This window comes from Amphiura filiformis, chromosome 5 (genome assembly GCF_039555335.1).
Source record: "Amphiura filiformis chromosome 5, Afil_fr2py, whole genome shotgun sequence".
Classification (NCBI taxonomy): domain Eukaryota; kingdom Metazoa; phylum Echinodermata; class Ophiuroidea; order Amphilepidida; family Amphiuridae; genus Amphiura; species Amphiura filiformis.
The window spans coordinates 45245456-45389634 of NC_092632.1; the positions used below are offsets into that span (position 1 = coordinate 45245456).

Sequence of the window (144179 nt, forward strand, 5' to 3'; positions counted from 1 at the left end):
GTAGATTTGAAAGCCAAGGAGGGGATATTGCGAGTAGTCCTTCTGTGTTTGTGTATCTATGTACATGTCTGTCTGATTAGGTTTCCCCCTGTTATTCTCCTTTCTCACCTATGCTTACTCTCTTAATCACACTGTACGATGATCCCCCTCGCTATAGACCACTTGGCATGTGACGTCATTGCCCGGCAGTGTGCGCGCCAATTATGGCAATTTCCATTGTTCTTTGCCCTGCAGTGTGCGTACGCATCGTAGTTTGCTAAGGGCACGTGCATTTTAAATCGCCCGCCACATTTCATATAGTACAAGAAAGCCATTGAACAGTGTAGTGGCTCGTTCATGCATATCGATAGACGAGTCCCTCGCCTTTGTTGATAAACAGTGATGTCAAGTGGTCTATACATTGGTTTGCTTCAAGTTCTGTAGTAACATCGGTGCTTTTTGCGGTTGCAACGCAATCTGCAGACAAACGGCCCTTGCATGTGTCCATGCATACTCTGCGCGATTAACTTTACATGCAATTTGATACTACGACCAGCGAAATACACACATATGTCACTACCGAACTTGAGGTGATCCAAAGAATATCAGCCATCGCTATACCAGCGGCATACTTGCTGCTAAATTTTTTTTTTACTAGTAACTTGTATTCATTCAACTATATACATTTCAGAAAACATTTTTATATGGTAGAGTAGTACTTGCATAAATAATTTTAGCTAGCTAGCTAGTACTGCTTACCTAGCTCACTAGCTGTGTGTGATAATTCCTTACATAGAGATTATTTTACCCATTGTTATATAATTTTGTATATATGTAATGATTGTATATAGATACAATGACAAAATAACTGGAAAATTATTATTAAAAGAGAATGTATCAAAGAAAATATGCTGGTCATATAATACATTCAGATATTTAAATGGAAGCATATGTACTGTAATGCATGTATGCAATGGAAGTAATTGTCTCGAGTTTTTCTAAGCATTTTGTTAATTCACTTAAAGGCCTATCCAATGGTATTCTGAATAAGAACACTCTATAAAATTTATAAAAATTCAGATTTTTGCATTTTTAGAACAAGCATAGATGTATTACTGATGGCAACATGAACACAATATATTAACCCCCTGAACACTACTAGTCATCTAACAGCATTTCTGATTGGTTAATAACTTGGAATGCTCATTTCAATTGCCAATTGTGACTAAGCTTTAAATAATTCATGGTCAAACTTGCATTTGCAGATGATTTTATTAATACCCTCCTTGATTGGGTCAAAATTAGACACAATATTCATTTTGGCCAATCGGCAGGTAGTTCTCATGGGGTTAAAGAAGGAATGAAGATGGAATAAAAGTACATCAGTAGTTTATTGCTTTTCTTATCACACAACAAGGCTGTCGAATTTGGCATAGTACAGCACTTGTAGCACACACTTTCTCATGGTGGGTTATTTATACGATTTAAGCTTAAAACTTTTGTAATTTTCAGATTGTTACACCATCTTTTAGCAGGGGATATTGTGATCAAATTAGTCTATAATTGTTGTTTGTTTGTTTGATGGTGCAGGTTAGACAAATATTTTGAACAAGAAAATTCCCGAATATGCCTTGAGAAATATGTGAAATATGTGAAGATGAGGTTTTACTGATGTGATGCATATTGTGGTGTGCATTGGTTAAAAATTTCTGTTCCTGGAACATCCTCAAAGCTGTAAGTTGTTCAGGTTGCTATGGAGGCCAGGGTGGTAAAGTAAAGTACATGGACAAACATGTAAGTGGGTGCTACTATTAATACTGAATTGTAGGTAGGAATGTTAAAGACAGCATGTGGACATTTTATTTTGAAGCACATTATGGTCATAGTCCTACTACAATAATTGCACAACTTGTAATTATACTCAACACCCCATTGCCGTTCATTTATCATTCCTGTTTCATAATCAGCTGTTCATTATTCATGGGCAAATAGAATAAATAAAAACAAAACGTTTTCAACAGAGTTGTACAATTATCGTATTGGGGTGATGATATGGTCTATGCCAAGAAGGTGGAAGCAGGTTTTTGACTTTCCATGTTTGTCAAAAGAGTTAATTTACTATCTTCTTCACCTAAAAGTTACTGTTTCATGTCGCCATAGATCATCATAGTTTTGGAGAACTGTTTCCAGACCACACTACAACTTGCTAAGGAACTGCAAATATTCGTTCAATCTATTTCAGTTCATTTTAACGAATGGTTTGAAGTTCAACATGACTGGAAATAGAATGGGCATAGATATAATGAATAATGAAGACATGTTGCATGGAATATTGAATAAAAAGCCCTTCACATTATGAGGTCAGGAGAGTGTAACCCTGCATGGGTAACACTTAAAAGAATAAAAGATAGGATTTTGTCTTTTGCCTATCATATTATAATGGACCGGCTGGCCAATATCTTGAGTAGTATACAGCTATGTTAAAAGATTGAGCTCCTAGTTTAGCACCTTAGTAAATTGCAGGAGAGCTCTTGCAATTTTCACAAATGAAGGCCTGTGGATGCTGCTATAATAAAAATATTGGCCAGCCCATCCATCATTATTGGATAGGCAAAAGACAAACTCCAGTTTTTAGAAGGAAAAAATAAAGTGACTTTTGTGTTCCGAACCACAATCAAAATGATCACAACACAAAGTTGGTAACAGGTGTGTATGACATTCACTACGACAGACCATTGTTAATTTTAATTATGATGATGTAAAGGTACTATTCGGATGACAAGATAAGACAAGAATTAAAAATTTCCCATACGAGTCTCACAGCTTGAAGATAATACATATTGTGGCATTATTTCTTGACCATTTACAATAAAATATAATTTATCGTACAACAAACAGATTGTCATACTGTTGTCTTATTTTGGGAAAACCTTCCAGTAAATCTGGATCAACAAGGCTGTCTAGGGTTTTGGTGTTGATGTGAATTCACAGACCCATCTGTGAATGCTGTGCACTGTACCTTGTAGTGGTGGCTTGTCAGGAAATACGTACTGCTCATTGAGGTAATATTGTGTGTTTGCACATGATGGATTTGAGCTGTGTTTGCCTATGCGACTAAAAGATGTAAAATGACATTCAAAATTAATTCTTTTTTTCATAAACTGAAAGAAACATCTTTATACATGTAGGCCTACAAACTCAACACAATTGATTGAAATTCTTTTTTTTATTTTCCATACACAGGTAACAACATAAGTTTATTAAGTATAAAGGTATCAACAGAACAAATGCAAAATATATTTACTGAAGATGTAGATGAATCGGGCTATGATTAGAACAAAATTTTGTCCTGTCACAGTGGCAAGGGAAGACACAGGCATATCAGAAGTAGTGCTATGATATGTGACAAAAGTTACACAGCATAGTTATAGACAAATCCAATTTCACACAATCCTACACCTCAATGGTGGCCATTGCTGCCCCCCCCCCCTTTGGTCCATTCCACCTAAAATATGAAATGATGTGGCCTTGGCGGGGATATTAAACTGCATTCAATTACCCATGTTACACATAGACAAAAGAATGATGAAAGTTTACAACACTTTAGCATCGATTTTTAAGCGGATTTAATCCACCCAATTGGACAGTAACAACACCAGTTTGGTGCAGACGGGACTCGGTAATGGCCAACTAAAATCTGACCATCACTTGGCTAACCATTATTTTGCTAATATTTGAAGGATACTAAAATATACCAAAGGTGTCATCTTGCCAAGTCTACTGTTGCTACATTAAATTCTCGGACAAGAAATGCACAATTTGAAAGCAACAAGTACGTCCACAAGTATCCCACACATGTATGATGTTGCAAACTATGCAGTACACTTGACTAAAAAATTAAAAAGACCAGTCACGCTAAGTAGCACTAGCAGCTGGTAGCCACGGTCGGAGCTTCTGCGAAGTATGCACACGCATATGACATGACGCACAGCACATACACTTGTGTCAGAGAATTAAAATATAGCAATAATAGTATGTTTCTCCTTTAGTCCCAAACTTCCCCGAGAGGACCAAAACGTTGGACACTTTCCAATTTGATTATCTGGTGAGGAATCCATCTTGCAATTTTAGAAATTCTAAATTCATTTTTTGTTTTGCCCGGCAGTTGTCGTTGTTTTTGCCTGATAGTATGTGCGACGCATCCTATTTTGTTGACCTCTGTTTTCAAAACTCAGACAAATCAAGGGCAAAACACTATTGAAAAATGAAGTGATTGTATGCCATCCTTGCAGCATAATCCACAGACCAGTCCCTTGCTTTAAGGGATCCAAAATGAGCGTTATTATGCTTCGACAGTATTTTTTTGTAGGACATGAGAGCACCTCAGACCTATCGAATTGCATTCTGAATACGAAGCATGTCTTTCTGATATCAAATAATTTTCATTTTTAAAAATCACAATATAATACAAATTTTATGACAAATTATAAAAATTTGATATTTTTCAAATTTTGATATATAACAGTCCTCGAAGTAAATTATATAAATCTAATGATATATTCTTAAAGTGTATGTAGCAGGAGGAAAAGTCGACGGTCAATTGAAAATTTTGACCTTTCATATTGAAGATATGGATTTTTTTTCCCAAAAGACCTAATTTTTTTGTGTTTTGGGAAAAAATCCATATCTTCAATACGAAAAGGTCAAAATTTTCAATTGATCGTCGGCTTTTCATCCCACCTACATACACTTTAAGTATAAATCATCAGATTTATAAAGTTTACTTCAAGTACTGTTAAATATCAAAAATATAAATTTTAATGATTTGCCATAAAATGTGTATTAAATTGCTAATTTCAAAAATCAAAATTATTTGATATCAGAATGACATTCTTCGTATTCAGAATACAATTCGATATGTCTGATGTGCTCTAATGTCCCAAAATAAATACTGTCCAAACGTTCATACCCCAGCCCTTAAATTGTTTATAAACATTACTGTCACATCATGCAAGTCATTCCATTGTCATACAGCAATGTTTTCTCAATTTAATAACAATTTTGTCTTTGGTTGTTTTTTTATTTGTTTATTTGCTCCTTTGTATAATTTGGTCTCTGAAGCTGTTGGAATGATTTGTAATACTAGTAATTCAGAGATTGTAATTTCTTCCACCAATGCTAACTTCAATTCAAAATCACTCTAGTTTTTCCCATCACCAATTGAGAAAAAACGGTAACTTGTTCAGTCCATCAGGTTTGGTTTGGAAACATTAATTGAGTACATCACTTGCGCTTTGTGTAAATAGCTCACAAGCATATGTGCATATATTCAACTAGCGAGTGTCCATGGGTTCTAGTGGGGCTTGTTTACGACCGGAAAACCGGGCATTAATGTTGTTTATACCTGGTTATCGACCAATCACACATGCTGTTATATAGCGAGTATGTATGAGCTGGTGTTTGCATTGGTTAGCATTGGTGTAATAAATCGGAAGCTCTAAAATATGATCAATTGCACCTCAATAACATGTTTTTATACTGCACTACTTAAGGAATTCTACACCATTACATTATGAACAAAGACTGTCATTTACTCTGCATTAAGAAAAAATATAATGGCTGTAAAGTAAAATGTCCTGTGCAATTTAATTTCTCACTAAGCTCAACTTGAACTTGGATTAATTTTTGAGTATCATGTATCAACTTGAATGCCAAAATGGCGTAAAGGCAGAAGATATGAGAATAATCGACATCTCAAATTTGGCACTTTCTCATGAGTACATTGCAAACACAACATTGTAACACAACACTTCCTTGCCTAGGCAAATTAGCTCATAAATATGCATGCATATGCAAATGATGTCATATAAAACCAGAACTTATCATGCTTGATAGCACTACGATATGTGTCAATGCTTCCCTGTACTTGGTTGGCACAGCTATAGAATGAATTGTTTGTGTCTACCATATCATAATTTGCAATTAGCTTATAGCTCAGCTTCTGAGCCCAGATGAGTCCATAATAAAGTTGTTATCTAGGTTTGACCTACCCTCTTTGAGGTGTACTAAACAGGCCAGTTGGCTAGAAGGTGGTGACTAAACTTTCATGATCAGAGGGCTTCCTCCATGGTCATAGGAAAAGACAGTCACAGGCCTTCATTGAGCAGAGAGTTTGTGCCCTATAGTCACCCCAGTTACTATACTTCAGCCCTCACTATCATTTCATGAGGACTCTGATTAAGAGCTAACTTGCTTAGTGAGAAAACAGCTGCTCAGAACACATTTCTCCACCTGCTTATAAAACTATATTATCCAATTTGGATTTTAAATACATGTAAATGAATACTACTTTTAGTAGTTTTACATTATTATTATCATTTTTCTTTTTCCACTTTTTTATTGTCCTGGAAACATGAACATATTCAAAATGGTCAAACGCTGAATTAATCATCACTCGACCAACATAAGTGTAAATCAGCTATAGTAAGCGTATAAATTCACAATTTGAATTATTACTTGCCAATTAGGCTTCATACAAAATATACTTATTGCACTGTTTCCAGGTATTATAGCATGTCTTACGTGGTTAGAACAGACATTTGATTTGTCTGAAAACTAATATACAACACATGTGCTTGATATATGCAAGAATATTTACTTTTTATGAGACTCATGATAAAAATAATCATCATGAGCGAATGCTACACACCAGTATATAATTATTTACCATATCTCATTATAATATACCGCTATTAGGTTTGTTTTTCGTGTACATATTCCTTCAAATTATGAAAGAAAAACTTATTCAAAATAATACAAGTTTTGGCACCAATTTAACGTGGGTGTGTAGCAGCTAGAAACCTATTAATCAACTTCCATTGGTCTAATGGAACATACAATTTAAATAATTGAAATTTGCAATATCTTTGCAAATTGATTTTTAACATGATTATACCGAAAATATTAATTTCTCAATCCTGAGAGTATAAACGTACTGCGTGCGCTGCGTAATGTCGCAAGTTTAGTGGAATGACACGATAGCGCAATCGATTGTGCACATACAGGAAATGCAACGCTACCCAAAGCGTGTGTGGTAGGCTTTGTACGCTTGATGCAATTGTCATTGTGTGCCGACTGTGCTCTCAGGATCGAGAAACTATTATTTTAGCTATAGATGATATTCTTTTCACTAAGCAGTAATAGGTTGAGCTGCTGATGTGATGGTGAACTTGATGCCATGTTGGTTTAGTCTGTCAACTAGACTGGTCTTGTTAAATATTGCACCAGGGGAAAACACACCACCACTGCAACAAATAACAGACAAAAAAAAAAAAGAAAATAAGCATTAGTGCATGTATGAAAATTTCACTTTATGTGACAAGCAGGGTTCGAATTTGGCTGTATCACATAGCAGGCTGCTCCCTATTTAGAAGTAACTGCTAGCCAACTTTTTATAGTTCTTTAGTATATGGAATACAGTTTCATTGCGTATATCGCGGTGAAACTCAATTTATCACCTGCAGAAAGAAAGTTTCAGGCCGGGTCAAAGGTCAGGTTTTTCCCGGGTAACTAGCTTTGGCCAATGGCGTGATTCGTTGGTGCGTTTGTAGGGTTCAATCACGGCTGTCGGTATTGCGTGCTCGACGCCATGCTTGTGAGCGAGAATGTCATTCTCTGTCGATAAGCATTGGAGGAAGATCGGTGAAAAATTTTCTTAAGCTTAAAGATTTTCGTGCAGTACTTTTGTGCATTTCATATGCACTTTATTTTACTTTACTTTACAAAGACAGTATAAATACCAGCTATATTTTCGTTTGGAGCAGATATAATTCAGTGTGAATTTTGCCAGTAAACATTGTCGAGATCGTCAGGATTTTAATGGACTAAAGATTTTCGTGTCAGTACTTTGTGCATTTCATATGCACTTTACTTTACAAAGACAGTATGAAATACCAGCTATATTTTCGCTTGGAGCAGAAAATTCTTTTCTGGAGTGTGAAATTTCGCCGTAAACATTGTCGAGATCGTCAAGATTTTATGGACTAAATGTACCTGACTTTGCCATTAGCGGACGACATGTACCATATACACATGTACAATAGCAGCGTAAACTAATTAATTTGTCAAGATTTCATTGGGACTTTGCCACTACCGGAAGACAAGGTAATACAGATAGTATCAGCGTAAGCTTACTAGAAATTATGGGGAGAAGAAAATCAACCAACAGAAATCAGCGCTTAAATTGAATAGTTCGATATTCAAAGAACTGGAACTCAAGCTCAGTCAGGGCCTCGCAGTACACCAGGAGACCGAGGAAGGGGAAGAACAAGAGTGAAATCGGGCGAAAAATGGCGTTGAGCAATAAATACAGCCACCGTCGACAACCTCTAACCAACAAGTAGAGCGTGCATGTTGATAAAATGCAACTTGATAGACAGGTGCAACAAAACAAACCATAGCAACCATAGCAAAACAGCAACATCAAGTTCAACAAGTGCCGGTAGAACAGCAACAAGTACGTGAAGTACCAATACCAGTCATACCAGTCATACAACAGATACAACTTGTACAACAGTATGCAAGTATGGCAGACAGGCTTATAACAGGTATATATAAACCGTATATTTAACAATGCTCAATCTCTTGATAATAAAGTTACAAATGTTAGTACAGCATGGTGAATCCATTGTCAATCGTCAATCAGGCAAATAATACCAATAATGCATGTACTCCAATCAATAGGTTAACAACAATAATGCAAGGGCCTTGTCAATCAATAGGGTGACCAATAGAGGGTATTCATTACTACGTCATTGATGTAATTGCTCATGCATAAATTTTCTCCTCATAGGCTGTTTGGCTTAATTGGGAAAGAAACATCTTGAAATGATATCACAGCGATCGTTATGTTATTATGAGACCCATTAGTGAACGATGCTACCGCCAAATTCGACTGACGTGTGTACAATGTGGGAAGCTGTGGGGAAATTGAACTCTCGTTGTCTGATCATGCATGTGTTTATGGTTCGGATAGCGCTTACTCAGCAACTCTCGTTTCGCTGGGGTTTATTGAATAAATATAATAATAACAATACATTTTCAATCAACAGGTTAGCCAACAATAGTAATGTAAGTGCTGCTTCATGCAATTATCCAGTAATAATACGAGAGCCTCGCCAATTAATACACACATGGTACCTGGTAGTCACAACAAATGAATTCAAATGGGGCACTCATGAATAGGGGTGGGAGAATTTAGTCAATACTTGGCCATTTCATGTGGTCGTGAATACAGCAACCATTTGCAATGATTTTATTTATTTATGTACGGTATTTATTACACTTTGAGGCTATTAGGCAACATCAACATCAATAGAAGATAAAAAGTCAATACATACACAATGCAAAAAAAAAAATTTAAAAAAATAAAAAAATAAAAAATAAAAAAAAAAAATAAATAAATTATAAGGCGCTTCTTACAGAGCGATCAGAGCGCACACAAAAAAAAGAAAACAAAAATAAGCAAAACATATCAACATTCTGGATACAAATGACATTTAAGCATTTTTTTGAAAGAGTGAAGTGATGAAGCCTCCCTGATGTCACGTGGGAGGCTGTTACATAATGAAGGTGCCGCAACACAAAACGATTTGTCACCGATGCACTTTTTACCAACACGAGCTTTTAGTAATGTGGTGTCTTTGGAAGATCTGTCCTACAACCAGTTGAAGGTATTTCTCTATGAGAGAGTAAAACACATAAATATTGAGGAGCATTACCTTGGAACGTTTATAGACATACATACAAATCTTGAACTTGATTCTATCAACAACAACAAAAAAAACAAACAACACAAACGTGGGCGATATTAGATGAGAAATTGCGGGCCCTTTATGTACATGCACTCAGGTGTTGCACCGGTGACAGCAGGGAACAGGAACTACAATTTTGTTCCTTTCGTTGGCAACCACGAGGGTATCATACTCAGGGGAATGCGCCAGCAATTTGGAAACAGGGCTAAAACTTGCAGCATTAATTTGTGAGAAATTAGGCGCACCATTATCCCCAGATACGCAGTAGGCCCAACAACTAAGATCGTTTATTTGAGATTGCAGATTGCAAATTGATCAATATTAGAGGTAAAATCAAGAATGCGCTTAAGCTGACAAAAATAATGCTAAGGGATCGGCAATCGATAATAGGTTCGTTAAATTTTGGTATGTAAAGCCGTTAATCCAGGAAGGGCTTTCTTCCGTCGCTCAATTGACTTAACGTGCGTGTGCAAGAAACCATGATACAAAAGTAGCTGGTCAGCGGGAGCACAAAGCAACTTAGAAATGCGGCGGTGTTCTTAGGTCATTTTAATGGGGCAGCCATTATACCGAAGTAACGTGGTCGGATGAAAGCGATTTGCAGCTATTAACCATGTTAACGGATGCTAGCGGTGAGATAGGATTCGGGGGATTTTTGGAGGTAAGTGGTTTCAAGGATAGCCAAATGAAACTGCCTCGTCATTCAATTGCGTGGTTAGAATTTTTTTTTCCCGGTTGTGGCGCAGTAGTGTTATGGGGAGATTAATTTAAAGGAAGAGGGTCATCATCAGGTCAGATATATAATTTGCCAGTATCTATCATCAATAGACAATCTTCAAAGTGTGCCAAAATCATGAGGCTAGTGCGGTTCTTCGTGTTGCAATGTTCAAAATGGAAGCTAACATTTTGTGCTAAGCATATTCCAGGCAAACTTTATAGTATAGCTGATGCCTTTTCCCGCTTCCAGATGGAACAGTTTAGGGAGGAGGCACCACGAGCAAAACCAGTGTCTATAACGGTGCCCCAGTTTTTATGGAAGCTTTAAAGGAGGAGTCGCATCAATCGGTACGTGCATCAGTAGCTTCAAGTACATGGATGTCATACCGTAAAGGTATAGAGAATTGTAGGGATTTTTGGGAGAAATTTATTAATTTAGGATCGTCATGGCCAGCGAATCAATCGCACATAGTGGCGTTCATTTCCTTCCTATCGTCAAAAGGGGCACCTCATCAATAAATTCAAATATTTCAAGATAGCTTTCAGACACAATATAAATGGTTGGTTAGATCAGACAGGTTCCTTTTTATTCAAAAAACAAAACAAAACGTGTATGTTACCTATTACTCCAACAATCTTGAGTAAATTGATTAAGGCAGCTTTTATTTAAGGCAGCTTTTTGCTAGCCTTTTTCCGGTTTTTAAGGGTAGGTGACTTGACATGACAGAGGAAACAAGGGGAGTGATATTTCGAGATTGATATGAAAACAGGACATAAGAGTACTAGATACAAATCCAAAAGTGCTGGAAGTAGCAATTAAGTTTTCAAAAGCTGATCAGAGAGGGTCAGGGGTCAAGTTAAGGATAGAGAGTTCATCATATCAGTCATGTCCTGTTAGGACAATGCTAGAATTATTGAAATCCAGACTGGTACGACCAGGTCCTTTATTTATTCATTTTGGTGGTGACCATCTAACACTGTTTCAATTCTCACATATCTTAAAGCAAGGAATCAAATTAATAGGCTTGGAAATTGGAACCAGGTCATTTTAGTCATCATAGCTGTAGAATAGGTGACGCGACGGCGGCAGCTATGGGGGGCATCAGTGACGAAATATTAATAGGGAAAGTGGAAATCCTCAGCCTTTCGATTATATATTAGGCTAGTCAACCTGTGTAATCCATAATTGTATGTATGTTTCAGGTAGTCTCTCCTGTGCAGATCTTGTAGTAATCAGACAGGAACTCGCACAGATTGTTAGTCCATTGTAAAGTCCAATATAGACTATTGAAAGCAGCAATTAATTGTTATGAATTTATATATTAATCTTTTTTTTTGCTCCCTAGCATCTATTCGCTAGCAGGCTGTCGGTAATCGCCTGCCCAGAAGAAAATAATTTATCGTAATAAGTATTACGATAGTACTGAAGCATTTAATAGCAAAACTTTATTATCCCACATAGATCCTTGGTGTAGTATCCAGACACAGCCAATTGGGAATGTCAGACGGCAGCATAGGAGTCAAGTTGTCTCATAATTTCATTAGCTCCTTTTCTGTTTCCGCCTATCAGGTAGACATAACTCATCAGCTGGAGAAGGAACCTTTGTAGTATTAATTATTAGCTTTTGGTAGAAACAATTTGCTGCTTGTTGTTCTGTTTTGCTTAATTACAGAGTCTTAACATGAGAATGTGTGTGGTAGGGGACAGTATCGTGAGACAGGCAGGGAAGAGCCAAACACAACTCCACGGCGGAGGCGATGATGTAGAATGAGACTACCAGGGATAAATTAAAAGGCTCAAGACATGGAGATATAGTGGACAGAGTAGCTCGCCTAATGTACAATGTATAAGAACCACTTTCCCAGAACGGTAATATTGCACAATGCACACAGGGACAAATGATATTTTAAAGCGCCCTACATGGGAAATCAGGAACAAGGTGAAGGAGTGCTTGGAAGGGCTTAGAGCGCTATGGCCATTCACAAGATTGATCTTGGTGGGCTACGCGGATGAAATGGGAAAGGGTGCAAGGAATATAAGTAGATATATGCTCACAAAGTCATTGGGGAGAACACTCACGTGGCCACGCATTTTGCCATTTTAAATCGGCATTTACGCAAGGTAGACAACAGGCCTGCCTATATTTGATTATGACTGTGCAACCATCAGAATTTGGTCTCTGGCAGTACGCGAATGCGATAGACCTTTTCAATGCCAACCCTCATGCATTTTCATACCCTCCCGGATGAGCCAATAATTAAAAAATCCGGATCAGTAAATTCGGGGGGGGGGGGTGTTTGGCAATTTTTTTGCATAAATGACAAAAAACTTGTTTGGCAGTTTTTCTGTCCGAATTTTTGATATTTAATGTAATAGTGTAGTTATTACATTAACTTAACCAGTTATTTCAAAACAATCATTATTTTCTGTCAGGTAATCTTCCTGAAGAGCAATTATGGCTTCAGTAGTCTAGTGGAGCATGCTATGTATTTATATGGAAAACGAAGGTTTCAGCCAGTCAATGTTTGCTTTTTTATTGAGATCATGCTTTGATCAATTATCTTTATATTTGAAGGCCTCATTTTTGCAAAGACCATGGCATTTTAGTGAGCAACCGGCTCTATAGGTAATCACGAATGGAGCTCACCACGATTTTCATACAGGGTAAAGTTGTCTCCTTAATATTTATCTGGGCTTTTATGAGTCAACTTACATGGACTCCAGGATGTCCCAAGCGGAGTTCGGCATGAGGTATATTCACATCAACAAAGTTGTCTCTTGCTTGCTTTGCCCTTTTTGCTACTTCTAGGTAACCACCACAAAAGTATAGCACCGCAATCGCCTTGTTCAATTTTTTTTTTTGCTTTTTATGAGTCAACTTAGTTGTCTCTTGCTTGCTTTGCCCTTTTGCTACTTTTAGGTATCCACCAGAAAAGTATAGTACCAGCAATCGCTTGTCCAATTTTGGGCTGCTTGTGTAATGGCTGATTCCAGTTTTCTTTGTTAAAAAACATTTGGTAAATAAATTCACTGATCTTTTTCTAATGTCGACATGAGTCTCAAATGGTTGTTATCGTGTTGTTTTATTTCTGTCTGGGGATAATACAGTTTCATTGCGTATATCGCGTGAAACTCAATTTATCACCTGCAGAAAGAAAAGTTTCAGGCCGGGTCAAAGGTCAGGTTTTTCCCGGTAACTAGCTTTGGCCAATGGCGTGATTCGTTGGTGCGTTTGTAGGGTTCAATCACGGCTGTCGGTATTATGCGTGCTCGACGCCATGCTTGTGAGCGAGAATGTCATTCTCTGTCGATAAGCATTGGAGGAAGATCGGTGAAAAATTTTCTCCCACCCACCACACCCATTAATGGTGGAGGCAGGGAATATATTGATTGAAGATATTATTTATATTTAAAACAAAATCTGAAATACTTTCCAGTATTAGTAGAAGAATTATCATTGTCATAGATGAGGCTTCGTGAATAGGTAGAGTGGGTATTTATTTTTATTAATAGTCGAGTAACAAAGCCAACCAAGCAGATATATTCACTACAAAATGATGGCAATGTTACTTGATACTTATAGTATAATTGATACATGAAGTGCGTGAGAGGCAGTTTTTCTGTCCGAATTTTTGATATTTAATGTAATAGTGTAGTTATTACATTAACTTAACCAGTTATTTCAAAACAATCATTATTTTCTGTCAGGTAATCTTCCTGAAGAGCAATTATGGCTTCAGTAGTCTAGTGGAGCATGCTATGTATTTATATGGAAAAACGAAGGTTTCAGCCAGTCAATGTTTGCTTTTTTATTGAGATCATGCTTTGATCAATTATCTTTATATTTGAAGGCCTCATTTTTGCAAAGACCGCGGCATTTTAGTGAGCAACCGGCTCTATAGGTAATCACGAATGGAGCTCACCACGTGATTTTCATACAGGGTAAAGTTGTCTCCTTAATATTTATCTGGGCTTTTTATGAGTCAACTTACATGGACTCCAGGATGTCCCGGCGGAGTTCGGCATGAGGTATATTCACATCAACAAAGTTGTCTCTTGCTTGCTTTGCCCTTTTTTGCTACTTCTAGGTAACCACCACAAAAGTATAGCACCGCAATCGCTTTGTTCAATTTTTTTTTGCTTTTTATGAGTCAACATAGTTGTCTCTTGCTTGCTTTGCCCTTTTGCTACTTTTAGGTATCCACCAGAAAAGTATAGTACCAGCAATCGCTTGTCCAATTTTGGGCTGCTTGTGTAATGGCTGATTCCAGTTTTCTTTGTTAAAAAACATTTGGTAAATAAATTCACTGATCTTTTTCTAATGTCGACATGAGTCGCAAATGGTTGTTATCGTGTTGTTTTATTTCTGTCTGGGGATAATTATCCTGATTATGATGAATCAACCAAAAACTGCTGCACAAAATTTTTTTAACAAATTCGAACCCTGGTGACAAGATCTGATCCACTCACACTGAAGTCGGATATTTTGAAAATGAAATTGTTACCATTTCTAACTTGATTTTAAGCACAACCAACAATTTTGATCAACAAGTGTTAAATTCAGAAAACAACAAAGAAACTTGAAGCAAGACTATTGTACCTACCCTTGTGGTAATTTATCTGGTTCATTGAGTACAACTAAGGCTGCTTGCACTATTGCAATAGGTGTTGCGATGTAACCAGGTTCTGTAAAATAAACAAGTTCAACAGTCTTTATAACAAACAATCTTTTTGAATTTGTTTATGACATCAAAACAGTAGTGCGCAATTCATGTTGTGATGTTTTCACCAAGGGTCAAATCCAAAATGGCTTCACATCTTAAAATCAACAATGGACCTTGGTACCACATGTATGGAAATTCTCTTGCTTTTACTAGGAAGTACACATTAGCTTAGTAGCCTACTAAGAGGTCAGGGATCCCGAATGTCATGTACCAGACAGCAACCATTTTGCCGTCATAGTGTGATGTCAAAATCGATTGTTGCCAGATCAACTGGTTCATGCTATCTGTGTTGTGACTTCTCTCTAATCCGAAGGGTTGCTAGTCTGAAAAGCAAATTAAGTTTGCTAATCCGAAAGTTCTCTAGTCCGAATATAGAATAAGGGTTAGGGTTTAGGGTTAGGGTTTAGGTTAGGGTTAGGGTAAGCGAGCCATATTCTATATTCGAACTAGAGAACCTTATTTATTATTCAGACAAGCGAACCCTCGGACAAGAGAATCCAATGTTCGGACTAGCGAACCGTTGGACTAAGGAACCTTTGGACTAGAGAGTTGTCACCATCTGTGTTCAGAACCATGATCAAAATGATCACAACACAAAGTCAATGCATTGCTAACAGGAATAGATGTGCAAACCAAGCATGAACAAGTAACTAAGGTATGATGTACATTAGAGTCAAGCGGTAGCATGACCAGCAAGTTTTAAAAAAAACGACTGATAAAGAAGAATAAACAGATGCACCAAGGACTATATTTACATTTAAACAAAACGCTATTGTTCTATGATATTTTTCGCTGGGTACAAAATATATCTAAAACCATGCTAAATCTTATTTACTGTCCAAAGTGTAATATTTTAATAACTCATTAATTCAAAAGTTACACCAATCTTACAGTCAATCCGATTGTTTGATAATAAACAAACATTCTTGCTTCATTTTACGCGGTATTTTATAGCCAAATTTAGTGGCAAATCATAGCTAATCATACTGATATCCAGAATCTTTCGACACTGCTACAGCCATACATGGCTGTCACTGTCGCACTACTTTTTGAGATTCACTTCCAAATATACCCTAGCATTTTCCTGGATACCCTCCATACAAATTCTGGATCCCATTCGCCAAAAAATCAAGTTTTTCACAATTCTTTTATTCTTTCCGGACCACAGCATACATTCATATTAATAAATACTCCACTTTTACACGTCGTTATATCGAGACGTCCCCGTGGCGAAGCGGTTAAGGCCATGGACTTCTAATCCATTTATGAGTTTTTGCTCAAGTTCGAAACTTCCCATCACTTTTTTTTTCAATGTTTTATTAACCAATTTATTGTCATAAATCAAGAATAACACCATTTTGAACACCGATTGCTATGGTGATATTATTTTTTTTTCATCAAACAAACAATTTATCAGTGGCTCTGTTCACAGCTCAGACTGAAATTATATTTGGAATAAATGTTATAAATTGTCACAAATTAAAATCACAAACCGCGAAAGATAACCAACAACTGCCGCTAAATATTGATATCCAACTAGATTTCCCCACAGGGCTATAAAGAACCACAACCCGCGAAATATGGATATCCAACTAGATTGCCCCGCAGGGCTACAAAGAATCACACACCACGAAATATGGATATATCCAACAAGCTTAAATTATAAATTAGCTCCCGATAGAGGGCAGGGCTTGATAAGGGAAATTCAAATCACAAACCGCGAAAGATCGCCGACAATCCAACCAGATTGCCCGTAGGCCTATCGATTATAAAGAACCACATACCGCGAAAATAATGGATATCCAACAAATTAAGACCACAAACCGCGAAAGATCGCCAACAACTGCCGCTCAATATTGATATCCAACTAGATTGCCCCGCAGGGCTACAAAGAACCACAAACCGCGAAATTTGGATATCCAACAAGCTTAAACTATAAATTAGCTCCCGATAGAGGGCAGGGCTTGGTGAAAACAACAAACCACGAAAGATCGCCGACAACCGCCGCTTAATAGGAATATTCAACTAGATTGCCCCGCAGGCCTATAAAGAACCACAAACCGCGAAATTTGGATATCCAACCAGATTGCCCGTAGGCCTATCGATTATAAAGAACCACAAACCGCGAAATATGGATATCCAACAAATTAAGACCACAAACCGCGAAAGATCGCCAACAACTGCCGCTCAATATTGATATCCAACTAGATTGCCCCGCAGGGCTATAAAGAACCACAAACCGCGAAATTTGGATATACAACTATTGCCCCACAGGGCTTCAAAGAACCACAAACCACGAAATATGGCTATCCAACAAGCTTAAACTATAAATTAGCTCCCAATAGAGGGCAGGGCTTGATGAGGTAAATTAAAACCACAAACCACAAAAGATCGCCGATAACCGCCGCTAATAGGATATCCAACTATATTGCCCAAGAGGGCTACAAAGAACCACAAACCGCGAAATTTGGATATCCAACTAGATTGTCCGCAGGCCTATCGATTATAACGAACCACAAGCCGTGAAATATGGATATCCAACAAATTAAGACCACAAACCGCGAAAGATCAACACCAACTGCCGCTCAATATTGATATCCAACTAGATTGCCCCGCAGGGATACAAAGAACCACAAACCGCGAAATTTGGATATCCAACAAGCTTAAACTATAAATTAGCTCCCGATAGAGGGCAGGGCTTCGTGAAATCAACAAACCACGAATGATCGCCGACAACCGCCGCTTAATAGGAATATCCAACTAGGTTGCCCCGAAGGTCTATACAAAGAACCACAAACCGCTAAATTGGATAGCCAAGTAAATTACCCGCAGGGCTACAAAGAACCACTAACATTAAAACACGATTATCTTGCCTAGTCGGGCATTTAGACGCTCCGTAGTATAGGCTTAAATATATGCGCATTAACCAGTTCCGACTTAAAGTAGGCCTAAATCGGACTTACTCTCTGTGTCTATCTGGCATTGTCTACATTGGGTGTGTGTTGTTCATATTTACATTTTCTTTACATATTTATGTTGCCTTGAATAATTAAAGTGTATTAAAATGTATCTTAACATTACAGTCACGTGTGACGAGCAAGTTTTAAAAATAAACGACTGATAAAGTTTTGTTAATTTATCTTTTATTGTCATGAATCAAGAATGGCAATCTCAAACATCTATTTTTCGTTATATTATTCGTTTTATGGAGCACTTCGTAACCTAATGACTTTCCAAGCTTGGAGCTGATTGGCTACATTCATAAAAAGAAAAGAAATCTACCAAAAAAACGTTGACAACGTAAAGAAATCAGCAAGTTTAAAAAACCCACCTCGGCTCACTTTTTGAAACTTGGTCCCATTTTGAACACCAACAGCAAATCAGTGTTTTTAATTTATTTCAACAGAATACAGCGTTTCCAACAAGATTACAAGCCTACTTGTTATTTGTTTAATTCAATCATGAATCATGATTATTATAAAACAAAACACAATAGGATATTGGTTTACCATGCAAGAACAAGATAATAATTAACCTTTTAGGTCGTTTCAGAAAGCTTACAAATTAATATCGCATTTGCACATTAAAGATACATAACACTTCTGGAAATGTTTTAAATTTATATAAATATGATAAAGTTGAAATCAGTACCTTTTACAAATGGGACCAAGTTTCAAAAAGTGAGCAGAGGTGGGTTTTTTTAAACTTGCTGATTTCTTTTACGTTGTCAACGGTTTTTTTGGTAGATGTATTCATTACAATGGCAAATGAATCTACAAGAAACACCTGTAGGTCACTTTAAGGAAACTAGCTGTGAATGATAAATGAAACAAAAGTTTCTCCTTCTTTACCTGGTCCAGTCACTTGAGTAGCCATGCGTACATCTGGCTTGGTCTTGTCTTTATCACTGAATCCTTCACTGTAGAAATTCCATGTGAATGTAGTCCCTTCCATCTGCTTACGTGTTGGCCCTTCATGGCTAAAGAAGCCACAAGAGAAAAATCTGGGAAACTGGGGAAAAAAGATTTGATATTTTAAAGTTTCATTGGCATTTCAATCCTTGATATATACAGTCATTTTTACTGGATACCAAATATATTTGATTGACAACATTTTACCACTCTTTACCATAAGCCTATTTTACTATAAAAATTACAAAAATAACTCAAACAAGTTCAACACCTGAGGTTCAACACTGTAATGATAATGTTGGGATGTATTACATAGTGGCATATGTTGAGAACATCAATTCCAAAATAAACCAAGTTTACGCAAGTAACTTAAGGAGGCACACAGGATCACTAATTATCCATTATTATTCACATCATAACTCGAAAACTATTTATGTAAAGTATATAAAAGTATACATTTTTTGAAAGGAAATGAGCTCATACATCCATTTAAAATGTCAGTTTTGGGTCAAAAAGTACAATTTTCGAGAAAATCCAAAAAAACGGCTTTTTTTACCAAAAATTTTTGGTCCGCCATAAAAAAATTATTTGAAAATCAAAAACTGTAAAACATGAATTTTATTAATTCAGACAAATAAATCTAGAAAGTGTTTTTTTATTTTTTCGAAATTTTGCTTAGTTTTTAAAATATAGGCAAAAAATCAGTAAAAACGTGACCCGTGTTCAAATTTTTGAATCATGGGTGATAAAAAAAGTTCTAGGCCCTAATTTAAAAAAATGAAAAAACACTATCTAGATTTTGGCCATATCTAAACGTTTGACTTAAAAACTTACCTCAGTGATGCTTCATTGAGACGCTATGGCGGTCCAAAAATGGTTAAAAGTGGTGAAAAGTGAACTTGCCGAAAATCGCGATATAGAAAAATACAGCGGATTTTAGGTCCATTTTTGAAGATTATTCCATAAATATATAATCCGGTGACTTGTGACGTTTGGTCAAGTAAGAAAATGAGAAGGGGCGTCCCAACTGCAGCAGATTGGCATTTGTTTGGTGATTTAGAAGGTAAAATATACAATATGACAAAATTATCATATTTTATTTTTAACTTTTTACGGAATATCAAACACGTACAAAAGTCATAGGCCTATTATAGGCCTAAAGCCACAATAAAGTTGTAAAATATTTTGTACCGCATAAAAAGTGAATAAAATACAACAACAAAAATAAAAAAAGTGTGTCTGTTGTTGTTTTCAATCAAATAAACGTGTAAAAAGTGGGGTAAAAGTTGTAATGTGTCTTGAATAAACGTCTTGTAAAACGGACAAAAAGTAGGCCTATATATAATGTTAAACGGGCAAAACACGGAGAGGTCACAAGAAAACAAAAAAACACGGAAATTGACATAGCCTAACAAAACCGAATTTCAAAAGTAGAAAACGGAACACTTTATGGCTTTAAATTAGATTGGGGTTTATGCAGTAGGCCTACCGTAGGATATAGGCATCATGCTATAAAGAGCGTTTTAAAACACTGCATGAAAACATTCACGAAAAATGCTTTAAAGTAGGCATATGCAGAAAACATTATAAACGTGAAAGTTGAAAGCCAGACAAACATTGCAAATAAAAAGGCATTCGCCAAAACATTCGCAAAAAGTGTTGTAAAACCAAAAGCTTTTATCGCAATCATGGCATATGGTAGACCTAATAGGCCTACTATTGGAAATGTAGTTAAAATGGATTATGAAAAAAGCAAGAATTTGCGTTTTTTCGATTATATTTCTCGCTTTGAAATTATTATTTAACATTAAAGCATTCATGAAAATGCTTTCATAAACGTGTGCTCGCTATGCCGATTTCAAATATAGACATTTTTGACATAGAGTTGTAGGCCATGATGCCTAGATGGTCGATATGATGTATTGAAATGTCAACGCTTTTGACATTGGCGTTAATGGTCATGAAATGAATGAATGAATGAATGAATAAAATAAAACAAATCTTTAAACATAAAATAATAAGCCTAATGATGTACTATACGGGCTAAGTCTAGCCTACTAGCAAAATATTTAGGGCCTACGTTTTCTATCTACCAGATTGCGTCATCATTACAGGGCTTCTTTTTACGGGTAACTACTTGAGCCTCATGTTCGTGATCGATCATTTCGGTATTACAGATAAATTTCATCTTTTAAAGTTCAGAATGAAACTTGAAAAACAAAACAAAAACAAACAAAAATTCACTATTATGTTCATATAAAAAAGACTAATTTATACCACTATGAGCACTTTTTGGCTAAATATATCGAGTAGGCCTACTGATTCTGGGACGGGGACGGTGGTGGTCTGTCGGCCCGCAGTTTCGCAATGCAATGGTGCAAGCTTTACCTACCTTGGAAGGGATCAATACGATAACATACGGTAGTGATCGCGATTGGCGACTCCAGTGCCTCAATCAGTAATCACCTCGCCCATCCAGTTTACCATGTGTGCATGTCTTTGCTAGCTGTGCGCCACAGTACGCAAGCATTTACAGAACGCCGATCTATTGCGGAAAACAATGATTTTTTGCTTTTGCATTTTGACTAATTTTTAATGAAAAAGGGTCTTTAAAATAGCTTTTCTTATGGTTCAAATGTTAAGATTTCTTTAAAATCTATTAATGACAAGATAAAATACGGTTTGAAGATGACATTAGTGATGAAAACTCAATTTTGGCCATGTAACACTTCAGTGATCCTGTGTGCATCCTTAAGCATGTGTTCAATGTAGAGCATTTAACCCGTTGTGCCAAATTTAATTTTAAAAACATTACCAAAATCAACATATGTCACTGTGTGATACACACAATGATATGTGTCGACTATATGATTGTCTCATTGGTATCTATTCTCAATAAATTTAATCATATTATTAAATATAAATAAGCAATATCTAGTAATCTTTGCTGTTTTTAATCCAACACTCTTCCGAATCACAGCCTACCTTTTCCAGCAGACTTCGTCCAAATCCAAATTTGGCAAGAGTAGAGAAGATAAACCCAAGGAAGATGAGTTGAACTAATGAGAAAAAACTACTGGTGGTCACGTAAGCTCCAAACTGCGCCTGTTATGACAATAAACATAATACATAATTATTTGATGCAGATGAAACAAAGTTGTGCACTAATATCATTTCTGGAGACAATTCTAGGCCGCACACTATTATTGTGAATTATTACTAATTGATTGAATGAGCAAATAAGTGAATGACAGAAGGGATGAAGGCAAGAATAAAGGATGGGAAGAAGGAAAGATGAATGAATGGACAGACTGTCGGATGAAGATGAATGAATGAATGTCTTTGTAAGCACTATGGTAGTGGTACTGGTAGAAGTATGAAGATGTACTGAGGCAAATAGGTCATGGTCTGTACCGGTGTGAGGTGAAATGTTCCATTTCCAGGTCAAGCAAGTATTATTGAAGACCGAATTAAAAAGACTAGTTTGCGTATTATGTCCTGTCAACCAGACCAAATATGCTGTACTGCGTGCGGAGGTCAGCAACCGATCACGCTGCACCTTTGCCCTGACATCAGACGCAAACTTGTCTTTTTAATTTGGTCTTCAATTATAGAGCACTGCACGCTGCTTTGTCCGTTGAAGCCACAGGCTAAATTGTCCATCCAATATACAAGCACATATTAATACCTCCACCAATTCAAAAAAGATTGTCAAAAACAATAAGGGAAGTATAAGAACTAACCCAATGCTTATTAAAGTACAAAAATCATATTACAATTACAAATCATATTTAATGAAGTAATCTACCCTTTCTCCTACCCATTCTGCATAGACGGTCAACACAATCACTCCAGAGGTCCTGGGTTCAACCATCTCTAAATTCCGCTGACTCATTGCTCTTTTAAACTCTTATATGTCCATCACATCTTTTGTTAACCCATGAAGACAAATCAGTCCAATACAAGTATCTAACCTGACCATGAAGAGGACTCCTTTCCTTGTTTTGTTTTTTTGCCTATATGGATAATATACATGTTGAAATAAAAGTAACCCTCCCTCTGCAAATCAACCCTCTCAAAAATCCCCTGGTGGCTTACTTACTGGTCTTTCCTCCTGGTTCTCATAGATATACCGCTGTGATCTTCTCACTACAGATGAATCTGCCCCAGGAAATACCATGCTCCATCTTTGTCTCTCATTACTGAAGAAAACAGCTCCTCTGTAAACAGCAATAAAGAAAGCAAAAACATATAGTTAATATTAAGATTTATCGCATGTTGATTTATTCTCTTTTAACATTAAGAAAAAGACAGAGACCGAGCAATATGCTGGGGGAATAAAGGAATTTACGCAAGTATCTGTAATCATTCACTAGAAAGGGAGGGTTCCTGGGACCACAGCACTGACAACGGGATGTAGTATAACCTGGGCTTGATAATACTAACACCCTCAAGGCTGTACACATCCTTAAAAATTGATGATGCGTATAAAGCCAGGTAGCGGCCACGTCCGGTCATGGTTTTCAATCTCTGTTCTCCTCCAGATTCCTCAAGTTCCTTCATTTATATTAAAATTATTTTCCATGATATCAATTGAAGAACTTTGTTGCAAAACCCCTTAAATCCACTTGAACAATTTTGAGAAAACATCAAAAAATCATCAAAAGAGTACTGATATATTGGGGTTTAAAGAAATCTTTAAAAGGAAGTATTCTTCATCACAAGAGCATAATCTGCCTTTAAATGGACATTTTTCCCTTTAATAAAAGAGAGTTGAAATGCGCTATTCATCTTTTAAACTTGTAATATACCCTAATAACTATACTCAACTCGAAATATGATCACTAAGAAAAAATGTCCTATTTGTTGGACTAGTATACCCTGTTTAATAGTGTTTATACCAAAGAGTCCTCACTTAAATCAACACAATCCGGGGCCAAGTCATATCTTCATATACACCAAGCTTTATTTTGACAAAAAAATGGCATATCTCAGCCTTTATGATCATTCAATACAAAGAACAAATCACATTCACACATTCAACACAAATTCAGGAATATAGCTGCTTATATGGGTTGTGTAACTTTTTATTTTTACATAAACTGCATAAACCCATTTTGATATGAAATGCCAGATTTACCAAAACGAGTGCACCAGATGTGCACGCCACATGCATTCTTAATGGTAACTAATGCCAACTATTAAAAGTGCAATAACCATATATTCCGGGAAATATCATTTCCTTGATGTTTCCCTAGTATTAGCACATGTACAAAAGCATGCCTGTATCATTAATGACTCAAATTTGATGCAATATGATTCCCTAGTATAAGCACATGTATAAAAGCATGTCTGTATTATTAACCCTAGAACTACGAAGGGGTACCAACAACCCTCCCCCTTTTTATTTGTAACAAAAAAAATGGGAAAAAAACGCACACATTTTCGCCCAAACAACCTAAGCTAATCATAGATCCATCCTTTGCGCCATTGTAGTGATAATATTTTTACCCCAGGACCTTACCCGGGGTAGGACCGAGGGAGCTTGGTGAGGCCCACCATTGGTTTCTACAGTAAAATCAATGATTTTCATTTGTGATGTGATGCAATATGCTCCAACCAGTCCAAAGGTGGCAAGAGTGAAATTGAGATATATGCAAAAATCAGAAGCAAAAACAGCAACAAAAATGAAAAAAAAAAAAAAATATGTAAAAAAATTGTCATCAGAAAAGGTCAACAATTTACAACAAAGTGTGGGTGCTAATCTGGGGTTATGATGACATGTTCCCCCATACTTTTGGGAAAATTAATCCATTTTTAGCTCTTGTCTGCCACTTTATTAACCCTAATATAATGCTGAAAGGGCTTTTGGTGCTTGGAAACAAAGGAATAAAGAGAGAAGATGAAGTTGTTTGTTTCCCTCAAGATTCAAACCAGAGACCCATAGGGTGCCAAGCACTATATCGGCAACTAATATAATGAAAGGCAGAGATAAAAAGACTAGTACGAGTTTGAAATTCTGACAACCAGACCAAAATGCCGTGATTAGCAGGTCTGCAACCAATCACAGTGCACCTTTGCCATGATGTCAAATGCGAACTAGTCTTTTTATCCCTGTCTTTCATTACAGCCACAGTATTTTGCCTGCCCAGCCAACGAAACCGTGGATATGACTTAGGGTGATTGCGTCATCACATCACATGGGATGTATGCATGCATGCACAGTGCCTTCTTGCTCTGTAAGATTTTGTAAGATGGAAAGAGCAGCAAAGAACTTTTTGTTATAAATATTTCTGATAAACAAAAGAACAAGAAATCTATCATGATCATGTACTTTATGCTATAATACACAGGACCATAGACAGGGAGGGAATGGCCATCAAATCCACCAAGGCTCAAATTTCCCTTTAAATCTGCCCAAAATACCTTCAAATCCATAAAATGCTATTCCAAATCACTAAAATTAGCCCATGCTCACTCAAAATTTCCTCAAAATCCTCCTGGAATGCACCCAATTTTGCGCAGTGCCTCAAAAGTCCTCTTTCTCAAAACACTTTTTTCAAAAATCCATCCCTCCCCCAAACAATTCTTGGCTATGGTTACTCCAAACAATCACACTAACATATACATTTACATCAGGTGCCTTTCAGACTGCACTATTCAACTTTGGTTACCATCCCAGATATTTTTGTTTATAATATTACTTTTGATGAGTCATAAATCCAAGCTGTTCCAAGTATGTAACAAGGCATAATGGGATGAGAGTTGCCTGTTGTAGAAAGTGCAAATAATCATCTATAGTTTGGATAGGACATTACATCACATCACATGGTTTAGAAAATGTAAAGTCACAATTTTATGAAAATCTCCCTTTCATCCACACCAGAAAACAATGTAGCATTCCTGCACAAAAGGAAGACTTAAATGTGTGTGTTGATAATGTTGGTGAAATCTGTGCCTTACCAATGTTATCGTGTGATAAAACTTAAGATTTGCATGTTGTTAAATTTGCAATTTAACCTCTATTTGCGAAATTCAAACCCTCAAAAAAATTACCACAGTACATCAATGTAGTTTCCATTGAAGGTTTGAATTAGGCCAATCGCACTGCGAAAATGCTGTTTAGAAGGTTGTTGAAAAGGTTGTTTAAAAAGCAGGTTGTTTTAGTGCCAGGCTTAAACAATATAAAAATACTAGGCGGTTACCCGTATTTGGCGGTTCTCGGCTGGGTGCGATTACCTGGCTGATGGCGGGCTGATGGTGACTGTACCCACCAAGTTTCATGCCCATCCGACAGTTTTTACTAATTTGACCTCATGTGACCCCTGGTGACCCCTAAATGACCTTCCCAAAATTTGGCTCTAAATGTTGACTGTACCCACCAAGTTTTATGCCCATATGACAGTATTTACTAATTTGACCTCAGCTGACCCCTGGATGACCTTGGATGACCCCGAAATAGCTTTTCCAAAAATTTGGCTCTAAATGGTGACTGTACCCACTAAGTTTCATGCCCATCCAACAGTTTTTAATAATTTGACCTCAGATGACCCCTGGTGACCTCGAAATGACCTTCCAAAAATTTGGCTCTAAATGTTGACTGTACCCACCAAGTTTCATGCCCATATGACAGTTTTTAGTTATTTGACCTCAGATGACCCCGGATGACCCCATATTGACCTTCAAAAAATTTGGCTCTAAATGTTGACTGTACCCACCAAGTTTCATGCCCATACTACAGTTTTAAGTTATTTGACCTCAGATGACCCCTGGGTGACCCCGGATGACCCCAAAATGACCTTCAAAAATTTGGCTCTAAATGCTTACTGTACCTACCAAGTATCATGCCCATATGACAGTTTTTGCTAATTTGACCTCAGATGACCCCTAGATGACCTTGGGTGACCTTGACCCACTAACCAATACAAACTTGTTCTGTATGGGGTCAAGCTGCACCCACCCACCAAGTTTGAGGAACGTATGCGACTCCTAGTCTCCGAGAAAATAGGCGGACAGACAGACAGACAGACAGACAGACAGAGGCACAGAGTCACAGACTACCAGTATTATTATATAGAAGCTTAAACACCTTTTTCTGTTTTTTAAGCATGTCACCTAAAATAAACAACCCTGGTTGTTGAAAAGTTTAAACAGTATTTTTGCAGTGTGGATTCAAAAATTTAAATCTAAGTCAAGGAAATCTTATAGATCACTTTTTAACTATACCTTTATGATTACATATCATAATATCAACAGTCTAGAGCAATGCAAACTTCAGGTAGACACAAAGAAAATGTTACATTATAAGTTTCTTGAGACAAATAACATGAATAAGGCCAATCATTCATATGTCATGACAGTTGTGCCACTGAAGTTTTAATAATCCAGTAAAATTATTTTTTAGATTTCTTTTCAGCTCTATATGAAGTGCTCTATAAAACAGTGCTAGCTAACATTTACCACCAAGTTGTTGCTGCTAATAAAATAAGGTTTACTTAAAATCTTAACTTGCATCTAAAGTTGTGACAGTAGAATGTTGCATAAAATTGTTAACAACAAGTGCCAAGTACAATCACTCATCTCAGACACGATGTTTATGACTCAATTCATTTACTTGTATCCTTTGCCGGGATCCTTTGCTGCCAAGTAATATAATTGTGATGTAGGTCAACTCAACTTGTTGGTGAGGGGTGTGAACAAATGGACTATTCCAATTGAAATACATATACCCCCTATGGATGACATGATCTTCATCTCCTACACAGGACAGGGAGTGCAGATTTCAAATAGAGTCACCCATTCAGGTAACTACATTTGAAATTCACACTACCTGTGTTGAAGATTAAGGTCATGTCATCCATACAAACAAGATTTGTACACATAGGGGGTGTATGGATTTCATCTGGAATAGCGCAATCGGAGTAGGTTCTCTTTGGGTCTTATCTCTATGGTCCTGTCACAATTCTTTCATATTTGTTGCGCCAGTGCAAGCATGAAATAATTTATAGAGTAGGTTCCTGATTGGATGAGTGAATTAGGTCATGAAATATTGATGTTTCATTGGCTAAAACAAGAACATATGCCCACATGATACAGGATGTGGTTGCATGTCAGCCAATGTGGAAGATGTGTGACACAAGTCAATTTACTTACAGCAGCTAATAATATAACAGTTTTATGCTGATTCATATAGGGTCAGTCCATGTCGAAACAGATTGAGTGTACACCCACCCTCTTGGATTTTGCTCTCCTTTGGCTCAGGGGTACCTTTCATGGATCCCTAGGTGAGGTCACAAGAAAAAATTCAAATTCCATTTTGTTTGCGAATGGCGGGCAATCAAAGTTTGGCGACCTCGACCAAAATTGTGAATTTAAGGGGTCCAAATGACAAAGTGCTCTCTTTGAGGGGCACTTTCTTCTTAATTGAATCAGTTGTGATCCTCTTTTGAATGTGGTCACTCACTGGCTGTGTCTGAAATACCTAATGCCAAAAAAGATAGATTTGAATTTCGTTGGGATTTCAGAGGGGGTCAAAATCAGCACTTCGTGCTGTTCAATCAAATTATCTTGATTTTGAAGGACCCATGATAATGTCACAGTGCACTTATAGGTCCTAATTATGTTCAGAATGGATTAACCATATGCCAATGTCTATGAGCAATTAAAAAAAGAGAAATTTCTAGACCCTACAGAATTTTAGGCCACCCTAAAGTGGTTCAGCCACAAATGGCACTTAAAGTCGGCAAATTTTGACCCCTAATAACTTTAGGTGTACACCAGATATGAATTTCTAGTCTTTTGTATCTGAAAGAATGTAGTTTAATGTTACTAGGAACATAAGATTTGTTTTGTATTTTTTGTGTTTTAGTATTAAGTTGACGCTTTCAAAAATAGTCATTTTTGCCTAACATACCATGCATACAGGATACGGTACAAAATGCCAATTTTAGTATGATATTTTTTATATTTTTGATCACTTTATAGCCATTTGTATTATTTATCCTGATATTTCAAGTTGCTCTTGAGTCAAGTAATAAGAAAAACTACTTTCTAATCCTCTGTATGGATTTTTAAGTGGGTCAAAAATGCACTTCCTGGCAACGATGCACATGCAAAGTAAAGGTTATGGGAGTCAAATTTTCAGAATGCTCCCAATTATGTCAAGTAATATATCAAATTACTCAGTATGGTCATGAGGATTCCAAAATGTATAGTTTGTTATGTGTCAGACCTTTCAGGAGGGCGCTATGACGAAAAATGTTCATAGGTCAACGACCTTTTTGAAAGTATCAAAACACAAAAAATACAAAACAAATCTTATGTTCCAAGTAACATTAGACTACATTCTTTCAGATGCAAAAGACTAGAAATTCATATCTGGTGTACACCTAAAGTTATTAGGTGTCAAAATTTGCCGATTTTAAGCGCCATTTGTGGCTGAACCACTTTAGGGGGCCTAAAATTCTGTAGGGGTCTAGAAATTTCTCTTTTTGAATTGCTCATAGACATTGGCACATGGTTAATCCATTCTGAACATAATTAGGACCTATAAGTGCACTGTGGCATTATCATGGGTCCTTCAAAATCAAAGATAATTTGATTGAACAGTATGAAGTGCTGATTTTGACCCCCTGAAATCCCAACGAAATTCAAATCAATCTTTTTTGGCATTAGGCATTTCAGACACAGCCAGTGAGTGACCACATTCAAAAAGAGGGTCACAACTGATTTAATTAAGAAGAAAATGCCTCTCAAAGAGAGCGCTTTGTCATTTTGACACCTTAAATTCCCAATTTTGGTCAAGGTCGCCAAACTTAGATGGCCCGCCATTCGAAACGAAATTGAATTTGAATTTTTTCTTGTGATCTCACCTAGGGGTCCATGAAAGGTTCTTTTGAGCCAAAGGAGAGCATAATCCAAGAGGGTGGGTGTACACTCAGTCTGTTTTGACATGGACTGACCCTATAGTTCAATAAAATCATAAGTTTAATAGCTGCCTCATGTTGTATTCCTTAATACAGCATGATAAAATTGCATATGTTTTATCTTGTAACTAAGAGATGGTACTCTGTGAGACAGTATACCATTTTCACCCTGATGTGGCAGTGACGTCAACACGTTGAACTGAGCAGCTGTTTCGCTTGTGCATCTATGCAGCATCTGTAAATGTGTGCATGTGTACACCGGTGATTTGAGCAAATGCTAGCCATTTGAGGCTGCGCCCAATCAAATGCGCACTGACGTCAGTGCCACATCACGGTGAACAATGGTACAGATACCATTTTAAGAGCCACTACCAAAAGAGTCTTGTTTTGGTAATAATGAAAGTAAACTTAAAACTTCTAAAGGAACAAAATGCTAGCTATTGCCAATCCACAATTTCTTGCATGTAAATCGATATATCAATGATTCTTAGCCAGGCACTCTGTTCAGAGACACTATGGACCACAATGGCCTCATCCCAATGGCGTAGTTCAATAACCTCAATGAAACAATCATAGTGCAAAATTTGACCTCAAGTTGCAGAGTATGAGTTTTTGTTCCCAAATTGTGAAAGGTCATTCAATGAGTGTGCAAATGTATTGGGGTTAAAGAACTGTGCCCTGATAGATGAGCATATTGTGGATCCTAGTGAGAGTGAATCACAGAAATTCAAATGAGAGTAGTAGACACTGGAGTAGACATACATCATTATGTTGTGTCATAATGAAGTGAACCATTTTGCCACAGTGTTATATCACTATGGACCACAATGGTCTCATCCCAAGTTCAATAACCTCAATTAAACAATCATAGTGCAAAATTTGACCTCAAGTTGCAGAGTTTGAGTTTTAATACCAAAATTTTCAAAGGACATTTTAATGTACAAATGTATTGATGTTAAAGAACTGTGCCCCTGGATAGATGAGCATGTTGTCGATGTTGCTGTAAACCAATGCTGTAAACCGTAAAGCAATGTCCTGGCAAAAGTATCTATTCCAAATCATTCAATCATAGAAAATTTGTTGAACCCATTCCAAGCACTCACATAACCACCTTACAGTTCATGAAGTAAGAATGCAGAGAAAGAAGTAAACTTATATGATTCTGAGTAAACTCTGCCTCTGTGACTGAATTTCATCCAGACTTGATCCCCACTCTGCAGTTGTAACACAGCCATAGCAGTGGCCTGGTCAATGTTGTTGTTGGTATTCCTTGTGTATGTACCTACTACCACAGTCCCATCCTTGACCAGGGAGACTCCAGCCGATCCAGAAAAAATCATTGCTGTGAATGAGAAAACGTAAACACCAGGTACTTCACATGTAAACTTTCCTTGTTCAAGATTAAAGTCATCACCGATATTTGTAGTTGCTTCTTCGAATGTGACGATATCACCTACTACACCCTCTTGTGGTGAAGTTTTCACAACAGTAAATGAAGAATGTCTCGTTGACCCAGCCTCGCCATTTTGACCTTTCAACCCTGGATTTCCTTGGGCCCCAACTGGACCGGGTTCCCCTTTTAATCCGGAAGGGCCCCTTGCTCCAATGGGGCCGCTTGATCCGGGGGGCCCCTGTGGCCCTAATTTTCCAGGTACCGATCGTGGACCGGTTAATCCAATTTCCCCTGGTTGGCCCGGTTCGCCGACTGGTCCAGAGGGGCCCTGAGGGCCGGGGTTTCCGGGTGTGCCGCTGTCGCCCCTAGGGCCGGGAGGGCCAGGTAAGCCATTGTTTCCTGCTTGGCCTGGTACACCGGGCACGCCCGGTACCCCAGCAATAGCATGACACTGGTTAGATGGAGTAGGCTCTGGTGGATCAAAAGCTACTGCTGCCAATGTACCCAATGGGAGAACAAGGAGTAGGAGTGATGATGCCAACTTCATTTCTGCACCTGAAATGAGATGTGAACAAATTAAGCAAAGTGTGATAAATGCTTACACTTACCAATTAGCTAATAAGTACTTCTGACTTAACAGTATTTTGCTTATGCACAGTGTGTACATAAAGTCATGTTCGGATGATGTCGGGTAATGAAACAATGCCGTATCATTGGCTTATCATGCATTAGAAGTGACAAGAAAGATGAACTGAATTCTACATAACAATACAATATGAACAACAAAAATTCAACATACCTTTGTAATTCAAATCCACAAGAACACTACACCACTGTTGCTAAGTCTGGCCCTTAAAGTAACTGTGTTGGAACTTCCTCAACAGCAAAGTACAAATTTGCGATCAACTTAAAATGATGAGAAATAATGTCTCATAGTTCCTGGTATCAAAAGTGCACCCCTTTATCTTGGCCACCCAGTCTACTCTGTCTGTATTATTCATGGTAAACTTGATATGATAGAAACTATTGTTTATAATATAAATTGATTTATCACTTGGCAAGTTACTAGAATTTGTTGGCACAGACTTCGAGATTCATATTATACACCTGACAATGTGTCATTTTGGTACAATTCTTGGTTTTAGTCCTTAAGTAGCAATATCTTCTAGAAACAGCTTTTTAAATTTTTCTTTCCTATTCACAGTAGCAGAGGCTCCGGATGATTTTGAATATTGGAGGGCCCAAAATGTCTGGCCTGCTCTGAGGCACGAAACGCTGAAGGGGTGGGTGCAGGAGGGGGTATCCACCTCCCATTTGGAAGTGCAGAAACTTTACAGAAATTTACCTTAAAATTATTAATTTGATCCTAAAATCATGAATTTTCTCTAAAATTATGAATTTTACCTCAGAATATTGGGGATCCCTAGGGTAGTTAGGCCCCCTCACCAAAATCATTGGAGGGCCAGGCCCCCCTGGTTCCGGAGCCACCCTGATCCTGGCATAACTCAAATAATACCAACCAGACCAGTCCCGAACAAATTGGTACAATCCCATCCAATTCGGACCTTATTTGTTTTCTTTCGAACACCGGAACGGCTGATCCGAACTTCGGCAAACCTCATCCTGATCCGTTCTAGCCTTTCCAGATCCAATGCGGTCAATTTTATTTGAAAACCAAGAATGACGACCAAACATGCATTATATTGTACACTTGTAAAGTGCACCATCAATATACTGTGTGTGTAGTGTTTTAAGTGTCTGCTAATCATAGTATTCTCACTCAGTTCTCACATCATGGATGAAAATGTTTATGTTTGTATAGCTTATAAATAATATTATAATTAAAGAAATGAAGCTCAGACAAACTGGCATTATAATAAAGGAGAGAAAAAATCAGAACCATTCGGATTTTTTCTCTCCTTAATTGAAAGCTGAAGTACTTTGGCCATATTGTTAGGAAACATGGAGGTGTAGAAAAACAGATTTTGCAAGGGGCCATGGAAGGCAAACGAGGAAGAGGACATCCACCAACATCTTGGACTAATGACGTGAAGCTGGTTTCTAACCAGGGAATGCAAGGTGCAACACACTTGGCATCGGATCGAGTGAGATGGCGTACTCTTGTGAAGACCACAGCAGCGCTACACAGCGCCACCTGACACAGAGAGAGAATTATAACTAGCGGGTACTCGCGCTTCGCGCGGGCCCCCACTAGATGAGTAAATGGGAGCGGTTAGTATAAACGATGGAAATGGTAATCATGGCAATTGGTATCGCTTTTAACAGCTCAATTATTACGCGGTTAGTGGTGTGGTAGGCCTACCATTTGTTGCCTCTACTTTGCAAACGACTTCCTTAGCATAAAATCTTTTGCGGACTTTTTATACCAAACACCCTTTTTACTTATTTTTTCTTTGCCTTTCCCTTTTTCTTTCAGTTTATCTCTCTCTCTTTCCTGCGTTCCATTTCTCTTTCTTTTTCTTGCTTGTTCACTTTCTTTCTCTCTCTTTCTTTCTGTCTGTCTATTTTTTCTTTGTCTTTCCCTTTCTTTCTTTTCGTTTATCTCTCCCTTTCTCTTTCTTGCTTTCCCGTTGTTTCTCTTTCTTTCTTTCTTTCCCTCTTTCCTTCCCTCCTTCCTTCCTTCCCTCCTTCCTTCCTTTTTTCCTTCCTTCCTTCCTTCTTTCTTTACATAGGCATAAATCCCGGGGTGAGTAATAAATTCCTCAATATTTTGATAAGGGGCATGGTCTACTGAATCACCTCCATGTTGACGCATGTATGTTCTTTCTTTTGTTCGTTCTTTCTTTTTTATATTTGTTTCTGTTGCATCAAGTTGGCCTATAGCAACATTGGGTTTCAAGAATGTTGAGTTACATAGGCGTAAATTCCGGTGGATGCTGGCTTCACTGTAGGCCTATTGCAAGAAATTGATTTAAACGGACCCATCCCCCATGTCAAAAGAAATCTACGCCATTGTTAATGTTGCCAAAAGATGCCGGATTCACTATTAATATGCCTACTTCAAGAAATGTTTTCATCCCTCCCCCCAATGTCAAAAAGAAATATACGCCATTGTTGAGATATTATAGCGGTTGCGGTTAGGTACCATGCTAATAATGCCCCACACTCCCCATCGAAATTCATCACAACATGACAAACGAATAAACTGAAATTACTTTCCATATATGCCTAGGCCTACCTAAATTTTAAATCTTCGGAAAGTCATCACAAAAGAAGTCAGTTCCGAAGGTTATCATAAATGAATGCAGTTGATTTATTACCGTATACAGTTGCGGTTACCGTGCTAATAATGCCCACTCTCCATCGAAAGTCACCACAAACGGTACCCCGGTCGTCTTGAACATGCGCGTATAGTATACGCGTATTAAAGCTTATCCGTAGCAACCATAGCAACGATAAGCAACGCGTTGGTGGATACATGAAACAAATCCAAATAATTATTTGTTTTTATTAATTTATCTAGGCCTATCTATCTATGCATTTACAACTAATCTGGAAATGCTAGAACTTATTTAATCATCTATTTATTAATTTATAATTTATCTATAATCTCTGAGATGATACCGATGAATCAATCCCAAAATTATTGATTATCGGCAAGTTCCTCTTCAAAGCATCGATCAGTTCCTCTTCAAAGTATCGATTATCGGCAAGTTCCTCTTTAATAGTATAGATGCCAGTTTGTCTGAGCTTCATTTCTTTAATTATTATATATTTCTCAGGCATGTATCCTCTGGATCCTCGGATTTAATATTTAATGTCTCATATTGACTGATGTCCTGCTAGGGCACAGCAGATAGGCCGCCCTCTCTATTTATAAATAATATTATAATAATATTATATTTATAATTTGTTTGCTGATCCCAACCTGGACTGGAAGAAAGAACCCCAGTCTATCTCAAATCAGCGCAACCTGTTTATACTCCCTGATCCATCCCGACTCATAAATTTTGAAATTTAAAAAATCAAGATTCACTGACAGTCTGGATCTGTCCACATCGGGTCAGGATATTTTGGATTTACGGGTTGCCCAACAGGTATGGTATACTGATACCTCCGGGGATAGCTCTTACAACATATGCCCTGTGAAATTAAATGCTTGTAAATTATGGAATTCACATCACTTGTGTTCTGAAACTCTGGACTTTACTTTTGATAAAGGATCAGACTATAACATAACAGTCATATTATCACACATTGTACAAATAATAATTAATATTCATAATAAATTTCCCATGTCAACGTACATAATAAAATACATATACATGTAAGTCCTATAAATAGACTAAATTTCCTTGCTCACGCTGATATTGAAGTGTTACTTCTTCAGGTTTCCACTGAAATTTCCAATCCAACCACTGACTATTTGATATTCTACACATAATTTTGAGGAATAAGGTGTAACAGGTAAGACAAGCACAAAATCTGCAAATAAATTTTACAAATAACCAATATCTTTTGAAGATTGAGCTTTGTTTGGAAAACTTTACACATTCTTGTGGGTGACAGTCTGCTATCTCCAAGGTTTGCTATCACTAACGTATAATCCAAAGGGGATAAAATGTTCACTACTTCTAATACACAAAAGGTTCAATTTACATTTAAAAAAAACCTGTCAGCTACTTCTAAGGTTCACTATTTAAATAAGAATAAGGTTTGCTAGTTCTACGGTTTGATATCACTAATTCTATATAAGGTTCACTAATTCTAATGGTTTGATATCTATCTCACTAACTTTAAAAAGGTTTGATATCACTAGTTTCAAATAAGGTATGCTATCACTAATTCTATTTATGGTTCACTATGTTTAATTTTAAGTAAGGTTCACTATCATTTACATAATTACTGTCTTCAGTAGATAATAATGCCATATTTACTGTGTTCAACTCATTCTAGCCTTATTTGAAACCTTAAATATAGTGAATCTTACTTGAAATTAGAGACAGCAAAACTTATTTAAATGAGAGTGATCAGGAGATAACGAACCTTATTTGAAATTAGAGATACTGCAACATATTTGAATTGAAATTAGAGATAGCAAATCTTACTTAAAATTAGAGACAGCAAACCTTACTTGAAATTTAAGATAGCAAACCTTACCTGAAATTAGTGATAGCGAGCCTTAGAGATATCAAACCTTAGGCATAGCGGTCCCATAGAGATATACAACCAGCAGCTTCCAATGCCCCCGTAAAGACACTAACTAAATCAGAAAATCTAAAATTTCACCAAAAGTCACATTCTTATACCAAGTGCTATGTGCTAATGCACTCAACAAGTGATAAGACTGAGAGCAATCTAATAATGATATAACTTTTTATAGTAAACAACTACAAATGACTATAATTCACCAACAGCAAAAATCTGATTGCTTTGTATGCTGCGAATTCTCACATATTCATGAGGGCAGAATATGGCAGATCGTTTGATCATGTGTGTCTAAAAAATCATGCCAGTGTTGTATACTGGTGTTAGTGTTACTCTTGCCATTCTACATGTTCTAAAGTTGTTTGCTTGCAGCTGGTCTGCTATTTTTATGCATAGTATTGTTTGTATAATTCTTAAGTTAAAATCATATATTGTAAATTAAGTTTGGTAGTTTTTAAATATGTAAAGCGCATTGAGGAATCTGAGATTCACAATGCGCTATATAAATGCTGTTTTATTATTATTATTATTATTATTATTACTTTGCATTATGTGATAAAGCATTGCATGTCATTGCATTTAAGCGAAATTTATGTGCGCAGCAGTTTTGTCTCTTGTACTTCATGGAATGATTGGCCCTTATTAACATGTGATGCTGGGACTTAGGCGGTTGTTAAGATAATTTGCATAAATGCTAGTTAATTATGCAAATATGCAAATTATGCTTTACTATATAACACATTAGAACATAAATTATTAGAAACACTTTGACCAGGTTTCAGAACAAAAGTATGCAAAATAAAAGTAACATGAACATTTATGCATTGATTTTTTAAATTTTAGCAAAATATTAGCAAAAATTACATATTAATTAGCCTCTACAGTCCTTTTAGCTCATTAACTATATTGATTATTGATGGAAACCGTATGACCAATTTGCTTCAAACAAAAGGCATATTGATCAGTGTATCAATCAATCAATCAATCAATCAATTTTATTTATCCATTCATCAAGCAACAAGCAACAATATTCATCAAGCTACAATATACAATGAATTGTACAATTATGAAAATTATAAATATAAATATACACAGTATACATTGAAAAAGGTAAATATCAATGAAAAACTTACATGGGCAAGATGATGGATGAGGACACTGCTAAACGCAGAACGTGAGGTGCAGTGCCCTCGACCTAAAGTTACAACTGGAAACAAAGAACTACAAATAATAATAAATTATACAAGGTAAAAATTCAGAGTGGTACAAACTTACAAAAATCATGCACTCAGCATAATGTCCAAAATAGTGAAAAGCAAAAAGTTAAAGCCAAAATGCTGCAAGTGGAAATGTAGAAATAGTGGGCCTATAATAGGCCCTATACTGAATAATGTACCAAAAAATGAGGGTGCCGACAACAAAATATGCTTACATGATAGCAAAATACGAGAGACCCAAATGAATAGTAGTAAATTGTGAAACATGATGGGAAATTACGAATCACTTGGCATATATTTTCCAAGAAGATATTTTTTCATGTGCTGTTTGAAAACAGCAACCGAGGGTGCATTTTTCAGAGTTGATGGTAAATTATTCCAAAGTAATGCACCTTGGATTCTAATGGTGTTATATGCAAGGCACGTGTTGGTTTGATCAATATGGATATCACCTGCATGACGAGTGTTATAATTATGCACATCACTGTTAACAATAAAGTAATTATGATCAAGTAGGTCATTGGGAAGGAGACCATGATAAAATTGATACATAAAAATCACAAGTTGGAGAATGTACAAATCATGTATTTTTAATGTTTTCAGTGATGAAAAAAGTGGGTCAGAATGTGCTAACCAGAGCGAGTTAGTGCAGGTTCTGACAAGCTTCTTTTGCAACAGGAGAACAGAGTCACGGTGAGAATTGTTCTTATCAGACAAGATAATGGCACAATAGTTTAGGTAAGGATAAACCAAAGAGTTATACAGGGTTGGTAATGACTCAATTGGGTGAAATTGCCGAACTTTTCTGATGATGCCATTATATTTAGAGATGATGTTACAAACGTGAGTGGTGTGGGACTTCCAACTTAAATTATTATCAATTAGGATTAGGATTAAGAATTTAGTAGTGTTTACTTGACCTAATTGTTTGTTATCAATATCATCTTTGATCTCAATGTTAGGATTTGGATTATATTTATTTTTAAATATCATGTAATTAGTTTTACTTACATTTAGTGACAGCTTGTTTAATTTAAACCAATTGGAAATTATTTCAAGATCTTTATTTAGTAAAGTTTCAAGGCTAGTAGGATCTTTATTGGTACAAATTATATTAGTATCGTCTGCAAAAGTATAAATTTAAGTGTAGAAGAGCAGTTGGGCAGATCATTTATGTAAAGGAGGAAAAGTAAAGGACCCAGGATCGAACCCTGAGGAACTCCACAATGGATGGTATTAGTGGGGATTTTTCCCATTGAAAACAACAAATTGTTGTCTGTCCTTTAAATAGTTTTTAATCCACAAATTGGAAGTTCCTCTAATGCCACAGTGGTAAAGTTTTTGAAGGAGAATGGAATGGTCAAGGGTGTCGAAAGCCTTGCTTAAATCAAGAAGATACCAACTGTGCATAGTTTCTTGTCAATTGCAGTGGTTATAGTGTCATACAGGTTATCAATGGCCATGTAGGTGGAATGGTTTTTGCGAAAGCCAAATTGGTTTGGACTGAGAATTTTGTGCTTAGTAATAAAGTCAAGGATCCGGTTATAAATGATCTTTTCAAGCAATTTTGAAATAGATGGCAAGATAGAAATAGGACGATAATTGGTAAACGTATGTTTGTCACCAGATTTAAAAACCGGATTCACTTTGGCCGTTTTCAATTTTGATGGAACAATACCTGTTGACAAGGAGCTATTAAAAATTTTCGGGGATGATCTGCTTAAGAAGGTTTGAGCTGACGCCATCAATACCGCAACTGGTGCTGGTCTTAAGGGAATGCGTAATTTCTAGAACTTCCTGGGTAGAACAAGGTGATAGAAAAAGGGAGGTCAACGGGGACTTAGCACTCTTAATTTGGTCCAAAATGGAGATATTAGGAGGAGGGATTTTACTTGCAAGAGATGGACCTATATTAGTAAAGAAATCATTAAATTTCATAGCAATTTTATTGGGATCTTTAATTACATTGCCATCATCATCAGTAAAATGGCTAGGAGGTTTAGTGGTTTTATTCCTGCCTAGAATATTATTGAGAGTTTGCCACATCTTCTTCATGTTATTCTTATGAAGATTAAGCTGAAAACTAAAGTGGTTTTTCTTAGATGTGCGTAGTAGGGAGTTTAGTATATTGCGAAATTTTGTGTATTTAAGTTTATTTTCAGGATTAGGTTTAGCCAAGTATTGTTTATATAATTTATCTTTAGTGAAAATTGACTTTATTAGGCCAGGTGTTACCCAAGGTTTTTAGGGTTTTATGCTTACTAACTTTGGATGTTTTTATCGGGCAATGGGTATTTAGTAATTTTTTTAGTTTAGTATCAAAAATATTATAAGCTATGTTAGGATTAGATTCCCTATAAACTTCATTCCAATTAGTTAACGATATACCATTCTTAAGACCTTTGATATTATCAGTCTTCAATTGGCGCTTCTCAAATATTTGGGTGACAGGATTCACATGGCTGCTAGAGTTTATATTTGATGTGAAGGTAAAAATTGGGAAATGGTCAGAAATATCAACAACTAGGACACCAGAATTGATCTTAGCAGTCATATCGTTGGTCATAATATTATCAAGAAGAGTTGCACTATTTTCAGTAATCCGTGTAGGTCTATCAATGCAGGGAAAGAAATTATTAGAATAGATTAGATTAACAAATTCAGACACTTTATTATTAGAACCATGTTTAAGTAGATCAAGGTTGTAGTCTCCAGCTACGTAACAAATCTTATGTTCCTTATTGATGATATCAAAAACTCTGGCAACATCAGAAAAGAAGCTATCCAAATTAACTGTGTCTGGGCGATAAATGACCCCTATGATTGAATTAGGAGTTTGCTGGTTATTGAATTCAATGAAAACGGAATCGCAGTTATCACACTTGATGGTAAGATCATCTCTAATCGTGAAATGTTATAAGCTAATAGATATTATTTCTAATTGTGAACTCAATGTTGTTATCAATAAAAAGAGAAGCCCTTTAAAGTGTACTTTACCCTACTCAATTAAGCTGCTTAAAACATGCTCAAAGCATTTTCTAATTTCTAGAAAATGCCTCCAATACTACCTTAAAGTATGTTTTGGGGCTCTACTTCGTACTTTTATGAACAGGTGCCAAATTTGTGATCAAATATGTATGGTTAAATTACAGAATCTAAAACCGAGATATGGCTTCAGCAATTCCCCGTGTCAACTCCCTACACGAATCCCAGTCCTGCCCCAAGGCAGAACCTCTGAATGTTATTGATGAAAAGAACATAGAACGTCATGAACTGATAGGGAGTGGAACGTATGGAGATGTATATAGAGCAACATTGACAAGCAAAGACAAGACGAGTAAAACAGAAGTTGCTGAAAAGGTCTTGCGTCCAAAAAAACCGGAGCAAAGGGAAGAACAAAAACGTGAAATCTCCTTCTTAAGCAGGCTGAAGCATCGCTACATTGTTAGCTTCATAGGAGCTATAATGTCAACAGCATCCATCATCATTATCACCGAATTTGCTTCCAATGGGTCCCTCCATGACTATCTGAAAAAACAAACACGTCTGCGTTCTGAATTATTGTATGCATGGGCCCTTCAAGGTGCCCTTGCAATTCAGTACTTGCAGAAAAATAATGTGGCACATAGAGACATTAAAACCAGTAACTTCTTGATAACCGCTGAGAATCTCTTGAAGTTGTGTGATTTTGGTATTGCACGAGATCTTATCACAACTGTCTCCACTGCTGTCAGAGGAACAGTCCCATATCTTGCCCCGGAAGTGTTCAAGGAACTCAAATTGTCCAAAGCTTCGGATATATTTTCTTATGGAATTGTAATTTGGGAGCTAGTAACATGTGAAGTCCCCTATAAAGATATGCAAGGAATGCAAATCATGTATTTGGTAGGAACTGATGACAGAAGACCAGATATCACTAACATTGCAGCACATCCCCTATTGGATCTGATGCAGCGGTGTTGGGCCACTGATCGAGTCATGAGACCTCATATAGATGAAGTGATTAGAGATATCATATTTGCTGGAGAGCAGGATAGAGGTAAGAAACATTTGTTACATGCATTTCAACACCACCAGGACTGGATTGGATTCAAAGATAGATTTAAATTCAGAATAGCTATGTGTGTAACACTATGGTAAATCTACCATATTGAATTGTGAGAGTGGGAAACAAAATAGAGTACCTCTAGTGCTTGTATTAGGAGCCCAAAATTGAAGGATAAATTGGCATTTTTAAACTAGGGTGTTACAGAGGGGTGTGCATGTAGTGCTTAGTATAGAGCACTGTGACCTAATGGTTAGATGGCTCAATTTTATATGAGCGCAAGGTTGTGGGTTTGAACCTTATTGCCAGAACCAATGTGTTGTATCCTTGGGCAAGATGCTATATCTCGCTTGTCCTACTTCACCCAGCCAAAAATCCATGCCAAATATTTATATGTGCTGCCACTTAACAGTTTTGATAATTTATCACTTCTCTATCAACAAAAACCCTTTATTTTCCTAATATAACTACCATTTACACATCATAAAATGGTTTAAAATGTTAGAAACTTGCATATTTTAACCATTTTTAGGCCAAATTTTGCCCTAAAATAGCCCAAAAATGTCCATAATTTTTTACATATAGCCCAAATTAACTCAGATTTCTTTTTATTATAATTAAGTAAAAACATGGCAGTGTATTTAAAACTGCATGAAAATGCCACATTGATGTACTCATACACTTCACAAATGTAAATTGAGCAGTCAAGTTAGCTCAATTGTTAAGGCGTTCGACTATGGTGCGAGAAGTTGCGGGTTCGAACCCTGGCAGTGCCAAGTATGCTCTGGAAAATTGAGTTAGCTTGAAATTCCCCTGGACAAGGAACTTACTGCTAATTGTCTCGTTGCAACCCATACAAAACTTGGGGAGCTGATCCTGGTTGCGATGGTTATTTGTGGAATGTCTAGGGTGTGCACTCTTTATGTAGCAGCAAAGTCCCTGATTTGTTGTTAAATGGTTTGTGGAATGATGTTGGGCCCGTAGTAGTAGTCAGTGACAACCTGTAAATTAATGAGATGAGAACAACAACAGGTTGAAGTGACACCATTCTGTGCATCAGGTGTTGAAAGAATTTGGTTATTGTTTTCTGGTAGAATAAGGAATTTCTTGAAACACCCTGCTTTAGGCCTATAAATTGAACCACAACAAGTACTGTTGCCATTTATCAGGGCTTGGATTTAGTGCATGGAGCTGTTTTTGCATAGAAAAATACATTGGCGAGTGCACATGCACACACACAGTAAGTAGGAAACCGTTCTAGCATATAATGTATTGACAGTGGCCATCCCTACTAATAGTGCCAAAATGGTCCACCAAATCACTTCAATTAGGTCTTCATTTTGCAAATTTTGTCAACTTCTGAGGGGGGAACATCTCCCCTCAGACAACCCCCTGCGTAATCGATATAGGCCTACAAGTGACCATTTTCGCATCTGCTTTCGCGCATTTGCCAATTTATGTTTAACATAATTTATTTTTATAGGCCTACAATAATGGCGAAAACTTGTCCCCGAAAGGCTTCATGGACACAATAACAATGCCAAAATGTTCCACCAAATCACTTCAATTCGGTCTTCATTTTGCAAAAGATTCTTTCTTTTGAGGGGGGCACATCACCCTTCAGACACCCCTTGCGTCATGCACGCGTGACGCGATGGCCGCTCCGCGGCCATTTTATTAAATTTTATTTCATTTTTTCTAAAATTGCCCCCCACCTCTGACTGCTCTAGATCCGCCACTGGCACTCTCAATCAACCTAAATAATTTGCCTGAATCAGCCTAGCCCGAATAGCCCATGGCCTATAAAGCGTCGGTGCATAAGATATCTGTGGAATTGCTGTTTTTACTTAATGTCATAAATGGAGTGTTTTCATGCATCGTGCAATATTTTACCATAAACATAAAGCAAAATTTTCAAATTGGTTTTGAAAGTAACGAAAATACCCCCAAAATAGGCCTGTCTAAAATGCCCAAAACCCAGGAGCTTCTTCCCCCGGAACCACCGCCAGGGCTTCACCCCTGGACCCCACCTGGACCCTTTAAGCGGCCCCTGGACCCCACCAGTTATGACGCTTAGCTCGCTACGCTCTATTGGGTCACATTTTCTGGAGTGTCCCCTTTCTCGAAATCCTGGATCCGCCCCTGCTTTAGTTCGTTACCTGGTTTTTGTACCTGCAGGAACCCATCCAGGATAAAATTAATATAGTATAATATATAATTAATTTTTACAATCTAACTATGTGACGTGAAACCAATAAAATCACTACATTAGCATCCCCTCTAGTAAAAGGTAGATTCTGTATATTTTTCCAACAGTTTTCAAGTGGGAGCTCCATAAATCTATCAAGTTGAGTTCATCACCAGGTCCCCTGGCCATCCTAGCTGATGGGGAAATAGCTGTGCATGTGGGAGGCAAGATAGAGGTGTACCCATCACCTGATGATGTCCAGAACCAAGGTAACAACTCTCTCTATACAATCACAGGTGCTATGAATTGTCATGATCTGACATTGGGTTATGAGAATAAGTTGTTTGCAATAGAAGGTTGGGGAAACCTGTTTGTAATACCACCAGGAATTAAAAAGGCTATTAAAAAGATATGAACATCTATATAAATTCAGAATATCCCAGTAGGTCCTCTGCGGGTGGTGGTATGATTTATGTACATAGCAAGAAAAGGCAAGGTACATCTCACTACTCCCACATTCCCATGATTACATCACACCCCAATTCAAATAAATTGATCTTCTCATGTGACAAAATACAAGTATTTAATTTAAAAACAGATACACAACTTGACCATACTTACAGCATGAGAATTGATGTTGATTTCATAGATATGGATTCACATGATAGAATACTGATGGGAAATTCCAAAAAGATAAGAGTAGTTACATTTGACGATGAAAAAAGAAAAGAATGTGAAGTTGCCTCTTTCCAACCTCTCGAGACCACATTATTTGTCAAAGCCCGTTTTGCACCAGCTCCCAAAGACCATGCTGATATTTATGCAATCTGCCAAAATGAGCCTTATTGGTACAATTATGGCATATACAAATATGTATGGCAGAAGAAGTCTCAAGATGACACAATGGGCTATGTGCATACAGGGGGCATTATTACAGGCCTGGATGAGCCAAGGGACATACGAATCACTGAACAAGGTGATGTGGTATGTTCTGAAAAAGGCAAAAATAGGGTAGTGGTATACCAAGTAAAAAGTATACCCTAAGACCTCAGAACTCACTTTTGTATCCCAACTAATCTGAGAGGATGAACAAGTTTTTAGAGAATATCACTAATGTAGAAAGAGGCACACACTTCTTTTCTTTTTTCTGATATTGCGATTCATTGTGACTCGATTAGGGCCGTAGCAAGTGGGCAGCCGGGGAGGCCATGGCCGCCCCATTTTTTGAGAAATTTGTTACAAATACTTTTCTTTCTACCTTTACTCCAGTTTTGGTGCATATGTGTACATAGTGGGTGAACTTATTGTGCATGTAACAATGGTACCAAATCAATTGAAATCAGTCAAGCAATTTTATTATTTCTTTAGCTTAATGAGTTTCATTGGCACAACCAATCTGTTAAGTTTGGATTGGGATTGATTAAGTTTTTGTTTCTTATATGAGCGATGATCACCATAGCATACCAGGCACTATGGACACTCTACTAGCTTCATGCTCTGAATAATTAGGAAAGTTACTTTACACATGTATGGTCATCACTAGATCGGGTGGGAGACTGGGAGGTGTGTATTCTTTCTACAGTCTATGGTATGGGGGTGTGACACTCCCTCATTCAACTAATACTCATTTCCTGTGTGCAAGAGATGTTGTATTGCAATAGCAATCCCCCAACATTTTTGGTGTGGGGTCAACAACCCAAGTCATGAAAAATGCTGTACAATTCCGACTGATAGCAATGGTAATGTATGTATTAAGTCATAGCACTACATGTACATTTTACATGTGTACAGTTAGGTTAAGTCACAATAAAAAGTTGTATGTACAAAAATGTTCTGGTTATGAGCCAATTTGTTAATTGCTTTGGCAAAGTTATTTTATAGCAGAGAAGGAACAGTGTCAAGGAACTACTTGTATGAAGTATGTATTTACAGCTCAGAAGGTTTTTTAAAAGGTTCTTCGAACTTATGAAACAGTTTTCAATGAGGTCAACTATAGCTGCAAACTGCTGGGCTAGAAATGAACCATAATATCATAATGAACTGCAATTATTGTACTAATTAGTTGCTGTAACAAAATTATGTAAGCGTTGGCTTTTCTGCTCTTCGTTCAACTGTCTTGTCCTGAAATCAGAAGTTCTACATGTGCATGTACCATTTGTTATTAAATACCTCATCTAAAGATTACCGCCATCTGATTGATTAAAAGAGGGGGCATAGTTTTGACTATGCCCGCAAAAGTAACTATTCTCCGGGCATAGTTCTGCGTGTGCTTTGTTCCCAGCGTAAAATGATATTACGCACGCGTTAATGTTTTCGCGCACTATAATTATGCGGAAATCGCAGATTGTAATCTGTGCCGTTCGCATTGAAACTATTAGTTTCTCTTTCCAAAATCGATGCTTTTAAAACTCGGGGCATAGTCATGGTTTTGAGATCACCTTGGGCCTATAATTTTAACCATGCCCCACATAGCAGTCAATATTTGTATACTGAACATTGTTGCAAAGGCAATACCGTAAAACCCCGTCTACAAGCATATATAGTGTTTTTTATAAAAGCTTAATTAATTCGAAGCAAGCGTTAATACACCAATACAATAGATCGGTCTTAAAATAATACTTGTTTGTATATGCTTGAATCCTTAATTTATTTTCTCAAACTCCATAATGGCGACTGGATTAATGTAGCTTTCATCAGAAGCACACTATATGCTTGTAGACGGGGTTTTACGGTAGCCAAAAGACTGCAAGCGAATTAAGGTACCAGCTATTTTCACCCCTGTATACCCTAGAAACAAAGATAAATATGTCAAAATTAAAAAGTGATCTAAGGCCTTGGGAAGGAAGAAAATCAAATGTTGCATTTTGGCTGAAAATTTGACTGTTATAGATAACATGGCACTAGTTCTCTTGTTTGAGAATGCTTTGGGTACAAATCAATAGAGCATCCAATGGAGCAAACTGCAATTTTTGAACATGAATGAGAATTTTGGATCATTGTGTCTATATTTCTTGAAGGATTTCAACAAAAATGAGGTCTTAAAATCCAAGATAATTTCCAGTTATGACCTATCTGTCTTTGTTTAGGATAATATACAGTGGTGAAAATAACTGACACTAAATTCTTTTGCAGTCTGTATACAAATACATGCACATCTATTATAGATACAAATCTATTACAAAATTGAACTTTCAAAGGAGTAAAACAATTTTGTAATTTCTTATGCCTGTTTGTGAGCAGTGGGTTTTTAAGGGTCAGATAGGTAACTACAAATACACTATTAAATGTCTTAGCCAGATTCAGTATTTGTACACATATGTGCTTTTATTATGTCGCCTTCAAGTAAGTTACAGAAAGTACAATGATTTACACTCTAAGCTAAGATTTTAAGAAATTACTAGTTCGACAATAAATATGACTTATCTGTACTGAACCTTCTTATCATAATACATGTACCTGTTTCATTTTATTTGTATAATTATGTTATACGCAGCTTATATCAAGTGTATCATTTGACACATTACGACATATATGCTTCATTGTATTGCTTTGTTAGTAAATACTAGTACATTAATTTGTATATCATATCAATTATTGACTACTTCAGGTCAATGTTCATATCTGCATGTACATATCTATAACAAATATCTCAATCTAAAGTTAAAATGAGAATAGCTGTAGAATTACATGACCATGTGAGATTTTAAGCACTCTAAATGTACTTTTATAATGATAATGTAAATTCCTGCGTGGCGATTTCAAGATGTATTTGCAATTGAATCTATGCCATACCGAGTTTTTATCTATGACCCCATTTACACAGAGCCTAAAGTCGGCGTAGGTCAAATTTGAACTCGACTTTGTTTGTGTGTACACAGTAAGAACCCACCCAAAATAAGCGCAATCCCAAAATGAGTTTGTTATCACCTTGGGCGGTTAATGGAATGAATACGACCGGTACAATATGATATTTTCAAATTAGCTTCTTGAAGTGCAAAAAGTTCCACTTTTACAGTACACTTCCAAGCAACATAATTATGTACAACTCCAGAGGATAATTTAGCATCCCAAAACCATTGCGAAAGTGTTAATCACCAGGGTTTAACTGTCATTTGAGCTTGCAAATCCCATTATATTATATTGAAAAGATGTTGGATTTTGCAGTGACAGATTCGATTCGGTGTGTTTACGCTGTTACATCACCAGCTTATGGGGGAAATTGCCCTTCCATGTGTGTGCATCAAGGGATTAGGCTAGCTTGCACAATTCGAATCTGCCACTGTGAAATCCAACATGGCATTACTCTCAACTTGAGACAAGACTATAGTCAGCTCTTCTTATAGAGAATACATGTACTTTACACTATTCTGTTTTGCGAAGTTTTTTTAAGCATTACATTAAATTGTAGTCCTCACGTATACGCACGCGATGTTAAGCATGTAGATAGGATCATGTGCAAAATGATACACGCTGGACAGTTAGCAGTACACTTAATTTGTAAACAAAACTTGGCAAAACATTTTATCTATGGATTATATTCATTTTCTTGTAGACTGACGTTACCATAGTGAAATTTCAGTTTACAAAATTGTTTTAAAGTGGATGTTGGTAAGCATTTAAATCATCCTCTGGTGCAACTCTACATGTAATCCATTATACATGTAGTTCTATAGTCATATAATGAAGCATAAATATTACCTTGTACATTGTATCTTATGAGTTCAACAGTTGATACCTATAACAAATAAAGTATTCTGAAATAAACTCAATTCAATTCCATAAGAACTCACTTACTCATGTATAGGCCTATAATAGTCTTAATCAAAAATTCCAAATGAATATGTACACAGCGTTTTTGGTGTAATAAAACTATTTACAGTGCATTCAAAAGTATTATTGTCTTCACTCAGTCTTTCTTTTATTATTGTTCATAAAGCAAGAAACCAGAAAAAGTTGCAAATTTGAGGTCTTTAGTTTTGACATCAGCATCTTTGGCACATTTCAACCAAACTTGGTCATTCTTCTTCAGCTGCAACACAGCCATATGGCTGACCTGATCCCCCACCTTACTGCCTCCATTATTTTCATACAAAGATGCATCAACAAGAACATCATCTTGGATCAGCGAAACGACATCCTTATCTCCGTAATTTGTGTTGCTGAAGAAGAACACATACACTCCTGGAATCGGGCAACTAAACTTGCCATTGTTACTATCAAATCCATCGCATTCATTGGAGATGACCTGGTCAAAGGTCATGACCTGGTCCTCTAAGTCCGATTCAAATTGAGTTTGTGCAACAGTGAAGGACACATGTCCAGTTTCATAGAATTTAGCTTTCTTGTCTTGATTTGAATTCATGTCAAGATATTGTAAGACACCAGAGCCTTGTTTGTCACAAACTTTTTTCTCCTGATCATATTTCTCTACTTTCTTTGTGATAGCATCGTGCAGGTCAAGGAGATATTCAATGACATCCAAGGAACGAAAAACTATATGGAATATACCTGAAAAACAAAAACAAACAGAAACAAATTGAATTAGTACTGAATCAAAGTTAAATTAAAATCAAATTACAGCAACAGTTAAAAACAAACCAAAAGTCTAATGAAGCTAATTGTAAACATAAATATTTTTGTTTCAGAGGTCGCCCACTCATTTCCTATCTGTGGAGGGTCAAACAATAAAAAGGTGAAGGTGTGTGGAATTACTTACAGCCTCAACCACCCCTCCCACCCACACACACACCCATCCCTGTTTGTGTTTGCCATTAACCGTGGACATTGTGTATTTCTATCAAGACGAGGATGTTTGAATCAACATTTAATCGACAAACCAAGGACCAAAATGATGATTTTTTTTGTGTATATAGGTATGTATGATACACAGTACGAAATGCGCCTACCAACTGAGTTCGCTATATTTAATGCACAATAGCGGACATATCTCTAAAATGAATTTGGCATGCAATTGCGACCTACTGCAGACCTCCGCGAATGTGAAGTGAGGACAGTGATCATTTGCAGGTAAGTCCATAGTTTAAATGTGTCCTCGTTTGCAGCCAACCACCGACGCACCTCTTCTTGTAAAACATGACTGTATATTGGTAACATTGTGTGTGTGTGTGTGCATGTGTGGGACTATGATATGTCGCTATGCATGTGTGGAAATGTCCCCACTTTGCCAAGGGAAATCATGTGTGTGTATCCCCAGTTTATGGAATCAGATATGTGATGTGATCAATCAAAATCAGTCAGAACGCGGAAATATTAAATTTTCAGTTTCTTACAGGATTATAATGTAAATCATTTACAAAGCTGCATTTTGCAGAAAACCCCATTGAAATTGAACAACCAGTTCCAAATGATATGAGCAATTAAAGATTTCTAAAACAACAGGAAACAAAAGGAAATATTTCCTCTGTTCGGCTATATCTCATACATGCATACATACATTAATTTCTTATAAGGCGCAATATCCGGTTTGATCAAGGCACCAATATTTCCGAGTTCCAGCTGATTTTGCTTGATCGCATCACATATGTGTATTTGTCCGATTCTGTACTATGCAATAGGGGATCTCACCCCCAATATGTCTAACTAATGCCTTTAACGCCCTCTTGGGGGGTTATATAGCCCATTAGCATAGTAAGAAAATTGGGGATATACCTGTTTGCAGGCATATTCCCAGTTTATCAGGATGGGACAGAAAATGTATCCCTGTTTCATACGTTTCACAAATACACATACACTCTACTCCTCATTAAAATGCAGATTTTAGCTCCTATTTTTCTGATAACTCATAATCTCACTGAAATTTTAGGCCTGCAATATGTTTTGTTCCTTGGGTTTGTTACTGTAAGAGGTACAGCTTTGTACATGTATGAAACATGCTTTGTAACATGGTAGTTTGGTGGTTGGTACTGTTCTACATGTATGATACACATTATTTCTAGAATTCAAACTGCTGGAGCAATTTAACAGTCACCATGATAATATCCAAAGATATGTTTTTTGCTTGCATAACAAGCCATTATGTCATGGCCTAAAACTTTGAACTTACAGGAAATTCTCTGAATTTAGTCCACTCCAAAGATGACCTAATTAAGATATTATCAATAGCTCAATTAGGGAACAAGCCAAACGACTGATGCAGTCATATTACAAGCTTTGTTTTATAGCTGACCACATCCCTACTGTAACAAAACCGAAATATTTCCAAAAATGAAGAAAGTATCAAACAAATAAAAAACCTTCCCTAATTTCACATCTCTACTTTATGAAAACCTTACTCGTAACTGATTTTTTTTTTATGTTGTCAAGAAAAAATTGGGGCAAAAAGTGGTGTTTTTTTTTGGTGATTTTTTAAAAACTGAACATTTTGGTTTCAATATTCATTTCAACTCATTTTCTTTCCAAAAATGTATAGTTTTATATACTTTGGACTTACACTTCAGAATTAATGAAGTTGGAAGAGGTCCATGTTCCCTCCAAATCTCTGTCCTTAATAGCATGCATAGGGAAAATGTAATTGACATATTACACTCCCTCCTTCTCTAACAAAAAAACTAGTTTCATTCATAGGACTTCGTCAATCTTTTGGTTTGTTCCATAGGCGTAGATCCTAGTGGATGGGGGGGGATAAATCCCCCCAATATTTTGCCAGGGGGATGGTCCATACAATCACCCCCCAATGTTGATGCCTGAATACAGGTTTCTGACCAAATTAATCTCATATTTGCCCACTTCAGTGCACATTTTTGCGTGCTTCACATGCATTTGTACCATAACCTTATTCTGTCGCCAAAAGGTGCTGGATTCAATACTTCAAGAAATGTACATGTAAAAACATCATAATTGTGTACCCCTTTATGTAAACTAACTTTTCAAATTATTCAAGTTACACGAAAGGTAACACAGTGCACTAGCCATATCACTCATTAGACCCATAGCAGATTCATGGGCAGGACCTGACCCCCTTAAAAGAGAGATGTAATTTTGCTTTACACACATGTACATAGAAAACCATATTTGCAAAACTTTGAGAACCCAACACTTGAACACACCGGTCACCGGCCATCAGGCCTGTAGCCAGGGGGTGCAGTGCATTCCCCAAGTGCCAAAGGCCCAAAAAGTCCCCTTTTATGACCCAAAAAGTCCCATTTGTGAGCGTAGCGAGCGAGAAAATAGAGGGTTTTTATGCCTTTTTGGTCCAAAAATGTCCAAATCCGCAACCCAGTCCAAAAAGGTCAACATTTTGAAAAAAAGGTCCACTTTTTCAAAATCAGCACCCCCAAATAAATCCTGGCTACGGGCCTGCTGGCCAACACATCAAATAATGTTCACTTCCAAAACAATATAATTCATTTTCAGTACAATTAAATAAAAGAGAAATCAGATAACATACCTTTTATCATTCCTGTTTTCACTAAAGCATATATCCATGCATACATAGTGAAAGGGAACATTAATCCTGTCTTGATTAAAGCCATTCTCAACAATGTTGTCAATGTCTTGCAAGAAAATGATGGTTCACTCCTGGCTGGCAGGTCGATTTAAATAGTGATGTCCTTTGTGGAATCCTTTCCACCTTTGAGTTAGCGATACACATGTAAATTCTTCATAATGCTAACAAAATTGTAACATACATGAATGTACTTCTAAAGTGTTAGTGCAGATCTTCACCAGAAAACAAGTGGCAAAGTTTACTACTTGTTGGAGTCATTTACTGATGACAAATGATGAATGACATGTTATGACAGCGTAGGAAACCTTAGGCTATCTAGGGACCTTGATGGTGTACAGCCAACCAGCATGCAGAAAACGTGACTGACTGACTGACTTTAAAGAATTTCTTCCCTTGTGTGTAACAAAATAAAAGTTCAGTGTCTTTTGTTTTAATTACGATGACGGTAAAACATAGATCATGAAAGCATTCACTCAATAATCATGATATTAAAATATTGAGTCCCGGCAACAAGTACATGCAGCAAAAATACACAGTAGCTGACACATTGATGAATTGAACCTACTGAAGATGATAAACCTTGTAGAAAACTATTATTATAACTGATGACCGAAGATGAAACTGATGAAGTTTGAAATTAATCAAACTCAGATAGATGTAACATTTATTAGATGTTGAGTAGTTGCAAGCTTAGATGCGATTGAAGAAGGGCTGCATGCCACAAACGCAATGTTCAGCCCATTTCCTGCACATTTATCAACAATGCTAACGAGATTAGTAATAAAACTTTCTCATGAATATTCATATTTCTCAACTTCAAGTGTACTTCCTCACACACTCCCTGGTACATTGTATCTGCATAATTGAATGTCAATTGACTTGTCTACCAATTGACAAACCAATTAACTTAAAACATCAAAGGCTGCAATTGACATTAGTCCTAATTAAGGCCCTTCACAATTGATTCTTAGTTTCCTGTTTCATTGTTGGAAACAAGGAATGAGGCGACTTTTAATTATTAATTATCTATTATTTTCTTTATTTTAAAACAAGTTGTCGCAACCTACATCAACCCGTTTTGACTAGGAACATGCATTGAATTATTTTACAATTATGTTTGATTTTATACATAAGTAATGGTACATTTATGTTCTTTGTTTGTTCATCATTATAGTTGATATGATCAAAGTCTGAAAGTAGGAAATGGGATTCATTAAAAGTTACTTTAAAAGAGAAAATCCAAAATATAAATAAAATAATAAAATATTTTGCAATTCTCCACTTTGGACGCGGGCGGGAAACAGGAAAGGGCCTAAACAATACACACTTGAAATTGATTTAACTTAGAGCATCAAAAGTTGAAATTACTCAACTTGACAATCAAAAGAGCCTACATAAGGCCCCCCCAAAAAAAAAATTGTTGTGTTGTCCTCAATCAACCGACCTGAAATCCTGAAAAATCAGGGTCGCTATTTTTTTGAATGATGATTTTTACAGATTTGTTTAAAAAAATCAATGTTTTTCGCTTAAAATTAATATTTTATTTTGTCTTAAATTGATTAGCTAACATGTCTAGCAATCCAGAAGTCAAAATTGACAAATGCCCACTAATTGAAGATGCATTATTTAATATTTGAGGGAATTTTTAAAAACTGAAGGTTTAAAAAAAAAAAAAAGAAAAAGAAATCTTACCGACCGACAAAACTTTCCCATTTTTCCCACTTGAGGGCAACACAACAGTATTTTTTTTCACCTAACTGAAGTAACTTGACAATCAAAAGAGCCTACATAACTGAAGTCAAGGTGGATGAACTTTCAAAGAACAAAATGTAAAGTAAACCAGATATCTATTTATATAAAACAAAATAATCTGATCTATATTTATAAAAACTGTGAACAGTAAATCTATGTGTGACTTTAAAAAAACATGCACCCTGGAAATTAGTATAGATAATGAAAGTTTTGAACTAGATAGTTTATTATTATACTAGCGGGATACCCGCGCTTCGCGCGGGTCCCCGCTAGATGAGTAAATGGGAGCGATCACTAAAACAGGAGGAATTACTGAAAAGGTAGAATCATTGAAAGGTACATTTTATTTTTCTAAACCTGTCCCTTCTTGCATTTCCATTTTCTTTTCAGTTTATTCTGCACGGGCCTAGTTTGTTTCCATTAAAACAAAATGCTATTTAGCTTGTGATTTTCCGTTTCCATGTTATTTATCTATCTTGGCCTTGCCCCATTCCCATTATTTTCTGAAGCTATCCTTTATACGTTTCCCTGTATAGCTTCATTTTTATCAGCTGCTTAGCTTGTGATTTCCCGTTTCCTTCAGTTGTTATTTATTTTTCTTATTTTTCGTGATTAGTTTCTAATTTTAACTTCTTTTTTCCCTTAATTTTCCTGATTAGTTTCTTTCTTTCCCTCTTTAGTTTGCTCCCGTTTCATTTAGTTACTGTAATCATAACCTGTATAATAGGCCTACCCGTAGGCCTACCTTTTTTTGTCTTCTTCTTTTTTTTTTCTATTCATTTAGCTCCTTTCTTTCTCATCAGTTTCTTTTGCATAGGTCTATTTTGTTCCCATGCTGCTTAGCTCGTGATTTCCGTTTCCATGTTATTCATTTATTGAGCCCGTTCCCATGCATTATTTTATAAATCTACCATTTCTTACATTTCTCCTTTTAGTTTTGGCTTTTTTTCTACATTTTGTTCCCGTTTTTCATATTTCCTGCTTAGCTTGTGATTTCCCGTTTTAATTTTATCTATTTAATTCTGTTCTCATTATTTTAGTTTTTTTTACGTTATTTATTTATTTATTTATTTATTTATTTATTCTTTCATTTTTAGCTTCCTTCTTTCCTCTCGTATCCTCACGATTTTTATCATCTTGGCGGGTAATCTCTTAACCGAATCCATTACCATGCATATAATCCACAACCCGACCCATCCATAGGCCTACCTTTTCAGTTTTGTCTTCCTTTCTTTTCTTTTCTATTTCTCTGGCACTGAAAGTTGGTCTGTGCATATTATGCACCCGTGCGTGCGCGTCACATTGCGCCGTACGCCTACGTGCTAACGCCAACCCGCTGCTGCCAGTTAGTTACGGTGCGCGCTACCACTGAGTTTTGACAACAAAAATCCCGGGAAAAACCCGGTTTTAACCATATTTTCACTGATTTTGAGGCCAATTCTTGGTCTTGACCGTTTTCAACCAAATAAAGTGCAATGCGTTCCCGTATATTCCTCAATCTCCCGTATGAATGTGGCTGTAAAACTAAACGACGATTCATTATAGGCCTAGAATAAATAATAAAATTCACGCGACGTAGCCTTAATCTCTTGGCTGCCAACTTCGGTGCAGTGGCGGAAAATGGGATGCGTAGCTCTGCGAGGGCTTAAAAGCTCGTAAGATCATTCTTAAAGTACTGCGATGTTGTGCATCTAGATAGCCTGAATCATTTCTTGGCCACCTCGCAGTTGGCAGAAAACAGGGCAATGTTGCTCTGCGTATGGTTTTTAATGGAAATATTATTACGCGTTCACACTGTCCTTATTACCCACAATGCCACTGCATGCGATTTTGCATAGCAACACAACAGTTTTTTATGTTATTCTCTTAGTTACCATCAATTTTTGCAAAAATGAACCTCAGATGGTTTAATGGCAATATGTACCCGATCAATGTATGAATAAATCAGAGCTGAAAGTGAAATCATCTCTGAGTCTATTTGCGCACAAGATTTAGCGACTTCCTTTTATTTATATAGATTACTAACATGCTTATTAACAGCTTTGTTACAATATTATTTCTGATATGATTGATATTTTTTAAACTTTTTTAGTCTTGTTTGATTTTCTTGATATGGGTCAGATAATACAAGTTTAAAACAGTGTCAGCATAGCACTTGTTCAGTGCATGTATGGGACCATGACAACCCCTCTCTGACATTACAAAATCCACCAGTCCTATGGGACCATGACAACCCCTCTCTGACATTATAGCGCCTCGTTGGCCGCTTTGCAGCCATGCCCCCCCCCCCCCCCGAAGAACTAGAACTAGTTCTATGTCAGCAGAGCAAAGTACACTGATCGACATGTTTGTTTGAACGAAATCGAACATCCAGTTTTCATTTATTACCTTGATACACTTTCTTTGTATATTGTTTTCACCAATAATCAATGTAGTTAAAGCCATAATATGTGATTTGCTCCACAATGACGCCCTAAATTTTTCTCAAATTTCTAAGTTTTTGCATATATACTCATGTGAAATACCAAGCCTTACATGTACAGTAAAATTTAAGTTTTTATATTAAATCCGGAGAGCTCCAGTTTTATTCTGATTTCACCGATCGAGTGGTGGCTAAAACCTACCAACTACCAAATCCCAACAGTTTAAAATAGTTAATAACCTTAAATGAGTTAAAATGACTCATAAATATATGTAATTGTTGCCAATATTTTGCTTAAACCAATGCATTATGTTCAGCCTATATTCATAAAGTAAACTTTGTCTTAAAAGTTTGAAGTGTTTCAAATGTGTTGTTATACGCTGGCGAAGTTACGTAATAATCGGATTAACTACCATAGCAATAGGTACAAACAATTTTTGATTATACCGCGCTGCACTACAACTTTCATGCGGCACCTCTGCATTGAATCATAGATGTCAAAGAAATGCTAATCACTTGTACCTGTAAGATTAGTCTCTTTGAAAAGAGCGGTATTGTATTCAATCTATTATATGATTGAAGACAGGTGATGAGTGCAACCTGCTTGTAGTGCAGCGCGGTATATATATTCAAAATTGTTTGTACCTATTGCTATGGTAGTTAATCCGATTAATTACGTAACTTCGCCAGCGTATAATGTTTTATATTGTCATAAAATAATCTAATTTGCATATCTAAGGAGCTAATTTGCATAAATGTTATGGTGGCTAGTTAATATTTCATGCATAAATTCTGTGAAATTTCATTTTATCCTAATTCTGCATTTTTAATATTGCCACAGTATATAACTAGGGATGACCAGCACAACAGCTTACTCCTTTGGAGTACATGTAATTGGACACCTTTTATGTTTACCATGCAACACTGAACACACACACAATATCAATGGAGCTATATGCATACACTCCTTACAATGACCATGGAAATAGATCTTATCTACTATTTCCATGCAATGACCAATGGATTTGACTTGAGTGCACCATAGATAGTGAAGGAGAAAGTGCACACACAGTGCATCAGTAGGCCCATAGTTCCCTCCACAGCAAGCTGAAATCTGCATCAAAGTGTGATTTTACTGCAAATTTGCTCCAAATTCCAAGTTATATTAGGTGAGTTACGTTTTGTATACTATAATATATATGTGCAATTTCATTAAATTTCATTACTATTTAGAGGTGCATATACACGTAGGACTAATGAAATTAAGACCCTCTTTAACTTCGGTTTCAGAATTCTGCAGCATCAGCATGGCTCAAGATATGCCTGGTGATCATAGGTGTGAGAACAGCTATGTCAACCTTTTAAACACATGCAGATGGACCCACACAGATGTACAACTCCTAATAGAGAAGAATAATGTTCCAGGTAAGCTTCTTTTTATTAAAAAAAAATTAATTACAAGTATTAATTAATGAGATGTTAAAAGGGCATTTCATGATCCACAGCATCATCCCCCCACTTTTCTCAAAAAAGTTCAGATTTTTATATCACTGGAAACCTCTGGCTACATAATGTTTATGTACAAAAATAATTCTTGCAGATTAATTTGTTTAGCATATATCAAGATATCGTGAAATTTGAATTTCGTTCTGGTATACCACAACAAAATTACAACACGTCATGGTCTATGAAGTAGTGTACATAATCATGCATAACTCGCTTGCGCAAAATTGGAATCTACTGAAATCTTTGGGAATAAGCTTTTTTTCGTGGATATCTACTGAAAAATGACATAAAAAGAGGATGCTAGGATCACAAAATACTCCTTAAAATAGAAAACTTTATTTAATTGAGATAGCTTAGAAACTTGATAGTGTTGACAGAAAATGAGCCCATATTACATGCTTTTACTGATGCTGTTTTTAAAATGGTGTACATATTGGGTGCCCAAAATTAACAATTTGGGCGTAAAATGATATATATTAAATGTTGATACTGCTTAGTGTTTGTTTGATTTTTTTTGGGGGGGTGTCTAAATGTTATTTAAATCCAGTATTTCTTAAATATTTAACAATGTGAAATTAAACAAGTTGTAAATGTCATTTCAATTGAATATTACAAGTAGCGGCATGCTTTTATGAGTACATGTAGCAGCAAGTGATCGCCAAGTAGCCCAATTGTGCACCTAAGGTGCAGCTTTGGCATCACTGAGAATAGGCCCTAGGCCGACATACATTGTAGGAAATTTTTTTTATATAGCCCTGATGAAAAGAAGTAATTGTGCAATTTCAGAAAAAAAAATTGCTGTGTGATTTACATGCATTAGCACCAATTGACTTGAAATGTGTGTGTGTGTGGGGGGGGACATCAAGACCTTTCTTGTGACATTCGTCATATATCACTAATTGTCCTCATCAGAACCTTCATAATCCCAAAACACTGATTATATCATGTTTAAAATGATGTTGTTTATTAATTGTTTCAGATCAATTTCAACAGCCAGTGACATGGGCTCATCTTTGTATACTGGTGCTAGCTTTTGAAGAAAGACATGTTACAAATTGTACTGTGTGGAATTCACTTGCAACAGCATTGAGAACTTTGCAACCAGATTGCTGCCTTCCATCAACTCAGTGGCTTCGCAGAAATGCCAAGAAAAGGATGCAAATAATGTCACACGGGAAACTGATGGTCCCCATTGAAGAACTAAAAGCGCAAAAGGAGATCATAAGTGAAAGTCTTGAAAAAATGGGCATCACAGTCCATTGGCTAACTGAAGAATCTACCCCTCTTCCACAGAATACACCAACTATCAATAACAGTCACATGGTTGATATTTCCTGTATAGGAAAAAAACTGACACTCCATGGGAAACTGTGTGCACTTGGATGAATCGCATATTTGGTACTTCTGACATCAGTAAGCAGTCCTTCTACAACTCTTTCAATGCCTTGTATACAGAAAAGAGGAAGCTGCGCGGCAACAAACCAAAACTTCACAAATTTTGGCATCTCCATACAAATTGCCAGTTAAGCGAAACATCAAAGTCTGTGAAGAAATGTGTGAAGAACAAAATGAACCTGCACCGATACAAGCTGACATTGGGTCCCAAGAAATTCTGAAACAAGATGCCAATAGGCCTACTACCGTAATCGTCAAGATAGAGTTCGATTAGGTTATAAATCTTTTCAACTGGACTTACTGTTTTTGTTGACTACAGTATCACGTCATATCTCTGACGCTTCATCAGGCCTAGTGACAAGTCGTCACGATACATGTACGAAACTCTAAATGCCAAAACAGCCCCAGTGGTATTAAAGATGAACTTGAATTAAAGCAGTCAAGTTAGCTCATTCGATAAGGCATTCGACTATGGTGCGAGAGGTTGCGGGTTCGAACCCTGGTGGTGCCTAGTACGATCTTGTGAAAAATTGAGTTAGCTTGAAATTCCCCTGGACAAGGAACTTACTGCTAATTGTCTTGTTGTAACCCGTACGAAACTCGGGGAGCTGATCCTGGTTACGATGGTTATTTGTGGAATGTCTAGGGTGTGCACTCTTGTAGCAGCAAAGTCCCTGATTTGTGGTTAAATCAATGGTTTATGGAATGATGTGGGGTCGTAGTGGTCAGCGACAACCTGTAAAGTGTGCTGAGGCTTGTGGATCAACGTCTAGGTGTTGTGCCTGTGCGTAGCGCACTATAAATCACTGCGCTTTTTTTTTCTTTTTGCTGAACCATGAAATGGTATCAGCCTATATTAGTGAATGTTACTAGCTTACTTACTTACTAGCTTACTAACTGACTAACCATTTGGTCTAAAATGGACATATCTCTAAATGCCACGAAGGTATGACTCCCCAAGTGGTGTTATATGAAAGAGAAAAATGTAAAGAATATAATAAAAATGTTTCCAAACGCCAGAGGCCATCCAGGGGTCGCAGGGGTAAAAAAGGTCATTTTAACCGAAAATGCTGTGATTGAGCTTAAATTTAAATGCAATGATCCTTATGACATTCTAAACATGTTTCAAACATTTAAAAATCTATTTAAGGTCATTAAGGGGTCATAAAGGGGTCAAAGGTCGTTTTCAAAATGCTCCAATTGAACTGAAATTTAAATGCAATGATCCTTATGACATTGTAAACATTTAAAAAATAATTTAAAATTAATTTAAGGTCATTAAGGGGTCATAAAGGGGTCAAAGGTCAAGTTTTTCAAAATGCTCCAATTGAGCTAAAATTTATATGCAATGATCCTTATGACATTCTAAACATTTTAAAAACATTTTAAGATTCATTTAAGGTCATTAAGGGGTCATAAAGGGGTCAAAGGTCAAGTTTTCCAAAATGCTCCGATTGAGCTGAAATTTAAACACAATGATCCTTATACCCTAACCGCCTAAGGGCTTTTTGGCGACGGGCAGGGAAAGAAGGAAAGAATAGAGAGAGAAAAGAAGGAAAGAGGTTGTTTGCTCTGGGTGGGATTCGAACCCGAGACCCCTCGCATGCCAAGCACTCGGTCGGCGACACTTTGCCACGGGTCTTGGGCTTAGCTGGCCAGCGAAACCGTTCCTATATATCACTTAGGGCGATTGCGTCATCACACCACGTGGGATGCATGCACGAACAGCGCATATATCAAGTAGTATTTTGTAGTATTTAGTACGGTTAGGGTTAAGATATTCTAAACATGTTAAAAATATTTTAAAATTAATTTAAGGTCATTAAGGGGTCATAAAGGGGTCAAAGGTCAAGTTTTTCAAAATGCTCCAATTGAGCTAAAATTTATATGCAATGATCCTTATGACATTCTAAACATTTTAAAAACATTTTAAGATTCATTTAAGGTCATTAAGGGGTCATAAAGGGGTCAAAGGTCAAGTTTTCCAAAATGCTCCGATTGAGCTGAAATTTAAACACAATGATCCTTATACCCTAACCGCCTAAGGGCTTTTTGGCGACGGGCAGGGAAAGAAGGAAAGAATAGAGAGAGAAAAGAAGGAAAGAGGTTGTTTTGCTCTGGGTGGGATTCGAACCGAGACCCTCGCATGCCAAGCACTCGGTCGGCGACACTTTGCCACGGGTCTTGGGTTGTGACGAAGGAGGGAGATCGGATATATCACTTAGGGCGATTGCGTCATCACACCACGTGGGATGCATGCACGAACAGCGCATATATCACAGTAGTATTTTGTAGTATTTAGTACGGTTAGGGTTAAGGAAGCCTATACTGAGTTTCGATAGTGGTAACCTAACCCTAACCGCCTAAGGGCTTTTTGGCGACGGGCAGGGAAAGAAGGAAAGAATAGAGAGAGAAAAGAAGGAAAGAGGTTGTTTGCTCTGGGTGGGATTCGAACCCGAGACCCCTCGCATGCCAAGCACTCGATCGGCGACACTTTGCCACGGGTCTTGGGCTTCGCTGGCCAGCTTAAACCGTGCCTATATATCACTTAGGGCGATTGCGTCATCACACCACGTGGGATGCATGCACCGAACAGCGCATATATCAAGTAGTATTTTGTAGTATTTAGTACGGTTAGGGTTAAGATATTCTAAACATGTTAAAAATATTTTAAAATTCATTTAAGGTCATTAAGGGGCAATAAAGGGGTCAAATGTCAAGTTTTCAAAATGCTTCAATTGAGCTGAAATTTAAATGCAATACTATCGAAGCCACATGGTTCAGCTATGGTGCGGTTATCGCTCTAGTTCTTTTTTTTAAAGACTGAAAACTGAAAATGTGAGTCTCAAAGGTAAACTCAAAGACCCTAGATGCAGCAGTAACAAGACTATTGTCTTCAGAAAGTCACAGCTGGTAGTCCAAGAACAAAGAAATACACAGTTGATTGAGTTGAATATCACCAGCAGTTGAAATATTGCGAAATGAAATATTTGATCAGCAATTTTTTCTGACTGGAGACGGGTGTAACGGGAAACTAGGAGTCGACTTTCATAGGCCTTACAAAATGTACATTTTCTCTCTTCATGCAGGCATAATACTCATTTTGTTTTTCTAAATGATTTTTGTAACATAATTTTGTAATTTTTTCACCTATAAAGGGGGTGGTAAATTTTTCATCTATAAAAAGAGGGTGGGACTATATACTCGAGTCAGTATGGTAATAATTATCCTATAATTAGATATATACATTATGACAATTATGCCCTACTATATGTCTGAGTTAACTTTCTCCACACGGGTGTCAAATGCAGACGACAAGTTTCATAACAAATATAAGATTCAAAAATTTCAGAATTGTAAATTTTCATGACCATATTTTGGAATCAGCATGAAAAATGCAATAAAATGAGTACAAACAAGCCTAGTATTGGTTCAGTGGTTCTTAAGATAGCTCTTGATATTTTCAGAAAATATATCAAATCTTGGATTTTTTTAAATGTTGAAGCCCATGGCTAGCAAGCAGAGCATTAACAAGCAAAGAATTATGGCCACAGAGATCTGGGAATGACTAAATCCTTAAGGGATCTAAAATGAGCGTTTATTGCGTTTCGACAGTATTCTTTGTGGCACATGAGAGCACCTCAGACCTATCGAATTGTATTCTGAATACTGAAACACGTCTTTCTGATATCAAATAATTTTCATTTTTGAAAATCACAATATAATAGTACAAATTTTATGACAAATTATAAAAATTTGATATTTTTCAAATTTTGATATATAACAGTCCTCAAAGTAAATTATATAAATCTAATGATATATTCTTAAAGTGTATGTAGCAGGGAGGAAAAGCCGACGGTCAATTGAAAATTTTCACCTTTCATATTGAAGCTATGGATTTTTTTCCCAAAAAGACGTAATTTTTTTTGGTGTTTTGGGAAAAAAAATCCATATCTTCAATACGAAAGGTCAAAATTTTCAATTGATCGTCGGCTTTTCAACCCACCTACATACACTTTAAGTATAAATCATCAGATTTTACTTCAAGTACTGTTAAATATCAAAAATATCAATTTTTAATGATTTGCCATAAAATGTGTATTAAATTGCGAATTTCAAAAATTCAAAATATTTGATATCAGAATGACATTCTTCGTATTCAGAATGCAATTCGATATGTCTGATGTGCTCTAATGTCCCAAAATAAATACTGTCCAAACGTTCATACCCCAGCCCTTATGAGGGTCTGGAACAAGAAGTTGATCATCAGCATTACAACATACCTATTGCATATGAAACAATTAATCATCAATCTTGACTTATGCAAGATTTTTCCCACAAAAGATTTTTTAAAGTCAGAACAGTGTGGTTAATGTTTATTTTTAACATAACAATACATAATTATTTCCTAAATTTCTTCAAAAAAATTCTCATGGCTATAACCCTTAAGTATAAGTACATGTACCTTCATCCCTTTGCATCCCTCATGATTTTTGTACATTCATGTATAAATACTGCAATATATTGTTGCTACCAGCATTTTAACAATTCAACTATTATGCAGAAAATCATAATTATAACACCAGATATGATTCTGACTCTGAATATGCAAATAATAAGCTCAAATTTGGCACCAAATCTATTTGCTACCAGGGTATAAAGATTTGGAATACTATCCCAAATCATGTTAAAAACTCCAGAAATCTGAACTCTTTTAAAGGTTCTTATCAGGACTCTCTTATTATTAGATTACAAAAAGTTGGAGTAACAATAATGGAGTCTGGGACTTGACAGGCCTCTGACCTACTTCTCAGTTCTCCTCCGCTATGTTTTTCAGTAATTGTACTTTTGCATTGTACTTTATATATGTCGAAAAAATAAATTATGTTATGTTATGTTATGTTATGTTATGTTATGAATTAAGGATCTGAAGGGGCATGGCAACTTTTTTAGGGCAAGTTGATAATTGCCTTGGATTTTCACTGAACAGGCAAGGCAGCACAGGAGTTTGTAATATTTCAAGAGGGCATCATGGCAACTGTTGAAAATTGGAGAATGGCACAAAGGCAAAGTGAACAAAACACACACAAAGTCTGATAGATGATTTTGTAATGAATGGGCAGGGCTGGGGCACCGTCAGCAACTTCATTAGAGGGCACAGCAAGTGACTGCCTTGGGTGAAGGACATATTTTGAGGGCATTACGGCAGTGGGAATGGGCACCCACGGAAAAGTGCCATGGGTGCTGTGGGTTAATTGGAGGGCTGAATGTTATGTTATGTTATGTTATGTATATAGATATTTGCTGGTTTGCTTTGTGCCTCGAAGTCATATTTCACCTGTCCAGCACTAATTAACATTATATAACATAATTAGAGGGTCACATATAAACAAGGCCACCCTAAATGGAAGATACAGTCTTAATATTCCCATTCCTATGACTGAATCACCTTTCATAATTAATTACTAATTATGAAATACTTCAAGGTGATTAGTGAAGAGAAGTACAGGAAACAATCCTATTATATGAAGGCATGTTCTCATTAAGGGACCGTTCACAAACACTTGTAAGGGGGCCTGATGCAAAAGGGGGGCCCTGAAAATTGTTGACCCTCCTAAAGGGGGGGCCCTGAAAAAATGTCCACAAATTTTTCTGGGAAAATTGAGTTTATATGCTTTTCTATGGGGTTGACTGATAATTTTCATGTCAAAAAGGGGGGCCTTGAAATTTTCGAGGTTTGTAAAGGGGGGGGGGCCCCGAAAAATTTTCGCGATAAAATTTTTTTGTACCAGGCCCCCCTTACGTGTTTGTGAACGGTCCCTAATTTTAATGTGTTTCAGCCCAGGGTTTTAGCATGGCTCACATTTTCAACTCATTTAGGTAATAATAAAAGTTCTGTCATTGAAAGTAATATTGTAACATTTCCATACAAAATATATTAGTATTTCTTTTCACAAAATGTTAGCTTTCACTGTCAGATATGTTCCGTTTTAATGTATAGCCAAACAGATGAGGCAAAACAAGAAAATCACTATTTGATACCAGCGCAAATGTCACCTATGCGTATCACTCTGTTGACCGTGACTGAGGTCGGTCATTATGATGTGTTAAGACCTTCCTGCAAGACGTGTACAGTGTTATGAACATCGCATACATGTTTGGCCTTTGATTGTAATAATTAAATTACATACTATGTTTTTTTATTCAAAATTTTAGATTTTGCACAACTAAACTAGCCTTGAGTTTTGCAGGGTATGTTAGTTACTGAAGTACAATATAATTGTGTAAAAAGATTGGTGTATCCTGAGTGTCATGAGCAGGGTCTTAGCTAGCCACCCGTCTGGCCGTCATTTTAGACAGCCAGTTTGCTCCTGGGACGGGCAAAATTAATGCCTTTGACAAATGCTATGTCATAAATTGTATGTTTTGAGAAGCTAATTGACCTTTTTAGTAGACCAAGTTTGTAGAACAAGGCCATATCAGCACATATTTGAACTCTTTGAACCCCCAATGGGCTATAGATGTCTGGTAAATGTTTTAAAGATCAAATTTGGACAGGCAATTTTATTCAAATGACGGGCAACCCTCAATTTCTAGCTAAGACCCTGGCCTTGAGTTTTGCAGGGTATGTTAGTTACTGAAGTACAATATAATTGTGTAAAAATCATAATTTTGAAAAAGATTGGTGTATCCTGAGTGTCATGAGACTTCAGTACTCAGTGCAATTTAAGTGTCCTGTTGCCCAAACAGTAAGCCTAAGAAATGCCGCTTAGAATTTGAAAAAGGGCACATCAATATACCCATTTTTCCAAAGATCAAAATTGTTGACCAAATTTAAATGCAAATTAAAAGTTTTGGCAACTTTTGGTAACAGTTGGGTAAAATTGGGCTATTTTTTTTTGGGGGGAGGAAATTGGTATCATTTTGAAAAAAAAATGACCCATCCATACACCAAAAATGGTATAGAAAAAGAGGTCATTGATATACCAAAATGGCCAAAATATACCCACATTTGCAGCACATCCCCGTATGGTCATTTGAACAGAGTACCCCTGGGATTTGTCCTTTATTTGCAACACATGGTGATGGGAGGGCAAGGTATACACTGGGTGAGCACAACTGACTAATGTTTGGCAAGGGAAATAATTGTTCTTGAGTGTTGAAGGCATGTTGTAATATCCCATCTTACTGTGACTTGCCAACATGAGTAAACAACATTTACACAGACCTAGGAATGCTGGATGATATCCAAACCACCCAGTAAGAGCTTGCAGTCTAATTGTGATTAATATTTGTCAGGGGAAACTTCTACCAATTACTTATATTACTGCCTAAACTTAATGTTAAGTGGCTCATCCTTTGACAAAAGCAATTGCAACAGGCACACATAACGGTGCAGAAATTATACTCATGTCAAAATGTTCTTTTAAGGTCGAAATCCTACAATTGTATTCAGTTACATTACAGAATAAAATTGTAGAATTTCTTCTCACCCCCATACACTGCTTAGCATGTGCAGATATAGGTAGTGTGTGTGTGTGACGTCTTGTGGTTCGGAAGTCACATAAAGCTGTTGGTCCAGTGTACAGGAAGAGTCAAACCATGTGCATGTTAAGTGTCACTGTGTCAGAGGTATTCAAAATAGAAGGGGAATCCCCGATTCTGATATCTGCAATCAATCCAGGATCGTGATAATAGGTAAACAGTGCACATAAAGCCTGTGCGTGGATACTCGAACAGTTGAGGTAAACACATATATAGAAAGGAAGGAAGGAAGGAAGGAAGGAACTGAAAGCCATGAGTATATTTTGATTGATTGATTTACTACCATTTAATTTACTTGGTAACTGTTCCCTGTCAGATGTTACTTTTGTGAGGGCTTTATTTATGCAAAATTTGTGAATCCAGCCACAACCATGAAATTAAAGACACAAAAAAATGTTAAATGCACTGCAAGTATGAAGCAGGATTGAGTGACTAAGAAATTAACAAATCACTATTAAAGGAAATCTCCAGCAATCACAACATTATGCCTTATATGTTAAAAAAATAATTATTAAGCATGAATCACAATTTGTATTTAAAACAAACTCATATTGACCTTAAAAATGAATAAAAACATCCATCTCTCAACACACAATATTCAAAATTCCCGGGCGCCGAAATGGTCTAGGCAATGACGTCCCAGGATAAAATGAAGGCTGACAACAATACTGTGATCACGTTCATGGACTAATTACCTAGACCTATGAGTGCACAACCCAAACCATGACGGTAGGTGAAGCCACGTATCAATGGTAATTTTAATGGATTGACCAGAGTTACTAGTCGCAGAGAAATATCATGTCATGCAGTATCAACTTAACTATGTGCACTCAAGTCAGTTGTCTAGGTGCTCGTTTGTCTGGGATTACGTTCACATCTTATGCTCTACAACGTACTACATACAAGCACATCAACTAGCGTGGTCCGCGACAAAGAGCCACTATCCTCTATTGTGTCATACACGACAGCCAGGAAGCAATGAAGTTTAGCACTTACAAGCTAAACCGAATCCACTGACTAAGAATGGTAACAATATATTTTGTAGCCAAGGAGTCAAGCAAGTTTATCCATGGATAAGGTATATATGGATATGACAGCTAGTCAAATAATATAGGTATGTAAGCTGCCATTACCTTGCCATTGCGTATCCTGGAACACTACCGCGATTTCTACCCACTGTATCGCGTCCGTGCTCCGCGTTCAAGCAAAAAAATTTCTCATAAAATCATCTCTTGCTGCATCCATGCTTAAGACTTTTTCAAGCCCGGCTATAAAGTATTTTTACAAATGCTGAACAGCTATTTTAAGGATATTTTAGCCCATTATTTATTAAATACATCAACTCGACCAATAATCTCACAATCCCTTCCAAGCAATGTTCAAATAAGCACTTATCCTCTTGTCCAAAAATCACTGGGGACAACCAAATTGAGCTATGTACTTATCCCCTGGACAACCACTATATTTTACCTCAAAAAATATGACACATTTTGGGGACAACCAAAATGCTTTGAGGACAAGCTGAATTTATGCTTTAGTTGTCCTCGGGACAACCTCCACATTTTCCTTATTTCGGACACTGCTTCCAAGAATACAACAAAATACTCTTTCAATCATGAGCATTAACTTAAATTTACACGCCCTAAACGTAAGACTTGGCAACAGTCTATTCAGATATTGTTGTCAAGCTCGAGGTGATTGACCCCCGATGATTGACAGTTGGGAATGCATACTGTTACGCGTAGTCATGGTGGTGCTGGTGACCGTCAGCACCCCCTTTTCCCAAGATGGCGGCGCCCATGCTGGTACCAAATTTGTGATTTGCGGCAATTTCTGAATAGCATCTCGTAGTGTGCAAACTTGGCTGGTTTGCGTTTCACTGTCAGAGTCCTGGTTTATCATACTTGTATATCTACATTTCTGGAACCGCTGATACTTGTATACCCACATTTCTGAATCCGCTGAGCTAACAGCGTATTTGTCAGAAAATAACAAGTATGAGTTACAACAATAAGAAATTCATTTGAATGAATACAGCAGTATGCAATCCTGTTTCAAAGGACAATATGTGGGCGGAGCAAAAATACTGATCAAACCAAACAAAAGACATCATCGGAAATACCAGCCAATCAAGGGTAAGTTGGGATTCACTTCCCCATCACACAGTGTACGGGAGCATTGGTCATACTGTATTCATTCAAATGAAATTCTTACTGTGTTGTGTAACATCGCCACTGAGAGCAAATTTCTCACCCTGCATGCATAAAGTTTACTATCATCCAAGAAAAAAATGGTGGTTCCAGGATGAAATGTCATAAAATTGTACCCTTGTGAGTAAAATTTCCTTCAATTTCAGGCCTATGCTGTTAAATTCAAGAGGTACAGTATGTTGGTTCCATCTGCAACAATCAAATGACTGATTTACCATAGTGTTTATACATAGAGTTAATTGGAGTTTGTACTCTGATCACTCTCTAATCTGGGGTCCATTTCACTAAACTTTACGAAGCTTCATAAGAGTCGAAATCGTTTGTAACTTACGACAAGTTGTAAGTTCCATTTCAATAAACTTACGAATGGTACCCTTCATAATAGGGATTTACTACAGGATTCCTTCGTAAAGGTACGTCTACTAGTGGGTATTCGTAACTTTACGAACGGTTACTTCAGTTATGAAGGGTTAAAAGTTTAGTGAAATGTATCCCTAATCTCTTTGGATAAGTCAGATATCTAGTTCTAGGGTCCTTTTCAGAAGGAGGGAGGTTATATGCAATTATGTACCACACTCATGCTCGTCACAGTATTTCTTGTCTGTATTACCACCTACCTTTTTTGTAATCTTGGCTCAAATTTGGGCATAGGTTGGTGCTTGAATTGTTTGCGTAATTTTATCAGTTCACCGGCATTTGCAAAGCCATGGATTGCAGACTGCCACGTAGCAAAATGACCAGCACTACCCTGCAAAATATCATATTAGCAACACAAAGAAGTGACTTATCACGAAATACAACACTGAAAGCCATATTGTAACATTTGCTGAGGAGGATGATGAGTTAATTCAAGTTTGATCAAAATTCTGATTTTTACATGATTGTAATGTAATTTAGTAAACTAACATACCCTGAAAAAATCAAGGCTTTATTAATGAAAGACTAGTTCGCGCCTGAAATTTTGACAACTAGACAGAAAATGCCGTACTGCGCAGGTCAGCAAACAATCACGGTGCGCCTTTGCCCTGACGTCAGATGCGAACTAGTCTTTTTTATCTCTGTCTTTCATTATAGGTGCTGTAGTTGTGACAAAACACATCAACAGGACTGACTAAGTAACGACTAATAAGAGTGACACACATTGGCAACGCAGGCGCTGGAATTAAATTGTGAATTTCTGCGCTTTACCTCAGTTGTTTGGCTCAAAATTAAAATTGGACATATTTGACAGTATAAACAAACATTTTATTGAAAAAAGAATTACGCGGTTTGTAATTAAGGTGGCCCCCACAAAACTTTACACCACATGAGGCCACCATATACTATCACAATACCAAGTTTGAAGTTGATCGGTGATTGCGTTTAAGCTGGAGAGTGGATTATTGGAAATGAAGGCAAAATATGCAAATGAGCTCATTAATATTCATAAATATGCAAATAAAATGACACAAAACTATTCAGCACATGAGGCCACCATATCCTATCACCGTACCAAGTTTGAAGTTGATCGGTGATTGCGTTAAAGCTGCAGAGTGGATTAATAACAATGTAGGCCAAATATGCAAATGAGCTCATTAATATTCATAAATATGCAAATAAAATGACACAAAACTATTCAGCACATGAGGCCACCATATCCTATCACCGTACCAAGTTTGAAGTTGATCGGTGATTGCGTTAAAGCTGCAGAGTGGATTAATAACAATGTAGGCCAAATATGCAAATGAGCTCATTAATATTCATAAATACGCAAATACCATGACACAAAAGTATACAGCACATGAGGCCACCATATACTATCACCGTAGCAAGTTTGAAGTTAATCGGTGGTTGCGTTTAAGCTGCAGAGTGGATTAATGACAATATAGGCAAAATATGCTAATGAGCTCATTAATATTCATAAATATGCAAATAATGCGACACAAAAGTATGGATATAAGTTATAAAATAAAACAAAATCATAGACATCAAGATGAAATTGCACAATGCCTGTATTCTTTCTAGCCTTCAGTATGCTTCTGAATATTGGACTCTACTGGCGTGATACAAGTCCAGATTAGATGCATTTGACATGAGATACCCTGGGAAAATTCTCAGCATCATATGGTCACAACATATGACGGTCATTCAAAATCTTCTATCCTCATCATCACATCTCTGTTATTTTACGTGCCAGGATATTGGTAATTTCAATTGCCTGGTACGTAAGATAACAGAAATGTGATGATGGAAGTAGAATTTTTTGAATGAGCCTCGTATCACCAATGACTCCATATTAAAGATTCATGAAAAACAACAGAAACCCATCAGAAAGTGATGATTACAGTGGATGAGAGGCTTATCCATAGAACTCTTTACTTTATAGAAGTCCACTCACAAAAAGAGGAGATCTGGTTGCCCTAGGACAAACTGAGAAGACATCATCCAAGGGGACTTGGGTAGACATGGCACAAGATGATTGCTACTAAGAATCAGACTGGTAAGACAGCAGGTGCATGTCTGTTAGGTAGGTAGGGTGGTAAAGTTAAAATTCCATATTCAATCTATTTTTCAAAAATGAACCCAAAACTTGCATGTTGGGAATTTTTCAACACTAAAATAATCAATTATTGCCATACTTGGGGCACATATTTGACTTTTATTTGCCTTACATGGACAGTTATAGTTTGTTTTTCTGAGTGTGGCCGACTCTACACCCAAAACTGGGGACGATTCGCATTTTTATGCTATTTTTTTTATATGTAGCAACACTGCTCCTCTGTTATGGTGATTTTGCAAATGATGTGTCCTTGATTGACTGTGTTTAAGAATAGCACACATACATACTCAGACCTATCCTCTTACATGCACACAAGCTTACCTCTGGTCCACTATCTCCAGACAGATAGCCTTCAATAGTATTCAGCACACCTAAATAAGAAGATAAGCACATCAAATAATGTGGTTATCATGGATATATAATTATGACAATCGCAATACATATAGTGGTTGAACTAGGTCAGTCATGTGGACCCTGTGTACTATAATTATTAGAGGGTTATCATTATGTGCCGGCCTTTCAAGATGGCATTTGTTGCTGACCAAGGCACAAAAATCACTCAACTTTATGAGAAACATGGAAGAAAGTTGGCTTTTTGAGGTTTAAAACACTATAAATGTAGTGGAAATTGCTCAAATGCATGCTGTTGACTTAGATGAAGAGTAGAGGTGTTCCCAAGAGTAATTTTGAGTTACTTTTCAAAAACAAACACAAATTGTGTGGGTCAGTGGAATTCATGGATTTAAGGGGGTACTACACCCCTGTGGTAAATTTGTGACTATTTTTGCATTTTTCTCAAAAAAATAATATCACACTGGTAACAAAAGTAAAGTTATGTATATTATTGGGGCAAGGAATCCAATTACTACACTGAAATTTCAGTGACTCAAGACAAGCAGTTCAGTATATATGATAGGAAATGAGGTACATCCTAGCGGTACCTTATTTTTATCATAAATAACGAACCGCTTGTCTTGGGTCACTGAAATTCCAGTGTAGTAATTGGATTCCGCTTGTCTTGGGTCACTGAAATTCCAGTGTAGTAATTGGATTCCTTTCCCCTCTAATATACGTAACTTTTGTTACCACTGTGTTATTAGTCTTTGAGAAAAATGCAAAAATAGACACAAATTTATCGAGGGGTGTAGTACCCCCTTAAACCATTGGTATTGACAATTACTGAAAGATAAAAATGCACCAACTTATAATACTTCACTTACTATACTTTGGCCTCATTATTTGCTGATCGCATGGTCATCTCAAACTGAGGTTCTACCCGCAAAGTATGTATTGCGCGTGTCAAACATGTGCTGTAATTGCCGCGTACGCTATGCATAAGTCTTCTAGTGCATTACTAGAAATGCGCAAGAAACAAAAAACTTTTTGCGCATGTGTTCGCAGGGAGAACCTCATTTTATTAGCAAGATGGCAGATCCGTGCAAAGGACAAGAGGTATGTACATTTCCTCCTCTTCAGGGTCACTTTTGACACCAAAGCATAATAACATCTTCAGATGATCTTCCTTGTTTTGTTTGTGCAAAAAGTTTATTGTTACAGAAGGATGAATCCAATTCACAACAGCATAACCAAGTTCACACCAAACTTAAACTCTTGCTATAAACCCTATTGAATAAAGCAACCGGAACAATGTAACAATCTAAATGGCAGCCATGTTGGTGGAACAGGCTCAGACTATTTCTGAATGACAATTGAATCACCAGTTCGAATGAATCAAGTATTGTATTACTCCACGGTGGCGAACAGTATTTTCATGATGTAGTGTTCCATAGGGTCTATTTGTATTACATGTACAAATACTTCCATAAAAGCAATAGAGGTTGTGCATATGACGTATCATCCCGTAAATATGGCGGACTACTCAAATGCATTCAACAAAAGCATGATTGCATCTACCGCGACAGTTAGTCTCACATACATAACAAATGCACTACGATCAAATAGATTGATGACAACATTTTATTGAATGGACTGCACTGCGCCATGATTACGGGAAAGGAAACCGGTTCAAATCCTTTGTTTGGGGCCAATCGATAAAAGCATACAGGGCCTCTATAATTGTATCTCAAAACACTTTCTTGGAAACTCCCCTTTTCACATTCCAAGCAACTAATGCGAAAATTACACACAAATATATTTCTTTTGTGAATGGTTCAAAGAAAGAAAGCTTAGAATCACAAAATCAAGTGAAACAGATCAAAATGACTACTTACACAGTACATGAACATAGTATTCATTATACATTACCTGGAAACTCTTTTTTGGTATAGCATACTCCCATATCAGCAGGGATACTATCAAAGCCACATGCACCCACAACATACACCTTGGCCTCTTTAGCCTTTTGGTTGTAGTTAAGTTGGATACCTTCAAGAAACTGAATGAAAACAATATGAAATTGTTAAATATTTCAAAATGAAAAGATGTAGTGTGTTTGTTTTTGTGGTATTTGGGGTACATTTTTGAATAATTTTCACACCAAACAGGCACTTTGTGACAATCGCGGTGACAGGGTCATCCCCAGACTTTGTCAAACTGTCACAGCATAGCCCCCTCTTCTAAATATGCCAAAAATTGGCTTTTACAACCAGGGACCTCAGTCCTCAGTGAGCGTGTCGAGCACGATTATAAAGCAACAGAGCCCAAGTGCTACACATGACCATACTACTTGTTCTCAGTAAATGATACTATGTTCAGGAGTTTCTGTTCATGTAGCTGTCCATGCACATGTACCTGTATGCATATATGATAACCAGGGGTGTGGGGGTGTTGGAATGCCCATTCAAAGCGAGGAAGTGTGAAAGAAATATGCATACAAACTGGAAAAAAATAACACAAAGTTAGGAACGAGCAAGAATTACCGAAACACAGTCGGGAACCACAGTCAGTCCAAATTTTTAGGGTTAGCAACTTAGCATTCCTAACCCTAACGATAACCCTAACCCATGGTGGTTTGGACTGATGGTGTTTCGGACTGGCAGGGAGACTCCGTATGAAAAACAGAAAACACAATTCTAAGCTTTCCTCACTTTATATGAGTGTAGTGTGGATGTCTCGGTATACATGTACATGTAGATGTACAGAACCTTTTTTTGAGTGTGTAAAGTGTAGGTCGCCCTTGCTTTCAATGGGCTTCCGCGTAGGGGGAGGGGGTGTGTGTGGGATGGGGAGGGTGTGTAGTTCCTGTGTGCGTATACTTACCTGGGGTTCTCCACTGATATCCAGATGATGGCAGCCATTTTCAACACATGCCCGTACAACTTGCTCTCCATAGAAACGATACTGGGAATAATAATAAAGACAACAATATAAAGTTTGTATTCTTGTGTTTATCACAGTATTTCCAATTTTTAAATGAAACCATTCTTTACTTTCTGAAACTCTATATCATTTGTTGCTCTTTTGTTTATTTTGCAATTCTGCATAAATTTGGGTAACATACCGTAACATTGAGATTGATGGAAGACTATTTATGTAGGCCTAATATTTTCATATGCCAGTTTGCTCGAGCCCCAAACACATCTATAAATAAATTTGTAGTGTAAATACTCAAATGTTACAATTTGATCGTCATATTCCTTACCGGTCCAACACAGTTGAGCAATACTTTAGCTTGTTGACACATAGCATCCATAGACTGGTTGTCATTTACATTGGCAATCACTACCTCAACATTCTTCAACTTTTTACCTGAAAGCAAAAGAAAACAAGTCACCAGACATGTTTTTGAGTTATAGGCCTTTAAAGATGACATTCCCATTAAAAAAAAAAAATCAAATTTTGGAATTCCTAATTTCATGGTATTTGACCTTGGGACTATCAATAATTGACAGGTGAATTATGATAATCCCCATTCAATCATGTGTAAAGCAGGAAACTATTAGCTAAATTACTGAGAATAGCAATTTCATGAAAATATCAAGGTATCATTTACAAAATTATCCATATCTTGAAAGTGTGATATATCAGTGGCGTACGTAGTGTCATAGGGGCACAGGGGCACGTGCCCCCCAATCGATCCGAAATTTTTTTAAATCCCATAGGAAAATTGCTGTAAAACGGTTTGTGCACCCCAATCAGACCCGGTGCCCCCTTCCTTCTTTCCTTGTACGTGCTTACCTCAAATGGTTGAGTATCAACGCACAGGCTTTACGTGCACAGTTTACCTATGCACGATCCTGGAACCTAGGATTGATTGCAGATATCAGAACCGGGATGGTCCCCTTCTCTTTTGAATAGCTCTGACACTTAACGTGCACAGGGTTTGACTCTTCCTGTACACGGGACCAACGGCTTTACGTGACTTCCGAATCACGGACGAAGCACATACACTACCTATATCTGCACGTGATAAGCAGTGTATGGGAGCGAGAAGAAATTCTTCAATTAAATTCTGAAATTAAATTTCTGAACTGAATTGAAGGATTTCTGACCATATAGGAACTTTTTGGGAGGGAAGAGTTTTTTCACCTTAGAAGGCAAGCCCAAGGCTCGAACCCTCGTCGATCGTATCTCCCGGCCGGCAGCGCAACGCCTTAACCACTCGGCCATCTTGCCCCCCCAATCATGGTTGGTGCCTCCCAATGTGATGACCCACGCTACGCCACTGGTATATATTATAATATTATTGGTATCATTTTAAAGCTTTATTATTGTCCTGTGCTTACATTTTCATGCAAATTATGAAATGTCAAAAATGTGACTTGTTCCTGGTTTTGTCAGAACGGATCACATATTGCTTTGCAGAAAGTTTGAAACTCCTGAAATCAAAGTATTTTACCTACATGCAATTAGTATGTGCCATCATCTCTACTTAGCAGACTGCGTTACTGGCCTGTATCTCGTTTCGGGGAAATAGTGTCTGTAGCACATACCTGTTTTTAATGACTTTGCAACAATGTTTCTATTGTCAGCAGTCACACCTTGCATTCATACTTTTGAGTTTGTATGGAGCACATTCGTACACATTATAAATAAGTGAAATCAGAATATCCTGAAAGGAATTTAGGTAACGAATTCAACGACACTGACCTCGCAGCAGCTAATGTTTTCATGTAAACATGGCGTCATTAGACATTTTTAGCCTATGTTTCGTATCCTACTATCGGATCGTTGAAACAACAAAACCTCAATCCCCGGCCTCATTCACGAATTCACTCACCTTCCTACACCACCAGTTGTAATAAAACTCAAAACATCCCGTGTTATTCCTCAAAACTACATGTACCTTCATTAATAAAAAATTAAAATCCTAGTAGAAATCCGTTATCGAAAATTGTTTGATATAAAACGTCAACAAAAGTAATTTTTCTGAAGAGTAGATACCACGTGTCAAAATGGCGGCTCGCAGTCGCATCCCCTGCTTTGTACATGTACCCAGGTCATGGCCTGTCTACGTGACGAACAGTCAGGGTCAGTGGACAGCGCAACCTGTCCGCCGTAATATATGCACCTAATATGGGCATAATGGCTCCGCCCAATATACGGGCTGTCAATCATCCTTATTCACAATGGCCTTTGTCGAACAGACTTTTACGCAGGTAAGAGCTCACGCTGTCCTCACTTTAGCGATTAGGATCGACGATCGTCAGGCAGACACAATCTGGTTGTGTAGGACTAGGAGACTATCATCGTGATGCCCACGTTGGAACCATTGGATTTACGCAAGAAATATTCATTGCCAGGACTGAAGCGGTGTGGCTATTTCTATGTTTGTACCGGGCAAGTACCGGACATTTTTCAACACGAGCTAGCGGAAATTACAGCAAATTCGGCCAAAGGTAAGCAAAGGGTTGGGGTTCGCATTTTTAACTTTGACTAAACTGTTTCGGAGTTATGGCTTGCTAAAAGTAGACCATTTCGGGGGCTGTATTTGTTGTGCATGTCACATTGTGAACAATGAGTGAAAACCGACCACATTCGCCGAAGAATGATTGCCATGCTCTAGTATACCTATCTACTTAGCGACCTCCTGTAAATTATTCGGCGCACCTTATGTCTTACTGAAGTTACATAAACACCCGAGGCACTACTTCTAAGGTAAAAAAATAGTTGATTGTCATGCATGGCAACGGAGGAATACAAAATAGTGTAATTTAAAAAACTGTGCGTATAGCACACAAACAATTTGAAGTCACCATCCCTTAATAATTTCATAACACCCTATTTTTGGTGTAAAAAATATGCCACCCCCTATTTTGGTACAAATTCTATGACCAACACGTACATAATCATGACTCCTCTTCTGAAGAAAATGACAGCCCCTTACTATATCGATAAGTCAACTGTATCTTTGCTTTGAGTATTAGGTCATTCTGAACAGTCTGAAATTTTGTTGAAGTGCAATTTAGCAACATTCTTGATGTGATCGCCTGTCGAGATCATGTGTTTACTTTGATTCAAACTTCCATTGCAATTGCATGCACTATCTTGCTTTACAAGGTCTCACGCGCACGCTTCAGCGAAACCGACTCGATATTGAATGGTCTCTAGCCTCGAATGTGAAGCTATCGGTGAGCAAATACCTGTAGTGTAAGCCACCTCCTGCAGCACTGCATCTAGCTTGTCTTGACTTCTACCAGCAATTGCCCATCTCATCTCAGATTCTTCTTCCTCAATCCGTGCCAACTCCTCCACAACAAACTGACCAGTAAAACCACTTGCCCCAAACACTATTAGATCATACTTTCTTTCACCATCAGCTGACGCCATGTTGCTGACTGTTAAATGGTTTTCTGCAGCACTCCTGGTTGCTAATTAATTCCACGTTGTAATAGCTGTAATTTATGTCGAAATTCTGACATCAAGGTTCTGTAAATAACACACACGTGTGGTGTTTACATTTGCTCATCAGCTGTCTGACCTGCGTTATTTCTTAATTGTATACGGTAAATGTACATTGCATCCAGATGGGACTAGAATGTTCATTTTTGTCTAAATTCATACTATACTTTTTAAATGTAAACTTATATTGAATATATATTATATTACCATCTAACCTTTGAAGGCCTGGTTAAATTTCATTAGATATCAGCCAAGAACTTTTCTTTGATATAAACAAGTAGTCAAAGTTTAGATCCCGGGTTGCCAGATTCGAAATCGTAGGCACTGTCAAATCGCTATGGGAAAATCCCGGATTCGGAAAACCGCGGGGTTCTTTTTGTAGAACCAAAGTCCTTTGGCTAAGAAAATGGTTCTTTGTAGAACCTCAAGCTTGAAGAACCTTTAAGGAACCATTCAGAAAGAACCCTAGATTGAACCCTTCTCTGAGAACCTGGAGCCGATCTCAGATAAACAGAAAAGAACGTTAGAGTACCGAAATGATTTTAATCATTTTAATAGGAGTGTTCACTCCTATTCACTTTTCTTAAAAGGGCATTTCGTGATCCACAGCCTCATCCCCCACTTTTCTCAAAAAAGTTGAGATTTTTATATCACTGGAAACCTCTGGCTACATAATGTTTATGTACAAAATATTTCTTGCAGATTAATTCGTTTAGCAAAGATATCGTGAAATTTGAATTTCGTTTTGGTGCACCAGAACGAAATTACAACGCATTGTCTATGGAGCGGTGTAATACACATAATCATGCATAACTCGCGAGCGCAAAATCGGAATCCCGGGATCGGAATCAACTGAAATTTTGGGAATAGGTTTTTTTCGTGAATATCTACTGAAAAATGACATAAATAGAGGATGCTAGGATCACGAAATACTCCTTTAACTTTGTGAATCCCTAATTCGAATATTCCTAGGCCTATTTATCTTTAAGATTATTGTTTAGAGTGCATGCTGTATAGGCCTACGGAACAAAAAAAGGTTCTAAGTTGCACCTTTTTTTTTTAAGAATCATACGCCTACTACTTCATATTCCAGAAAAATATTTAGTTAGTCCTACGGTAAAAAAATCATATTTTAATATTTGGTCAATTTTTTGAAATAAGGGCCCAAAACATGTGCACTGCAAAAACAAGTGTTTATATTTAAACACCATATTGTGTTTATCAGAGCAACACTTAATAAACACATAATTCATGTTAATGGTCTAACACTAATGTTAATGGTTCTAACACTAATGTTCATAAATTAACACTTGGTGTTATATTACAAACATTAGAGTTTGTAATATAACACCAAGTGTTAATTTATGAACATTAGTGTTAGACCATTAACATGAATTATGCGTTTATTAAGTGTTGCTCTGATAAACACAATATGGTGTTTAAATATAAACACTTGTTTTTGCAGTGTGTTTCTAGGGCGTTTTTCGTATGCTGTGAGCCTGTGACAATCAAGCCCGTTCTAAGACTAATTTCAGATTATGCATTCTAATTTTTGGAAAAGACATGTGAAAATTAGAGCAAAATTTTGGCATGGAGGGGCCTACTCAAAATTTTGAATGCTTAGACTTGTTCCAAGTCTTTGATTTTTGTGACTCGATTGTCAGAAAATATGCATGTTTTTGGCTCTATTTTCAAGAAATTAATAAAATAGTGAACCGTCCTTTTATCTCCAGTTTATACTACATGAATGATATGATATAGGACTGACCTATGTTTCATTTGGCAGAACTTGATAATATTTTTTAAATCCCAAAATACGGTTGCGTACCCAGGGGACCGGACAGCTGCCCCCCGATTTGAACCCTTTCCCCCTGCTCCCCCCTAATGAAAAAGGTAAAGTAGGCCTACTTCTGAGAGTTGTAATTAACCTCATATTTGGTCACTGATTTTAACCGAAAAAAAACCCCAATTTTTATGCGCTTCACGCGCATTTCTTCCACTTTTGCAGGCCTACCTATGTCATTAGTTTAGCTTAAATGCCAAAATTTTTCATAAACTTATTTTGTCGCAAAAAAATGCTGGATTCACTATAATGCTGGATTCACTATACAATTTTTCCACCCCCCCCCCCCCCAATGTCAAAAAGAAATCTACGCCACTGTTCCGGGCATATACAAGCAGATCCCAAGACTCCTCAGACCCCCCCGGCCCCCATGTCGCCCAGTGCGACGAAGGTGTCACGCTTACAAACCCAAACAGCATGATGCCCTATAGGCCTACATCTTCCTTTTCGCTCAAAACATGTGCGGCACGGGCATAAGGTGCCAATTTTGCGTGTTTCGCGAAATTCGCGTACACTGACCCATCAAATAGCAAGATAAACCTTCATTTGGGGCTAAAATAGTCACACTCAAAAAAATATGGAACAAAATATGCTCCTCCTCCCCTCCCCCTTTAATTTTTAATGATTCCGCCGCCTTGCGCCACTTGGGCTATAGGCCTAAAGTTTTCATCGAAAAAAAAAAAAGTGAAAATCGTTCGCAGTCTCTTTACTTTTACCGAATTTGACAGTGTAATTCACAATAGCTATGACCTATAATTTCTTCCTTTATTAAAATCTGATAATAGGCCTAAATGCAATTCTCGACAAATCTTTGGCAAGCCGATTTTGCTTTTCACCATCTTCACCCTTCGAACACTGGCTTTTACAGGGGTGTGATTCAAAGCTTGTGAATTTTTTTTTAAATAGTAAAAAACAGCGTGAAATTGGGCAAAAATACCCTAAAATGAGCTGAAAATAAATAAAATTGCGTATAATTTCAATTAATTTGGCCACAAAAATCACTACACCCCTGCTGTAACACACTAGGAACCTGCCTGGTGCATTCTACAGGCATAATGTCGCCCTCAATACTTGTGGGACCAATATGAAAAACCAATTTCAATTTGGCAACACCTTTGTGGCAAGAAAATTTATAATTTGCACGTAATTATTTTCACAGTTTTAGCAAGGGTTCTCTATTATCATTCATGTACTCCTGAGACCAAAATGTTGTCAATAGGCTAAGGATAATTTACTGAGTTACTGGGTGGGCAATTTAATTTATTTTTGCCCTCAAATGCAAACATAATGAGCTTTGTAACTAATTCCCAAATTTTCAAAGGAGAAAAACACTTCTTGTAGCAAAAATGCACAAATTCCTTTTACAATTTGGTCTCACTATAGCCATACTTTCATCATACAGCTACATCACTGCAGGTAGCCTACATGTAGGCTATGTATTGTAAGAAATACTTTTTAGCCACCTCCTTCATAAAAGCTAAAAATTGAAATCCTTCAAATCCTGCAAAAGAAGAACTGTTGGGCTATTCCAGTTGGAATCCATACTCCCCACCTGGCAAGACATCTTCCACACAGGGAGTGTGAATATCAAATGGAGTTGCCTGAATGGGTGACTACATTTGATATCTACACTCCTCCTGTGTGCAAGATTGATCATGACCTCTCGCATGACCTCCATCTAGAGGGTGTAAGGATTTTAACTGGAACAGCCCATTTGCTGCATTTCACACATCGCCTATTATAGGGCCTACATGTAGGCTGCTAATCACATTGATTTGATTTGTGAAATCTTTATTGAGGGATTTAAACTACTTCAGTGGCAAGCACTGCTTTCCAAGCAGGCCCTCACATTGTAAGCACATTGTGCACTGTGTAGCTATGGAGCAATTTCGATCTAAATTTCGCACTTTTTATCTCAAAGTGCGAAAGTAATATGGGCATTCTCGTTGTAAAACTTTCGTCTGGAATCAATTTAATTTTTTTGCCGCCAGAGGAAAAAAGCACTTGCAATTCCGAAAAAAATGCATGTGAAGTTTTAATTTAACATTGAACCCTGTGAAAAAGATACAAGTTGGGAGCCCAAAATAAGCAATATCCTTCACATTGACTGCCTTGAGATTCCAGACATTGAAAATATGGGCAATTTCTAATGTTTCAATTTTTCACCCCCTACACCCCCCCACCTCAGGAATTTTTCTTTTTTTCCCTGTTTAATACTTGTAAGGCAAGTGATTTCAAATGTAAAATCATCATCTGGAAGGTCATGTCACATGGGGAGAAATGGGAGCTCGCATAAAAACAGCCAGATTGCCTATTGTGGTAACATTGTGAAAAACTCCAGGGGGGGGGGGGCACTCAAATATGACAGTGTACGCATGCGTGACCAAATTTTTTTCAAACACCTCCTAAACGAGTTTTACCCTACCAGGAAATTTAGCCCCTTAATAAGGTAATTTAGTGTAGAATTTACCCCCTAATGAGTTTTTGGCTGGTGAAAATGCAACAAATGTACCCTTTTTGGACTCATAATTTACCAAAAATTTGAAAAGGTACCCTAAAGGGAGGGCGAGTTAGCGCAGCGGTAGTTCCCTCGCTTTGCACCACTGAGGTCCCGGGTTCAAGCCCCGGCGCGGCCCAAGGACTCATGTGCACTTGGTTTATCCTGATCCATGCTCGCTCTCGCAGGTTTTCTCCGGGATCTCCGGTTTCCTCCTGCTTGCAAAATCGGTGATTAGTTGTTTCGTTATCAAAACTTCCTTCACCCAATGCAACTAGCCTAGTTGATGTGATCTGATTGTGATGATTCACCACGCAGCGAAATTACAGCGCTTTGAATCCTCTGGAAAAAGCGCTATATAAATTCCGAAATTTTATTTATTTATTTAAACAAGTTGTCCAGTTTCAGAAAACTACCCTTATTCTTGAAAATCACTGTTTTTTAGACCCTAAACGCGTCACGCGCGTAACTTGCCTTGCCTAAAAAAACACCCCCCTTTTACTTGTTTTTTTGGTCACGCATGCGTACAGACCATTTATGTGAGTGATCCCCTCGGGGAAAAATTAAATAATCGTAATCGTTCACTACAGATTGTGCTCAATTTTGATAAATCACAGATATATTGCAGTAAATTTTACAAAGATTGTTTCAAATTTTGACCAATTTTCTAAGGTGGCATATAAACAGGCCAAAGGAAAATGCCAAAGGTATTTGGTATTTCAAGCCCCCCCCCCCACACACACACACCCCCACACACGCTATATGAGAGATGTGCATGTTTCACATTTACTTGGCCTTATTATCATCTTGATTCTGAAATGTAAGTATAAAATGCCCTATTCTAATTAATATAACTGCATCGTTCTATGGATGTGTAGAGCAGAGACATCACTGTATCATGAGTGGATGATCAGCCCATCTTGACATTTTATAGCAGGATGTTGTTTGTTGACATTCCTAAATAAATGTTTTCTTTCACTAGATACACAAGTTCTATCCTGATGATTTTGAGGTTTCAGCGTATTTCATCATAATTTATGTCTACTCAATTTGCAAGTTAAATTAAAGCATTTCTGAATAACTTTCAAAATCATAAATAGAGGAAAGAGAAATGACAAGGCACAGTATAGGTCATGGCCATATTAAACTGGGGGTAGAGCTAGTCAGGACAGAGTACATGGAAAATTCAGAAATGTAGAATTGAGATGTAATAGGGTGGAAATTTCTTGCCTTTAATTGTTTTAATTTTCATTCCAAATGATTAGTTATTGTGACAGGTTTTTTCTCTCTTTGAATCCAGGATTAGAGAGGGCAGGGCATAATATGTTGGAGGGTTTGATCCAGCACAAAGTCAGGGTTGGGGTAGGTGAGGCTCTGGAATTCTTGTCATATCACTTTGGGTTTTTCCATTTTCTTTCTTCTCTTCCTTCTTCCTTCCTCTCCAATTTCTTCTTTTAGGGTTGGGGCTAAACTACATTTCCTCAACTGTGAGATTTTTTCAAAATTTACACTTTGATGGGGGTCACATTGATTTATTTTTTGGACCATACAACCTTATAATATATTCAGGTTATAATGTCCCTTCAAATAAACAAAAACCTTTCAGAATAAATAATCTTTTGGAATAATAAACTTTCAGAGTGCATGGTGGAAACTTCAGACAAACAATCTTTTGGAATGAAAACCTTCTAGACATAACTCTTGGGAACAAAATCTTTTTGAGTCTATGATTGATCTTCCATAGAATTTGTGACCCAGAATAATAACAGTCAGGGTTGGCATGATTTAAATCAATTGATTTAAATCAAATAATTTTTTTAAATCACTCTTTAAATCAACTTTTTCATTTTTTACCATTTTTGATAAATTTAAGTTAATTTCTTTCTTAAATTGACTGTTTTACTTCATTCCTAATGTTTCTACAACTTTTGGATACAATTAAAATACCTCTATGATGTCATTTTATCTATTCCTAAAAATTCATCTTCAAGGTGCAGAAGTCAACAGGTTTTTCCCAAGATTTTACCAATTTTTTTCTTTGAAATATTCACATGTAAAAACATCAGTTACAAAGTTCATTTGTCAGAACATGCAAGTCACACCTGAGCAGTAACTTATAAAAAGATAGTTAAAATTGCCTATTGTTTTCAGTGGTCATGGGTTTGTTGTTTGTCTTATCAAATTATTTGTATTTACACTCTATGGTTCATCAACCCGTACCATTGAACACCACAATGAAATATATGGGATAGAGTCAATCCATGAAACTTGTTGTCTGTCACATTCTGTTAAGATTTGTTTGTATTGATAAAAATGTTTTGACCGCAAAATGGAAGTTTTCAAGCTATATTGCGATCTAGTAAGTGTTTTGGTTAGCTTGATATATTTATATATATATCTCTGTATGTGACTGTGATCAAGCAAATTCAGTTGGATGTCAGTGAAGTCACTCAACTCAACTGAAAGGCACTATGTAGGCAGTGACGCAGCAGTATCATATAGGAGCACATGCCCTCCAATCAATTTGAAAGTTTAGAAAATCCCTTTGGAAAATTGGCGAACAATGGTTTGTGCTCCCCCGATCCCAATCGGTGTCCCCCCCAATCAGGGTTAGTGTCCCCCCAATAGGATGACTCGTGCTATGCTGGCATAGGCTACATCCAGCAGCTGCAGCTTTTTAGTGTGAGGGGAAAAAGCCAAGATTTTGTCCCTTTTGTCAATTTTTCATCCCATTTTTAGTCATTATAATTACACTTTACTATTTTTATGTCCCCATTTTCATCACTGAAAAGTTTCGGGGGGGCAACTTGACACCCAACTCCCCCTGGCTACGTTACTGCATATATCACCTTTTGTATCTGAACTGTTCACTGATAAGCCTAGATGAAAATGTATGTGCCAGTTGGGAGACATGTTCAAACAATTATGCAATAACAAACAAGCAAAGATATGCACTCCTGAAATCTTGGAGACTGTTGATGTATAGTAGTCATGTAGCACCTGCCTGGGTTCAATCCAAGACTTTGTGTAATTGAATGCAAAGGAATAGTAGAGAAATTGTGAAATAAGAATTCTGATTATCTTAAATGTCTCTCTTACAAAACAAATCTTGTTCTTGATTGTCCCGAAAGATAGAGACCAGGTTCTTACCCGGGGTTCTTAAAGCCATAATGTGTGATTTGTTCCACTGCGATACCCTCAATTCTTCTTGAATTTCTATTTTTTGCATGATTGTTATGCCCATTTGTTTACTGAAATACCAAAGAATAAGTGCAAAGTGCTTTAATTACAGTAAAAAATACAGTATCCCTGGTTTTATTTACCAGTTCCCCCATAGAGCTCCACAGCTAAGTGGTTTTCATAATTGTACCTCATTATTTCTGCTTAAAATTACCAGAAAACCTCCCTGACAATTGCTATAAATATTATGTAATAATTTTTGGCAAAGAATAACAAAATCAAAATTTGAACAAAATCATATACATTATGGTTTAACATTTGACAAAATCAAAAAAGGAAGACACTCTGACTCTTCAGACCCAATTTGTGTAGAGCATTTGTTCTGCATGGATCAGGAACTCCTGGAACACTTTTCACTAACGTTTTCTATAGAGAAAACGCTGTGTAGCAATGGGCTATTCCAGATAAAACATGCACCCCCCCTATAGAGGGCAACGGAAATCCAGATTTTTTGGTGGTCTTTGGGGCTCGGAATTCCAGCCTATTCTACTTATGCTGTTCCAAATTCCAGCCTATTTTGCCTATGCTTGGCGCAAAATTTCCAGATTTTTCCACCGTTTTGTTAGTCTGAAGGCATAGAGGGTTTTGGAATTCCAGGTTTATTGTGTTTATCCTTGGTTGGATTTCCAGACTTTTTTGCCTCTGGTCAACAAAATTTCCAGATTTTTCCACCATTTTGTTAGTCTGAAGGCATAGAGGGTTTTGGAATTCCAGGTTTATTGTGTTTATCCTTGGTTGGATTTCCAGACTTTTTTGCCTCTGGTCAACAAAATAATCCACATTTTTGTCCATTGAGGTGCTGGAATTCCAGATCGTTTTATTAATAATTTGTCGGGATTTCCAGCCTTTTGTGCAATCAGGAATTCCATTCTCTTCCAGTTCAATGCAATTTGTCATTATGTATACGCATATGTATGTTGGGGGGGGGGGGTTCTCCCATCCCCCACAAGTTGGTGGTGGGTACTACATAGCCGCTTTCGCCAAACGTTTGACAAACATTTAGCGATCAAAACGTTTGCCAAACGTTTGCGGGCGTTTACGAAAATGTTTGACAAACGTTTGTGCTCGGCAATTGTTTGACAAACGTTTGGCGAAAACGGCTGTGTAGTTATAATCATCATGATTGACAGCGCAAGTGATGACCATGACAACCAACTTTCTTGTTGAGTAAGCCCTAATTATTAATAGGAAAGAAAAAGAGCAAGGTACATCAACTTGACGGGAAACAAGTCGCAGGGTGGCGAATCAGACCCCTCCCCTGCTCAGTTGACAGATATGTTGTGACAAAATTTACAATTTGCCTCTCCCTTTTGGTCTATTTTAGACCAAAATTAACCCTACTTTGGCCCATTTAGTATTAAAATGCCAAATTGCCGCGCTTTGCGCGCAACTCGATAAAGCCATTCAGTGGCGTAGCCAGGGGCAGGGGGGACAGCTGCCCCCCTTTGAAAAGTCTTACCCCCACCTGTTGGATGGGGTGGCCGCCCCGACATTTAAGTCTTTTTTGTGTTTCTGACCAAATTGACATTATATTTTGCCATTTTAACCTAAAAAGTGCCAATTTTTGCGCGCTTCGCGTGAATTTATTCCATTTTTGTACCATATTTCACCAGTTTAGCTTCAATATGCCAAAAGTTTTCGCGCGTATCACGCGCATTTGTAACATTAACTGATTTTATCGCCAAAAGGTGCCCCTTAACATTTGTCTTGCCCCCCTTCCCCCCTCCCCCCCCCACTGAAAAAGTGCTGGCTACGCCACTGAAGCCATTCGAGTGACAATCATGTTGCCTTGCCCACAGGACCATCTAAAGGTAAATCCGGCCATATACCAGGTCATGATATGATAATTCACATTTTAGGCTATTCCAGTTGAAAGACATACACCCTGTATGGAATACATTACTAATAGTCTCTCACACAGGGGTGTAGATTTCAAATGAAGTCAACCCCCCCCAAAAAAAAAAAAAAACGGTTGCCCTGAAAATAAGCTGTTTCTTTACTCAATGAAAGTTTAAACAGCTTAAAGCAAGTGCACTACCTTAATGAAAACAAGTTCACAGAAAGCAAGCGCACTTCGCGAGGGTTTTATTTTCGCTGATTTCGCAAATGGAGTTCCATCCACGAAATTTACACCTCGCGAATATATATATAATGTATTGCAAGTATAGGGCAAGACATAGCATCGCAAAAATAACAATTGCAAAAATGTCTCTGTAATTCCAAATCGCGAAAATAACTGTACGCGAAATTTACCACTTATAAACAGTAATTACCAGGAGCAGAGAAACTTTCTGGTTGGAGTGATGAGGTTCAACAAAAGTCAATACTATTACGTAATTGTTTGTTCATGGTACATTGCACACACAGATAGTGCACACACACACGGATTGGTCATACACCTCGCTTCCATCCATGCAGTACAAAATGTAGCCCTGTGTTATCTCATGATCTGTTTTCTAATTTACTCTGTGCTTTGTTTTAGAATATTTTAGGATAGCAGATTTGGGTGCTACCGTAGCTGAGGGAAAATATTATTCTGTGTATTAAAGACAAATCAACCCATCGTTGCTTGGGGTTTTAATAACAGGTTTAATTTCAGGGATTGATTGATTTTCAATGATGGATACAAATTTTAAGTTTAGCATCAGTTTTTGTTAATATTTAGTTAAGTTTTATAAAATGTTGCAAAATTAATAAATTAAAAAATAACTATTAGTATCAAAGGCTACGAAAAACCCTTCTCTATGGGCCCAACTGACCCGGAATTTGTGTTTTTGAGAATAAAAAAAACACGTTTATTTTGCTTAAATCATAGAAAATATGTTTGTGAAAAATTCACCAGTGATATTTTAGTGTAATTTCAAGATAGCCTCTCTCTGGAAAAACAAGTACAAAAAACACCCAACCCTACTTGAAGTTGAAAGGTCCGCCCGTATAATAAGGTGGGTTTTTTTGTCTTATTTGTCGCCAAAATACTTTTAGATTAATAAATAACATGACACCAAAAACAGAAATTTTGACAATAATAGTTTTTTTCTGATCATGTAAATTTTGACTAAAGTATCAGCATATGATATAGCGAGATTACACATAAATATAAAATTTGAAAGAGGGACTCTAAATATACATTTAAAAATCCAAAAGCATAAATCAAGAAGTGCATATTATTATTATTATTATTAAAAATAATTTATATTTAAATGATGTTCCTCGCCTAAAAAATTCGGACATTGAGTTTTTTTACATGTTTTGCATTTGGAAAATGTTCCATTACAAACCAAATGTCAGACGAATTCATCTCTATGGATTGTCTGACTGTGAGTTGATAACATACTAGCTAATTCTTTGAATGGAACAAACTGCAATCAAAATACATGTGAAGATGAGCTCATCTTCTCTGATGTTAATGTAAAATAGGCTTGTCCGGATTTTTTAGGTGGGCAATGTATATGAAATAAATAAATATCACATCATTCATCTGTTTCCCAATTTCAAAACAAGTTATATTTTAGAAGGAAAACAAAACATACATAGGCCTACAAGAAAAAACAAATCACATTTTGACCACAAATCACCTTTTTGACCAAAACCCTTTCCATACCAAACATCACATTCTTGACCAAAATCAAAAAAAAGACAAAAAATCACATTTTAGACCAAAAACTAAGTTTTTGACCCAAATCACGTTTTTATAAAATCAAAATCACATTTTAAGCCAAAATAGCACAATGTAAACCAAAAATCACAGCAAAAGGGAAATGATTTTGTAAAATTTTGCACAATACCGAGTAAACGTGTTACTCAATCAAATTGAGTAAAATTGATCATGCTAGAAGGGTTGTGCCCTAGCTTTTTACCATCCAAAAGAGATTTTACTCAAGGTTGAGTATTTTTAAGAGTGTACAATTGTGTTAATTTATTTTAATCGGTTTTTTTATAATAAATGATGAATGATGAGTGATTTTTACTTTCAAGTGATGCAAATAAGACTAGGCCTACTCAACTGGTTTAAATTCTATATATTTGTCATGTCACTATAAATGATGATTGATATACATGTAGGTCCCAAATTATTTTAGTTAATTAACACTAAGATTGCATATGTACACAGGCTTACTATGCACAATGCACATAATCAATTCACTGAATTTAGTCACAATAATTTGCTGGTTTGAGAATTTGTTTATTTTTGCTGACAAGGTTGCTTAATTCTACACCCTTGGTATTTGAATTATGATAAATTATGGGATATTTTACATGCTGGTACTTGTACATATACACAAAATAATATTTATAGAACTAAATATAAATTATTGATCAAGTTTCAGCTTGTATGGATTTTGGTGATTTTGTCCTTAAAAAAATTTCAGAATTCTGACCCATGACTACACTCTAAATTACAAGGATTTAAAAATAAATCCTTAAGACTGTAGTTAGGGACCAATCAATTTTAGATTTAAAATTAATCTTATAGATTTGAATTTTAAATCTTAAAGATTTAATTTTAAATCTTAAAGATTTAATTTTAAATCTTAAAGATTTAATTTTAAATCTAACACTTGATTGGTCCCTAATCACAGTCCCTTGGGATTTATTTTAAATCCTTGAAATTTAGAGTGTATTTGACGCATATTAAACCCAATAACATTTAAACTCTTGGGTGTGAAAAAAAAATCACCTGGACTGTTGATCTTGTGCCATGTCGGCCATGATTTTTGCCAAATTCTAAAAGCATGATTTCAGTGCCTCTGTTTGAAAAAAAAAAAAATTGATAATTGACTTATAAAGTGCCATTTCATAAGAAACCCCTTTTATTTGACACTTTCACAATGCATGTATAAAAAGGTAACTATGTACTTGTGTTAATTTTGCTCCTAAATTGGTAATTTTGGACTTTGTTATTTTATTCAGTTCCAATGACCGTCAGAATGGGACACTTTGAAAATTCATAATTCGAAAAGTTTTTGTCCGATTTTCATACTTCTGTTGATGAGTGCTATCCAGAAAACAATATGAAATTTTGATGGTCGTCCTATAGTAATACCTGTGGGTTGCATTGTAGTAATGTAGGCCTATCCTACAAGTCACTCACATCTTCTATTTCAGATATTTCAAAACATGTACTATAGCAGTGGCGTAGGGGTTGGTACAATTTGTGACCCTACTATATAATATTTTTTAATTAAAATTACCTACTGAATTCGTTGCGAAAATTTCACAAATTGAAATTGTACCGACCCTGATTAATTAGCATATTATAAATTTGATGAGGAATTTAAATATTTATATGCCATTGGGTTTTGTGTAGGGGATGGAGGAAATAAACTTTGATTGATAATGTCATTAAAATATTAAGATACCTTGCATCTCGTTTCTACTAGGCTTTATTTAATTTAACTCATTAAAATTATCATTAAAGTTTTGCTTAAAAGCCTACAGTGTTCTTTATAGCGCATCTAAAATTCTCCTGCATGCTGAGTGACCATAAAAAGGTTGAATAACACATGGAGATTAAAAAAACGTAAGTAAACAAAATCAAACTAAACTGGTAATTTGCTTTAACCACAGAGCAGTACAACGTGTAACAGAACAAGATCTTGTTCATGTTTGTTTGTTTAACCATGGATAAAGATAATTATGCTCTTCAAACACATTAAAGGTTCCATGACATGGCAAACAAAGTTATACACACTTGAGTTTATAATACATGCAGTCTTCACAGTCACTCCAGGCTGTTTTGGATGGGGGAAGGGTCTGCTTGATCAGCAGAAGAGATATTTCTCCCATCTTCTGGTATTACAGTAAGGCCAAATATAAAAAATAAACATGTTTCACGTCCCTCCCGCTTCCTTTTTGAGGTTTTCTCAATAAATTTTTATTTTTGAAATTCAGTTATAACTTTTCAAAAAATATGTCTAGGAAGTTGGGATGCTTTCTATAGCCTTGTTAAGATACAAGAAACATTTTAGGAAGGTTTTGTGATCATTAGAGGGGATGTAACTCTCAGAACAACAAATAAAAAAGGGCCTCCTCCTTTTTTCCAGGCATTATTGTATGTACGGATTGTACGCTAAAACAGCTCTAAGTATGGGTATTTACACCAATTTTGCGATAAAAAATAGAAAAAAAAAGCCCCTCTTCCTCCTTTTTCCCGAAAACCCGGACGTGAAACATGTTTTATTTTTTACTTAGCCTAAAGCTATCATTTGCTGCATATTTTGTTCAAATTTGCACTTCTTACATGATTGTTACCCGGGGATTGTAATTGCCCAATGCTATCTGAAATACCATGCCAAAGTAAAATTTAGGAGTTTTATAATAAAACTGGGATCCCCAAAGCTCCACAGTTAAGCGGCTAAGTCGGTTTTTACTTTTTACCACATTATTTTCGCTTAGTTAAAACTGAGACTATTGGTTTACTAGTCTCAGGTTAAAATGATCAGAAGACCCCCTTGACAGATAAAGTGTTACTAGTAGTAGTAATATTATGTAATCATAATAATTTTTGACAAAAAAAGAAGAACAAAATTAAAATTTTACCAAAATCATACATTATTCTTTTATCATCAATCTCCAAAATAGGAAAGATAAGTGGTCTATCGTAAAACCAAATTTATCGAACGTAATCAAAACAATAAAATAATTATTTGGCCAAAACAACAAACAAACACTTGATTGTCCCTGCCCCTTTGAGGGATTCTGATTTTCGCCAGCTATAAAGAGCTTGCTATCTAATTCAGAGATCGTCTTTGTTTGCTAAAGAGATTACGGGGTACTAGCATTGGTTTGAATTACTTAGCGGAACTTTTTATGGTGAAAATATAATGTAAGACCTGTTATTCGATTTGTAAGAAAAAGAAAGTATGTTTTGCCGTTTCAACGAATAAAAACGAGTGAGAATTTCAAAAGTTATGGTTTGAAGGAAATATAACATTAAAAGTTATATGCCAGTTCTATAATAGTTTCCACAGCATATCAACGAAAGAAAATGATAGTATCCTTGTTTTCAGGCGTTCTTAAATTTACATTTGCAGACCTCCTGGAGATCAGCACAGCATGAGAACCTTTATGGACGTAATTTCACGTAAAAGTCAAAGTAAAACTATCCTATATCCTGTATCGTTTTATGGATAAAAACACAGATATTGGAACACATGATAAAAATGACTTAAAATGTCATTTTGAAATAATTGATATATTAAACATCAGTTTTGTCTTTTCAACAGGAAAAATTCGATGTAATTTCAGGGCCTATTTTTGATATGGGTACAATTCATATACATGTAGGCCTATTGAACAATATCAGTCTTTGTACATTTTATAATGTGCTATGTATAAATTGCGAATTAATATATAAATTGATATAAAACTAATGTGCATGTATAAGGCAAGTAAGATGGCAGTTTTTAGCCAATTAACTAAAAACGGCAGTGTATTTCTTTATATTAATAATGAGCTAAGGGTAGCCTAAAAGGCAGAAAAGACAAAAAGACAGAACAATTTGGAGTAATTAATTAAAGAGTTGACAGGAAGTTATAGGAGTTAATGTTTGGTTTTTCTGTGTGCATGTTCTTCCCGGTGGGTTCAGCTTGTATTTAAAGGTAGGACGTATGACCGTTCCAAGATTTGAAAATGACCCCTATTTCACGGGGAATCGAGGACATTTGCAGCAATTTTACCCCGTATTATGCGCAAAATCAAGGAAAATTTTCCCCCAAATACCTCCCCTATTTTTATCATTTTGAGGATGCATTTTCATTTCACCCCCTTATCACGAGGAATCAAGGACATTTTTTCGAAATAAATACCCCTATGTTTACCATTTAAGGATGCTTTTGAATTTTTACCCCTATTTCACGGGGAAATGAGGACAATAACGAAAACTGTAGCGGTAAAACACGGACAAAAGTCCTAGAAATATACCCTATTTTTCATTTCAAGGACAATCTTGCTCCCAAACACCCCTAATTTGGACAATCGCGAACAATTTTGTCCTCGAAAATTCCGCGGACATTTCTTGAAAAGTACCCCTAATTGGAACCATCATGCGTACACATTGTCAGTGAAGACTGAACCCACCGGGATGTTCTTATCATTGATGCCGGACATTTATGGTTTGGTGCAGGCGGCGAATGGCATGATAGAGCCGGCAGCTTGTGAAACCGCCCGGCCGTATGGCATTTTCCAAATACTCGGTCATTATCGAACCCCCATGGTTTTAGCTTGTATTTATATTATTTATTAACATATAGGCCTATTTGTTTGTGAAATTTCAAGCGTTTTAAATTTTCAAAATAATCCCATTATTGGTGGGCTGTCATGGAACATGATGGATCATAAAAAGAGTGATCCTAAAAATGCCTTCCACCCAAACTAATTACAAGACCTCTTCTGCATTGAAGCTGGCTTCCCTTTTAAAGGGAATTTTTATCTTCTTCTTTTATTTCTTGCATAAAAGTGGAAAATTAAAGTTAACATATTGGCAATATAATTTGCTTCCTTCTCTTAATGATCAATTTTACATTGTATAAAAAATAAAAATAAAAATGTTCTCCTCTTTTTAAAGTTTTTTTTCTGTCAGTGTAGTTTTTAGCTGTGGGCCTACTATGGAGTGCAGCCTGTTGTGTAGAGGTGTATTTTACTGACTTGCTTTTAATACTGACTTTCTAACCTTTTATAATTTTATGATATATAGTTACCCCTTTGGCTCTAAAATCATAATTGCAAGACTCTGAATTTGTAAATAGACCCTACCGAATACTGGCCACTCGTCCTTTATATTTAAATAAAAGTCTCCCCTCCATAAAGTACCAAGGGGAATTCGCAAAATAATACCATAACACATGTGATATGCTGAGGAAGCCTGATTACCTTTTTAAAATAGCTGAGTGGGAGGGTTTTCAATGAAATATTTTTTCACGTCAGTGAAATGATGCCATTTGCCCCCACATCTCATATGCACAGTTTATCCCTTACATATCCTGTGTCTTGAATAGCTATATAGCCCAACCCTGTGGTTAAGAGGCTAGGAAATAATTCCTAATATCTCATACTCTAGTTTGTATGCCTTTATCTAATCTTGCCCAACATGACAACTTACTATTTAGCCCTTAAACCCAGCAAAGAGTCTGCTCAGTGTAGGAATTTTTTATCCTTTATAAATATGTTTGCAATTGGCTTATAGCCATCACATGCTGACAATACACATAACTGATTGGTTAATCAAACTAGCAGGTCATGATCAGGCCTAATCACAAAGTAAACATATCATCTGTATAGAAAACTATGCAGCAGGCGACTTACTTCAGAAAAAGTTCAATATAACTACATTGCATAAAACTAAGTCCATTATCTATAGTTAATTGGTCAAATGTTTATTGACTCTTGTAATAACCCATGTGTAGGCCTATAAACCTGTATAATATTGGTGTTCATAAAAGCAGGACTATGAGACAAATATCCCTGACCCTGACAAAAGCTATAGCAAGAGCAAATGGCTGGGTAAATTGTTTACTTCAGTGATAAGGCATCTTGCATACATGTACAATTTTTATTTTATTTTATTTATTTTATTTATTTATTAGACTCTTCGTAGTTTATAGCCAAATTTGTTTCCTGTAGGTGGCTTAATAAAAATTCCTTTAAAAAGGAATGGGCGCCCAATGTGAGCTTGGTCGTGATGTATTGAATTTCATGGTGTTTAAATTTGGTATTATTATCTCATGAAACCCGGTGACACCTCATTATAGAAATCAGACCTGTTGATAGGTTGTATGGAGGGGATAGCCTTTTCCAGGCACGAATTGGCCATTATAAAGAAAGTTTTGCTACTTAAACGCAATAAAAACCCTAAATGCAAAATGAGATCCTGTAGGTGGCTTCCGAGGTGGCTTAAAAAACTATAAAAAAAAACTTTAAAAATTTAAAAAATATTGTTTTTCAGAGTCAAGACACATGTATCATTATTAAGCCTCATATCACTTATTTATTGTCGAATAAGTGCAAATTCTTGTTTGTGTAAAAACTGAAGCATCATATGTGTAAAAGAATATTTGAATATTAACTGTACATCATATATAACGATTCGTGATACCCAATCATGCTTCAGTGGTTTAGGAAGCAGAGAATTTTATTTCAATTTTATATACGCCAAAATATTTTCTGAATAATAAAAATTAACACGGAATTGATGGCGGAAATTTTATGTAAAATTTACGTAGGTCCCCACTAAAGATTACTGTTTCGTCTTTACGGGAATTTAATCTTTTAATATCTGAAAGAACTTTGGGGACCTACGTGGACTACGAATCCAGACTGTTTACAAGAAAAATGGTAGGCTGACTAGGCTCCCTACCTTGCAGAGCATGTGCATGCACGAAATCAATTGTGTATGTATCATAGGCCCCTCGTATTGTTTGTATGCGCCTGAGAATTCAACAATATTAATAATGGTAGCGCTACACATTAATGTTTTTAAGCAGATAAAATTCCAAAATATGGTACGTTTTCTGTCTTTGCTTGTCACGTGGTATGTTGAAGTAATGAAGTAATTGAAGTTGTGATTATATGTTCAAATTTTCAAGATGGCTCCAACAAGTCAGTTCAGTTGGCCGAGCGGTAAACATGGTAAAGGCGCTGGTAATATGCCGATACGATACTGTATACATGATAGCGGTGCAGCGTGGGTTCGAGCCCCACCTCTGCCGAACTAAATTTCCTTCTTTTTTTTAATTTCATATTATGAAATGCGCCTGGGAGAATTTATGTATGACGAAGAGTGGTGTGGGTCTATAGGTTCATCCCCTGCAATGGTGATCCCCAGCCCGACTTGGGTCTTCACTCTTCATTCTAGCTTGTGCGAAGATTTTGTTTTTATAGGCCTATTTGTTTAAAACAGCATCACACTCACTCCCACAGCCCACACCCCCACACACAATAGTATAGACATCACATATGATATCCCTATTATCATTGATTAAATATTTTGAGCTCAAAATGTAGAAATATACACTTTGAGCTCATCTTATAATAATAGCTATACATGTAACAGGGCAAGGAAAGAAATAGACAGGTGTCAATTATAAAACCTTGAATATATTTACATAAACAAAGTCAAGTAAAACGCAAGTGTGGACAACTCAGCTTGGTCGTGTTTACTCAAGAAAACTCAAGAAACTTGCCAATTTTAGAAAAGAAGTTGCATTGCGTTCGAAACACTAGCATTTGTGAGTCAAGTGCAGTAAAAACATGCAAGTTTCCCAATCCAAAACTTGCAAGTTCTTAAACTTGCATTTTGATTTTTACTAGGGTTAGTGGGGACAATTTGTGGTCTGAAAGTGCAGTCGTGAACTTATTTTCCTTTCAAATAATAATCCCTCACTCAGACATCAGTATGATACGAGTGGTTATTTGTTTTGTTTTATCGAACAAATGAGCACATGACACAGACAAGGTATTATTAATTGCACCATTCGATCCATGCAACATGTATACCTAGATTTGGAAGATGTGCACTTTATTATTACTTTATTCATGTCGTATTTAATTCATACATGTCGTATGTATACGGACGTTGAAACTTTAAAAAGTAACAGTCCCCAACGAATTTAGATGAGCTCTTTAATGTCCACTCCCCAATCAGGGAATTCCTTTTTAACAAAGGAGCACCTACGTAGTACAAGGTACTGCAGCAATTAGGCACCATAGGCGCGACAAGGTCGCACTCGTTCTACTTGCTGTGGCTTCATGTATTTATCATGTAGCCTATTATAAATATATCTATTTCATTCAAATACAGGTATGTATTTAATATAAAAATAACATTTGAGGCTTTAGGTATTTTAGTCTCAGCTCAAACCAAAGTAAGAAAGTTTGAATTCTTATGTACCGTAAACGTTCGCCTAATGGCGCACATGGGCTCCTTTGCCTTGGGGTAAATTTCATGTACGAAGAGAGAGCTACCTCCTCTAAAATCACAACAAGAATTAAGGGTATGCGCATGCCCTTATTTGCTGGTGGGATTTTTGTAGGAGGGCACTTTAAGTTTGTGTCTAAAATACCAGTTATATCAAAGGGGCCCATAGCGCCATTAGGCGAACGTTCTACGGTATATCCATTGACAATACAACAATATTCGAGTTGTAAAGTAGGGAAAAAAGATCTAGGCCTCAAGAAAGAAAGAACAGGAATAAATAAAGAATAATTAAGGACATAAAGAAAGAATTTTGCCCTGATGAATTTTTTAGAAAGAGCTGAAGCAAGAAACTGAGTTTCACAATACAATCCTTTTATAGTTCGAAATGTGTGCTGCCGACAGAGTATGCGTCCCTTTGTGTGTTCAGTTCATGGACTTAAAGACCCGATTTAACAAGAATGTTAAAATTATGTTACGCCAATCAAACATTTTTTAGGCCTAATATAGAAACTAGTAGGCCTACATACCACATATTGTTATTGAAACCCACACACAATAGTATAGACATATGATATCCCTATTATCATTGATTAAATATTTTGAGCTCAAAATGTAGAAATATACACTTTGAGCTCATCTTATAATAATAGCTATACATGTAACAGGGCAAGGAAAGAAATAGACAGGTGTCAATTATAAAAACCTTGAATATATTTACATAAACAAAGTCAAGTAAAACGCAAGTGTGGACAACTCAGCTTGGTCGTGTTTACTCAAGAAAACTCAAGAAACTTGCCAATTTTAGAAAAGAAGTTGCATTGCGTTCGAAACACTAGCATTTGTGAGTCAAGTGCAGTAAAAACATGCAAGTTTCCCAATCCAAAACTTGCAAGTTCTTAAACTTGCATTTTGATTTTTACTAGGGTTAGTGGGGACAATTTGTGGTCTGAAAGTGCAGTCGTGAACTTATTTTCCTTTCAAATAATAATCCCTCATTCAGACATCAGTATGATACGAGTGGTTATTTGTTTTGTTTTATCGAACAAATGAGCACATGACACAGACAAGGTATTATTAATTGCACCATTCGATCCATGCAACATGTATACCTAGATTTGGAAGATGTGCACTTTATTATTACTTTATTCATGTCGTATTTAATTCATACATGTCGTATGTATACGGACGTTGAAACTTTAAAAAGTAACAGTCCCCAACGAATTTAGATGAGCTCTTTAATGTCCACTCCCCAATCAGGGAATTCCCTTTAACAAAGGAGCACCTACGTAGTACAAGGTACTGCAGCAATTAGGCACCATAGGCGCGACAAGGTCGCACTCGTTCTACTTGCTGTGGCTTCATGTATTTATCATGTAGCCTATTATAAATATATCTATTTCATTCAAATACAGGTATGTATATAAAAACAACATTTGAGGCTTTAGGTATTTTAGTCTCAGCTCAAACCAAAGTAAGAAAGTTTGAATTCTTATGTACCGTAAACGTTCGCCTAATGGCGCACATGGGCTCCTTTGCCTTGGGGTAAATTTCATGTACGAAGAGAGAGCTACCTCCTCTAAAATCACAACAAGAATTAAGGGTATGCGCATGCCCTTATTTGCTGGTGGGATGTTTTGTAGGAGGGCACTTTAAGTTTGTGTCTAAAATACCAGTTATATCAAAGGGGCCCATAGTGCCATTAGGCGAACGTTCTACGGTATATCCATTGACAATACAACAATATTCGAGTTGTAAAGTAGGGAAAAAAGATCTAGGCCTCAAGAAAGAAAGAACAGGAATAAATAAAGAATAATTAAGGACATAAAGAAAGAATTTTGCCCTAATGAATTTTTAGAAAGAGCTGAAGCAAGATACTGAGTTTCACAATACAATCCTTTTATAGTTCGAAATGTGTGCTGCCGACAGAGTATGCGTCCCTTTGTGTGGTTCAGTTCATGGACTTAAAGACCCGATTTAACAAGAATGTTAAAATTATGTTACGCCAATCAAACATTTTTTAGGCCTAATATAGAAACTAGTAGGCCTACATACCACATATTGTTATTGAAACCCGTAAGGAGAACAGCAACCCTTCACAAAAGAGATGCTTAATTTTAGTGGTTACCTAGGATACCAACACCAGTGACATGCGCAAAGGGGACAGGGGATGTGCCTTCCCCCTTTTTGTCAAAAGTTCGGGAAATAATGCACCCAATCGGGGAAACTGGGGAATTAGTTATTAAATTTTAAAACAGTCAGAGAATCGAGACCCCTGAACCAGACTTTGAAAACCTGCGTACGTTACTGCCAAACACACGCCTTGGTGGTGGGCCTATATTATACATGTAAAACATCATAGATGACTTGGAATAAATGCAGATAAAGCAAATATAATGAAACCTTTAGAACAATAAACACCTATACAAGCCCAACACAACTCTAAAAACCCTAACATGGAATTCCAGACTTTTTGGTAGTCAATTGAAAAATTCCAACTTATTTGTGTAATTTTAGATACCCTCTATAGAGGGCGATGGAATTCCAGATTTTTTTTGTTAAGTCAATTGAAAATTCCAACTTTTTTTTGATAATTTTTAAAAACACTCTATACCCCTCCATGGAATTCCAGACTTTTTTGCTAGTCAATTGAAAAATTCCAACTTTTTATTTGAGTATTTTTAGAAACCCTCTATAGAGGGCGATGGAATTCCAGATTTTTTTTGGTAAGTCAATTGAAAATTCCAACTTTTTTTTGACAATTTTTAAAAAACCCTCTATACCCTCCATGGATTTCCAGATTTTACATACACTAAACAGGGCCGGAAATCCAGTTTTTTTCCTCAAGTATGCTTTGGAATTCCAGACATTTTAGAAAAAAACATTTTTGCCCTCTATAGGGGGGTGCATGTTTTATCTGGAATAGCCCAATGGAAATATGAAATTGATTCCTGCATGTTCAGGAAGTTGAGATGATTATGCAGAGAACCGCTGTTCAAATAGGGGAGATTTATGAAAGCCACAGGCTACTTACAAATTGTATTTTTAATTGTGATCAATAATTATTGCCCAAAAGATTGTATGCATAAAATGCAATCTAGTGCAGGTGTACCATGTGTGCAATGTACAATTGTACATATACTCACCCACCCCACACACACACACCCCCACCCACCCCTCACACACACACAAACATCTACATACAGCCTGTCTCAAAAAAAAAATTTACAGCAGAATGTGAAATATGTATTTATCTTTAAATCCGTTTCAAGTGGAAAAAGATAATCATTATACCTGTATCATGATAAAACAGTAAAAATAGTAAAAACAATTTTGTATTGTGTTATCGATGCATTCTTTTGATTTCACGAAGGAACTCTTGATAAACTTGATGCTATCATTGATTTACATGTAGAGCCCTCTTCCCTAGTAAAAGTGGCACAGTTGTGATTTTACCCTTTCGTTGTTAACTAAACATATATCGAGATTAAAACAAGCAAATTGAACAAAACAAACGGCATCGAGAGCTAAGACTGTGCCCTTGATGTTGATGTAACCACCATGTCACAACAGTATTTTCTAATTGCCAAAGAGGGCGCTTTTTACTTGCACAATTTTTTTTTAGACAGGCTGTACACTAAATACTTGATATACTTTCCTTCTTTTATTCTTTCCCCCCTTTTTTCATATTTATTTATTTACTCATTAAACATGGGGTTCTATGGTGGGACTTAATGTCATAATATGACTTTATGTTGAAACAAACACAATTACAAATTGACTTTAATATTCCTAAGTTATAGGTAAGCTGGGACATACATAACATCTTACAAGATCATTACTCACTCAAATCAGGTATGTATTTTGTAATATTATACCAGACATTCTAAATAATTTTATATAATCATTGATAATTGAATAGACAAAAACAAAAGACAGATGGTGTGGGTAGCTTTGTATTGTGGGTTACTTTGTATGGGCTGCTGAAATAATTGCTATCTATTTTCTGCTGCTGCTGTATTGTAAAGTTGACAAATAATCCTAGTAAACACAAAATAATTTACAGAAAAACTACTGTCATGTTATATAAAGGGTATAAAGAGTATAAAATATTTTAATAATATTCAAAAACAATTCAAAAACTTCCTGCAAAACATTCTATCATAATGTGTTCAAGCGTTGACAAAATATTTTGCAATAATTTTAATTTTGCCAAAAAATATTTTAACATAAAAAACATTTTCATGACATTTATATATTAACCCAACATTTTCAATGTTATTTAAAGCCATATTATAACATTTGCTGAGGAGAACGCCCTCAATTTTGTTTAAATTCTGGTTTTTACACAATTGTAATGAACTTTAGTAAACAAAGATACTCTGCAAAAATCAAGACCTTAGGTGCTGTAGTTTTGTCAAAATCCGAGATTTTGAATAAAACGCAGGAACCGTTGTTTTATTATTACGATGGAAATTATTAGTCGAACATGTATGCGATGTTCACAACACACACAGTACGTACACGGCGTGCCACGTGCGGGACACATACACACACACACCCACATCAGAGGGTCCTACCATATTACAACCACTGGAGTAACAAGATTGGCGCTAGTAGTAAATTCCAATTTTCTTTGCTTAACCTCACTTGTTCAAAATTAAAAGGGGACATATTTGACAGTAAAAGCTAACCTTTCATGGAAAATAAAATTAATACTAATCTATTTTTACAGAAATGTTATAACATGGCTTTAACCAAAATATTTCTAGGTTTATAACGTTTTAAACACATTTTTGCATTTACTGGGATGTTTGTTTTCCAAAATTCAAGATGCGAGGTACACATTTTTTACATGTATATGCTTTTAAATCCCAAATATTGATCTTTTTTTATCTTAGTTTTTTAAATCCTAAATATTGATCTTGATCTTTTTTTTTTGTCAATCAGTTTAAAAGCAGGTTGTGAAAAAGTAGTACTTTTAGGAAAGCTACATTGATTTTCATATGGGTTATTGATGTCATATTTCTTTCATACAAAATTTTCGAGACCAATTATTTGTATGTATTTTATATGCATAAAGATAAGAGCTTATCTTGATTTCCCAATGCAAAAGACATTGCTCTCAAAAACTGAATACATGTACCCCACATAGTGTCACAGCCAGGCTTTTTGGAACAGGGGCTGGAGGCACAAACCTGTGAATTGAATGTTTGGTATGACAAAAAACACAATTTCACCTAAGAATGTTCTACCGGCTAAAATTTCCGACATTTCAGAACTTGAGCCTTTACGATTGCAGTCAAATTTTCATGTGGTTATTCTTTGCCAAATGTTATAAGATATTATTAATAACAACTGTCAGGAAAAATTTCTGGTCATTTTAAAACAAAGTAAAATGAAAGAAAACTCAATTATCTTAGCTGCTTAACTGTGGTGTTCTATGGGGGATTTAAAGTCATAATCATACTTTAATTCAAATGACTTGCTCTGTTGTTCAAAAACACTATGAATTTGGCTGAGTAAGACATGTATAAACATTACAAATATGCCAAAAAATCAAGTTTAAAAAAAGAAGACCAAACTCATTTTAAAAGATTGTACATATGGCTGTCGGTAATACCACACAGCCCGAGACCATTGTACTACCAAAGACCTTCAATGTACCGATGGTCCATTATTTCTAGGGATCAAGCCCCCCATATGCTACCACATAATTGGTGTGACATCATAGGGATATGGCCCGGGATATGGCAGTAATTAAATCAAGGTGAAATTTTGACAAATTCATAATAGAAGTTGCCCATCCTGAGGCTTAGACCCCTGAATTGAGTGTACAAATTGTATTATGCTGTGCCTTAGAAACAGTCAAATATACTGATATTATACTTCTCTTATTGTGCTGAAATGACTCCAAATGTCATAGTTGAATGTTATTAAGCAAGGTGCTAGGTGGTGAAGGAAGGTGCAGGTTAAGCCTGAGGCCGCTTCCTTTGCTGTATAGTGCAATCCAAGATGTAAGGTGTAGCATGCAGCTAAATAATGTACTTAGGATTTGTTAAGTACCAATATCTTGAATCCATCAGAATTTGTGCTATTCTGATTCATACTCATGCACAGAAATGTTTACATGTATAGGTAGTAGAGCTAAGAAAATATTATTCTCATTACATAGTGCGAACTGATATTTTTGGTTTGCTACTGGACTATAAAACATGTACCATGGTATGTCATCAATAAGTGATATCAGCAATATAAGCTATCAGCAATAGATAGCTTACTATGCTATCAGCTGTAGATAGCTTACTATGTTATCAGCAATTGATGGCTTACTATGCTATCATCAGTAGATAGCTTACTGTGCTATCAGCAGTAGATAGCTTACTGTGCTATCAGCTGTAGATAGCTTACAATGCTATCAGCAATAGATAGTTTACTATGCTATCATCAGTTGATAGCTTACTATGCTATCAGCAGTAGAAAGCTTACTATGCTATCATCAGTTGATAGCTTACTATGCTATCATCAGTAGATAGCATACTATGCTATCAGCTGTAGATAGCGTACTGTGTTATTAGCTGTAGATATACGTTTAGCCCTTTCTATATTCACAGATTATCCTTTGTATTTTATCTACTATTATACATAATTATACTGCGCCAATAAAGTATCCTTACACTTGGAAAAATAATCACAATTTCCAAACTGAACAATGTTGGAGTAAATTTGTTTTTTTAATAGATGCATTATCTAATCCTTCACATTATGACACCACATTAAATCCAATGTGACTTCAAAAAGTAAAGTTACAAGCATTTGATTATTAGAGAGTTTGAATGGCTAATTTATGCGTTTGGCATTAATTTAAAACAAAAGGAACAAAAGAAAACTGAAACAAAAGAACTGACAAATAAAATGAAAGTTATGAAAAGTACAGAGAAATAAAAACTGAAATAAAAACTGCTTTAAATAACGCTTCATTGACGAAACTGTATTGTCTCTTTGTTGCGCTTGTTGGAATCTTTTTGCGCCTTGTATAGGCCACTTTTAAAACTGGACCGTCGTCTATTCAATTGCTTGTAACTTTACTTCTTGAGATCACATTGGATTCAATGTGGTGCCATAATGTGCAGGATTAAATAGTGCATCTATTAAAAAAACAAATTTACCCCAATATTGTTCAGTTTTGAAATTGTGATTATTTTTCCAAGTGTAAGGATACTTTATTGGCGCAGTATAGTTTACTGTGCTATCAGCAATAGATAGCTTACTGTGCTATCAGCAGTAGATAGCTTACTGTGCTATCAGCAGTAGATAGCTTACTGTGCTATCAGCTGTAGATAGCTTACACTGCTATCAGCTGTAGATAGTGTACTGTGCTATTAGCTGTAGATAGTTTCAGTGGCATAGATTTCTTTTTGACATTGGGGGGATGGAGTTGGAATTTTTTTTTTGAAGTATAGTCAATCCAGCACCTTTTGGCGACAGAATAAGTCTATGGTTGCAATTGTCTATGGTTATTTTGCTATTTTGAAGCTAAACTGATAGAATATGGTGTAAAAGTAGAATAAATGTGTGCGAAAATTTGCACTTTGGGAGCTAAAATGGGCAAATATGAGGTTAATTTGGTCAGAAACCCATTATCAGGTGTTAGCATTGGGTGGGATGATTGTATGGGCCATCCCCCTGGCAAATATTGGGGGGATTTATCCCCCATCCCCCGGGATCTATGCCTATGGATAGTTTACTGTGCTATGAACAGTAGATGGCTTAATATACTATAAGCAGCAGATAGCTTACTATGGTATCAGCAGCAGATAGCTTACTATGGTATCAGCAGCAGATAGCTTACTATGGTATCAGCAGTAGATAGCTTACTATGCTATCAGCAGCAGATAGCTTACTATGGTATCTGCAGTAGATAACTTTGGGCTTATGCTATTATAGGCAGTAGCTTCCCAGCAAACACAAAAAATGTTTTTAAAATGTTAAAACGTGTTATAAACACATTTTGGTTTTGGTTAAAATGTTTTAATAACATTTAAATGTCGGGTTATATAAAATTCCTTTAAATTTTAAATGTACACTTCAACAACTGTTACAGTTTATGGAAGTTGTCAAAATGTTCTGAATGTTATTAAAACGTTTAATATAACCCAACATTTAAATGTTTTCTGTAAAAAGGTTTGTGTTTGCTGGGGTATTATGCTATAGCTTACCATTTTATTAGCAATAGCTTTCCATGCTTTTACTAGCTCCAAATTTAATCTGCTTCAGCAGTAATAAGGTTTTATTTAGCTTGTCTAAATAGAACCAATTTACCCCAGCAGAGAATGGTTGAGCCCTTTGTTATGGTATTGTTATATCTAATGGGAGTTCTCTGCTTTGTTTGTGCACTGTGATGTTGGCTGAGCTCATTTGAATCACTTGTTTGTCTGCAATAGAGTGGATCATGATGAAATTTGATGGAATTTTTAAGATGAATTTTTACTGTTTCACATTGTATTAGCGGTAGTTATCGCCGTAAATCAGCATTAATCGCTCGTGAATGATTGCAACGACATGATCAGTTCCATGTCTTCCAACAAGGAATTATCCGCGGTGAGTCGTTTTAAAATGATTGTAGAGATACATAATAACTACGTTCAATTATGTAGGTCTATCTTTTTTCTGGGCCTATATTAGTAGTGAGAAATATCATACCGTCGCATCCTTTTATATCGTAATATATGGGTGTCTATCGTGCTCCCGGATCGTGCTTAGAGTAGTATTCCGTTAAAAAAGATGTCAGTGTGGTAACAGTCAGTGTCTGTGCTGACGACACTAAGTTGGACGATTTATGGAAGAAATATTATAATAGCATATCATGATATAGGCCTACATGTTATGTATAAACATGCGTATGTTAGGTATAAACAGTCAGTGTCTGTGCTGACGACACTAAGTTAGACGATTTATAGAACCAGGGAAGTTGATAGAACTAATATAATAGCATATCATGATATAGGCCTACATGTTATGTATAAACATGCGTACAAAGGAATAGTTGCAAGTGCCAAGCTGTGGAAATCGGTCAAGTGGGGACCATAAGTAGGGTTTGTGATGTTTTGACGATAGGGCATTGTTTTGGTAATCAATAAATGGGACATGCTCAACTGTTAAATTGCAAGTCCACAGAAATGAGCGTTGTTATTGGTTTCAATGTTCACGGAGTAATTATTAGTAAGTACTTAAATAAAATAAAAAGAATAATTGAAAATAAATAAATAGATAGATGAATAAATAACAAACCAATAAATAAATTAAAATAAATAAATAAAATTATTCACAATTCGATTATTATGGTTTATAAATCAGAAGAATGGTTAAATAATTAAAATATTGGTCAATAGTGACAAATAAAGTAGGCCTATAACAAAGTGAATAAATATGGGCACCATTTAATCGAAAATATAACAGGATGTGATCCCCAGCGTTAAATTTCACCAAGGGATTCAGTAAACTAAGAATTTTAAGCTGATACAGAGCATCAGTTTTGATGTTGAAAAAGGGAGGAAGCTGTCGATCAGGCCGAGAAACAGAATACAGGAGAATAAATGGAAGAAATAGTAAATAAGGATTAATTACCATTATGGTTAACAGGAATAGCACTGCACAAGTAGTATCTACACGATTGTATAGCTGTAAGTTAAAATTATGGATTGAAATCTGCACAGCGAACACGACGGGGTGAAATATGCACAATCTCGTTCCCTTTTTCTGTTTTTTGTTTCTGGTTTATTTCAGGTATACAGAATGATGGGAAATGAATAAATATGATCTTCAGAGCAGTGTATTACAAAATGACGGGATCAATGCTTGTATCGATTGAAGTTTATCGCATATCACAGTGTTCAGACAAACAAATAGACACAATTATATTAAATGCTGACAGCAATCCGTTACCGAGGAATACATTATAGAAGTAATAAATAAGGCTCGAGATACAGGATATAGAGTTTATGAATTTATGAATCTACAACTCATCAGTTTCGGTATTACAATTGGATAATTTGACACGGTCCAACTTAAATTTGCGACAGATATCCAGAGATGGAAATCGTTGAAATCGAGGTGAAATTGGACATCCACAAACAATATCTAGAAGAGGCATGAATTTGGGAGTGGACCAGGCGTTTATGGGCAATTTGCTCAGCAATAGCCGAATCTTGAAAACCAGCAGCATTAAAATTTGCGGCGGCGAGTAAATGATTCCACGGTTCCCTCCCAACAGCCACAACAACAACACCCTGACCCGGCTTTACCGTTTCACAACAGGGTTGGCAACAAGAAATACAGCCAATTCAACCTGAAAATGCTCAAACCAAACACCAAGGCAACTAAATGCATCAGGTTTTCAACAACAACCATCATCACAGCGGTGGACCGTCACCAACAATTAAATAGGGATGGACTTTCAACGGACAAAGGAAGGACAGGTATCAAATCCAGTAAATACGGGTGAACAACCAAGTAGAAACACATTTGTAAATAGTGTTAATAACACTAACAGTAATGATAAAGATAATCATGATAATGGCGCAATTCAAATTGCTTTAATTGCCTCTTCAGATATTCCTGAAAAAGATGCCAAAGTGGCGGCACCGATCTTAAAACTTGACAATGTTATGCTCATCTTGCCTACACAATAACTTAAGTAGGTAGGATTGGTACATGTAGTAAGCCAATGAAGGAAAGCGAGCTGAATGTATTATGGTTATCAACTTAAATTCGACGCAAATCACAGCTAATTGTCAACTGCGAACAGATGGACAATGATAATTAGCCATGAAGAAAAGCGTGCTAAAGGTGCATGCATATCAACTTAAATTAGTCGCATATCACAGCTGATAAATCTTCAACTACGAACAAATGGATAATGTTATACTAAAGGGTCTGTGTCTGTGTTTGATTGACGTGCTCATCTCGCCTACATAGACGTAGGTAGGGATATGGTATTGGTAACTGATGAAGAAATGATCTGCGCATGAAGAATGTGAACATATAATCTTCAAATGTTTTCTTCGGAGGACAATTACTATGCATTTCTGGATTTCTTACATTGAGAACAGTAAACTATTTGATCAAATCAGAATACTAATTGAATCGAATCAAGAATAGCAGTTATTCACTCAAATAGTGATAACTCAACAATTAAGGTATTTGTTACTTACCATTAAGCTTGAAAGGTTCAATTAAATGCGTCTTATGTATGGAAATACCAATATCGTAAGATTTCATGAATTCAAATATCTAAGTATAGATTAAAAATTGTACAATAGTAACAATTGTATTGTTGTTCAAAATATACTGCCTATTTTTATACAACGGTACAACTTCTGTTATAAACAAAAGTGCCTCTTCAGAACTGCGTGCAAAATAGAGAATAGGCCTATTTCAATTGGTCAATAAAAAATATTTTGTCTTTGTTTCCATTGTTAGCATTAGTTTCTTTATCTTGAAATATGTTCGTTTGTCTTTAAAATGATGGTAGCAGGCTTATTTAGTATAAGCATGCCAAAACGCGCTACACTTGTCGAGATGCATCCATCTAACGTAGTTAATTGGTAAGATTTATTATAATTGTGTATTCATGCTGCTCTCTATTATTGTGTTCTAGAATTTCGTGAAGTATAGGGAATAATTCAACAAGCAAAAATAATGAGACATGATATTCATGGTGAACATTATTGTATAGTTTTTAAATACTTTTTATAATTTCTGGCTTATACAAATAACTGTAGTATGCTTTATTTCACGCATACCAGTATAGTGAATTGTGCTAGGCCTATAAGCATACCAAAGTGTGATGCATCTAATGAACAATTAAAAAAAAAAAAAAAAAAAAAAGGCTAATGGTTAGTTGGTTACAACTTCTGTTATAAGGAACAGTTTGTCTTCGGAACTACGTGCGATAAATAGAGAGTTGGCATATTTCATTTTTCAGAGTTTCTCGTTGTTTACATGGTTGGCATTAGTTTCAAATCTTGAAATATGGATTGAACTTTGGATTGTCTTTGATATACCAAATTATACCAAAGAAAGAAAATAATTCTTAATATCATATTTTAACAATTATAGTAAAAATACCAAAGTATACCAAGCATACCAAATTTGTACACTTGTTGAAATGCACGCTAATTTACCATCAACAAGATAACAATTTAGTTAATTGGTATAAGCTTTTTAAAATTATTTATTTTAATGCGCATATTTTATGTTATGGCTATTTCTTAGATGCAACAAAATGTTTCAAGAATTCTGTGAAGATATATTATTATGAATATTTCAACAACCATATCAAAAATCATGGGCCATTCACTTCATTGTTAACATTGGGTCAGCATTAAATATTATTATGCTTTGTTAGTCTTTAAAATAATTTGCAGTATGCTTTATTCATGAAGCATACCAAATTTGTGATATTGTCTGGTTAAGATTTTAATTCTGAATGGCTTACCTTAAATGTACATGGTGATTTATTAGATGCAAAAACGTGTTTCTTAAAATTTGTGAAGATGTAATGAATATTTCAACAAGCGTATTGAAATTAATGTGGTCTAGTTTTATTGTTAACACTCTTTAGTTTCTAAATACCGACATAATATGCTATGATTGTCTTTTAAATAATTATTGTCTTTTAAGTAATGATACCAAAATGTACTGCACGAGTTAAGTGTTGTTAATCCAAGGTTTATACATATTATTGTACTTCGTCTAATTTTAGTAACAAGTAGATGTACGTGTAGGACAGCTTGGCATTTACAGGGATATTAACTATCTGATCGTGCTGAATAAACTCAAAACCACAGTATGTTTCAATGTTATAGAAGTTAGGTAACTTTGCTATCTACAGAAGTTAAATGGTACATGAATAAATTTATGAGAAATCAATAGGCTGATCATTGGCCCAATTGGGTTGGAATATGTACTACTAGTGCTTGTTACCACCAAAAATCACTGGTACATGTTTTAAACTAAAACCAGAAACTGGCAAAATTAACATGCTTTATACCTCCCCTCTCAAAAAATGGGGGGGATAGCAAGTTTCTTTTGCAAAGAAACTTGTTTGGCGGTTTATTGATCTTTATACTATTTCTTAATCATGTTAATGATACCAATTCTGATCATATGGCCTAATAATTAATATTAGGTTAACTTGATAAATATTATGTTATGTTAAATTAGCATTCAGTGGTAGTTTTACCGGAATGTAGTGGCTATCGGTATGATTTACCAGGTCATAATATATACAGTTAATTAGCTTTCAGTGGTATGTTTACCGGGAAGTAGTGGCTATGGATAATGTTTGCTCTCCGATTTATTCAAGCCCTAATATTATATTATATACTGTTCATTAGCTTTCAGTGGTATGTTTACCGGGAAGTAGTGGCTATGGATAATGTTTGCTCTCCGATTTATTCAAGCCCTAATATTATTATATATTGTTAATTAGCTTTCAGTGGTACGTTTACCGGGAAGTAGTGGCTATGGATAATGTTTGCTCTCCGATTTATTCAAGCCCTAATATTATATTATATATTGTTAATTAGCTTTCAGTGGTAGGTTACCGGGAAGTAATGTCTACGGGTATTATTACTCGATTCTATCATAAAGGCCTATGTTATATTATGTTACAGATGTTTATCAAATTATGTGATGTAAATGATCAGTACTTCAAACTATTGCATTTATGTAGAAATATTGGTATATGTGTATTGAATAAATGATCCTCTCTGAGGGCAGACAAATATCGCAGATTTTAGTCCAAGTTTGAAATTCTCTGTCTTGGGGTAATAAGGTTTTATTTAGCTTGTCTAAATAGAACCAATTTACCCCAGCAGAGAATGGTTGAGCCCTTTGTTATGGTATTGTTATATCTAATGGGAGTTCTCTGCTTTGTTTGTGCACTGTGATGTTGGCTGAGCTCATTTGAATCACTTGTTTGTCTGCAATTGATCAGAGTGGATCATGATGAAATTTCCCTCCCGCCCAGCCCTGATGTGAAAAATGTACTTCTTTAAGGGCGGTTTATTGATCTTTATACTATTTCTTAATCATGTTAATGATACCAATTCTGATCATATGGCCTAATAATTAATATTAGGTTAACTTGATAAATATTATGTTATGTTAAATTAGCATTCAGTGGTAGTTTTACCGGAATGTAGTGGCTATCGGTATGATTTACCAGGTCATAATATATACAGTTAATTAGCTTTCAGTGGTATGTTTACCGGGAAGTAGTGGCTATGGATAATGTTTGCTCTCCGATTTATTCAAGCCCTAATATTATATTATATACTGTTCATTAGCTTTCAGTGGTATGTTTACCGGGAAGTAGTGGCTATGGATAATGTTTGCTCTCCGATTTATTCAAGCCCTAATATTATTATATATTGTTAATTAGCTTTCAGTGGTACGTTTACCGGGAAGTAGTGGCTATGGATAATGTTTGCTCTCCGATTTATTCAAGCCCTAATATTATATTATATATTGTTAATTAGCTTTCAGTGGTAGGTTACCGGGAAGTAATGTCTACGGTATTATTACTCGATTCTATCATAAAGGCCTATGTTATATTATGTTACAGATGTTTATCAAATTATGTGATGTAAATGATCAGTACTTCAAACTATTGCATTTATGTAGAAATATTGGTATATGTGTATTGAATAAATGATCCTCTCTGAGGGCAGACAAATATCGCAGATTTTAGTCCAAGTTTGGAAATTCTCTGTCTTGGGGTAATTGGTATTATTGACAAAATGTTAAATACCATCCATAGACACCACAAATGACCTAGTATAAACATGTTTAGTCAACCCGCAATTCAAACCTAGGGGACTGTTAATCTGCAAGGTAAAATGTCAGTTAGGTCAATGAATGGGTGATATCTGTGTCGGATCTTGCTCCATTAGCACTCTGTTGTTCGAGATTTTCCACCTGCACTTAGGCTCTATATCAACATGTTAGGGAAGTTGTCAATAGAGAAGGTACCAAGAACATTTTGTTCTCATACTTGACAAACTCATCTTTACCACAGGACAAGTTCTTAAAGGTGGGTAACCTGATTCACAATCTCATCCCCCCACTTTACCTCAACAAAATGCTGATTTTGGTATCAGATGAAAGCTCATATTTTTCTCATAAACATATTGAAATTTGGCGTTCCATATCGGTATATTTCCGAAGATATCATAAAAAAACTGTCTAATTAGTCTCAAATATGGTATACCATATTTGAGACTAATTAGGCAGTTTTTTTATGATATCTTCGGAAATACACGGAGTTGGAACTTCTAATTTCAATATGTTTATGAGAAAAATAGGGCCTTTCACTTGAAATCAATATATTACATGATCATGATGATTATCATTAATAAAAACACTGTAGACTACTAATATCATGCTGTATAAATGTCGGTAATTCCATTAGGAATTAGTCACATTTACAAAAAACATTTACATGTTCTTTTTGCATTAGTGCTGAAAAGGGATGACATTTTATGTTATACGTAAGTTTTAACGAATTTGATTTTCTAAATACATCAGGTCACCTTCCTTTAAGTTTAGTTGTGTCAGAAAGCTAAACATGTGGTCTATAAATCCCACTCTCTGGAAAATAGCCAGGGGTTCACCCTTCTTCATTGTTTTTCTTACAAGGTAATTTTAGTTAATACTGGTGGTCAGTGCTCCAAAATTCCATTCAGCAATTGCAGGTCTAATAGCAATCATTTATAGAGTAGATAACTTAATTTTCTATCATCAGTAGGTAGCTTAATTTTGCTATTATCAGTGGATGGCTTAATTTTGCTATCATCAGTAAATAGCTTAATTTTGCTATCATCAGTAGATAGCTTAATTTTGCTATCATCAGTAGATAGCTTAATTTTGCTATCATCAATAGATAGCTTAATTTTGCTATCATCAGTAGATAGCTCAATTTTGCTATCATCAGTAGATAGCTTAATTTGCTATAATCAGTAGATAGCTTAATTTTGCTATCATCAGTAGATAGCTTAATTTGCTAGCATCAGTACATAGCTTAATTTTGATATCATCAGTAGATAGCTAAATTTGCTATCATCAGTAGATAGCTTAATTTGCTAGCATCAGTACATAGCTTAATTTTGCTATCATCAGTAGATAGCTAAATTTGCTATCATCCGTAGATAGCTAATTTTGATATCATTGGAAGATAGCTAAATTTGCTATCATCAGTAGATAGCTTAATTTTGATATCATCGGTAGATAGCTAAATTTGCTATCATCAGTAGATAACTTAATTTGCTGGCATCAGTACATAGCTTAATTTTGCTATCATTAGTAGATAGCTAAATTTGCTATCATCAGTAGATAGCTAATTTTGATATCATCGGAAGATAGCTACATTTGATATCATCAGTAGATAGCTTAATTTGCTAGCATCAGTAGATAGCTAAATTTGCTATCATTAGTAGATAGCTTAATTTTGCTATCATCAGTAGATGGCTTAATTTTGCTATCATCAGTAGATAGCTAAATTTGCTATCATCAGTATATAGCTTAATTTTGCTATCATTGGTAGATAGCTAAATTTGCTATCATCAGTAGATAGCTTAATTTTGCTATCATCAGTAGATAGCTAAATTTGCTATCATCAGTATATAGCTTAATTTTGCTATCATTGGTAGATAGCTAAATTTGCTATCATCAGTAGATAGCTTAATTTTGCTATCATCAGTAGATAGCTTAATTTTGCTATCATCAGTAGATAGCTAAATTTGCTATCATCAGTAGATAGCTTAATTTTGCTATCATCGGTAGATAGCTAAATTTGCTATCATCAGTAGATAGCTTAATTTTGATATCATCAGTAGATAGCTAAATTCGCTATCATCAGTAGATAACTTAATTTGCTAGTATCAGTACATAGCTTAATTTTGCTATCATCAGCAGATAGCTAAATTTGCTATCATCAGTAGATAGCTAATTTTGATATCATCGGTAGATAGCTAAATTTGATATCATCAGTAGATAGCTTAATTTGCTAGCATCAGTAGATAATTTATTTTTGCTATCATCAGTAGATATCAATATCACTCAATTTGATATCATCGGTAGATAGCTAAATTTGATATCATCAGTAGATAGCTTAATTTGCTAGCATCAGTACATAGCTTCATTTTGCTAGCATCAGTAGATAGCTAAATTTGCTATCATCAGTAGATAGCTAAATTTGATATCATCGGTAGATAGCTAAATTTGATATCATCAGTAGATAGCTTAATTTTGCTATCATCAGTAGATAGCTAAATTTGCTATCATCAGTAGATAGCTAATTTTGATATCATCGGTAGATAGCTAAATTTGCTATCATCCGTAGATAGCTTAATTTTGTTATCATCGGTAGATAGCTAAATTTGCTATCATCAGTAGATAGCTTAATTTTGCTATCATCAGTAGATAGCTTAATTTTGCTATCATCAGTAGATAGCTCAATTTTGCTATCATCAGTAGATAGCTTAATTTGCTAGCATCAGTAGATAGCTAAATTTGCTATCATCAGAAGATAGCTTAATTTTCCTATCATCAGTAAATAGCTAAATTTGCTATCATCAGTAGATAGCAAAATTTGCTATCATCAGTAGATAGCTTAATTTGCTATCATCAGTAGATAATTTATTTTTGCTATCATCAGTAGATATCAATATCACTCAATTTGATATCATCGGTAGATAGCTAAATTTGATATCATCAGTAGATAGCTTAATTTGCTAGCATCAGTACATAGCTTCATTTTGCTAGCATCAGTAGATAGCTAAATTTGCTATCATCAGTAGATAGCTAAATTTGATATCATCGGTAGATAGCTAAATTTGATATCATCAGTAGATAGCTTAATTTTGCTATCATCAGTAGATAGCTAAATTTGCTATCATCAGTAGATAGCTAATTTTGATATCATCGGTAGATAGCTAAATTTGCTATCATCCGTAGATAGCTTAATTTTGTTATCATCGGTAGATAGCTAAATTTGCTATCATCAGTAGATAGCTTAAATTTGCTATCATCAGTAGATAGCTTAATTTTGCTATCATCAGTAGATAGCTCAATTTTGCTATCATCAGTAGATAGCTTAATTTGCTAGCATCAGTAGATAGCTAAATTTGCTATCATCAGAAGATAGCTTAATTTTCCTATCATCAGTAAATAGCTAAATTTGCTATCATCAGTAGATAGCAAAATTTGCTATCATCAGTAGATAGCTTAATTTGCTAGCATCAGTAGATAGCTACATTTGCTATCATCAGTAGATAGCTTATTTTGATATCATCAGTAGATAGCTTAATTTGCTATCATCAGTAGATAGCTTAATTTTGCTATCATCAGTAGATAGCTCAATTTTGCTATCATCAGTAGATAGCTTAATTTGCTAGCATCAGTAGATAGCTAAATTTGCTATCATCAGAAGATAGCTTAATTTTCCTATCATCAGTAAATAGCTAAATTTGCTATCATCAGTAGATAGCAAAATTTGCTATCATCAGTAGATAACTTAATTTGCTAGCATCAGTAGATAGCTAAATTTGCTATCATCAGAAGATAGCTTAATTTGCTAGCATCAGTAGATAGCTTATTTTGATATAATCAGTAGATAGCTTAATTTGCTATCATCAGTAGATAATTAATTTTTGCTATCATCAGTAGATATCAATATCACTAAATTTGATATCATCGGTAGATAGCTAAATTTGATATCATCAGTAGATAGCTTAATTTGCTAGCATCAGTACATAGCTTCATTTTGCTAGCATCAGTAGATAGCTAAATTTGCTATCATCAGTAGATAGCTAAATTTGATATCATCGGTAGATAGCTAAATTTGATATCATCAGTAGATAGCTTAATTTTGCTATCATCAGTAGATAGCTAAATTTGCTATCATCAGTAGATAGCTAATTTTGATATCATCGGTAGATAGCTAAATTTGCTATCATCCGTAGATAGCTTAATTTTGTTATCATCGGTAGATAGCTAAATTTGCTATCATCAGTAGATAGCTTAATTTTGCTATCATCAGTAGATAGCTTAATTTTGCTATCATCAGTAGATAACTCAATTTTGCTATCATCAGTAGATAGCTTAATTTGCTAGCATCAGTAGATAGCTAAATTTGCTATCATCAGAAGATAGCTTAATTTTCCTATCATCAGTAAATAGCTAAATTTGCTATCATCAGTAGATAGCAAAATTTGCTATCATCAGTAGATAGCTTAATTTGCTAGCATCAGTAGATAGCTACATTTGCTATCATCAGTAGATAGCTTATTTTGATATCATCAGTAGATAGCTTAATTTGCTATCATCAGTAGATAGCTTAATTTTGCTATCATCAGTAGATAGCTCAATTTTGCTATCATCAGTAGATAGCTTAATTTGCTAGCATCAGTAGATAGCTAAATTTGCTATCATCAGAAGATAGCTTAATTTTCCTATCATCAGTAAATAGCTAAATTTGCTATCATCAGTAGATAGCAAAATTTGCTATCATCAGTAGATAACTTAATTTGCTATCATCAGTAGATAGCTAAATTTGCTATCATCAGAAGATAGCTTAATTTGCTAGCATCAGTAGATAGCTTATTTTGATATAATCAGTAGATAGCTTAATTTGCTATCATCAGTAGATAATTTATTTTTGCTATCATCAGTAGATATCAATATCACTAAATTTGATATCATCGGTAGATAGCTAAATTTGATATCATCAGTAGATAGCTTAATTTGCTAGCATCAGTACATAGCTTCATTTTGCTAGCATCAGTAGATAGCTAAATTTGCTATCATCAGTAGATAGCTAAATTTGATATCATCGGTAGATAGCTAAATTTGATATCATCAGTAGATAGCTTAATTTTGCTATCATCAGTAGATAGCTAAATTTGCTATCATCAGTAGATAGCTAATTTTGATATCATCGGTAGATAGCTAAATTTGCTATCATCCGTAGATAGCTTAATTTTGTTATCATCGGTAGATAGCTAAATTTGCTATCATCAGTAGATAGCTTAATTTTGCTATCATCAGTAGATAGCTTAATTTTGCTATCATCAGTAGATAGCTCAATTTTGCTATCATCAGTAGATAGCTTAATTTGCTAGCATCAGTAGATAGCTAAATTTGCTATCATCAGAAGATAGCTTAATTTTCCTATCATCAGTAAATAGCTAAATTTGCTATCATCAGTAGATAGCAAAATTTGCTATCATCAGTAGATAGCTTAATTTGCTAGCATCAGTAGATAGCTACATTTGCTATCATCAGTAGATAGCTTATTTTGATATCATCAGTAGATAGCTTAATTTGCTATCATCAGTAGATAGCTTAATTTTGCTATCATCAGTAGATAGCTCAATTTTGCTATCATCAGTAGATAGCTTAATTTGCTAGCATCAGTAGATAGCTAAATTTGCTATCATCAGAAGATAGCTTAATTTTCCTATCATCAGTAAATAGCTAAATTTGCTATCATCAGTAGATAGCAAAATTTGCTATCATCAGTAGATAGCTTAATTTGCTAGCATCAGTAGATAGCTACATTTGCTATCATCAGTAGATAGCTTATTTTGATATCATCAGTAGATAGCTTAATTTGCTATCATCAGTAGATAGCTTAATTTTGCTATCATCAGTAGATAGCTATTATTTTGCTATCATCAGTAGATAGCTAAATTTGCTATCATCAGTAGATAGCTTAATTTGCTATCATCAGTTGATAGCTTAATTTTGATATCATCAGTAGATAGCTTAATTTGCTATCATCAGTAGATAATTTATTTTTGCTATCATCAGTAGATAGCTAAATTTGCTATCATCTGTAGATAGCTTCATTTTGCTAGCATCAGTACATAGCTTAATTTTTGCTATCAGCAGCAGATATAGCTTTCCATGTTATAAGGTGGGGATATTACTGAGCTTGTTTGTCATTGTTTCGATCTCCCTAAATGCAGTGACATTGATAATATTCTAGTGTAGATAGGTGGGTTAATTTATTTTCTGTTGAGTATATAACTCCTGCAAAGGCTGCAAGCTATTCTAAATCAATTAAAAATGAGGGCATAGTTAATTTAACACCTCAAGGAATATAGTTAGCATTGATACAGACATTGTTTGTAGTAACAATGTAATCAAAGCCAATTAATTACATCAATACACTCAAATGAAATCATTATATAGAATAAAACATGTTTCATCATAATTTGGCTTACTTTTTAACTTTATTAAAAACAGAAGAAGAATTCTTGCAAAGTCTCACATTTACTTGAAATGCTGATCAAAAATCAGAAACCGTAAATCTGTGAACTGTTGGGAGCAGCCACACAATGCTCCAAATCCAGATTGATTCAGATCTATTTGTGATATCCATAATGCATGTGACAACTCGCAATGCATGGCAATCTACATGCTCTGAATCCAGATTGAGTCGGATCCATGTCAGTTTGTACCGCACACATATGGCCACACAGCCACATAATGTTCAGATATGTTATATACTTTGTTTTGCCTCACGTTTGGCAGTCAGATGTAGTTGTGAATTTTGCTGGTCACAGTATTGAATCGCACACATAAAGTTAATTGTGCAGAGCGTTCACGGGCGGTTTGACAGCACGCATGCGGTACAAATGCAAAAAATCATTGATGTCGCTACCATACTTGAGATAAACCAATGAACAGTAACAACTGCTCAGTGCCAGAAGTGGGTAAGTGCAATAGCTGCCATGTGAATATTTGGCAATTACACACAGTATATTGTACTCATCTACACATGGCAGCTATTGCACTTACCCACTTCTGGCACTGAGCAGTGGAGTTGGATTGACTTGCATTGTGTTGGGGAAGATCCAGAATTTTATGGCTGTTACTAGAATAGAATCCCCAATATAGGCCAATTATGTATGAATGTGACTACTGTGGCTTGCAAGATAGAATCCCTGACCACTCACCATTATCTGTCTGTGTATGCGTATACAACATATCATATACAAAATATACATTATTTATCACATGAAACTCCCAGCAACTGTGTTTTTTATCTGGACCCAATCTCAGCAAATGCAACCAACCTGAATCCAAGGAAAGATGTCTCTAGATAATCAGTCCAAGTGAACTATTTATAACCCACATATGGTATTATATCTTGAGCATGACACACTCAGGCCATGAGATCTGGGCCATCGATCAGTCCCAAGGCATGCTGTATTAGACCAACCTGTTCTACTTATACTGTCTATGTATGTCCTGGGGAAAATATGTTTTTGACATGTTGAGCTATCATTTGTCAGCATTAATTAGCGTTTAGTAATTATACTACATTGTGCGTTCAATCACCATATTGTAATTGATGAGGGCTCAATTTGATGAGAGTTGAAAATAATCATCCGGTTTTATCTGGTACACATTGATGGTGAGGTGAAAGTAATCAAAATCATTGTCTTCTTTGTTATCAATAAAATTTACTCCGTCAATTGATGTTCTTCATCAACCAACCTTTCTATCCTATAAACACGATACAAAATGCATCCAAATTACCATATCACTACAGACAAATATTCCTTTAAAAACACACTAGCTTATTATGTAGTCAAGTAGCCATTTGTTTTTAGCCCATATTTTGCCCTAAAGTGGCCAACATGTCCTACTTGTTCCAGCCATTTTCCCTCAAGTACGGCAAGCTGATAAGAAAAATAGCACGCAGACACTGGCTACAGTTGTCGATCCTGTATAAAAGCCATATAATAACAGCTTAATATACCTCTGACATCATTGTAAATTATGTAGGGTATTTTTACACTGGACACTTTAGCTAGAAGCTGTTTTGCAGCTTTTTGCCAGAATCCAACATGTCTGCGATCGACGGTGCAAGATATAGGTGTAAACAGAGTGAGATATATAATGTTGAATACACATGGATGTTGTGTGTTTTAAAGTTCAGACAGGGTTTGTATTTTCGATATATACACATCATCAATCACAATTAATCTTGAGACTCACTAGCTCAAAATTTTAAACTTGGGCACCATTTTACTAATGATCCATTAAAGACCTATTCAGCAATTTGCATATCTGGCAGATCTTAAAAAACATCAAAATTCAGATTTTGGCACCATTTTTTAGTGTCAAAGATGTGCTAGCCATGTATTACATGTAAAGACAACATAAGCCATTTTACATGAATCTGTAATTTCTCTACAAAAGTAGAGAATTTAGCACATGTATTAAATGGGGCTTCAATTTTGTCAATATTGCTGTTTTCCATGTTTTTTGGCATATTTTTCATTTTAAATTTACCTGATGCCTGATGACAAGTTTAATGACTTACCCTTAACTTTTAGGAAATTTATACACAATTGGCAACAACAAAATACTTAAAAATAAGACATTATGTAATTTATGTGCTGCAACATGTACCATTTACATTTTCTGGTCGTAAAAATGGGCTATTCCAGTTGAAATCCATTCACCCTCTGGAATACATGGCCATAATCAGGGGGGAGGAAGATGTTTCGTAGGGGCGGGCAGCCGCCCCCTCCCTCTTAGCTATACCACTAGCCCCATATACAAAATATCATTCAACCACCTGACTTAAAAATCTTGCTGCATGTTTAGTGTAAAACAATTTCATTATGTGTGTATAAGTCTTTGTAAAATTTTATAACAGATTCTGGGAACAGATTGACATATATAAATGTCCGCAGTGATGAATAGCCTCCTAGCATTGAGATATACAGGCTTACAGGTAATCAGGTCATAGTCATTTACGACTCGGTATAAATTAGAAGATGCCACCTCCTGAGCTCTTCCAACAAGATAATGGATGCTATAAATATTGTGTCTTCTTTTTAATAGTGTTATCCTTTTTATTCTACAAGATAGTGTCAAAAGGATACATGACAATATGACATTAATTGAAACCTGATATTTGAGACATTTTGGTCATTATATGGCTGTATAAAGCTCAAACCATGCCTGATTTGATTTGTTGTATAATGTAAACTAATGTTATAGTTGTTTAATATCTGAAGGGTTCTTATACTGCTTACCTTTATGTTTAGTAATTGTACCATATTAACCGCCCATGCCCTATATAAGCACCCATCCAGTGATTTTACAAGTAAACTGCAATATTACAGACTTGGCATTTAGTATGGAATATTTTGTTGCAAAATTCCAAGACTGGTCTGGAAGGGGTCGACATAAACCGCACGGGGTAAATATTAATTGGGTTGTATCGGGAGATGGTGTAAAGTAATTGTTTGATAGAAAATGTGCTTTTCATTATTTTACATTATGGCGCTCATAATGTAGTGAATTAGCTTAAAATGGCTAATTTACCCAACCATGGCTTGAATAAAACATCAAATAGGTACATAGAAGAAACCAGTTTTGTTCAATTTTAAATACCATGTCAATGTAGCTGCAGTTGGATTTGGATTCAAATACATTTAGAATAAAGGGTAATTCAACACACACACCCCCACACACCCCCACACACACAAAAACCCAGACCAACAACATTTCTAATTTATTTTTATTGAACCAACTATGGTTGAAAAAGTTTTAAATAATATGCATTCATTCAACTAGTACTGTACACCAGCCAGAAATAATTAAATACAACAAAAGAGTCTACAGTCACATAGAGATTAAATTTCATGCTATTACTGAAATTGCAAAATCTTTAATTTATAGTCTGAAACCTAGCACTAGCGTGGCATCTCTTATGACCTGGACCAATTCATACTGGTGATTGAGGATATAACTACAGCCAATTGGGTTGGCATAGCTAATGAAAAAGAGATAAAAAATATTATTCATATCGATTGGATTTTGGAATACACTTGAATTACATAACATCCACACATTTCTTAGGTTTGCTCTTTGCATTTATGAATATGCGATAAACAAGCTCAAAGTAAAAGAAACAAATTAATGGAATGAAGCAAAAATATGCTCTTGTCACTTCACTCGCTAAGAGTTTCATACAGAATGCATTTTTTGTTCTGAAATGGTATGATGCATAGCACATACCCACTCTATTTCCTGTTTGTGCATTTCAATAATTAGCTAAAATTAACAGCTGGTGGATTTACATTCAAATTTGAATTACGGTTAAGGAAATTTTAAAAAGTTAGCATTTGCGGCGGGCAAAGCTACTTCTGAGAAGAAACCCCATATCAAAAGCAGATTGCACCATGAACCCCCCTCTAAAAACAGGGATTTACACTTTTACAGTGCGATGTGAAAAGTCTTCAAATCTTTAGGACACCCTCAATAAGCTCCCAATTCAACATCAAATTTGCCACAATACACATATCCAATCCAATATGCATGCAATTTCCCCATATTGGACAATTTTCCAATAATTTTGATGTAGAAAATAGCTCCCCTTCCTCAGTAATATTCTGCCTTGAGGATCAAGAGCTATACCCAGGCAGGCCGCATGTGATATATGCTACATGAATTATACTGGGTTCTTTGACATCAAGTCAATTCAATACATTGATTGCAATGTGTATCACTCAGCTACAAGTTAAGTGACTGAGGATGTTTTACCTATGAGATTTGGGATGAGATGATTTATAGAACAAGATGTTGGATCATGTCTCTCATGGAATATGGCTTTTAATTTAACTTCCTAAATCATCTTTTGGTTAGATTCAAACACTTGGTGAGCCATAACCAGAGGTGTGCACAAGGTGGGGGGGGGGGGCATGCCCGCTCCCCACTTTTGTCAGTCAAAATTAAACTATCTACTGATGATAGCAAAATTAAGCTATCTACTGAGGATAGCACAAATTAAGCTATCTACCGATAATAGCAAAGTTGAACTATCTACCGATAATAGCAAAATTAAGTTATCTACTGATAATAGCAAAATTAAGTTATCTAACGGATGATAGCAAACTGAAGCTATCTACTGATGATAGCAAATTAAGCTATCTACTGATGATAACAATATTAAGCTCTACTGATGATAGCAATATTAGGCTATCTACTGATGATAGCAAAAATTAAGCTATCTACTGATGATAGCAAAATTAAGCTGTCTACCAATGATAGCACAAATTAAGCTATCTACTGATGATAGCAAATTCAAACTATCTACTGACGATAGCAAAATTAAGCTGTCTACCAATGATAGCAAAAATTAAGCTATCTACCAATGATAGCACAAATTAAGTTTTCTACTGATGATAGCAAAAATTAAGATCCACTGATGATAGCAAATATTTAGCTATCTACTGATGATAGCACAAATTAAGCTATCTACTGATGATAGCAAATTTAAGCTATCTACTGATGATAGCAAATTTAAGCTATCTACCGATAATAGCAAAATTAAACTGTCTACTGATGATTGCAAAATTAGGCTATCTACTGATGATAGCAAATTTAAGCTATTTGCTGATGACAGCAAATTTAAGCTATCTACTGATAATAGCAAAATTAAACTATCTACTAATGATAGCAAAATTAAGTTGTTTACTGATTACAGCAAATATAAGCTATCTACTGATGATAGCATAAATAAGCTATCTACTGATGATAGCAAAATTAAACTATCTACTGAAGAACACCATTGCGTGTTTTTGCTCCAGTTGAATATTGGGGTGTTATCAGAGTTTATTAAGTCAAAAGAAGTTGATTGTCAATCCAAAAGATGCTACAAATTAAGACTATTTGAGAGCATAATCAGCATTGCTAGTGGCATATAGTGTGAAAATAATTATGAATGCTAATTTGCATGAGCATTTTTTACTTTGCATAAGTCATGACTTCCACCCCTGTACAAACCTTTTCCTTTCTTTTCTTTTGCCTAATTTTGACAGGAAAGTTTCACTTTGATCTTGTATCAAACCAGCTATAGTTCATCTGTCAGGTTTTAATAAATCCATTTATGTAATAATTCAAAAGAAACAAGTCAAGAAAATTACCTCTTATATAGTCGGCCACTGTGTCCCTGGTGCCACCACTAGACATCCTTGCTCGATAGCTTTTAATCGAATTCATGGGGTGAATTGATGTCATCAAAATATGAATGTTATCTTTATAGAGATGAAAGAGGACAAAATCATTATAGTTTTCATATTGTCTATTTCAAAATGACACAAATATTGATATTTGTGGATGCAGATAAACAATCCAGGTAATTGCCAACTAGGGAACATGAATAGTGTGTAATAACACTGTCCTATAAGCCAGTGAGCTAATCTCATTGTCCCCCTTTATGGTCAGTTTGGCTAGACCAGGAATACACAAGGTCAACCAACGTCTATACATGTGTACACACACCCTATCCTTTACTGCAGAAGGCAACTTTTTGTTAATTTAAAATGGATACAGTAAAAATTCTATTAAAAGCTTTATCCAAATCCAAGAGGAGAACCAACTCTAGTCATTTACGTAGATCCAAATTATCTTAGCATTGCCTCTCTGATAGAAATGTGATTTCTTGATGTGTACAGTTTCTAGATCACTACATTCTAATGTGAACCAAGGTCAAAGGTCATACTTTACATCATGGCATTGTTCTGCTGGGATTAACCTTTCCGTTAAATCCCATAAGCCTTTGCAAGTAGACCTGAGATGTTGTCTGATTGCATGACACACCGATGCGCACATCGTTTAGTGAACATCACTACTGCGCATTTCAAAGCAGTGAAGTGCGCAGTAATGATGCGCATCGGTGTGACGTCAAATGAGGACATCTTGGGTCTACTTGCAAAGGCTTATGGGATATTTACCGAAAGGGCCAATTGCATAACATCCTTTCAAACAATGTGTGAAGAGAGAGTATACAGCTATCTGGCAGTGCATGATGATGGTGCAATGAATTTTTAAAATTCAGTTTTACCATAAAACTATAAGACTGGGCTCAACTGAGATTTGGTAATATAAATTTAACAATTCAATGAATTTATAACACTTTTGTTTTGATTTCCTGCTTCATGTGTCTCAAGAGGTTGTATATGTTAATTATTTCAATATAAAGGGCGACTTGTTACTCTGACAGAATTGAATAATGCATAGCGTTTCTGTCAATATATGAAGCCAAGTGACAAAATGTGTATTAAAATTATGTACTTCTCCCCAAATGAATACATTTTGCTCTATGAATTTGTAAGCTTTCATATACTTATCCAGTTATAGTCATCCTGTAAACTTCAAGTGAAGGAAAAACACCTTAAAGCCATATTATAACGCCCTCAAATTCTGGTTTTTACACGATTGTAATGTACTTTAGTCAATAAAGATACCAAAAATCAAGACTTTAGGTGCTGTAGTTTTGTCAAAATCCGAGATTTTGAATAAAACGATGGAACCAGCGTTTTATTATTACGATGGAAATATTAGTCGAACATGTATACACGGCGTGCGGGATACACATACACACACACCCCGAGGATCGTACCGTATTACAACCGCGGCAGTAACATGCATGGGCGCTAGTCAGGTGGTGGTCGCAGTGCATTCACTAAATTTTCATCGTCAACCGTGTAATTGAATGGGATTATTTTGAAATTTTAAAACGCTTGAAATATCACAAACAAATAGGCCTATGTTAATAAATAATATAAATACAAGCTAAAACCGTTGGGGTTTGATAATGAACCCCACAAAACTAACCGAGTATATGGAAAATGCCATACGGCCGGGCGGTTTCACAAGTTGCCAGCTCTATCATGCCACTCGCCGCCTGGGCGCTAGTAGTAAATTCCAATTTTCTATGCTTTACCTCACTTGTTCGGCTCAAAATTAATATCTGACAGTAAAAGCTAACATTTTATGAAAAATAAATACTAATCTATTTTTACAGAAATGTTATAATATGGCTTTAATTATGTCCATGCAGGATTGAAGGAATGAATTTGAAAGTGATGTGGGGTATAAAGCCTGAGCACTTTTGAAAATGAAGATACAATTTTCACGGTAGGTTAATAAAAAAAAATCTTTTTTTTAAAATGATTTTTTAAGGCTGAAGACTGAAGAGTGGCCACACCTGCCACTGCGGTTCTGACGAGCCTGTGTCCAGGTATAGATATGATTATGAAGTGAGTTTGAAGGAGCTAGGAGGTACATTCAAATCCTACTTTTCAAATTTTACTTTTTAGGCTATATGCTTTCTGGCAGAAATTCTTCACTTATTTAATAAATATTAAACAGCAAATAATCTTAAATTTTTGTGCATAACTTCAAAGGTCGTGTTAAATATTTATTCACTTGTATTTCCCAGAAACTTTATGTGTAATCATAGAAGTGTAATTAATCAGCATCTTTTATCACCGCCATCAATCCAATTCCATGACCTGTGCCTTCTTGTTAGGTCAAATTCAGGTTTTCTGAGCTGTAAAAATCAAAAGCTATTATGCAAAACTAAATTTAATCCCAAATTCAATTAATTTTGAAAGGCATTTGAATCTTTGAATTCTGCAATTTGATTACTTGCTGATTAGTATTAAGTTACGCTTTTATGACTTGCTAAACACTGGCTAAATAGCACTAAAAGAGTCATTCATCGCCATTTTAGTATCAATGCCTACTAAATGATCTTTAAAATTCAACAATACAGCTTCATGAACAAATAAGCACATTGGGCTATTCCAGTTGAAATTTACACTACCCCTGTGGATTTTGTGTGGAAGATTTGGGAAATATCTTCCACAGGGGAGTATGTTTTCAAATGTAATTGGTCAGGGTTAATCATTTTGAAACCCATACTCCCTCTGTATTATGGCTTTTCCTATATCTTCCACAACTGGAGTGAGTATTTCAAATGGAAGTTACCCAATTTGTTTATTCTAATAAAAACTCATACTCCCTCTGTGGAAGACTTTAACTAAATCTTCCACAGGGGTAGTGTGGATTTTAAATGGAATAGCCCATTGAATGGAAAATTTATACCAATTTTGGCTCCAATGTGCCTACTAAATGAGTAGACAAAAAACCGCCTGAACAAAGAAACACAATGAATAGCAAATTTATAGCTTTTTTTTTGGTACAGAGAAAAATTTATGTGGAATAATGTTTTGTATTTTCCTTTTGAAATCATTGAATTATGAGTAGAATGTTAGGGAACGTTCATAAATACCTTGGTGGGGGGCCTTCCAAAAACGGGGGGGACAAAAAGTTTTTGACATGGCAAAAGACGAGATCAGGGCTCAAATTTCAGGGAGGCCACCAAGGCCATTGCCTGCCCTTCTTCAGTTTTGGCCTTGGTGCCCAGAGACTTCAAGGCATTCTTCATCACTTGATGCTCTTCAGAAAGAAAATGGGTGCCCCCAAACAAATAAGATTCGAGGCCTGGACTAAATATTGCTAGTCTCTATCACATGGTTAACATAATTACAGTATAGTACATGTACAGTAGTAGGGTAGTAGGGTCTTTCCTGTTGATGATGACTTGGATGGAAGGACATAAGGGACCGTTCACAAACACTTGTTAGGGGGGCCTGATGCAGAAAGGGGGGCCCTGAAAATTTTTGACCCTCCTAAGGGGGGGGGGGCCTGAAAAAAATGACCACAAATTTTTTTGGAAAAATTAAGTTTATATGCTTTTCTATGGGGTTGACCCATAATTTTCATGTCAAAAGGGGGGCCCTGAATTTTTTGAGGTCTGTAAAGGGGGGGGGGCCGAAAAATTTTCGCGATGAAATTTTTTTGCATCAGGCCACCCCTTACAAGTGTTTGTGAACGGCCCCTTATAAAGTTGAAGAATGAAAAAAATCTGCTGTCAGGCCACCTACTTCCATGATGCAAAGAAAAGATAGATAGTATAATTATAGAAAATTGTGTGAAGCAGTACATGTAATGACAAAGTGCGCATATATAATTGACCTGTTATATTTGTCCAAAACACTTGTTTCTGATCAATGAATTTATTCCTATCTATTGGCACTAACGATGATTTCATTCAACTTGAAGGTCACTTCTTAACATGTCAAAGCCATATTTGTCATTCCGGATAATATATGGTATTTACAACCTGTTTATGTCAGTAGTCAAACAAAATACTAATTTTGTTTAAAAAAGGGATTACAATGCTAGCAATGCCAAGTTGACCTTTATTTTCTTGCTCTTTTTCTTCAATTCTAGTCGACAAGTTAAACAAACATATAAACAATATCAATTTTACAATCCAGAAGGGGGAATCACATAAGATAAAGATCAACAAAAAGAAGGCTCACAAAATCAAGTGAACCATTTTATACTTAATACAGCTTTTGGTTCAATTCAAGTAAAAAGAAATTCTTAATCAAATCTCAATGTTTGGTGCAGGAAAAGACATTGTTTCTTAAGGGCTTGGATAGCGATGTTTTCACATATTTTTAGTGGGACGTGAGAGCACATCAGACATATCAAATATTAACAGCAGCATTGTGAAAATATCATTTGCATGTTATGATATTATGTACTTTTATATAAAATAGATTATGAAGAAAATGGTTTTCACTTTATTTGGTTCTTTTTATCAAATTTGTTTTCTGATTGTCTATTAAAAAGATGTTTACAAAGTATTTAAGAATTACTATTCAGTGGCGTGCGTGGCGCTCCTACCCCAGGGGGGCTGAAGGAAATTCATTTTATGCCCCTTCCTCAACAGCCCGAAAAGGTTGACCCACTTTTTTTTTTTTTTTTTAAAAAAGTGAAGAGCAAAAAAAAAAAACACAAAAAAAACACCAAAAAAAAAAAAGGATTATAAGCGCTAGCGCCTAAAAGCAACACATTTTGATGTATAGTACAATTTTTTCAAAATTTGTTATACTTATCAACAATTTTCGGCCCTTTTTTCTTTACTAATTCTTTTTGCCGCCTTCTTCTTCCGCCCCTTCATTTTCGCCACCCCTGCTTTTTACCTCGGGGCTGGCACCCCAAAATATGTGCATGCTATTTCAAACGAGTTCTGTGGGAAATGATGAAAGCATAAACATCACTATCTATTATCAGAGCATCATCACTTATTATTATCACTCTATCTATTTGTACTTTTTGTGGAGGGCCTATTTTTGTTCCTATTATTTAATATTTGCTTCTTAGCTTGTGATTTTCCATTTCCATGTTATTTATTTAATTCCGATCGGGCTTTTTGTCTTATGGATGTCTTATTAAACTCAATCCTGCTCTGGGACTCTGAATATTGCAACAACAACACAACCTGTAGTATTTTGACAAAGGTATCATGAATGATTCATACATCATATTGTGATCCATCAGAAAGCATGTAAATAAACCCAACTATATAGTGCCATAACTACTGCAGTGTTTTTCTCTCTTTCTTACAGCTACAGTCAAGTACAACCCTAAGACACTGTGGAGCCCGATTCCATAAGATAAGAGGACATATCTTGTCACATTCATTTATGCTGATGTACCATGAATTCCACTCTACGCACTTTTAAAAGCACAAGAATATTGTGTTGCAAGTGATTTTGGAATCCCAAAGATCTTTCATGATCCATGCAGGTTAAGATAAGAAGCTGCACTTACAAATTTGAAGTGGCTTTTAAATTTTTCAAGTCGATGTAACTCCCACCATTACGGTTGAAGGGCCATTTTATCATTATTCAAAGAATGCTGAGCCCTGATTTGGCCAAAACAGGTTAGTCTCAGAAGCCAGTGCGGTTCCTTTTTGGAGGGTTTTTTGCCATCTTTATTCAGCTTTTTTAGATTTTTTGGTTGCTTTGTTTGTAGGGCTTCCCTTTAATTTAGTGCTCTTTGAGCATTGGGTATTACCTGTGCTTTCTGCCAATGTAATAAATAAATTAAAAAATAAAGCCAAAAACAGTTGCAATAAAAAGTAAGAAAAAATAGCGCATACTGCATAGGTTTGTACATTTTCTTCTGATACAAACCTTCTTTAGCCTTAGCAAACCACTGAATACAATACACATGTTTGAGGGTTATCGCAATTCTCAATTCAGAATACCAAGTTTCTTCATTAAAATGTGCTATTTTATCGCTGAAATATGAAAATATTGAAACTATTTGCAGTAGTGTCCCTAAATACATTAAGGTCCCCCCCCCAAAAAAAAGCTGTTTGGTTGTACTCCACCAACCGACCCAATTTTTTAGGCCTACCCATACAAAAAGAAAGAAAAAGAAATCCGACCGACCTTACCTTTTTGGACCAGTTGTAGTACAACCAAACAATTAATTTGTTTGCCTGAATGGGGAATATTGTAGCTAATTGGAGTTTTTATACCTTTCTATACATCAAACATCCTGGAAACACCCCACATGTGAAAAGAAAGGGTTTATCACTTTGATCTCAGATCTTGTCTTCCATTGTAATATAATAGATATTTTTGGCAAATCTTGTTGCCACCATATTTCCAAAGAAGCTCAAAGAGCAGATCACTTGACCATGTTGACCCTCAATTAGCAGTCAGGTGGAGGGGTCAGGCAAATAGTTTTCTTGTTAGCCTTAAAAACCTAAAATTACGAAAATTTCAACTTTTTGCGGCAATTTCACATAAAATTGTTGATTTTGCCCACCCCCTGAAACTCACTCCCCCATGCCTCCAATTTTTTTTTTTTTTTCACTGGATGTACCTCTCCCCCTGCCTGCATTATGAACATGCATCCTGTTGCATTTTAGTTGCAGGTACTAGTACAATGTATTATGCACAAATATGCAAAGTTGTGTTATGATGTCTGTCTGACTAATGATGGGAAAATTAGGTTATTATTCCACACAAGCTGTTGATGTTTTCCCTTGCAATAACATCAGGCAGTAACAATGCATATTATAAGTTACTCCTTCAATCTGACACACTGAATTGTATTCCTTCCTTCCACAAGTATTACTTGTGTAAATGTCAAACTTGTATATTCAAATGAACAATCCAAAATCTCTTAAGAATTACACAAATCAGTAGAAACATACCAATTGCTGATTCTATGTCTAGAACATTGCTATGTAATAACAGTTAACATGGTTAAGTCACATACATTTTCAAGTAGTCATGGTGTTGGATGAATCCAAACAACACTTGTGAATCTACATCAACCATACTACTAACTGCAACTTAAAGGGGCGTGGTCCGCTTTTTAATTTTCTGTTTTCTATCGTACATTGAGGCCTATATATCATTAAAATGATGTGTTTCCAAATTTTTAATAGTACATATGTGCCCATCCACCATAAACTGGTCGTAAAGTCGGCATTTACCATTTTGAGATACAATCAAAAACAATATATGGATTTCTATGTAAAATATATAAGAAATTTGACCATTGATGAACCATAACTTCACTTCCAGATGTCAGATGAAGCTGGTTGAGGTGTCATTCTAAAGCTGAAAGTACATTGTTACAAAATCTGCAATAAACAGAAAATGGTCTAGAGCTGACTTTGTGGTGGATGGTCACCAGGGGCGGATTTAGGGGGGGCGCAGCCGGCGTGCGCCCCCTCTATTTTTTGACAAGCAACGGGCGCCGGCCTAACTTAAAATACAAAAAATTAAAGAAATTAAAAAAAAATGAACAAATTCGGCCATGAACAGCATGAGTTTTCGAGGGGGTAACCCCCTTAACACCATTTTTTCGTCGTCTACCAAAAGGCGCCCTCTCTATCAAAAATTCCTGGATCCGGCCCTGGTCACATATACCCTTCCGGTTATGGCCGGTTACTACAATTCACCACATTAGTTCACATCATCCAAACAAATCTTAGACTCAGGTGTTAAATTTTACTGGGGTAATGAGAAAAATATAACTGTTCCACTATACTTGGATTTTCGGGGACTTTTGATGTGTTATTAAATATGCCTTTCTGAAGCAAATGGTGATTAAATGGATTCTGTTGCAATTAGTGGTGGGTTCCCCCCTTATTTTTCTTAATTTGACTAGCCTACTATAGATTCATCTGCCAAAGATAGCATAAATTCATCTACTGGAGATAGCATCAATTCTTCTACTGAAGATAGCATAAATTCATCTGCAGAAGATAGCATAAATTCATCTACTGAAGATAGCATAAATTCATCCACTGAAGATAGCATAAATTCATCTAAGGAAGATAGTATAGATTCATCTACTGAAGATAGCATTAAACTCATCCACTGAAGATAGCATAAATTCATCTAAAGAAGATAGCATAAATTTATCTATGGAAGATATATAGTATAGATTCATCTACTGAAGATAGTATAGATTCATCTAAGATTCATCTACTCAAGACAACATAAATTCATCTACTAAAGATAGCATAAAATCCATCTACTGAAAATAGCATAAATTCATCTACAGAAGATAGCATAAATTTATCTATGGAAGATAGTATAGATTCATCTACTGAAGTTAGTATAGATTCATCTACTAGAGACAGCATAAATTCATCTGCTGAATATAGTATAGTCATCTACTGAAGATAGCATAGGTTCAGCTACTTTTGATACATTTACACACACATTTCCTCACCCCTCTTGCCTCTCCCCTTCACACTATGAGTATGACAATGCAATCTCTTGCCCTGTCACATTCCATTTACTCAATACTTCCATTATACTTACACAGTCATTCATAATTGTATGAAATGCACAATTTTAGGAGGTACAGTGGGAGATAGGCAGTGTAGGGTTTCACTATCCACTTTCATTACAGGTCATTCTTTATCATGAACACTGCACAGATGTCCAGAGTATTAAAAATGTATTTTTGTTTCCAAAATCCAGTCTTTTAACCCTTCGCTTCTTTAAAATAATCAAGGAACCCTGTGAGATACAGAAACAAAACATCTTATGTCTAAACAAAAGATCATCATTTGTTCCCAGCTAAACAAAAGTGACCTAAAATTGATTTGGGCAAATTTAGTTTAGGGTGCAAGGGCATATTGATTAGTGTACTTTGCCCGAACTCGCAACCTATGGATTATGAGTTGGGCACCTTATCCACTCGCCACACGTGCTCCCACAAAAGATCATTACATACACCAAATAAATTTCTTTTGAAATTGTTACATTATAACTCATTTAATTCAATCAAATGATAATATTGGATTTACCTTTCCTTATTAATTAAAGCCAAAATGTACAACCTTTTTAAATAAATGTTGTTAATTTTGTTTCAAAACCTGATTTTTTGGCATATTTTCAATCTTTACACAAGATTCAACTTACAGCCAATTGAAATGAGTACAAATTCATTGTGTTTGTAGGAAACCAGCCATTTGTTTAACCATAACATCAAAAAAGCTCCAAGTACAAAGCAACTGACAACCCAAGCATCCCATATGGTCCAATTGCACAATGATCTGCGGACACATAGGCAGGGAGTCAGTGGTCGGGCACCGACATCCCTTGTGGCATGCTATCCTGGGTCTGTGACTCAAAACCGGACCAGGGAAAACAACAATTCTCTTTATCTTTTTCTTCCATCCTCCCCTTCATCAAAAAGCACCTGGGGCATTAGGGTTAAAATGGTCAGCAAATTTTGAAAACATGCAAAAAAAAATGTCTTCAGAGTGCATATCCTGGTTTGAGTGTTTATAAAAACAAGCTATCCCGTTTGTGTGTGTTGATCATTTATTTTTCTGTGCCCCATGTAACTGTCACATAAGAAATTCCTTTATGCCTGGGCATGATGACCAAACAATGCACAACATAAAACCGTAATATTGTTCTATTGAATATGGTCACAGATCGATGAGGCCCGTCTGACTGTAACATGTTTTTGTTCCATTGAATTAAAATTAGAGAGAATCTTGTCTAGTCAAGTTTTGCAATGTCAGTAAAATGCTGTAAGCTTAGTATGTAACTCTATGTATTAAAGCAATTATGACATTTCCCTATCAAACCCGGAACATATTTATGCTGTCTTCAGTAGATGAATTTATGCAGTCATCAGTCTGCTATCTTCAGTATAGACAAATCTAAGCTAGCTATTTTCATTATATGAATTTATGCTATCTTCAGTAGATTAATATATGCTATCTTCAGTAGATGAATTTATGCTATCTTCAGTAGATGAATGTGTGCTATCTTCAAAAGATGGAATGTGTGCTATCTTTGGTAGATGAATCTGTGCTATCTTCAGTAGATGAATCTGTGCTATCTTCAATAACATCTATGCTCTCTTCAATCCAAGATAGGCAGTGCATCGTGGGGAAAAAGTCGACATCCAAAGCCTGCACAATATGAATACAACACTCTCATTGTGTGTCAATATAATGATGATACACACGAATGCACACTAAAACAGCAATTCACAATTATAATCATTTATAAGTGTTATCAACTTGTGTGAAAATCCAATGGTGGCTAGAATGGCCATGTCAACCCTGGAGGTCAAAAATTGGACTGGCAAGAGCAACCATTGGTGGCACATCATATTGTGAATACTGAGAATTGTCATTATATGAGTAAAAACATCTCATTCTTTTATTATGTATAAAAAGAGGCCCTACCAGCAATAGCTGCCCTTTAGACATTTTACAACTTTCTGCATTCTACATTGTAAACATATGACACCTGGCAGCTATTACACAAAACATTCTCAATATTCTTTATCAGGCTAAATGCTGCAGGCTATTATAGCTGAAAATTCCATTTAAATTTGACTTGATAATATTTGATATTGCAGAAAACAATAAAATGGGAAGGAATTTGACACACCTTTCAGTCCGTATCTCAAAATCAATGTTAACAACAGAATGCCATATATTGCTTGATTGTATCAATATAACAGTTGTCTGTGAATTGATATTTGAAATGATTCATATCATAAAATTTTCATGACCGAATCTGAATATCATAAGATATTCAAGACTGAATCTGTTAAAAAAAAAAAACATAAATAAATAAATAATAAAAATGAAAGAGAATGAGTCAGTGAAAGAAAGAATAAAAGAATGAATCAATAGATTTGAAAAAATATTGTTCTTGATGTTAGAAATGAAAAATTGTAAATAAACCAAATGCCAAAAACAAACCCAACTTTTGTTTATAGCAGCTTTTGCCCCAAATCCTATGCTGCACATTATTGTTTTTGTTACATTACATAAGTCTAGATGTAAGATTCAACGTCTCCTGTGACGTCATACCATCAACTGTGTCACAGGTTCAGTCCCGGGGTTCAGTGCCTGATAAGTCAGCCTGATGATGCATCTCGCTATCAAAAAAAATTTTTTTTAGCCAGTACGGCGCTCAGAAATCTAAAAAGTGGGGGGGGTCAAAATGTTTTCAAAAATTCTTTTTAACTAGTAACTACTATACCATTCACAGTATGTCTATTATGTTACAACAACACAATTTCGTAACACATTAATCTGTTATATGACTCTCACAATTTGTCGACAATCACACATACCTTTGACTACATTTGCCAACAGTCACATGGTTTTGCCGACAGCAGTCAAATTTTGCAGACAAAATTGTGTATTGGGGGGTGTCACAACCCCATACCCCCCTCTAGCGACGGCCCTGAATTGCATTTTTACCCATTTTCAGGGCCACTCTACTTATTCATACCAAAAATTTCAAAATGATTAATGATTAATTGATTTTAAAAAAACCAGCAAAAACCCCAATAATGTAAGAATTTTAAAAGCTATGCTTTCGTGATGCTGAGATAGCAACCAAACTAATATCTCATAGACACTTACAGCAGTAAATTCACCTTTTCGGTAAATACCACAAGCTTTTGCGTCTTAACCCCTGACAATGTATATATCAATACATACGCGCAGAGATTGTGCGCATAATCACAATATTTCGCATTCGCGCATTTCTGATTCATTATTTCCCGCCAATTTACTAAGCTGTCTTGAGCCATGTGACTTTTTAGAGTTGAAAAGTGTGAAATAAATCAAGCAAAAATACGAGTAAATATTAGCAAGTTGTATTTTATCAGTTTCAAGTGAAAGAATACATCTTAGTATTCATAAATATCAAGAAATCTCAAATTTGGGCGTGGATGAATGTGTCTCCCCTTATTCTGTCCTTAAGAAAACTGGATATAGGCTATACTCTCTAAATGTAAAAGAGTGAAAATTTCACTCGGAACTTGGAGTGATTTCATTCTCACTCTATTCGAGCGGTTAGTCGTTCTTTTAGAGTGAAAAAAAGCTTCTACTCGGTCAATCTAGATTCACTCCTTACAGAGTGACCCAAAATTACCGCTCAATTTCAGAGTGAAATCAGAAGCACTCTTTGCGGAGTGAATCCACAGTTCGTACAGCCAATCAGAAAGCCGGATTTTCATGCTGAGAGCCACGAAATTTTTTTGATTATTCATTCGCGAATAGTCGTTGCAGCAATGGCGGTGGAGTTGTCAGTAGCAGTTTGGGAAGAAATAGCCAATATTTTCGCCGGTAAGTATACTTTGAACTATTTTATTTATATGTTGAATCATTGCAGATTGTAAACTAAAAATCTGATGTTACTGTCTCAAAAGTGATAATTGTACCCATGAAGCTTCTTCATTTTGTTGAACACATTGATTCACATTGTCGGTCCAGCATTACGGTGGCACACTCATGCACTGCTATGAATACCTGGTGTATTACTTCATAAACCTGTAAATGGTTGAGTGTACTTGTGTAATAATTGTAATGTTTGTTATACTGCGTCAGCCTTTTTATTGTTAGTATGTACCGGATCACATCTCCGAGTCCGACGCGCTAGTCATGCTATACATACCAGTAGCTAGTAGCCACAGGATCACATGCAGCAAGGCCATACCTAGCTAGGCTTAGGCCATAGGATCAGGCCAAAGCATAGGCCTGTTATCTCTGACCAGTCTCTAATTTATCATGTTTATATACTGCAGCACGTTAGATCTGCATGTGTGATGCCAAAAGTCACAGAGGACTATTATAGGCCTCTATGTCTGACCAGTCTCCAAAAGGCTGTACTATTACAGCACGTCTATCTGCATGTGTGATACTAGGCCTATGGTCCTCCGTCACTAAGCTTTTAATCATGACAAAATTACCATTTTAATCTTAATTAACATGTAATAACACTTATTGTGTTGTAATTCCTTTGCTCACAAAAATACATGAATGAATGAACATTTTGTGCCTATTTCTGTGATTATTTTTTGTCAGTCTCATTCACTACTTTATTTCAGAGCTATTAACTCAAAAAGAGTGGTTTTTCCACTCCTCTTTGGAGCTGTATGAGTGACCACTCCTTTTGGAGTGAAATTCACCCTCCCTAAAGAGTGATTTCATTCACTCTTTTTTTTCGAGTGAATATTCTCACTCTTTTTGGAGAGTGAATTTCACTCTAAAAGGAGTGGTCACTCATACGGCTCCAAGGAGGAGTGGAAAAACCACTCTTTTTGAGCTGTTTTTCACTCTTTCACATTTAGAGAGTACTAATGTGATCATAATCCATAATTTGTGTAATTTTTTCCCACACTTTATATCAAGATTTTTGCTTGCACAAACAATTTGAAATACCTAAATTTAAAACAAATCGACCTTACAAATCAAATATTAATTCTCACTCAATTCTGGGTGATAAAATACCCAGAGGACTTGGTAGATGGTGTAACAGAAATACAATATTGCTATGAAATTACTGAAACAATTTTAATCAAATTTTGAATAAAAACATATCACCAGTTTTCACTTCTTGGAGCATATTTCAATAGTTCTTGATATTGTTTCTTTGTCTAGAAGCAGAACCAATTCCATTTAAGATCCCCAAACACTTCATATGCATCAATATCCCCCATCCCAGATAATTCTCTCATGCTACACAGCACCATAATAGCTAACTAAATCAATGTTGGGTTGGTGTTGAACCCTACAGCTTTTTATCTCCAGACAGATATATCTATATAGAAGAAAATACATACTACCTATAGGGTCAATGGTATATCTGTTAGTCTGACGAGTTTCTTATAGGCTCACAATGAAGTGTATTTGAGTGAAAAGGCTGACAAAGAAATAGCTGCCGCATTAATGTAGAGTGAAGAATCCACACATATATAGGGTCCACAACTTATAAGTTCATCCTAATACTTTTAAAAATACATCAATTTTTTTTTACAAAATTAAAAAATGTATTAAGGTATGTATAGCCCTATTTGTTTTACACATGAGGACCAATGTGTAGTGTCACACAACATGCGTTTAGTCACAGTGTTTAATTTTGTAAGAAGAGAGGCCGTTTCGAACCCGAGTCCATAAGCATTTGAGGTTTTCTTTAACAAACACACATGAATAGGCATGGCCTACTGTATTGTTTGAGAAATGACTCCTATGGACTCAGATGCAACTTTTAACACTGTTTGAAAGGATCTCTTTTTTACATAACCATTGCTTTTCAAAATTCATCTACTGAAGATAACACACATTCATCTACTGAAGATAGCACAAATTCATTTACTGAAGATAACACAAATTCATATATGGAAGAAAGCACAAATGCATCTGAAGAAAGCAAAAATACATCTGAAGATAACAAACATTCATCTACCATAGATAGCACAAATTCATCTAACGAAGATAGCGCAAATGCATCTGAATATAGCACATTCATCTATTGAATATTGCATTAACTAATCTATTGAAGATGGTATAAATTTATCTACTGAAGATAGCAAAAAATTATCTACTGAAGAGAGCACAAATTCATTTACTGAAGAGAGCACAAATTCATCTAATGAAGAGAGCAAAACTTCATCTACTGAAGATAGCACAAATTCATCTACTGAAGATAGCACAAATTCATTTACTGAAGAGAGCACAAATTCATCTTCTGAAGATAGCACAAATTCATCTTCTGAAGATAGCAAAATTCATCTTCTGAAGATAGCACAAATTCATCTACTGAAGATAGCCTAAACACATTCATCTATTGAATATTGCATAAACTCATCAACTGAAAATAGTATAAATTCATCTACTGAAGATAGCATATATTCATTTACTGCAGATAGCAGATTATCTAAAGATATGTAGCAGATTCATCACAGATTCACCTACTGAATATAGCAAATCCACTTAAGATGGCACATATTCATCTATTGAATATAACAAATTCATCTACTGAAGATAGCATAAATTCATCTACTGAAGATAGCATAAATTCATCTGCTGAAGAGAGCACAAATTCATCTACTGAAGAGAGCAAAATTTCATCTACTGATGATAGCACAAATTCATCTTCTGAAGAGAGCACAGATTCATTTACTGAAGAGAGCAAAATTCATCTTCTGAAGATAGCACAAATTCATCTACTGAACTAACTAACACATTCACCTATTGAATATTGCATAAACTCATCAACTGAAGATAGTATAAATTCATCTACTGAAGATAGCATATATTCATTTACTGCAGATAGCAGATTATCTAAAGATATGTAGCAGATTCATCGAAAATCACAAATTCATCTACTGAATATAGCAAATCCACTGATGGCACACATTTATCTATTGAATACAACAAATTCATCTACTGAAGATAGCATAAATTCATCTACTGAAGATAGCATAAATTCATCTACTGAAGATAGCATAAATTTATATACTGAAGATAGCATAAATTCATCTGCTGAAGATAGCATAAATTCATCTAATGAAGATATCATAAATTCATCTACTAAAGATAGCATAAATTCATCTACTGAAGATAACACACATTCATCTACTGAAGATAGCACAAATTCACTTACTGAAGAGAGCACAAATTCATCTACTGAAGATAGCGCAAATGCATCTGAAGATAGCACATTCATCTATCGAATATTGCATAAACTTATCTACTCAAGATGGTATAAATTCATCTACTGAAGATAGCATATATTAATCTACTGCATATAGCAGAGTATCTAAAGATATGTAGCATATAGATTCATCTAAGATCAGATTCGTCTACTGAATATGGCAAATTCAGGCTGAAGATCGCATAAATTCATCTACAGAAGATAGCATAAATTCATCTACTGAAGATAGCATAAATTCATCTACTGAAGACAGAATAAATTCATCTAATGAAGATAGCATAAATTCATCTGCTGAAGATAACATAAATTCATCTACTGAAGATAGCATAAATTCATCTACTGAAGATAGCATAAATTCATCTACTGAAGATAGCATAAGTTTATCTACTGAAGATAGCATAAATTTTATATTCAACTACTAAAGATAACAAAGATTAGTATTTACTAAATATATTTATATAGCAGATTCATCTAAGATTTCAGAATTTCCAAAACTGCACAAGTGACTAACTACAGCTATTCTTGCAACACCAAGGTTCTAAATTATCACACTAAAAGACTGTGGGTACATCTATCTACAAACTATAAGCTCTAGTAAATAGCTTTATACCTACCTATGTCCCCGGCTGGCTCCATGAAGATGATGATCCAAATCACTATCACCTCAAAATTAGGCTACTTGAGTTTAATAATATCATTTAAATAGACTAACATGACTAGCAGCAGAGAGCTGTAACAACTAAATGATGAGTGCTGCAGGACTTTTTGCTGCAATGCACCTAGCTGTGAAAGAAACAAGTTTTATACCAACATTTGTGTGAATTGTGATTTGTTGATGGCTTGAATGTTTTTAATTGAACTGCTATATAAATTACTAATTCCCCATAGAAAGCATAGTATCTTATTCTGCTAATTCGAGATTTGTTTCCTCGTTGTTTTGTTAATTGTTTTCTAATAAAGTTTGAAACTACCATTGAAATTCACACAAAAGGATTTTTTTGCAATCAGTTCCCACTTCTGAGATGAAGTCCTGAAGTCCCTTTGATAACATCCATACCACAGAAAAGTCTTTAGTGGTTTTGAAACTTATTTCAAGTCATAGGCCTAATTAGCTAGCTTCTGAGTCCCAAATGAGTCTTCAATTCAACTGAAATCTTAAAACTCCGTACAACAAAAAAAGACCTACCCTCTCTGAGATTTACCCGGGAGGTATACAAAGAAAAGCAGGGCAGTGGAAGAACTTTACCACCACATGACTTGCACAGTAACAGGCATAGGGAAGGACTGTCACAGGCCTTCATTGATCAGAGGGTTGGTGCCCTATAGTCATCCCCTAGTCACTATAGTCATCCCCTAGTCACTATAGTCATCCCCTAATCACTATAGTCATCCCCTAGTCACTATAGTAATCCCCTAGTCACTAGACTTGCGCAGCAACAGCCATAGGGAAAGACAGTCACATGCCTTCATTTGATCAGAGGGTTCAAGTGGCTATAGTCATCCCCTAGTCACTATTATAGTCATCCCCTAGTCACTAGACTTGACCAGCAATAAGCATAGGGAAGGACTGTCACAAGCCTTCATTGATCAGAGGGTTGGTGCCTTAGTTGGTCCCCTAGTCATTATAGTCATCCCCTAGTAGTCACTAGAGTTACGCCATTATCATCTCATGGGGGCTCTGATTATGAGCTGACTTTGGTCATAAAATGTGCTCTCAATTTTAATAGGTTACTACTGGGCAAGGTATAAAATCATTTAAACAGATTATGTGCAAGCTGTCAAAGTAATCGTTACTGATTATCAGTAGGTCAATTATTGCCTTGGAGGGCGCTTCTGGCACTGACCATCATCAAGGGGGCACATACATGGCAATTTAACTACATGTAGATAGTCAATAACAAACTCTTTTTATGCGTTATGCCATGGTTATGCAGAACACTGTATGTCTCTTACTTCCATGGTATGAGGCATACAGGGAAAGTGTCACTCAAAATGTTTTTTTTTTTTTTTTGAGAAATGCCTTTCATGGAAAAAACACAGCTAGCTATAACTAATTTTAGCCTAAAATCCTGGGTTTTTTTTTCACATGTAACACACAAAATTCAGTAAAATCTGTAAAAATATGGACTTATATTAACCAAAATCCTGAGATAGCTATGATAAGGATAATGAACTGAGTGCAATGCATTACGTCAAGATAATCGCCTTGCGCCGTGGAGTTCTTGCATTTAGCTCGAGAGCCGATAGGCTCGAGAGCTAAATGCAATAACACCATGGCAAGTGCGATTATCTTGACGAATGCATTTGCACGAGTACATTATCCGTCATACACTTTGAGTGTATTAAAACAATAGGCAATATTAATTGCTGCATTCATTATATTAGTTTTAATATTAGGGAAAATATCTTGCATTTTAAAAACACCGTAAGGCCATTGACCAGCTAGGTATCATTTAACTGGTAAAGAAAATCAATCCCTGTATAAGTTAGCTATCAATGGTATCGATTGCGCCATACGTCATACTTTAGTAACTTATTCACACATGGTTTGTAACCAATTGACTTTATGTTGTGATCATTTAATATCGTGGTTTCGAACACAAAGAGCACTGAACCAGTTCACCTGGAAACGATCGATTTAGATGTCCGACTAGTACTACGGTGAATTGAGATGAGAGAAAAAAAACATATCAATATCAACTGGACTTTATAGTTCTATAATTTGAACTTTAAAATCTACTTATATTAAAACACACGACATTGGGATTTTACAATTTGTTCAGTATTATAAAGCATGATCATGATATTATGCGCTAGTGTGTGTTTCCCGGGCCCGGCCATGTTATTTTAAATATAGGCCTACATGTATTTCATTTTTAAATGCTGAATATTTTGCAATGGTGTCATCTTGTATAATTATGATCCACCTGTTTTTGGCCCTTTTTAATTAATAGAAGCTCGATTATTCTCATTTGATATTTGATTTATTTGAGGTCATTAATCATAATTTATGACAATGATATTTGCAAAATAGAACACCGTTTGTAACTATACCATTTTAACACCACAGAATGTATATTCGTACTTTTTTGATGGTATATATATCGAACAGACAATTATATAGTTATGTGACCTCTGTGTCGAAAGCGCCACCTAACTCTACTATATAGTTATGTGAAAGTAGTATTTCTAGTATTTGAGCGTGC

At 35.9% G+C, this 144179-nt stretch overlaps 4 protein-coding genes across 4 annotated transcripts; 1 reads left to right on the forward strand and 3 right to left on the reverse strand.

Annotated features, from left to right (window-relative positions):
- Nucleotides 1–4863: 4863 nt before the first annotated feature.
- LOC140153215 (saccharopine dehydrogenase-like oxidoreductase) lies at nucleotides 4864–78821 on the reverse strand. The gene is made up of 11 exons (XM_072175900.1): nucleotides 78460–78821; nucleotides 75519–75625; nucleotides 75137–75217; nucleotides 74183–74312; nucleotides 72239–72288; nucleotides 69996–70126; nucleotides 23247–23364; nucleotides 22130–22249; nucleotides 19085–19244; nucleotides 15114–15195; nucleotides 4864–7283 (listed from the first exon to the last, which is right to left on the reverse strand). The coding sequence occupies exons 1-11, from the start codon at nucleotides 78644–78646 to the stop codon at nucleotides 7169–7171; spliced, it is 1281 nt and encodes a 426-aa protein (XP_072032001.1). The 5' UTR covers nucleotides 78647–78821; the 3' UTR covers nucleotides 4864–7168.
- LOC140153216 (uncharacterized) lies at nucleotides 30108–32440 on the reverse strand. The gene is made up of 2 exons (XM_072175901.1): nucleotides 32262–32440; nucleotides 30108–32017 (listed from the first exon to the last, which is right to left on the reverse strand). Exon 2 carries the CDS (start codon nucleotides 32007–32009, stop codon nucleotides 31182–31184), a length of 828 nt encoding a protein of 275 aa, XP_072032002.1. The 5' UTR covers nucleotides 32010–32017; nucleotides 32262–32440; the 3' UTR covers nucleotides 30108–31181.
- On the reverse strand, nucleotides 47370–52993 carry LOC140153218 (caprin-2-like). Its single transcript, XM_072175902.1, has 2 exons — nucleotides 52489–52993; nucleotides 47370–49589 (listed from the first exon to the last, which is right to left on the reverse strand). Exons 1-2 carry the CDS (start codon nucleotides 52571–52573, stop codon nucleotides 49003–49005), a joined length of 672 nt encoding a protein of 223 aa, XP_072032003.1. The 5' UTR covers nucleotides 52574–52993; the 3' UTR covers nucleotides 47370–49002.
- On the forward strand, nucleotides 57791–60294 carry LOC140153219 (uncharacterized). Its single transcript, XM_072175903.1, has 3 exons — nucleotides 57791–57891; nucleotides 58013–58147; nucleotides 59208–60294. Exons 2-3 carry the CDS (start codon nucleotides 58030–58032, stop codon nucleotides 59612–59614), a joined length of 525 nt encoding a protein of 174 aa, XP_072032004.1. The 5' UTR covers nucleotides 57791–57891; nucleotides 58013–58029; the 3' UTR covers nucleotides 59615–60294.
- Nucleotides 78822–144179: the final 65358 nt, after the last annotated feature.

Excerpts from the sequence above, each read along its gene's own strand:
- LOC140153216 (XM_072175901.1), bottom strand. The coding sequence starts at position 32,009 with ATGAAGTTGGCATCATCACTCCTACTCCTTGTTCTCCCATTGGGTACA.
- LOC140153218 (XM_072175902.1), bottom strand. The coding sequence starts at position 52,573 with ATGGCTTTAATCAAGACAGGATTAATGTTCCCTTTCACTATGTATGCA. Across the intron at positions 49,590-52,488 it reads GAAAACAGGAATGATAAAAG|GTATATTCCATATAGTTTTT; the intron begins GTATGTTATCTG and ends TTTGTTTTTCAG.
- LOC140153219 (XM_072175903.1), top strand. The coding sequence starts at position 58,030 with ATGGCTCAAGATATGCCTGGTGATCATAGGTGTGAGAACAGCTATGTC. Across the intron at positions 58,148-59,207 it reads AGAGAAGAATAATGTTCCAG|ATCAATTTCAACAGCCAGTG; the intron begins GTAAGCTTCTTT and ends TAATTGTTTCAG.
- LOC140153215 (XM_072175900.1), bottom strand. The coding sequence starts at position 78,646 with ATGGCGTCAGCTGATGGTGAAAGAAAGTATGATCTAATAGTGTTTGGG. Across the intron at positions 75,626-78,459 it reads GGAGGTGGCTTACACTACAG|GTAAAAAGTTGAAGAATGTT; the intron begins GTATTTGCTCAC and ends TTTTGCTTTCAG. Across the intron at positions 70,127-72,238 it reads CTGGAGATAGTGGACCAGAG|GGTAGTGCTGGTCATTTTGC; the intron begins GTAAGCTTGTGT and ends GATATTTTGCAG.